We start from the raw sequence: 126930 nt of genomic DNA, 5'->3' as shown, positions 1-126930 counted from the left end.
GGGGCTCAGGGGGAGGGAGAGGAGGGCCGAGTACGGGTCGGAGGTGTGAGGGGCCTCCCCCCAGCCTAGACGCTGTGGGGAGGCAGCAGGGCCCGGAGGGGGGGCCGGGGAGAGTGGGGGGAGCAGTGGGGGGCGGCTCAGAGCCCCCCCCGACTGCTGCTGGGATCACGCGTTTCTCAGGAACCTTTTCTATATATGCAGTAGAGTAGCAACACAAGAAACAGTAAATCGAGGCCCAGCAAGTAGCATTTTTCAGATGAGCAAATCTGTGCTCGGTTTTTCTTTTTAGCATTTCGCCCCTTTTCTTTCTTTTGCTTTTTTTTTTCTTTTTTGACGAAACGGAGGTCCAGTGCTGGTTGGACCAGGTGGCGGGCGTGGTATGGGAATGGGCGGGGGGCAGGGGCGTGTCCTTGGGGAGGCGACAGGGTGGGCGGGTGTCTGTCCACTCTGGAGGCCAGAGCAGTGGGCCCTGGGAGACTGGAGCGGAGGGCAGGTGCGGGGACAGGGAGGCCAAGGGGCGGCCAGCTGAGCAGGGTGTGTGTTAGGGTACACGAGCGAGCGTCTCGACAGAGCGGAGGGTGGCAGCCCATGGGGGGTGGTGGTGGTGGTGGTGTGTGTGCTGGGGAGGTCCTAGGGGCCACCGAGTATGGGGAGAGGGCCGCGTGGCAGGGGGCGGGACATCTCAGGGACTGGGCGGCTCTGGAAGGAGTCAGTGTATGCGGAGGACGCGTGGAAACGGAAGGTGCCGGCAGAGAACGTGTGGTGCACAGGGCCCAGCGCGGAACGGAGCCAGCGGGGCAGGGGAGACGGTGTGAGGGAAGGCATAGGCAGGGCAGGGAGGCTGAGAGAGAGGCCAGGAGACAGGGAGCTTGCCTGCCGTGAGGGGACTTGACAGGGAGGCACGGAGGCGACAAGGCTGGCTGGGAAGCCCCGTCAGCAGATTTGCGACTGAGGGGGGAGGGGGCGCAGGTGGGTGTGATCAAGGCGCGGAGCCCAAAGGTGAGGCCGAGGCCGGAGTCCCGGAAGGGCCTGGCCAGTGACCGCCTGTGCTTTGGGGTGAACGGCAGGCCCCAGGCGAGGGCAAGCAAAGGCCGCCAGCGGAGAGCAGGTGACCGCAGGGACACAGCACTGTAGAGAGAGAACAAGCGGGCAGGAGCCAGGAGCCGGGTGACCCCCGGAGAGAGAGGGATGGGGCGTCAGCCTGCTCTGGCAGGGCAGGCGCTGGCACGAGGGCGCAGTGGGCAGAGTGGGAGTGGCGGGCATACAGTGAGTTCAGATCCTGGCACGCCTCAGGGGCTGGAAAGAAGCTGCACAGTGGGTAGCGAGGCAGGACCCAGGGAAAGCAAGTGTGGAGAGCAAAAACCATCAGCCTGGACGGATCCTGCGAGGGCTGGGGGGTCAGGGAGTGGGGTGTCAGCTCAGCCAAGGGATGGCACAGAAGGTGACATTCTCCTCCAGGCCTTTAATTATACTCTGTGTGTGTGTGCACACATGCAGAAGCATGTGTGTGTGTGTATATGTACACGTGTGTGTGTGATGGCGGGGGGGGGGGGGACACATGAGCATAGCATGGCTTTGGGGTGATCTGAATGGATCCGATCCGGGATGCAAGGCTAGGGTCAGTGGGTGGGTGGGGGGAGGCCACGCTGCAGGCATGGAGGAGAGGCTGTGGGCCAGGTGGTCAATGCTGGGATACTGCCTGCGGAGGGGCACTGACCCCCAGGTGGACAGCATGGGAGCTGGGGGACTTGGGGGGCCCCGGTGGAGGCTCTGCAGGGGCTGTGTCCCTTACTGCAGTGGACGGGTCACTAGGGTCAGGATCAGGTCAGGAAAGGGCAGTGTGGCACTAAGGGTGGGGCAGAAGGCTGGGGGGTGTGAGAACCATGAGGTCACATAACGGGGGCGAGAGTGTGAGAGGGGTCGGGGGGACAGGGTGCGACGTGGTGGGTCCAGGAGGAGCGAGCCGGGGACAGGTGAGGGGCTGGGGTCCCCGAGGAGAAGGCAGGGGAGGCAGAGGGATCCCGGGGTCAGGGGGCGTCCACAGCCATGACTCTCCCCGAGGGTGGGGGTGACATCACCTGAGGGCGGGTGGGCATGCCCCCAGGGGGTCTGTCCACACACCCGGGGGCTGAGCAGTTCTCTCTGCGCAGCACAAAAACACACCCCAAAACTTGCAAAAACAAACACAAAAACACCCAAAGGTGCTGTGGACAGGCCGCCCTGGGAGCTATGCGTCCTCAGGGAGAGTCACTGGGCGGGGGGTGGGGGGCAGCAGGGGAGAAGCCCGAGGGGTACAGGGACCCTGAGTGCAGAGGGGGAGCAGGGGGCAGGGCCCGGGCCCAGCAGACAGCGGCAAATGGATGTAGCCAGGACAGGGGGCGCCAGGGCCGGTGGGGGCTGTGGGGGCTCAAGCAGGGACCCCGAGAGGGGCTGGAGGGGGCAGGAGAGAAGACAGGGGGGTGGGGGGGAGGAGGGAGCAGGACAGAGGCTCCTGAAGGGGTGTGGGGAGCAGGGGGCTCAGGGATAGGGAGGGGTCTGAGAGCTGGGTCAGAGGTGTGAGGGGTGCCTGGACGCCCCCCGAGGGAAGCTGGGAGCTGGAGGCAGCAGGGCCTGGACCCAGGGGAGGCTGGGGGGGGGGGGGGGGGCGGGGGCGGGGGAGCTGGTGCGGAATCCCAGACGGGAGAAGAGATGGAGAAGCCAGGAGCTTTTTTCTGTGAGTTCATGTTTTTAATTGGCTCAAGTTACAGAGGTCCCCAGAGGCCCTGGGGAGGGGAGAAGCGGGGTGCAGAGTCCCCCGCCCCCCCCCCCCCCCCGCCCGCCAGTACCCAGCCCCCTTCCCTCCTCCCCAGCAAGGGTGTCTGGGACCAGCCTTGACCCCCAGGTCTATCTGTAAAATGGGATGCAAGCAGATGAATGAAGTATCTCCAGTGCCTCAGCAGAGACCGCGGCCCTGCCCTCCCCCAAATCCCAGGCTCCTGTTCCAGAGGGCCTTGGGGACTCCAGGAGGCGGACACTGTGGGCGCTGCAGCAGGATGGGCAGAGGCGGCCGGGTGGGCCCCAAGGCACACTGGCGGAAAGCAGCCAGGTGAAGCCAGGCTGGCAGGTGGAGAGGCTGCTCCCTCCCCAGACAGCGGCGGGCAGGATGCAGGGTGACAGCAGACCGGACCGGTGTGTGGGGGTGAGGGGTCAGGTCAGGGTGCAGCCTAGAGAGTGACAGCGGGTGGACAGTGGGTTCCTTGGGCCAGCAGAGAGAGTGAGAGGAGAGAGAGGAGAGAAAGGAGAGTGAGAGAAAAGAGAGAGAGAGAGAGAGAGAGAGAGAGAGAGAGAGAGAGAGAGAGAGAGAGAGAGAGAGAGAGAGAAGGGCCGCGCTCCAGAGAAGCCCATGGGTCTGGGTCGGGGAGAGCCGTTCTGATATGGAGGGACCCATGTTTGGAAGCAGGTGGACAGTCAGCAAGTTTCTGTTGTCAGGGACAGCTGGTGAGGGGGGACACAACAGAGGAGGACGGTGGCTGGGGGGTGCCTTATCGGGGAAGCAAGCAGGGGGGCTGGTGGGCACGGGCTAGAGGCTAGGGTCAGAGCAGAGGACAGTGGACAGTGTCGGCGCGTCCCTGCTGTGGGACAAGTGTGGGGTGCCAGTGGAGAGAACCCTGTGCAGTGCGGATGCAGAGGGCCACAGGGCGGCCCGCCCACCCTCCACTAGGAGGCGCAGTTCTGGCTCAGTATCGGGGAAGGCAGGTACACTGGTAGCACTTGCAAACTACAGACAGTAGCACAGTACACAGCCAGCCGTTTCCCAACTTTCAGACGGAAATGAGCAGAGGACAGAGAGAAAGAAGTGTTGAAGATGAAAAACAGAATTAAGAGTATCTGTATACTTCTTAAATCAAGGCAATATTATGCATATATATTCATTCTCAGAATTACTGCGGAATATTATGGTGATCGTGAGCCACCAATTACACTGCCCCTGTAAAGTGGGGGAAATACAGGAAAGGAATGGTCAGGGAGCTTTGAGTGACTGCCTCTACTCTTGGGGAGGTCAGGAGGACACACGGTAACCCGGGTCAGTTCCTGAGGGGGTCTGAGTGGAGAACTGGTAGATACCATCCCAGAACATGGGTACCTGCCATGCCAACAGACAGAGATGCATGCCCACGGCTGGAACGCTTTGGATAGCAAGAGTAGGGAGCCACGAGGGCAGGTCAGACATGTCTACAAACGGACCCATAGGAAGGTGTGTGGGTAGGACCGAGAAGCAGTGTATGTGTTTCCCAGAGACTGGAAGGGGGTGGTAAGAGGCTGGGAAGGGCGTGGCGCGGGGCTGGGACCCTGCTTCCCACGTCTGAGGCCCTGGGATCAAGCCCTGGCATCCAAAACATAAACTGAAAAGGAAACGTGGACATGAGCGGAGAGGCCATGTTTCCACTGTGCTCTGGAGCACTGTTGTGGAAGAAAGACAGCAGTGACGATGACCGTAAGGGGGACGCTATGGGAATAGAAGGTCAGCCAGGATAGGAGGCGCGGCGGAAAGCAGTCCACTAGCCAGGGACACACAAGTCAGTGTTCGAAGGGGGCTTAGGTGTAAAATGAGGGTCGCCTCAGGAAGCAAGTTTCACACCGAGAATCGTTGTCAGTCTCCTTATGGGTAAACTGGGAAGCCCAGTGATTTCCAAGTTAGCTGGGTATCAATTCTCGTGTAACAGCAGGAGAAATCCTGATCAAATGGTGATACTCTAGCAGTCCTGCGTTTTTTTTTAGAACTAGGGTTGGAAGGAAGTTTTATCAAGTGTCATGAATATGGATCCCAATGAGCAGTTGGTCTCAAGTCACAATAAAAGATGGAGATAAATTTGACTTCCTCAAAGTTGTATATTTAATACAGAAGATAAACAGTCAATGTGATTGACATAGTGATGTGGAGACCCACAGACTCAAAGATGAGTTCTAGTGCCCAGTTCATCAGAATCCTGTGGTTGCTCAAGTTTAAACTGATGTTTAAGGAAGTGTAGGGAGAAAGCTGAGAATTAAAGATATATGATAAGAGTTGCTTTGCAGTTGACAACATCCATAATAGAAACAGAAGAATATATATATATATATATATATATATATATACATACACACACATACACACATATATATATATGTATACAGTTAAAATTTATCTTGGTATGACTGCTGTCTGTTGAAGAATTTTAAAGTGAGTTCTTCAAAGTTGTGGAATAGTTTGAGATGATGAGAAATATGAGGGAAGGTCTGTGTTCCATAATAAAATAATACAGGAATTAAAATGTTTCTGAATAGGTAACCGAGTAAGAATCCAACAGAGGCAGTAGGGAGATTCAAAGTGGGGAAGTTGGTCAATGGTGCATAGACAGTATACATCATTAGTGATGCAGTGAATAACTCAGAGGAAAGAGAGTCTAGGCACAAATAACTATGGCAAGGAGGAAGGGGAGGCATCCCTGCATGTGTCTGAGTTAGGGGGGAGGTTCTTGGGGCAAGATCCTACGGAGGATGGAATTAATGAAGCCTTTTGATATCAATTAGATTTTTCCAGAAATTAACTGTCATTTAAGGAAGTTAGGCTCACGCCTGGCTGCTGGGTTAAAGTAGGATGTTCAGTTGGTATGGATTTTTGTATACCTACAGAGAGGGAGTTAGAAAGCTTAAAGATAAAAGATAAGAATCATTGGCGAACAGCTTTCTAAAGAAGAGTGGAGGATGTTTTTTTTTTTTTCCTTGAACTGTGCAAGCCGACTTTAAAGAGGACAAAGGGGAAAACTGACAGAGCTATTGTTGACACTTTACAACTATCTACTGAGCATTTACTATGTGTCTGGAACCGTGCTCATGACCATACTTATTTCATTTCATCCTCCTAACAACCTACGAAAGGCTTACAGAAATCGTAACTTATCCAGAATTTTACAGCACAGCATTATAGAGCAGAGTCAGAATTCAAATCTCCCAATGTTTAACTCTATAACCTACATTCCCATTATGCTATACAATTTTCAAATGGAAGGAAATCACAATCTGTAATTTCTGTTTTTCCTTCTGTGATTGTAAGGAAAATAAATTTTCCAAGCTGAGACAAGGTGATATATAGATCTTCAGCTAATTGGCAAAATTCAGAATATAGCAGTGGAAAAATGCAAAACAAGGAACTGGGCAAAAGCCCGTTTTGTTCCCAATTTATGCCCTGTGTTCACTTCTATTCATTGCACAGCTAAGACTGGGGATTGCCCACAAAAAAAAAATCTCAGAATTTCTGGCAAAGACTAAACAAAGAATAGAAAGGAGTTTGTTTTTAAGCAGGTATATGATGTGTCAAATATAAATCGACAATTAACAAAGTTTTAAAAGTCTAATTGTTAAGGGAAAAAAATGCTATTTCTTTTCTCCAAAATGCATTATACAAGTTTATAATGGAGTTTTGGCAACAAGCAGAAACCCTCAATGGGAGAGAAAAATTCTTCAAATGCCAAATTTTTTAGAAACAACATGCCAACAACCATCAAGCAAAAGGGTCCGTAGCCAGCAGACCCAAGGTTGGAACCTCTGGTCTCATTTTTAAGACCTATGTTTAAAGAGAAACGAACTCCTTAGCGTAAGCGTGAGAAAAACTCTCTTAATACTTGTTGGTAGAAATGTTTTCTGTCGTTGTTGTACTGTATGTAACTTCTGTGATCTCAATATTGTTCCGTGTATCTTGATGTTGTAAAGCTGTATTTCCTGTGTTCTGTTACGACCACTCTGTGGGGTGGGGGTGCTGAGTTATCAGTTATCCCAGTGGACCTGGGGGCCTGGGAGGAGCTAGGACCCTCAGCCGGGAAGCATCTGATTCTGCACGGACTCAGCAATGTGTTTCCCTCGAAGATTGATGTGGTGATGTTATGGTACCCCTTGCGAAAGAAAAGCAGTCTGGGGGGGGGGGGAGGGGCATTGGGGGAACGGCAATTTGAAACAAGGAGATACGGTGACAAGAAAAATCTGTCAGGTGAAGAGCATGCCAGGATGGCAGCAGAGGCCGCAGGGCGCGGGCGAGAGCAGGCCCAGACGCGGGTTTGGAACAAGGGGGACAGGGAGCGAGCGTTACCCAAGGGGACAGGACTGACGGGGTGGGAGAGTCAATTCAGAGCGCCTAAAGCAGAAGGAGGGAGACTCGGAGAGCATATCGAGCTAAAGGGAAGTAGAGCTCGAGGAATGCCATCCAAGGGTTAAAGAGAAGGCCAGGTTAATAAGGCAGATGGCCTGTTCCCCGGTGGGGGAAATAACGGCAGGCCACAGGGGCAAGTGCCTTCCTGCTCAGGGGGTCTGCGTGGGCCCAGGGTGGCTGCAGAGATGAGGTGAAGGCCCACGCAGGGCCCGAGGGAACAATCTGGGGAACAACCAGTCCCAGCCATGGTGCCAACTTGAATCTACCTCGTGTTCGAGTGCGTGGCCTGGTCTATCGTCCACCACTGACAAGGCTGGGCAGGGGCTCCCAGAGATGCTTGGAGAGGGGCCGAGGAGAGGGGTGAGACCCAGGCAGCTAAGCCCCAAGGGGAACTGAGTGAGGACCAGGGATAACTCGTTACTAAGTACTTTTACGATTTCTTGCAACTCTGTAACTTCCTCAGTATTTGTTCATTTTGTTAACTTTCACCTGTTTTTATTTTTCTGTAAGGCTAGTAGTAAACAATGTTTTTTCCTGTACTAGTAATAATAATAATTAAAAAAAACCTGTTCAAAAACGTACATGTGATGTGTGTGCTTATTTCTGGAAAAACTAGGTCACTACTGCAGATCACCTTGAAAATGGGCAGATATTAAAAACTGGGGAGGGGTGGGGGCATGAAACGGGGGAAGAACAAAAACCTGACACCCACAAGAGAGAGCAGGAAGGCCCCAAACCCTCAAATGCGTGCTTACAGCTGTTTTTACTGCCACTCTGTCAGAGACCCCCCTGCCCCCCCCACCACTGCAAAAGAGAGACTCATACAGACATTTGTAACTCTGGACACACAGATTATTGGCTGAACATTAGGCAACATCTGCTCGGAGGCAGCCTTGTGCTACAGGGCCCCCAGAAAGGACGGATTCTAAGCTGCTACTGATTTCCTAACCGGAAAGTCCTTCACAGATGCCTCTGGGAGCAGCCGGTCCCAGTTCTTCAGGCCTGCCAGACCGCTCTATGGTCGCCCCCCCCTTTTTTCTTTCTTTTTGAAAGGTGGCGGGGGGGGGGGGATCACACCTGGAGATGCACAGGGGTTGCTCCTGGCTCATCCACTCAGGAATTACTCCTGGTAGTGCTCGGGGGACCATATGGGATGCTGGGAGTCGAACCTGAGTTGGTCACGTGTGCAAAGCAAACGCCCTCCCCGCTGTGCTATTGCTCCAGCCCCAAGCCGGCTTCACTTGAAGACTCAACAGCCAGCCTAGTTTTCTGAGTTGTAGCTCTAAGATCACTGTTTCCACGGCGGCCATGCCCCGTTTTGTGGAGACACACGTCAGTGTACAAAGACCAATATGAGCTGGACCTTTAGCTTTGGGAAAGAACAACAGTCGTGCAGCCCCAGACACTGTGTCACATGGTTTTCGAGCCCCAGTGGGAGGGTGTGCTTGCTCAAGTGACCGCCCCTGCCCTGCCCTGCCCTGCCCTGCCCGGGGTGAGTACCTGCGGCAGAGTCATCCTCAGGCAGACGAAGCAGCGTGTAGCAGATTCCTGGCTGGTTGTAAGCGAGGCTGGGGGCGGGCACATAGCACAGCACCTCGTAGGGCTCTGACGGCTCCACCTGCACCGTCACTCTCTCCAGAAGCTGGTCGTAAAGTGTGTTGGTGCAGTCGAACTGAAATGCCGGGCACATAGGGGAGCTTGTGAGGCACAAGCACTGTTCTCTGAGCACCCTGTGTCCTGCCGGCAGCCAACCCCACAGCCTGGCCCCAGCTCAGCTCTGGAACATCACACAGTCTGCGGGACCCCTTCCCTGTTGCATGTAGCTGGCCCTGGCATGATCCCGGACGCCCCATGTCCCCCTGTGCACTGCCAGGTGCAGCCCTAGTGGTCCTTGGCCCCTGCACTGAACCGCTGGCCTGGTGAGCCATGAACTGCGGGGAGGGGTCCCCACTTTCCTAAGCACAACTTCAGAGGCCTTTCCCCCAAAATAGACTGTACTGTTGGTCTCCTAAGATTCATCTTTAGACAGAGAGACAGCTCTGGTTTCTCTCTTTTTTTTTTTGCTTTTTGGGTCACACCCAGCAATGCACAGGGGTTACTCCTGGCTCTGCACTCAGGAATCACTCCTGGCTGTGCTCAGGGGACCATATGGGATGCTGGGAATCGAAACCGGGTCGGCTGCGTGCAAGGCAAATGCCCTACCCGCTGTGCTATCGCTCTGGCCCCGATAGCTCTGTTTTTTTTTTCCACCCCATTTACATTATTCATCAATTCATTCTTTTTCCCAAGCCTGAATTTACCTGGGATGGGAGAAGTCTAACAGCTATCAGAGAATCCCTCTGGAATCCAAGTTCCTAGAACAATCAACTAACTTATCCTGTTAGATTAAATGAGGACGATCTATATTTCAGATACTACAACATGAAGTCATATACTTCATATTGCCCAACTTCAGACACTTCAGTTTTGTGTCCTTTAGATTTTAACCATCAAAAGATACCCATCATCTGAAAGCATTTCTGTAGCTAAGGAATTGGGGGGTTGTGGGTGGGCGAATAGGACAGAAACAGAAATGCTATCGAGTTACTTCTCTCTAAAGGAACAAGAAGCACAGATGAAAGGGAGCATGCACGTAGCCACTGATGGTGCATCTCTCACCTGGAACACAATGTGATTCGTGAACATGTGCTTGACACAACGCACAGAATACTCGGTCTCTGCCTCTGTGAGCTGTACGGGCTCGGAGGACTTGAACAAGGGCCCAAGAGTCGTAAACTCAGGGATGGCAGCCAGTTGCTCTACCGAGAATAAAAGGGAGAGGAGAGAAGTTAAAAAGCTAAGATGCGAAGACAAGGAAAAACATTAACCCCGGGCGCTTTGGATGGCTAAGCCTCCGTCGCCCCGATACTAGCTGAACACTGAAGTGGTATCAGTTCCCAAGCTTGGGTGACAAAAAAAACAGAAAAAGTTTTTAAAATCAGAGTTTATCTTGTGGATTACTGCAAGTCAACAAAAGAAACTAAATTCCTCCTATCTTAGAATGTGACTTCCCTGTTAAGGAAGACAGTACACGGCATTTCTCGGTTTGGAAATGAGTGATTAGAAAGTGGAACTTTTTCTCAGGGATTCTAGGAAGCCCCTGTAATTGTCACGTAAATCTCTCTCTCTCTCTCTCTCTCTCTCCCCCCCCCATATATATATACACACAATCACAGAATGACCTACTCTGCTGAGAATTCATCAAGTCAACTACATAAGAGACTTCATTCTATATAAAATGCCCAGCTCACACAGTGATTCAGTAGTAAAATCTAAAAAAAAAAAAAATGCCCAGTTCGTAAGACTTTCCCTCCAACCCATCATTCCGTACCTCGGAAAATGTCTTGCCTGGAAGGTGCCAACTTCTCGGGCTTAGTAGTTACCAATGTGATTTCTACAAGGACAAATACAAGCACTCCAGTGAGCAACCCTCCCACTAGCAAGCTGAAAATGCAAACAGGAAAGAGGTGAGAGCAGAAACTTCTAACAGAAACCTATGGACCTACTGTTAAATCATTCCAGTAGGGTCTCTGTCACAATTTTTGGTGGGACACTCACATGTATTAAAAGGAAATAGGTTGGAAAAATTAGTTTGTGGAATAAGCTTTCTATATTCAAGTCCAAAGATACAAAATGGAGTTAAAATGGGTTAGGACATTTTAAAAAAATTATTCTTAATATGATGAATAAGTATTCTCAGTATTCCAATGGGGAAAACTATTTGCATGGAATCAACAGAAAACTGAAAGTGTTGAGAGTTGTCCATAAGAGCTTTCATTCTCACTGTTAGCCTCCCCAAATTTCCCTTTTTCTTGTCTTTTTGAATTACAAGGTTAGATTTAGGATGAGGGCAGAGAGATAATGTTGGGGTTAAGGTGCTTCCTTGCGTTGCATGCAGCTAACCCCACTCTGACCCCTGCCACTGGACAGGGTCCTCCGAGAACTTCCAGGACCAAGAATAAGCCCTGAGCTCTGGTGGATGTGGTCCCAAAACAAACAAACAAACAAGCAAACAAAAAGTTAGATTCTGGAGGGAATTACAATTTTGTCCTATATTTCTTTCAAGACAAACATCTTATAGCCAAATGGAGCAAGCAATGATCAACTTCAGAAAATGTTTTAAAAGGAGGGTATAATGAAATTATTGATCTGAGATCCAGGGACAATTCTCTGAAAGTGCTGCAACAGTTGGCATTAAAAAAGAAAAAACAAAAACAATCAAACAAAAATCATCAACCTTCCAATCTGACGAGGGTCACAGTCTTGTATATATGTGACAACCAGTAGGATTTAAAAAAAAATTGAAAAAAAAAAAACAAAACTAACAAAATAGCCACTTTAATTCTATGATTAGGAGTGCCAGACAAAAGCATTGCTAGAGGAAATATGCTAATGGCTACAAAACCAGTTAAATACAGAAAAACAGAGTCCACTTACCAGTTTTCTGTTCAAAGACAGGAGTCATAGCAAGAGGAATCGACTTCATGTCAAAGGGCTTTTCTGAAGGCTCCAGTGTGTACTGGTGTAATGCTTTTTCCATCCCTGGCACAGAGACGGTCAGGCCTGTGAGACAGAGAAATCTCAGTATTACAGCCTTGCCAAGCCTAGGATCCAGACAGGACTAGATTTGTAATATTTATCTAAGCTTTCTGAAGGAAGAGACCAACATAACCGCACAATTTATAACTCAATTATAAAGGCTAGCATATAAAACTGCCTTATAATTCAAGGAAGCAGAGGAATGGATCATAAAAATTTTCAACGAAACCTAAGTATCTTCCAAAAAAGAAAGCAGCTTGGTCACCTGGCAACAGCAGCCTCAGAAGGGAAGGGGGGGGGGCGGGGGCGGGCGTGACACGGAGCCAAAGGGGGAACGAGCCATATTCCCAGGGCCCTCAGAGACTTGAGGTTTCCAGAGAAACGGAAATACATTCAAGAAACAGAACCCAGGCATTCGGCTTCCTGAGCTCAGCGCGCCTCCTCGGAGACCTGCCCCCGAGACCCTGGTCTGGGGAGAGGAAGGCGTCTGTGACCCTGGCTCTCACGCACCATTGAAGATGTAGGCAGCGTTCAGCGCCGTCTGCCTCTGCTGCAGCACGTTCAGGTAGAAGGTCGCTCTGTCCCGGACCTCGTCGTCCGTGTCCATCATGCACCTGCCCGGGGAGACACGTCAGGCACGTCACGGCACCCTACAGATGACCAGCAGCTAGGACAGGGTAGGGATTCGGGCACGTGCCTGGCATGTGGCTGACCCCGGTTTAGTCCCCAGAACCACATGGCCCTCGTGACCCCACTCCCTACCCAGCTCAGCAGGGCTGACCCTGGTCACACCTGACACCACAGATGCCAAGCAGTATGGCATCCTTGGGTCCTCACACTGAAGCACCAGCCCAGTTGGACCAGAACCACTGGCAGACCCCATCCCCCAAGCATCACTTGGAGGAACCCCCCCCCAACCCCATCAATATGGAGAATAGTACTTACCATTAGACCTACAGAACTCAATTCAAGCTATCTGACAATCAACCACCTTTATGAAAGAGTCAAGAGTGGATCCCAAATCTTCCACAGATCTTGGGTACTAATTTTGATTAGTAAAATCGTGTCAATATAAATCAGACACAATATAGTAAAATAACTAGGGTCCAATGACATGAGGCAACCTTTACCTCCTTTGGGAGCCTTTACTGGATCTATAACCTCTTTACCGCAACAACAACAACAAAAAAGGTGTGGGGTGGGAGGTTAAGGGGGTAATAATACATTTTACAAGGACACCAAAAAGCTTTCAGAATCCAAGCATTGTTAACTACGCGAATGGCAATTTGTTTTATTTAAAACAATTGGCCTTTGGCTTATAATTCTTCAGCTTCAATTACAGGGGGTACTTCAGAGTGTTTGCTAACGGAGCTCTTCACCTCCTCAAGACGGGAGTGATGGAGACCATGAAAAGCTGGTCTTTTTCAACCCCTTATGGAGAGTCACTTTGAACCTGGTCCCTACTCAAAAGCAGCAAATATATGTAAGTCTCTTTCCTAAGTCCACACGTAAGAAATTAAAAGTCAAATTCTGCCTTCAGTTGGGACATCTGAAATTCCGAGGAAAAGATGGAAAATACAGAAAATACAGTCTGCCCTGACGTGCCCCACCAGTGTTGCTATCAAACCTTGGCGGGGCGGGGGGGAGGGGTTAAAAAGGATCCGATGGGACAGGACCAGCCTGTCGCAACTGAGCCGCGTGGACTTCTTTAAGAAAGAAGAAATAAATGGGGTGGAGAGAAGACATTCTTTTACTGACCTCTGTAAGAGTACAAGGATGCTTGGGAGAAGACTCTCATTCTGAGCCCCAAACTTAGCCAACGCACTCACAGCCGCTACAAACAAAATGCAAAATGAAGCAGTATTGAAATATTGGTTTCTCAGGGTTAAGTCATAATAACTAGAAAAAAAAAACATCAGGAAGGGCCAGAGTGACAGTACAACAGGTAGGGCGCTTGCCTTCCCTGAGGCCAACCTGGGTTCTATTCCTGGCACCCCATTTTGCACTCTGAGCACTCCCCCCCCCCCCCCGCCCCGTGCCCTCAAGGACTGATCCCTGAGTGCAGAGCCAGGAGTAAGCCTCAGGACTGCTGGGTGTGGCCCAAACCACCCCCATCCTCACCCCCACCCCGCCCCCACCCTGCCAAACAAGTTGGGAGAATCCTCCCCATGTTTGTTGGGAAAGGGTCCTATTATTCCGCTATTTATTGTGTTTCCTAGTTTTATTTCTTTGATCTGTTTCAGCATAAGCAGAATTCTGCAGGCCACTAGAGGTCTGAATTTGAAGTACATTCTTGCATTAAGAACACTCCCCCCGCTCCAATATCTCTAAGTTATCCTCCATCTATCACAACACCCTCTAGGCCACCTGGAAAAATTCAGCCTTCATCTCCAATGACTGCCTACAAGCTAAAAAAGAAATGCTTATTACCAAAACTGACATTCCCTCAACAAATCTTTAGCTAATGTTTATTAGAAATTGGGTTGGGTGCTGATGGGAGAAAGTTAAGACGCTGACCTCAAGGAGTTGTATTAGTGGGAGAAAGAGAGGTGAGTAAGGAGATAAATTCCAATAACAGAGTAAGCATGACAGATAAAGGACTGCATGTGAGCACAGACAAAGGAGCTTAAATCAGAATGAGCTGAAGCAGTAAGGTAAGGTGCTGACACTTAGTACTTGTGAAAAAATTTAAAGAACAAGTAGAGTTAGCCAGAGGGAAAAAGACAAGAGGAAGAGGATGAGAGGCAGAGAGGATGAACAAGAACCAAGCAAGAAAGCACTGGGACTCTGGACACAGGATGTGGGTTAGAGAATCAGAGGAGGTACGAGCCTGGAGAGCAAATGAAAGTCGGTCATGGTTTAATTTCAAAGTTAGGAGGAAAGGATGTCGCAGGCAGAGGGTGTGTCTGGAGGACCATTTTCATAGCAGAGTGAAGAATAGATGAACTGAGGATTAGCAGCAGGCAGCGGAGCGTCTAAGGCAGCACTCGGGAAATTAGGGGGGCAAATAGAGAAAGAGCGAGAGAGAGAGAGAGAGAGAAAGAATGGGGAAATTTCAAGGAGACACGAGACACACTGATGGGGTTGGGAGAGTGTCGTAAAACCCAAGCACAAAAATGTGTAAGTCTGCAACTGTACCTCACTATTAAAAAAAATTTTTAATAATAATAAAAAAAACTGCATTTTCTGAGTTGCTGAAAAAAGATGATGATTTTGGTTTGGATTAGTTTGAACTTCAAGTTGAATTTTAAGTGTCACAGAAAGCTGGACATACACTTCAGGCAAGAGATCAGACTGCAGTGTCCCGAGCCTGACAGTGGTCACTGGGAGGATGAATATGCAGAGAAAAAAAAAAGCCACCAGAGATGTGCTTAAGAACAGCAAGCCAGTCCTTCGAGGGGGTCGATTTTTTTCTTTTCCACCCCCCCCACCAAAAAAAAAATTACAGAATACTCTTCTGAGAACTTTCATTATTCAACTTATTCAACTGATCTTATAAAAAAAAGAACCATTGTGTGCTCCAAGGAAAAAGGGTCACGGTATTTGAGTCAATAGCACATTAGCCTAAGATGTGAAAATTATAAAAGCGCCTGACTTGATTTTCCAGCTATCTTATAATAATTTTTTAAAATGTTTCAGGGGCCAAGTAGCTTACACCTGCTATGTGTGAGGAGGCCCCAGTTTCAAGCCCTGACAAGATACACACACAGTAAAAAGTTTCCAGTGTTACTCAAGAGACAGCAAACTAGATTCTGATAAGTTGAAGAGAAAACAGAAACTGCTCCTGAGGGGAAGCTAGTAGTAATGGCCGCTTCAAGCTTCTCTGACAAAGGAGGGGAAAGTATACTGGCAATGGTCGAGATGTAGACCCGTTCACAAGCGAAGGAAAAGGAACATTAGATAGAAGTTCTGAAGACCTATTAAGAGAAAGTCACTTCATATTTCTCACACACACACACATGCGCACACACTTATTTCACACATATTGTGGATGCTGCCACCACCATCATATTCCTGACATACTAGCAGTTCAGGGTTTCTGTGTCCCTGATCTAAGGTAGAAACAAGGACGGTGGCTGGGGTCCAGCTAGGAACTGTGTCTCAGGTGTCTAAACTCCCTACAGCATCCACGGGAACTTGGAACTCCCCTTTCTGATTTCACACTGCCCCCCTGTGGGCCCCCTTCTGGAGGACGGTGGTTCAGAAGGTGAGCAGCTGCCCGGAGGTCAGAGACCCTGGCCACTCACCCGCGCGCACAGCCTCGTTCTCCAGGACGACCCTGTTGAAGATGAAGCGGATGTACTTGGAGGGCACAGGCGTGCGCGGGCCCTCCTTGCCCAGCAGGTGCAGGATCTTCGTGGCCAGGACCGTGTGCTCACAGTCCTCGATGAACTCGCACAGGTGGGCCAGCCCCGCCTCTTTACTGTCGGTGTTCTCCTCCACAATGCTGATGATGCAGTCCACGATGGCGCGCTTGTACTCGAAGCCTCCCTGCCAGGGAGACAAAGAGTCAGTGCCCTGGGTGCTCAGCATCCTCTGGGGAGAAAGGCTGATGCCACCCCCCCCCCCCCGCCCCAACAGGCGCCTGTAGGATTCATTCATGTTTGTTTCCCTTCCCCTCCCTTAGGGAAGCAGCGAAAGGGAACCAAAGGCACCGGCAGTGCCGTTTTTCTATGGCAGGGAAAGCCACCGCGCAAGGGCGCCTGCAGGAAGGGCAGGATAACCACCAGAATTCTGCAGCCCCAGATTCAAAAGACAGGCCAGGATGATACAGAAATGGGCTTCAGATACTACCCACGGGGAGCTCATGGGGCGCCCGGGGCTGGGAGAGAAGGGCTTCCGAGGGTTAAAAAGTCAGCCACCTACGTCATCCCGGAGCATGTTGGAGAGGAAAGTCATCAGGACACTGTGTTTCCGGGGGTACTTCTGACAGAGCGCTCTAATGGCCTGTACAACCACCACCTGGGGGGAAACAAACACGCCCATCAGTCTCCAAAACAAAACTTTCTCTCTTCTTTGCCGCAAACGCAGAAAACATGCTTTGCAGTTAGTTATCTAAACTGACTATGGTTTTTCAAGAACATAAACAAGGAGACCTCACGGCAGATTTAAACACACACACACACACACACACACACACACACACACACACACACACTATTCTCTTGAATGAGATGCATATAAAGAAGTTTCATTCAAGAGACCAGGTGCAATAGCTGGCAGAAGGCAGGAGTGACAGCTCAGTGGGAAGGGGATTAGCCTTGCAGGAGGTTGATCTGAATTTGATCCCCAGCACCTCAAGGGTCCCCCTGTCCCCACCGGTAGTGATTCCTGAGTGCAGAGCCAGGAGTAAGCTCCAAGAACCGCTGCGTGTGGCACAAAAATCAAACTGAAACAGAACAAGAAACAAAGACCAGGTCCGTTTACTCGAGTAAATAAACACATAAAAATTTTCAAGTGCAGGATCTTGAAAGAGTAAACAGACCCACTTCCACCAGGAAAATAAGGTCCCCAGGACAGCACTTCCCTGAACGTTCCTGGTAGGGAAGTTTTCTGCAGCTTTAAAGACACGGACCATGACGGAAAATGGGTCTGAGGTTTCATCCTCCTCCCTGAAGCTCTGCAGGAGCCTGCCCAGAGTCCAGGGCTCCGAGCAGAAAACACAGAATTCCAGGAATCAGACACGGATGGCCACTGGCTTACTCCCGGCAGTGGCAGGAGCTCGGGGATTTTAGCATGTTAGGGCAGTTTCCTCAGCCCCAGTGACCAGAGGGCGATGCAAAACAGGACCAGATGTGACTAAGTCTGCCATAGGCTGAATTGCAGGGAAAGATCCATGAGGAATGGAACTGGAAAACTCTGCAAGGAACAGTGCAGTCTGTCCTTGGTTCTGAAGGGAAATGTTATCTCTATTGCACCCGGCAGTTGTATGTTTGCTTTTTACTCTAGAGGGAGCACTGACTGGCTAAATCTTCCAGGCATGTACAGAAACCTGCCCTTTTCCTTTGGAGAGGGTCTCTCCTCTCTCTTCTCCTCTGCCTCCCTCCCTCCCACTCTCCCTCCCTTCCTCCCACTCTCCCTCCATGTCTGTCTCTCTCTCTCTCAGATAGCTATACTACACAAAGGGAACAAACTGGAATAGAAGGAAACAGATGACAGGCCATGTTAAACTTTGAAGATGTGCATAAATGCAAGAAATCCAAGGGAACTAAGAGCTGTCTTCTATCCACTGACCAATCCCAAATCTATACAAAGCATTTCACAGCATAAAAAATGAAACTATTAATAAATAATGGTGCAAAAATTCCAATACACAACTTAATCACTTAATCACTTAATCCCCGTTATTCATCGATTTATTCGAGCGGGTGCCAGTAACGTCTCCATTCATCCCGGTTGCGTGCTAGCGTAGCCCAATGGTATCTGTTCGTTCTAGGAACATGCAGAGCCTCAAACCGATCATTTAGGGTCTTGACGAAGAAGTCTGACCATCTTATAGGTGGGCGTCCACGTGATCTTTTGATGTCCCGTGGAATCCAATCAGTAATGGCTCTAGTCCAGCGGTTGTCTGTAAACCTCATTACGTGTCCAGCCCATCTGATTTTTGATGTCTTGGCAAATGAGATAGTGTCCCTGATTCTTGAGCGTTGACGAAGATCAGAACTCCGGATTCTATCTCTCATTTGAGTGAATCGTGATATTCCAAGCATAGTTCTTTCGATTCCTCTTTGAGAGACCCGAATAGTGTTCTCATCCTGTTTTCGTAGGGTCCAGGTCTCTGAGGCATATGTTAATGCAGGAAGAATAGTGGAATCAAAGAGATGTGCTCGTAGCTGGAGGTTCTTTGTCCTTTTAGTTATTATTATTATTATTATTATTATTACACAACTTATGATTATTAATACGAAAATCTAATATACTGGACTAATAGACTCTACTGCTATAGCAAGTGACTAATATACCACAACGAGATGGAGATTTATAGGCAATTCAGAATGGTTTAACACTAGACAACTGATGCACTGATACTATTCATCACACCGATGCGTGCAAAGAGAAAAATCATATCGCTATTGAAGGCCAAAACACTTTTTATAAATTAAAAAGTCCATTCCTAACAAAGCCTTCAAAAATCAAACAAGAATGGAGGTACACCTCTGTTGAGCGCGCGCGCGCACACACACACACACACACACACACACACACACACACACAAAATCCTTTAGAAAATCCATGAGGTATTCCATCTCCATTATTATGAAACATTAATCTGGAAATATCAGTCAATGCAATTAGAGAAAACAGGAGGAATAAAGATCAGGGAATTAAACATTAAAGTATATTTATAGAAGACAAGAGAGACTACCTGGGAACCCTAAAGAATCAATGATAAAACTAATTCAACAAGTTAGCATGGTAGCAGGACACTAAATTAACAAAACTGCAAAAGGCAACACTAGTCATTGTCTTTTATAAAGTATTATATAATAATTAGCTAAAGGACAGAACAGACCCCCCAAAAAAATAAAGATAAATGTACATAAAGATCATTCTTAGAAAATGCTTAGGAAAAGAATTTTTAAAATCCCCAAATATAAACTGTAAGATCATTCTAAAAGGCACAAATGCAGACTAGAACAAATTAAGTTACCCATGTTCTTGGTTAGGATATGTGAACAAGAAACTATCTGTAATCTACAAGTTAAACAGTAAATTTAATGTGTTTCTAATTTTTTTAAAAGCCAATGATGTCTTTAAAAATAAAAATACACAAATTAGTTTAAAACATTAAAAGGAAAAATAAATACCCAGGAACAGCTACAGAAGCAATAAAGATTAAGAATTATTGGGGCTGGAGTTATAGCACAGTGGGTAGGGTGTTTGCCTTGTACATGGTCGACCCGGATTCAATCCCCAGCATCCCATATGGTCCCCTGAGCACTGCTAGGAGTAATTCCTGAGTGCAAACCCAGGAGTAACCCCTGTGCATCGCTGGTGTGACCCAAAAAGCAAAATAAAATAAAATAAAATAAAAAATAAAAAAAGAATGATGAGATAACTAGGATAAACAGATATCATTAATATATCCTAAAAACTTCCATTTTGAAATAGTGTATAGTTCTAATATATAAATAAAAAGAACAACAGAACAGAATAAAAAGCCCATAAATAAACTCAAATACAGATGCATTTTCAGTACATGATAAAGATGATAACGCAAACCTCTGGGGCAAAGACACTCTTCCTGGGCCACACAGGGTGGTCCTCAGGGCCTATTCCTGGCCCTACACTCTGAGCTCACTCCTCGTGGGGCGTGGGGGACTATTTGAGGTGCTAGGAACAGAACTCAGGTTGGCTGCATGTAAGACACATGTCCTGCCGGCCATTCCAGCCCCCCTCCTTTTTGTTGCTGTTGTTGTTGTTTTGCTTTCAAGTCTTTATTATTGCTGTTGCCATCATTATCAGAGATGGAATCTAAAGCGGAAAGGAAGGGCGGCCTCAACAGTTCCCAGTGGTTCTATCCTAGGCCCACACTGCTGAGCAACCTGGCCGATTCGGTGGGGGCTCAGTATCATTCCTCACAAACGGAGCAGTTGCCTGGAATTTGGTAAAAGCGGAGTGAGGGAGGGAGACTCAAGGAAAGGGTGATTCCACTTCTCTGCTCCAGCCCTTGGCCACCTGAACGCAGGCAAATGCCCGGCGCGGGTCAGGACTGTGTAAAGTCTGCCACGACCACTTATACGAAACAGGCAGGAGGGAGTCTACTAGTTTTGCATGGCGTGGCGGGGGGGGGGGGGGGTGACTGACCCCTGCCACCCAACTTCTTGGGGAGCTGCGAACTTAGGTTGGAGCGAGGAACTGCTCTTTGCAGGCCTGAAAGTCAGTCCTAACCGTGGCATGGGCACTATTGCCTTTCCCTCACAGAAAAGAATTTCAGGAGGCGAAATGGTGAAGCAAGGTATTTTTTTATTGACACTTAGGAAAAATATGAAAAGAGAGAAAGAAAGGGAGTACGTGCTCAAGAAAGAAAGCACACAGGCTTCTCCAGAATAGAGAAAGCCCAAAATTTAAGAAAATATTTTTTTGGGGCAAGTGACTAATTATTGGGAAAAAAATAATTTCTGGTATTATACATAACAATAAAGTTCAGAGATACAAATGTACATGAAACTGAACATGTACTAAAAGAGATAGAAATGAATCATTATAACTCATTCAGATTCTATAATCTGAGGAGTTTCTACCTATTTTTTTCTTTCTTTCCTTTTTTTTATGTTTTTTTGTTTTGGGGCCACACCCTTCAGTGTATAGGGCTGATTCATGGCTCTGTTCTCAAGGATCAATCCTAGCAGGGCTAGGGAGACCATCTGGGGTGCCAGGGATCTAACTGAGTTGGCCAGGTGCCAGGCAAGCGCCCTATCTGCTGAACTCTCTCTCCAGCATCTTTATTATTTTAAAGTCAAACACAATTTTTTAAAATGTGACAAATCTGACAATAAAAAATTTGAAAGCAATTTTTTGAACATAGGAAAATCAAATGACAAACTGGGAGAAAAACATCACAGATATATTCCAACTACAGTAACATCCCAAATATACAATTATATAACTGGGTAAAAACTAAAATCCTACAAAACCTAAAAAAGACATGAGAAGATATTCAAAAGGAAACAATAAACTAACCTTAAAATATGAAAGTGTTATTTGCTTCATAGTGAGACATTCAAATACAAACTACACTGAAATGTCCTTTTTCATCCATAAGATTGAGAAAACTTCAAAATATGACACAATCTATTGATGAGGCTATGGAAAATTAGCATTCACACTGCTGATATAATTAAGAATTTTCTACAAAATTACTTCTATATTTACCCTTCATTCTGGCGTATGGTGCCCCAGGAATTTACTTAGGAAGTAAATTTTATGGCTATGCTAGAAATACTGAAAAAACATACATACAAAGTTATCTACCTGCTGTATTATTGATAATTTACTTTAAGATACTTTAAACTGCCTAAATGCTATGCACGGTTGACTCATTCAATAAACTATATTAAAAATGACCTTTATAACATCAAAAGATGCTCCAACGATCCCAAATATATGCCTGGATATAGAGGCTGACTGTTGGGTTCTTAAGTCTAGATATGTACTAAGCAGAGCGTAACAGTCAGTTTTATTACTTGACTAGAAATAAAACTGGGAGAATAAAATCTTTCTACTAGAATTCTTTTATTTTATTCTTTGATTATTTCTGACCAGTTCTATTCAAAACTGCACTGCAAGGCCTAATCATTTTAGTAAGGTAAGAAAAAGAAAAGCACTTGGACTGGAAATAAACAAGTAAAATTGTGTCTACTTACAGAGGATATGACTACTTTGATTCTCCCAAGGAATGCATATAAAAAGTACTTGAATCAATTTTGGGGTATTTAGCAAGGATACCAAATTATTTAAAAAAAAGGCATAAATATGTCCCTGTATATACTAGTAGCAAACAATGAAATGAAAATTGTAATAAAACAGAATTTAAAGGACCATGAAATCTTGAAATACAAATTTAACAAAAGGCACGTAAAGTAATTGCTACAAAAAAAACCAATGCAAAGAAATTATGAATCACCTAATTAATAGGAGAGATATACGTGGGGCAACTGGAGGCATAACTGGAACAATATTACACAGATAGGGCATTTGCCCTGAATGTAGCTGATCAGGGTTCGATCCTTGACAACCCATACGGTTCCCCTCCCTGCCCCCAGCACCATCAGGAATAATTATTCAGTTAGAGCCAGGAGTAACCCCTAAACATCGCCAGAAGTAACCCCTAAACATCGCCAGGTGGGGCCCCAAAACAAAACAAAAACTAAAAAATAAAAATAAATAAAAGAAGCAGCATACCATACTCATGAATTGTAAGATACAAATTTGTCTCCAATTTGGTTATGAACGCCAATCATAACCTTAGCAGGTGAATATATTTTAAGCTGATCTATATTTTATATGGAAAGGCAAGGAAAATGAGAATACTGAAGAACGAAGGACAGTACTGGAAGATCTTACTCCTTGTCACTTAAAAGATGATACCGTAAACCTACCTGACTCAATGAATTGTGGTACTAACACAGAATTGACATTGAAATGTGATAAGGAGCCCAGAAATACCTATAATGAGTATCTTCTTTTGAACAAAGCACTCTAACGGGGAGAGGTATGTCTTTCAAACAAATTGTGCTGGAATGACTGAGTATCACGGGAAGAAAACTGAGCTTATCACACAAATGCAAACAGTAATACACGTTGGATCCCAGACCCAAATGTAAAAGCCAGACTCATGAAACATTTAAAACAAAACATTAAAGGGTGGGAGGGGGAGGGGAAGCTAGTTAATTAGCTTTCTACCTCTGCTCATCAAGACACTTTTAGGCAAGCCACAATCTGGGCAGGGGGCAGGGGAGGGTCCATGATCCTATTCCAGCGCGTACCTTGAACTCATCCGAGATTTCAGACACGAAAGAGGAGATCTGCTTCATGAGCCTGTCCACGCTGCTCTCGCTTCCCGTTTTGAGGAGTGTGGTGATGGCCAAGGTCGCAATGCTCCTGTTGGAGTCTGTGATCAAGTTTTCTAAGTCCAGATTGCACGCAGTCACTGCAGAGGGGTGCTTCATTGCCACCTGTGGCAGGGAAAGAAAAATTTAAAAGAAAAGAAAAGAAAAGAAAATTTCTGCAATTGACAAGAGCCAGAACTTTATAAAAACAAAGGGAGGGCAAAGTGGAAATCTGCACTAAGCGGGGGCTTTCACAGTGAAAATGGGGGAGGGGAGACTGTTCAGGTGCGAGACCACAGGCAGGGCCCCTATGCAGCCCCCGGGACAGCCCCTGTGACCTCGAATCCCTGCCCCAGTGGGTGGCCCCTGACACTATCTGCCTGAGTACTGCTGGACACGTCCCATATAAAAACAAACTTAGGAGCTCTAAATAAGATAACTTGATAAAGCTAAAACAGGACAGTGATCATTCCAGTTGATAAGGTTTGTTAGATAATGCCATCTGACAAATTATACCTGCCACAGTATAGCACTGCCTTCTCTGGCTACACTTCTATAACAAGGAACAGAAATCGACCATGCCCTTTTATTAGAGCTGGCCTGTCTTTCCTTATTGTACATGTGTAGTGTACATGGTTTATTTACTCTGCTGAATATTAAGACCTTGGAGGCTAGGAGTTAACATGGTAAATATTACTGAACTCACATGGCTGACAATGTAGCACTTAGAAAACTTCTGTATTTAATTGAACTCTAGCTGAACTGGATTACCAGGGGTCATTAAAACATGTCTGTCAATCTATTTCTTTTTAGTTCGCTTTTTTTTTTTTTTTTTGCCACACTTGAATGTTCTGGGTCTACTCCTGACTCTTCACTCAGAAATCACTTCTGGCAGGGCTCAGGGGACCATATGGAATACCAGAGATTGAATCGGGGATGGCTGTGTGTAAGCCTTATCTGCTGTACTACCACTCTGGCCCCTGTCCTTCTATTTCTTTGACAATGCTGGTCACCCCTCTGCCTGTCCCAACCAAGAGGTACAAAATCTCTTACACTTTCAAAATATATTTACATCAGCGAAGTGCAAGAGTGTAGTAAAGGAATATAAAATATAATTTGGATTACTGTTCCATGACTGCTCTAAACTTCTTTTTCCTCCAATTGTTGATATACTCATACTGCCAAATGACAAGTCTCCTGCTATATTAAGCTTTTATTTTAAATGCTTATGGCTAATTTATTCTGCTACGGTGGACCTATGTCATCCAATATGGTAGCCACTAGCCAATGTGACAACGATGAAATGTGACAAACTGAGACATGCTCTAAATGTAAAATACAAACCGAAACTCAAATACACAGTAAAATATTGAAGTATATTGGAAAAAAAACCGAAGGAAAAGGTGAAAAAGGAACGCAAATTGAAATTTTATCTTAAATACTACAATGTAAGTTTCCTTAACATTATTCATTATCTACGTGACTTACATTGTGTCACTGTTGAATAATGTTGCTGTAAACTACTGTTACCTGCAGAGATGGAACTATTCTCTATCTCCAGTGTTTACCATGACAGTCACTACATATATGTGGTTACTGAGCACCTTAAGTGTGACTAGTGACTAAGGAACTGAATTTTAAATTATATAACATTTTTTATAATATTGTAATATAGTATATAATATTAATTCCAGGAATGGTGATTCCATATTTTCACACAGAAAATGATCATAGTAAATCGAGTTAACAATTGTCACCAAAGGCCAGAGATACGGTACAGCAGGTAAGAAGCTTGTCTTGCACACAACCAACTTGGGTTCGACCCCTGGCACCACATATGGACATATGGTTCCCTAAGCACTTCCAGGAGGTGCCCCTGAACGCAGGGCCAGGAGTAAGCCCTGCCAAGTGTAGCGCCCCCCCCCCGAAAGTCCCCCCCCACAGGGACTTAACTGGCTTAACAGCTTAACTGGCTACACTGTGCTTTTAACAGGAAAGTTCAGACCACTGACATTTATAGTAATTGAAGAAATTTGTTGCCACTTCTCCATGGGAATGGGATTTCAATTGCTTTTGCCATCTGATCTTTTTTTGGTTTTGTTTTAAATGGGAGGCCATTCAGTCTTCCTAACAGATCTGGTTCTGATGTGACAAATACTCTCAGCTGTTTGAGAATATATTTTATCCTTTCAAATCTGAGTGATAACCTTGCACAGGAAAGAATTCTTGGTTGAGAGTTCTTTACAAAGTTCAGCACTTTGAACATATATTCTCTTCTTACTTATAGAGTTTCGGTTTAGAAGTCTGATGTGAATCTAATGGTTTCTTCTCCCTTAGTCCAAGTCCTTGCTGTTCTCCTCTTTAAAAGAGCCTATCTAGGGGCCGGAACGATAGCACAGTGGGTAGGGGGTTTGCCTTGCATGCGGCTGACTTGGGTTCGATCCCTGGCATCACATATGGTCCCCCAAGCACCGCCAGGAGTAATTCCTGAGTGCAGAGCCATGAATAACCCCTGAGCATCGCTGGGTGTGACCCAAAAAGCAAAATAAATAAATACAAGAGTCTGTCTCAGGAGCTGGAGCAATAGTACAGTGGGTAGGGCATTTGCCTTGCATGCGGCCGACCCAGGTTTGATCCCCAGCATCCCATATAGTTCCCCAAGCACCACCAGGAGTGATTCCTGAGTGCAGAGCCAGAAGAAATCCCTCAGCATTGCTGGGTGTGACCCAAAAGAAAAAAAAATGCCTATCTCAGCCTTTTGTTCTGTCACTAATTACAATGAGCTCTGGTGGTGTTTGTGTGTGTCTACCTTAACTAGGACTCTTCCGGTCTCTTGCATGAGTGCAACCACCTCCTGGGTGGGGAAGCTCTGAGCTATCGCTGCTTCAAACAGAAATCATTCCCCTTTCACGCTTCCTCTCCATCTGGAATTCTTAAAATTCTGAGGTTCTTCCTCTTGATAGTTTCCACTCTATCACTAACATGCTCTTCCTTTTCCCCTCCATTTCATTTCCACGCTCTCTTCTTGATCAGTGGGCACTGATTTCACTCCCAGCTACACCCATTCTGCTGCAGACACGGCTGTACTCCTTAGCTCTTCCAATTCAACTAGCTTGTTTTTCATTCCCCAACAACCCCATCTCCCACCCCCCCTCAGAGTCTCTTCAAGCCTCAAGTGATCCTTTCAGATCACTTAGCCCTGGGAGGCTTTTCCTTGGGCAGCTGATGGGTCCGATGAGGGGATCTTCCTAAGGTTTCGGCATCAACTGCAGACTGACTTCCTCTGTTTCTACACCGCTCCCGGTCCTCTGCAGGGTCCTGAGGCCTCTCTCTGGGTTTGGCCCAGCTCCCTCCCAGGGGGTGGGGGCTGGGTGAAGGCAGGTGGCATGCAGGCTGCTGCTGTCTACAGGTCCAGGGGTGGGGAGCATCTCTCCAGGTCCAGCACGGCTCCTCCTGGGCCCAGGGGTACTGAGCCGTTCACCTCTTCCACACAGCCCCAGCTCCCACCTCCAGCAATGTCCAACCTGTTCTTGCCCTACAAGCCGTTCCCAAGGTTCCGCATACAAGCGAGGGTATATGGCATTTTTCTTGTCTTCTTCTGACTTAACGCATGCAACATAAAGTTCTACCCATGATGCTGCAAATGGCAAGATTTCCCTCTTCTACGACTGAGAAAACTCTATTTATATGTACCATGCGTTTCTTATTTATTATTTAAATGTAGACAAAAGCCACAATTCTAGAGTTGAAACTGATAACAGAGCTCCAACATTAAAATCAGTAAGTTATATCTGATTATCGGGCTGTTAAGTCCTTGTGTAAGAATTTATTAAGCTGTTTGTTGCAACTGGAGTTTTCTGTGTTGCCGGTTTTGTTTGCTGAGTTTAGTTGGCTTCTATTACTTTCCCATCTAATTTGGTAAGCTCCTACTGGAATTCCGGCATTGAACAATTAGGAGACGACAGGATCTATGGTCTGGGCCAATAAGCTGTCATGGAGGGGCTGTGGGAGGTGGGTGTTGTTGCCGGGGTTTCCAAAAGTACTGGGGGGGGGAAGGGGAGGCTGCCCACCCCAACTCTGAGAAACACCAGAGTTCTCAGCCTAGGCACTGGAGTATCTGAAATTATTCATTTTGGTGTATCTGCAGAAAATATCCATGAAGCAGTGGAGCTGAGCCCTTGGTGTGTTTGCAGCAGTGGGGTGTGGGTGTGGCGATATACCACACTTTTTTTTTAAATCAATTCATCAATAAACAAGCTGCTTCTGGATTTCGACTATTATAAATAATGCTGCAAAAATTAGAGGAGTCGTGTGCATGTTCTGAATCACTGTTTCCTCACGTGAACTTCTACAGGTGGAATTACTTTGGCAACTGGTCATTCTATTTTAATTTCTTGAGGAACCGCCACACTATTTTCCACAGTAGCTGCACCAACTCACTGTGTCATGGGTGCCTCAAGGGTGCCCTTTTCTCTACATCCTCCCCAGAATTAACAAATCAGGAACCTGTTCACTCTGTCTCTTTCAGGGACAGTCACTCTAACAGGTGTGAGGGAGTATCTAATTGTGGTTTGGCTTTGCATTTCCCTGATGATAACCCAAGTGGAACATCTTTTCAGGTAACTGTTAAGCCCCTGCAGGTCTTTTTTGGGAAAATGTCTACTCAGATCCTCTGCCCATTTCTCAATCAGACTGAGATTTTATTCCTATGAAGCTGGATATTAACCGTTTAATGGATAACATGATTTGCAGTTACTTTCTCCTATTCCGTAAGTTGCCGTTTCATTTTGGAGGTCACTTTTATGGTTTTTTGTTTGTTTTTTTTTTCCAGCCCATACCTGGAAGGGCTCAGGGCTTACTCCTGAAACTGTGCTCAGGGATAACTCCTGGCTGGGCAAGGGGGACCATCTGTAGTGCTGGACATCAAACTTGGGTCAGTCACGAGCAAGACTTCCCACTGTACTATCGGTCCAGCCACTTTTTCATTTTGTTGATTTTTTTTGGGCTGTGTACAGCTATATATATATATTTTGCTTTTTGGGTCACACCTGGCGATGCACAGGGGCTACTCCTGGCTCTGCACTCAGGAGTTACTTCCTGGCGGTGCTCGGGGGTTACTCCTGGTTCTGCACTCAGGAATTACTCCTGGCGGTGCTCGGGGGACCATGTGGGATGCTGGGAATCGAACCCAGGTTGGCCACATGCAAGGCAAATGCCCTAACCGCTGTGCTATCACTCCAGCCCCGTGTACAGCTTTTGAGTTTGATGTAGGACCACTTGTATGTTTCTGCTTTTGCTTTTCATGTCAGATCCAAAATATCATCTCTGAGAGACTCAACAATAAATCTCTCAAAAGAGAGCACAGAACGTATGCTACAGAGATGCCTCCAGAACTGACACCAGGCTGTTTCATTTGGGGCAAGCTGGAGGGGGACAGGTGATCTCCCCTCCCCACTCCAATGGAGCCAGTCCTAGCAGCCAAAAACCTCCAGAACTCAACAGTCGCCATGCTCATGGCCACTCTCCACACACTCGGCGGCCTCACCCAAGAGTGAATCTATTCCTGGACCATGTCTCATACTTTACACCACTGATATACCAAGAGTAGTGCACCACATTTGATAGGATTTAAAGTAGGAGGCAAAATATATGTGTGTGTGTGTGTATATATATATATATACACACACACACACACACACACACACAGATATAGATATAAGCACACAAGGCTCAACCTTTAACAACATGTTACTAATCTCTTATACAAGGGCCTAATGGCTCCTCGGTGAAATACAACAAACTCACCTCTAAGAAAACTTTTGTGGAATATTCATAACATGCAATAAAAAATAAATTACTTCTGTTCTGCTTTGGGGCAAGGTTTGGAGTTTGGGATGGAAATATTTGAAATGTGGTGGGAATGTAAATATAGTAGTGGGATTGGTATTCAAATATTAAATGTAATAAATTATTGTGAACAACTTTATAAATATTAAATTAAATTAAAAAATATCATCTCCAAGACCAATACCAAAGAATCTACCACCCAAATATGTTATCTTTTTGGAGTTTTCAGGTCTTATGTTAAATTCGCTAAGCTATTTTGAGTTAATTTCTGTGTGTGGTATAAGATAGTGTCCAGTTGCTTTTATTCTTTTTTTTATAGGTCTATGGGATAAATTAATTAGAGCAGTAAATAGTCTTAAGGATTGGTAACACTTTGGCACTGTCCTCCCACTGTTCATTGATTTGCTCAAGCGGGCACCAGTAACGTCTCACAACAAACTGTGAGACTTGTTATTACTGTTTTTTGGCATACAGAATACATCATGGGTAGCTTGCCAGGCTTTGCTGTGCAGCAGGTGAGATACTCTTGATAGCTTGCCAGGCTCTCTGAGAGGGGCGGAGGAATCGAACCTGGGTCAGCTACATGCAAGGCAAATGCCCTACCGACTGTGCTATCGCTCCAGCCCTAAGGATTGGTATTCCTAGATATTATAATTTTAAAAAAAAATTAATGAAATCATATCTAAAGTTCCTTTATTTCCTAGTTTTATTCTTTTACATGTGGTCATCTAGTTTTTCCAACACTATATCCTACAGAATTTGTCCATTTTATTGTATATTCTTGATTCCTCTGTCATAAATCAACTGACTTTGGATGTGTAAGTTTATTTCGGGGTTTATTGTTTTATTGATCTACATTTGTTTTTACACTAATACCATATTGTTTTAGTATAACCCTAGAAATATATCAAGGAGTGTGAATCCACCAGCTTTATTCTTCCTTGGGATTAGTTTGACTATTCACTTACTGTCTTCTGTGGTTCCATACAAAATTTAGGACTGTTTGCTTTTTAATTTTAATATATTTAAAGGGAAACAAGCACAAATGACTGAAAGATGCCACATCAGACCATAAGCTCCTGACTATGAGGCGCTCAGAAGTCAGAAACAAATTATAATCTTCCGCCGAATAACAGTTAAGACAATCACATCACACCCAAGAGCAAACAAGCCACAGAGGTGCTCTTGGTCTATCACCTACTGCCCTAGGAGAAGGCACCAGAGAAAGGCCAAGAGGGAGTGGACACTTCATATCTCACGCTTCTCGATCAGACACTGACTCACAGCATTCAGAGGGACACGCACCTTGTTCAAGGTCCTCACAGCAGCGTATCTCAGAGCTGGCTTTGGAGAGCTGCAGAAAAGCTGAAGAACTGAAAAAGATGAAAAAATGCCCTGAACACCTCTCAGCTCATGACATGGACATCGACAAAGTAAAGAATTGCATTCAAAATAAGCGTGAGGAAGTTGGATCATAGCACCAAAAATCCACATAAAAATGATATTAAAAACATAAAGTGAAAAGTTTGGTTCAGCTATAGCAACTCTCAATAGGGAAAAACATTATTTCTAAATGAAATACCCATTAATCTTTGAGTATAAATTATAGAAATGTTCAGAGTTTCATCACACACACACAACACACACACACCTAAAATGGGCTTTGTAAACATTAAGGAGAACTGAAGAAATTAAAGTTACTTCTTCTAAGTAAAACCCTTTACAAGAAAAAAGGGTAACTTCAGAAAAAAGACACAGTTAAATAAAGAAAAACTCAAATTAAACCAGAAAAGAGACCTCCATGGGCTGAGTGCATGCCTTGCATGCGGGAAGCCTGGGTTCAACTCCTGGAACCCGCATTGCCCCCAGAGCACCACAGGAAACCGCCCATCATGAAGCCAAGAGTAGCCCCAGCACTGCTGGGCGTGACCCCAAACCCAAAAACAAAAGAATGAAAAACAAATAAGGAAGCTTCAAAAATCACCTTGACATACTTGGCATCCATCCTGCAGGCTTAAGAACCTTAAGCAAATACAGAGCGAGACAGACAAGAGCCCCTTGGGTATGGACTCACCGGAAACAGCAGGTGCCAACTCGCGAGCACTACAGTTAGGAAGATGGATGATGGCTGAAGCCGCTTCATAAATAACCATCTCGTGCTTATTTCGCAAGCAGCTCTCAATAAAGTCAAAGAGTGGACTTTCATGGCTGAAAAAAAAACCCAAAAAACAACAAAGAAAGCATGCACGGATGTAGGATAACACTCTTTTGTCCTTCCTTAGGTAGCTTAGGTTTGTCAGGTCGCACCCATCTAAGGACACTGAACTTGTAAGCAATGTCCTTTCTGTGTGGACACAGGAAGACAGTTAATATTATGCTTTGTAACTTGGGAGTTAATTGACTCTGAATAATATTTACTCCTGGGCATCTGATTTCTTGACTCAGTTGCCCTTAGTTCCTAGCACCCCAAAAGCAGGGTCCCGATGAGGGACTGAATGGACCCAGGGCAAGCGGTGAGCTACCCTGGCATCGAAATGGGCCAGGCCAAAGCGCCACAATACTGAACTATAAGTTGAGGGCATGATCATGGACAAATGCTGTCATGATCCAAAAGTAAGTAACGACGAGACTAGGACCCTGCTGGAGCTAGGAAGATTAACCTGGCCTGAGGACTGCGGAATGTATAGTGAGATGTTCTCAGGAAGAACCAAACTAAATTTATATCTCTTACTGTGCTCATACAGAATGACATTGCTAGAAATATTAGAAGTAGATTTATTACAACTATTTAAGTAGATTACTAACTGAGGGAAGAATACACCCTTGTTGGGATCCCACCCTTGAGTGGATCTCCTAGTAATCTGAAGTAATCTCTGTAGATGAGATTTTATCCTTGAGTTAATCTCCTGGAGGAGTGGTCTTACCTCTCTTTGTTGATTCGTCAGTATTCAACCCACCTTTATGCCACCGCCTTATGTGACTGCTATATAAATTAAGACGTAAGCTCGGAGAGGAGAGTCAGAAGCGAGAGAGCTCGGGCTCCAGAGATCCAGAGTCAGAGCCAGAAGGAGAGAGGTTCCAAGATTGGGGCCCAGGAGAGAAGGAGGCAGAGAAAGATAGGAGTGAAGAGGACTGGAATAAACTACTATTGATATAGACCGGCCTGGCCCTCGTTTCTTCTTCCGTCTGCCCTTGGCCAACAACCGTTCAGATCCAGGCCACATACAGCGGCTCAAGAGCACTGAACGCGGGCGGTGAGACAGTGCCATCCAGTGAGCCCATGAACACACAACCTTCGGCGTGATAAGATTTTACACACGGGCATCACTTGGATGTTAAAAAAAAAAAAAGAGGCAAGAAATAGACTGAAGAAGCACTTCTAGAAGATGCAGATAAGCACTTCTAGAAGCATGTATGAAAGTCCCTTGAAAATTCACACCCCCCTATAAAAGCAGCTCTACTAGTGGCCAGGCACTGTCAAAATCGACTTTTTTGATACTTTAGACAACAGCCCAAGTCTTTGCACTAATTCTAGCAACATTACTTCAAGAGAAACAGACAACTCTTTGTAAGCACTTTGTTGACTTTCTCCCTTTGCCACTTCCTCCACCACCATCCCCTTGTCCTGGCTTAGCAGCAGCCCAGGCAGCCTGAGGCTTCACAGCCACAGCCACACTGAGCGCTGGAAGCCGAGAGCCCTGGACGTGGCAGATGAAAAGGCTGGAGAGACAGCAGAGCGGGCTGGGTGCTTGCCTCACACTCAGCTGACCTAGGGCTCAATCCTCAGCACCCAGTATGGTCCTCGGAGCACTGCCACAAGTGATCCCAGGAATAAGCCCTGAGCACAGCCAGGTGGACCCTTCTGCCCTCTCCCCCTCCCCCCAAAAAAGGTAATGTTCAAGAAGGCCGCCAGTTACAGAGATGGCTACAAGCCTGGCCCCAGAGAACTGCCACTACTAGGCTCAGCTGGGACTCCACCGCAGGGATCCAGCCGCAGGGCTAATCTTTATTCTGACTAGAAGCTCAGTTCAGGAGGCAAGGCCCTCTCTTACAGGATGGTCCTGCCCCACATCAGCAATGATTATTTAACAGTGCAGTTGCCAGAGCAACTAGCAAATAGCAACAACAACAATAATGACCATAATAAATAATAAATTTAAAATGCAAAAGACAAATTCAAGGAATCAGACGTCCGTGGAGGACTCTGAGAATTTCTGACCTCGTCTGGAAACTTGGAGGATCGTAAGCATGTTCAGGACTGTGCAAATGCCCTGCAAAGACTGCAGAAAGCCCAGTCTCTCTGCTCGGCCTGGTTCACGGAGAAAGTGAAATGAAGGCCGAGCAGGGAAGGCCCACACCGAGTGCCCACAGCAAAGGTGGGAGGGGTCTGTTGGCTTCAAACATTTATGAACATCTGTCAGAGCGCTATGAGACCACTCAGCTAGTCACGCAGAGATTTCAGAAACCACACAGAGCAGAGAGGAAAGACCAGAACTTAGTTTGGTAATGTTCCTTAAAATAAATAAAAATAAATGAATAAATAAATAAAAGGATAACCTGCAGCAAGGATAACAAACTGGAAGGATGGGGGAAAAGAAATCTAATGACCAGAGTGACAATATTATTTTTAGTCACTAGTTCTCGGTGAATAATATGACATAAAAAAATAAATGAAGGACACCCAAATTGTGGGGGACAAAAGGCTAGAATAAGTCAGCAGCTAGCATGAGAAATAGAATTCATGATGGCTTTTATTAGGGAAAAAGTAAATCAGCTAATAAATGTTCAAAGGAGAAGGAAACTAAGCCTGCCAAGTTAAAGGAGGTGAGAGAGAGAGAGAGAGAGAGAGAGAGAGAGAGAGATGGGGTGGGGGAGAGAGAGAGAGGGAGAAGGAAAGAGGGGAGAAGAGAGAGATGAATAGGGGGAGAGAGAAGAGACGGGGAGAGAGAGAAGGAGAGAGTGGGTAGAGGGGAGGAGAGAGAGAGAGAGGGAGGGAGACAAAGTTCTCAGTGGACAGAGCACATGCTCCTGTATAACGTCTCCAGAACCAGCACCACCTGGGCCCCAGAGCTCAGAGTCACGAGTAGCCCCCAAGCATCACCTGTGGTCTAAAACCCAAATACACCAACAGAAAGACGTGACATCGTTATATTCCAATACAGGTACGTGCTCAATTCCTCTGTCCATTCAGATGAACCTTGAAATTAACACGTTGTGATTTTCTTATTTTTCCCCCTCTGGTTTATTTTACTCCATCCTCTTTTCCCCACCCCCCGCCCCACTCCCTTCCCTTTGGGACAAAGGCTCCCGCAGGGGAGGGGGAGCAGAGCCTTGGGGGCAGGGCTGCCCAGTGCTTGCCCAGCGGTCTCCGTCCCTTGGTGCTGCTCCTGCACATTTCCGTCCTGGGGCTCACTGAGCGGCTGCATGCTCGGCTGCGGGGCTCCCACATGGGCAGTGCTCTGGAGACCACCCAGTGCCCCAAACAGCAGGGGCTCTCGGGACTGTGCGAGCACGGTGGGCAGTGCCAGGGACTGAGCCCAGGGTCTCACCGCTGCAAGGTTGGCACTCTGTTCTCCCCTGCCTTCTGTAATTTTCCATATATAGATGTACACTTTTTTTTTTCACATGTACTAAAGATGTACGACTTTTCCCTAAGGATTGGGTTTTGATACATTTCTAGTAACATGTTTTCAAGATTTTATCAAATCAATTGCCTGCTGAAATAAAATCCATTTGAAGCAAAATCCATTTGGAGACTGACCTATCCAGCAAGCCTGGAAAATTCGATGTCCTAGGGCTAACAGTACACAGACTATTTTTACATTTTCTATAGACATGATCGCACTGTCCACAGGGTGTCGTGTCCTCAAATCTTTAATGTCTTCCATCTTGACTTACTGTGACAAGTGAGACTTCTAGTAAAATGTTACTTAAAGAAACAAGTTTTGTACACATGCTGCTCTCATTTACAGTTTCAAGGGGGAAAAATAATTCACTGGTTAGTATTAACTCTGAAGATTTTTCTTGCACCTTATCAGAACAATGACACTCCTTTGATTTGCTACTTTATGTTTTAATCACAAATGTCAATGAATTTTATTAACTGTTCTTTTGGTATCCATGATTTTGGTTTTCTGCTTTAATAAATAAAGTCTGTTAGGCTGACTTTTTACTGTTAGATCAATTTTGCACTGATTGAAGTTATGAGAATCAACACAGAGTGGAAAATAGTTTTTTAATTATTATTATTGTTTTAGCTTCATCCTTTCATGTCTTCCTATGGATTTCCAACCATATTCCAAGTGGTAGATGACCGAGCATCAATCCTGCTGTTCTGAGACTATTTTTCTTCATTCTGTTTCCAGAAGAGCTATTGTCTGTCACTCTATTTTCAAATATACCCTTGTACACTTGTTACATCCAACCAGCAAATATCCACTTCAGTTAGGGCACTGGGATCAGGCAGAGTGACCCCACTGATGTGGGTGCATCCAAAGGGTCTGGGACTATGTAACATTACACGGAAGAGAACATGACACCTGGGCTGGCTGTGAACAAGACAACAGAGATCTGAAAGTCTATGACAGGGTTCTGAAACCTTTTCCTCTCACAATTCAGCCTCAACCAAGACACAACACCTGGGTGAGTGCTGGCAAAAGCATCTTGGATTCATTACACATTTGATTTTTAATCAATCTGGGGGTTACAATTAATCAACTTTAATTTTATGCATTCAGAAACCTACTGTGGCAAGAATGGTTGGTGATACCCACGGGGTTGCAGCTACACAACCCCATGTTCTGAACGTGACCACAACGCAAGAAGATCCACCACTGCAAAGAAATGAGAGGCCGGAGAGGTAGGAAAGGGCTCAGCTCCCGGTGCTTGCCCCACACACAGCCAAGCTGGGTCCATCCCCAGCATCTCAGATGATTCATTCCTCAGAGCGCTGCCAGGGACATTCCTGGAGCACAGAGGCAGGAATAAGCCCTGAGCACAGCCCCCAAACCAAAACCAACAACAAAAAATAAAGTAGTATGGCCAATGGCCTCCAGAAGAGCACCCCAAAGCGTCCACGTCCTGCCAACAGACTGCACTGAACTCTTGGAGACCCAAATCTAACCCCAGGGATCTGTGAAATCACAGTGGATGCTGTGACAGACTTCCCATTACGGCTAGGATATTTTGTTATGGAAACAATTTAAAAAGGAGAAAAAAAAAGAGAATGCAGTTCTTGGTATTTAGAAGTGAGGTGCTGCTGTTAATAAATACCTAATAATGAGGAGCCAAGCTCTAAACTTGATCATAGTGAGTTGCGATTAATTTTCCCTTCTGTTCTTTCAGATCTATCGCTCTTTTGCTCATTTTCCTAGAGGCACCTCATACAAGTTGAAGAGCTTCCCAGAGATGTGTGTCAAGTTTAAAATTGATTTTGAGGGGCCAGAAAGATGGTATGGGGAGATAAGGGGCCTGCCTTGCACATGGCCAACCGGGTTTGGTCCTCTGCATCTCATATGGTTCCCTGAGCACCGCCAGGTGTGAGTCCTGAGTGCAGAGCCAGGGGTAACCTCTGAGCATCACCAGTTGTGGGCCCCCTGCTCCTACCAAAAAAAAATCCGATTTTGTGGCTGACCACATTTATGCTCCTTTCCAGGATTTCCACGGTAAATTTTCATCACCCTTCCAATCTCAAGCTGGGTTCTGACTCCTCTATTCAGTAAATTTGAATTTCTATGCTCTACATCCAGAATATAAACAAACAAGTCAGAGAAATCCATACTTTCTCCTTTTAGACATAAACTTCCTTCCAACTTCTGCCTGCTTTTCTGCACCCACTAGGACTTTCAAATAGTCCTGGGTTCTTTTGTTTGGGGAGACTTTTTAGGAACTAATGATATAAACATTATTTGCAGGAGTTCGAATGTGACCAAGTTATTCTACCATCACTGCAAGCAGAAAGCTCTGCTGAATATTTTTTAATATTTCACTTTATTTTCTCCATTGGCATTTATATATCCTAGTAGTTTTAGTGTTACTTAAGATATAACAATATTAATTCTCATATTATCATAGTCTACTATAAAAAACACTATTTCATAAACAATGTAAGAACCTTACAAATGTAATTCCATTTTAATTACAATATTTTAACATGTTTATGTACATTTAAACATTTTTATAAGTGATAAACAGGATGACCCTTTATGTCACTTCCAATGTTCACAACTATTATATATTTTATGATGCATAAATATTTTTGTTCAATTAGTTTATTACTGTTACTAATAAGCATAATCTATTAAGCACATTTACAAGAGTATACATTAAGGCTAAAAATAAGTAGTGTTATCTGCAATCTCTTTTCTTTCTTTTTCAATTTGGAAAACATCAAATCCATCCAGTCAACACTGCTCAAAAAATATTCCTAGAAGGGGTGCAGGATCGAGTACAGATATTAGGTTCTGTCCCTAGCACCATCTGGTTCCCATGGCACTGCTGGAAGATACCCTGGGGCCCCCAGCACTTTGTGGGGTCCAGGGATCCCTGGTACTGAGGTCCTGAGCCACCTTGCATTCTCAGGCCCTTGTGCAAACCACCATCCGTCTGGCTGAGAATCACTGGGGCCACCTGGGCCTCCAGAGCACCACTTTGAAAGCCCCTTTCGAAAATAAAAACCAGCGAGAAAGAGCAGAGAAATAGCATAGAGGGTAGGCACCTGCCTCGCACAAGGTTGATGTGGGTCAATTCCCCAGCACCCCACACACCCCAAGTACCTCCAGGATGACCCCTGAGCACAGAGCCAGGAGTAAGTCCTGAGCACCGCCAGGTATGGCGTCCGCCCAGAAAAATATCATAAAGGAAATTAATTCTAAAATTAATTAACCAGAAAATGGGGAAAAATGGTTTAGATAAAAACACTTACCCCTCTTCATTTTCTTTTAGCAAGCGACTGGCAATTCGGATCAGCATGCAATAAGCAAACTGTGATCTGAGACCGGATTTAGTAAATTTATTCAACATCTTAGTAACAGCAAGGCGATCGTTCCGTTTAAGGTGATACAGGACTCCCAGGGCATGATACTAAAGAACAAGGAAAAGACTGTAACATACCAGAAAGTTGGGCAGAAAGGAGAACAAAACAGAACCACCTGGAACTAAATTTCCCATAAAAAAAAAAAAGAGAGAGAGAGAGAGAGACTCGAGTCAAGAGTATACCAACAGACTTTGTTTTCATTTTGTTCTGGGTTTGGGGCCACACCCAGTGATGCTTAGGGGTTACTCCTGGCTCTGTTCTCAGGAATTACTCTGGGCAGACTATATGGGATTCTGGGGATCGAACCTGGGTCAGTAGCTACCCGCTGTACTAGCTCTCCGGCCCCTAAAGCATTCTCTCACATTGCTCAAATACAAGAATGACTGAAAGTGTAACGCTTTCCACTTATCCCCCAGAAGCTTTAAATGCAGTGGGCCAGTACAGAAAAGGTGACACACAGTCTGGAGATGGCTCTGTCAGGCTCAGTATCGCCTCAGACCGCCTTAGCCAGTACAAAGGCTTTCGGCTCCCAGCCTTCGCTGTGTGAGATCTCTCCCGGGGTCTTTAAATCAACCATGACCATGTTCATGGTTCAAGTATTCATCTCCTAAAATGGGCTTTCAGGGTGAAATTATCATGGCTCTCTGCGTAAAATTCAATGATCAGAGGCACGAGAGTGAGATTATTTCCCAAGGGAGAAATTGCTACTCTATTTCTTCCTAATGGAGTACGTTCATATGAACAGCTGTAAACACTGAGCGGGGGAATCTAAGTGCCCTCTCAAATACCAATGGGGCACCTCGCATAAAGCTGCCAGTTAGGAAATTTAATCTTGTTCCTTTTAATAAGAAACAGACTGATGAGAATTAAAAGGAGATCCCTCCAATGAAATGGTTTTGAAGTGTCACTAAGTGAAAATCGCTCTCGCTCGTTTTACAATGCCTACTCTAAGCAAGACCTAAGTCTGGAGTTGGACATTCTTCTCCAGAAACTGGTTTTCAAATAAAGGCTTTGAGTGCACTGTGACGAACCTTCAGAATGAGTTTCTCCTACTACCACTGAATGTTAAGAATTTTTCTTGAACGGGGGTCAGCTTCTACCAGTCAACCCTGGGAGCCTAAGGCAAATACTAACTCTGGGGGTGCATGCTTCAGGTTAGGCACTATCTGGTACTTAACATTGCAGAGACCTTGCCTTAGCAGATGCCTGTCTGGGAAAACAATAAAAACTGCACCTACAAGGTTGGTTTAAAAGAAGCAGATCTTGAGACATAGCCAGCGTGATCAAACAGCAGTACCTGAACCATAATATTATCACTGGAAGCAGCTTCTTGGGCTTCATTGACCCAGCGTTTAACCACATCATGGCTTATCTTCATCATGTGCTACAGACAGAAGACATTGAGAACAACAACAATCAAAAAAGATCCATAGTCATTAGAAGTTTAGACATAAGAATCTGTTTTGGGGGTATTACTAAGAGACATTCCCAGAACAAAGGAAGTTTTCTCTAAGACCCTTTGACAAAGGTGAGTACAGACAGGAAGGAGTGGAAAGGACGTAATAAGAGGGAAAGAACAAAATAGAACATAGAGTGTGCAGAATAATATTTAAATAATGTTAACGGTATAGGCTCTACTTCCAGAAAACTCATTTGTAAGAAAAAGGATTCCAATGTATTTCCCGCTGGAAATGTTGATCTGTTTTTTGCCCTGTTTTGGAGGCCACCCCAGCAGTTTTGACTTGGTGCTGGGAGGGGCAAAGGCATATCTGGAAATGCTCAGAGAAACCGCAGGGTGCCAGGGATTGAGTCGGGCCTCCTTCATGCAGTGTCCAGCCCAGTGAGCCATCACCCAGGCTCTAGAGATCTTGTTTGTTTCTACCGAAAGACTTAACCGATTATATTCTAGAACCCAAGAATTCCAATAACTCGGATCACTTAGCCTACTCATACACTGGTAATCAATTAAAAGCAATGTGATAAGTTATAATGGATCATTTTTATTTTTATGGACAAGGAAGAAACGGTACATTGCTGGCACAATACAGCAATATAACACAATATCACGCTTTCTGGAAAAAACTCGGATGTGGAACTGCTTTCAGAATTCAGGAGGTGTGGGGTACTGATGAGAGGGCAACCAGGCAAAGGCAGAAGTGTAGGTCAGCCACTCAAAATATTCTAAGACAAAGCTCCACCCCTGCTCCCCCCTACCCCCGCAGCTCCATTGTAGGCCCTCCCCTCAATATTATATGTACAATGGACCATTCTGGTTACCCACACCTTTCAAACTTGGGAGAAGTCCGTGTTTTTTAACGGCCCATTTTTACTGTCTAATACTCTTGCAGATTAAATACCTTTAGACACTAAGTATAAGGGGCATATACATATCCCTCCCACCCCCCCCCAGCCAGAAATATCTTCAGTGTGAAAAGAATCACTGTGACCCTTAATTTTCTCCATCTGTGAACCCCGGTAAGAGGCAGCTGCTCGCTCCCTTACCAAGGAGGAGACCAGCGCTGAGCTGGAGACGCTGGCGACCTTGTCCACGATGGCCTGTTTCATGTACCTTTCAATCGCTTGCAGCATTGTTCCCTAATTGGAAGGAAAAGGACTGTTGAAAACAAAGGTTCTCATACAAAACTACCACTTCAAAATTATGGAACAATAACAACAAAAACCCCACTCATGCAAATAAATACTTATCTGCTTACTGTGAAAATATTTAGAATGCATTAAAACAAGGACTAGAGTAATCCCATCCCAGAGAACAGAAGAGAACTCAGAAAACCCAGTTAGAAGGCTCGAGGAGGAAAAGAGTGGCCGTCCCATAACAAATCATCTCCAGGCCTGGAGGAAAGATAAAAGAAGTTGAACCTTCAAAAGGATAGTATAAAAGATGACACTACTTGCCAATGTGTTTGGGGGCCCCACATATGACCCTCAGCCAAACACAGCCAGTGATTCAATGCAAGCGCCTGAAGGCGTGATGCGGTTTGGATCTCAGTTGCAGGGGGTAGGGGACATCCGGGCACCCAGGACCACTTCCAGCAGTGCTGGGGGCCGCCAGGACTGCTTTGGGCCACAGATGGTGAACTGGAGGCAGATAATGCTAGGCACGCACCCTCACCTCTGTCCTAGCTCAGGGGCCCAGCAACAGGTCTGCAAGTTCGAAGGTATCTCTTGGTAAAGGGCAAATATTTCATGTTTCCCAGAAAGTCTCATGAACCAGATGGAATCTCTGATGGTCAGAAGCATGAGAAATTCTATGTGGAATATCCTAGAGAACATAGAAATTTTATGTGGAATATACTGGGTTCAGTTCTCTACAGGAGAAAGCTCTTTTTGATTGTTTGCCCGGAAGAAGCTCTGCGTGGGAGGTGGTGTCATGGAAGGACACGCACACAGGATCAATGAATGAAGAGTTTTACTATTAGCACCACACCATCAAATCTTAGGCTACCTATTCAGTGTCAAACACAATAAAAAGAGCTGAAGGGCAGACAGTATCACACCACTTCTATTACACCGTCTAAGATCCAGATTTACCACTGGATCCTATTCAACCTTTAAAAGTCGAGAAGACTGCAGTGTGTGTGTGCGTGTGTGTGTGTGTGTGTGCGTGTGTGCGTGTATGTGAGTGCGTGCGCATGCATGCATATATACACACAGATATATGTGTATACATATACATGTATGTGTGTATTTATATACATAAATATAAACACACACACATATATATATATATATAGATTCAATAAATATATTCAAACATGGAGAGAGTTGAAAAATTATTCAACTCACTTGGTAATGCCCAGCCTGTGAGCTGAATGTAAGATTCATTTTAAAAGATTCAACAATTCATTTTAGTCCTTCCTAGAAAGAGATGGCCCAGGGTACTAAGTGGGCATTCTTGTGGCTGCAGTGATATATTACAGTGGGCAGGGATCTTGCCTTGCATGTGGCAGACCCAGGTTTGATCCCCAGCATCCCATATGGTTCCCCCAAGCCCGCCAGAAGTACTCCCTGAGCGCAGAGCCAGGAGTAAGTCCCTGAGCACTGCTGGGGGTGGCCCAAATCTCAAAATAATACTAATAGTAGTAGTAATATTATAAATGGTCATTCTTCAACCACCACAGGTAGAGGCAGGTTGAAAACCACTAGCCTGTCACCTCAGTTAGGGCTGCTAAGTCTAAGGACCCTATGCAGGACAGGTGTTGGTCCATGGGTATTAAGAGGCTGAAGAACACTCTAGCACTCATCTCTGGAGTCTGAGTCAAGGTTGAGGGCCTGTCTCGGGACCAGGGAGGCAGTGCAGGGAGACATGACAGGGGCCAGATAGGAGTTCACTCCTTGGCACCTCCTGGGAGGCCCTGGCTGGCCAGGAACATCTGAGCAGCACTGCATCCTCAGGCCTTCAGGGCATGGCCAGACCCAGCTGGGTGAGACCTGCCGAGAGGGTTAGTAAACAATCAACCAGATTGTAACATTAAGTATCTGAGGACTCCTGCTGCTGAGTTCTACAGAGATGCCCTCTTTCGTGCTTGGCTATCTGGCTGCAACCTTCACCTCAAAATCTGAGAAATCTGCGCCCTGTAATACAGCTCTTAAATGACTTTTTATTTCCTGCAAGGAGTATGACAAAAGTTCATGTGAAAAAAAATACAGAGAAAATGTTAAATTTGTATAAACAAACAAACAAATCAGAAAGGATGAAAGCCTGAAGCCATAAAGCTTTCCTGCTGCTCCCATTTCTCTTGCACTGAAGGTATCCCAAGATCATGTTAGGGACTTGGAGAAACTGACACGAAACTTGCAGATCCACAGGGTTCCCGAAGAGACCCAGTGACTCAGAGCACTTACGTCAGTGATTCTGCAGAGAGCCCTGATGGCGGGGCCTCGGTACACGTCTTCTTTCCCAGTCATGTCCTTGGTTAGGCTAAGAAAGTTCCAGTGAGTGAGCATGAGAACAAGTGCAATAAATCCTTCCCTCCTGATTCCAGCTCTTTCCAGAATGGTTTTCAAGCAGGCATAACAGATTCAACAAATAGATATTGAGCAAATTTTTCCCCCATAAAAAAATTACTGGGTGGAAGATTTACTTATTATTACTCTAAAGAATATATTACTTTGCACAGGTTTTGTGACCAAAATCTCCAGGCTCTCACGGAGTTCAGGATAGGCTACCTCCCCCCAACTCCCTGTTCTTCCGGGAGCCTGGTGCTCCTGGCCATAAACTGTCTCTGGCGCCATATAAGCACATTAACTGGTCTTGGTCCAGAGACTCATAAGTAAATCTTGGAAGAGATCAACAAGCTGCAGAGATGCTTTCAGACCCCAAAGTCACCATCCAGTTAAAAATTTAATTCTAGCTGTATCACCCCATTCAAAATTTTAGAATTCCTGGAGCACAGGACCACAACATCTCAAATTCTACTCTGCTAATATACGAGGAGTAGCACACAACAATGGCTGGGGTGTAAAGCAGAAGGCAACCAATCTCGATTAAGAACACATTAACACACAAGACTTAACCTGTAATGACATGTTAGTAAATCTCTTATATAAGGGCTTAATGGCTCTATGGTGAGATACAACAATCTTCACACACTTAGTAAACCTTTTTTGATCATTTTTAGCAAGTTATTCATAACAGGCAATATAATATAAATTATTTACGACCTGCTATTGGGACAGACTTCAGTGGTGGTTGAGAAAATTGGAAAAAAATGGTAGTGGGAAGGTGCAATGGTGGTGGGATTGGTGTTGGAATAAGGAAATGTAACAGATTATCACAAACAACTTTATGAAAATAATTTTTTAAAAAGAATATATTGCTTTGCTTTCAGAAAGCTTGCATTCTTGTGGGGAGAAATCAAATCAATAGATCTAATCTAATCAAATCATCAAATCAACAAATATACAGGTAACTTTAGATACTGGTTAGCACTGTAGCACTGTAGCATTGTCCTCCGGTTGTTCAACAATTTGGGCAAGCGGACACCAGTAACATCTCCATTGTGAGACTTGTTACTGTCTCTGGCATATTGAATATGCCACAAGGAGCTTGCCAGGCTCTGCCATGTGGGCGGGATACTCTCAGTAGCTTGCTGGCCTCTCCAAGAGGGAAGATACTGGTTACTAACATTAAAAAAAATAGATAATGGCACTACGAGCTTCCAAAGTAGGCAAATGCAGAGCACATGGTCTGGCTGTGTCTCTCTAGTTCATTCATCCTCCTCCCCTCTGTTCTTGGTTCACGGGCATTTATATACCCACAGACTACACTGACTCACCTCCTCTCTCACTCCGTCCCTGAACCCAGCCACATCGCCTCCAGCACCAACCCACTCCTTTAGGACACCGAGAGAAGAAAGGTGGGAGCAGCTGAGCACCTGAAACATCTTTTCTCACTCACAAAAATATTCCACTTATGCAACAACACTTTCAAAGTCTTCCAAACTATGATATGTGTAGGTATGGTCTCAACAAAAGTCAATGGCAATGCTCCTCAAACAGAATCATTGTGGACGTGGTTTATGCTTTGTTCGTTTGTTGGGGGGATGGTGAGAGGAGGGCTGCACCTAGGGGTGCTTAGGGCTTACTCCTGGCTCTTGGCTTAGGGGTCACTCCTGGGAGTGCTCAGGGGACTATATGCAGTGCGAAGATTTGAATTGCCACTGCAGCGGCATGCAAGGCAAATACCTGAACTCCTCTCTGGCTCCCACCCCGTTTCCCGTTTGTTAAAATGTAGGGTCATTTTCAGCAATCTGTACCTCCCTAGGCATTATCAATTACAACCAGACTTGCAATTATTTACACAGAGGTCTGTAAGTTCATCTCATGACTTCTTACATTTCTTGTTGTAATGATTATCTTTTTCCATGTCATTTTTTATTTTATATTGTTTCTACTTTCTCCTTTCTTGAACAGTGTGTCTGCTAGTTTGTCCATTTCGTTAATTTTTAAAAAAAATAACACTGATTTATTAGCAACGTTTTTCTTTTCTTTCATTCATTGAATTGTCCTTTTAATTATCTCCTATTTTGTTCTTTCTTTTGAATTTGTCTATCAACTAATTTCCTGAACTGGGAATTGTCATTCTTTTTATTATTTTCCCACTGATCGCTGCATTGAGTACATGTACATTTAATATACACAAAAGCATCAACTATGGAGCCAGTGAGATAGTACAGTGGGTAGGGCACTTCCTGCATGTGGCAAACCTGCATTCAATCCCTGATATCCCATATGGTCTGCCAAGTCCTTCCCAGGAGTGATACCTGAGCTCAGAGCCAGGATTAAGTAAACATCACCATTGTGGTCCCAAAACCAAAAAAAATCAAAGCAAAAAAAAAAATCATTTACTATATTTACTGTGTAGTGTTTTGTTGCTGATTTTTTTTAATTCTGCAAATTAAGTTTTTATTTCCTCTCTTGCTGAAGAAATGTTTAAACAGATTAAAAGATCTCCCAAGAGAAAAGTCTTTATTATTGCTAACGAATTCTCCTTTTATTGCACTGCAATCAAGGGGTAGTAGTATTTCTAATTTGAGTTACTTCCCTATCCTATGCCTTATGTTTTCTGTCTCCAACTTATTTGTCTTCATCTCATACACTGAAAGTGAGTTAATAAAATCTATTACAAAATGTTTCTAACTTACCACCTACAATTTTTGCCTCAAGTTTATTGCAGTGTTATTCTCTGCATAAATTATTAATGTCGAGCTCTTCATTCACAATTTCATCTTTAAATCACTACAAAAACATCCTTTCTTATGCTTAATGTTTTCAGCCTTACTTTATATTTTGTTTGGCATCTATTTTATCATTTTGTTCTATTTTTTTCTATCGCCTTCTGCTTTTGTGAATTACTGTATTTTAAAAATGTCTATTGCATACAGTATATTGTTAGGTTTTCTTTGTGAGCCAAACTGAAATGTGTATCTTTACTATATGTATATATAAAAATATATATATTATATACATAATATATATTTTATGTGTGTGTTAAGCACATTCACATTTATTATTTGGTCTCTGCTAATGTACTACAATATCCTAAACTATGCATATTCTGCAAAACTTGCCACATTTCTGCCAAGATTTGTTATTATTCTCATTTGTAAAATTCTGATATTTGGGGCCACACCTGGTGGTGTTTACTTAATCCTGGCTCTGATTGGCCCCCTGAGCATGACTAGGAGAGATACTTGAGCACAGAGCCAGGAGTAGCCCCAAAGTACCTACTGGGGTATGCCCTCCCAAAATGGGGTATTGAGGGTGGTAGAGGAATGGGTTTTTCTAATAAACGCTTTTGCAATTATATTCTGATTGCTTTAGTTCCTTATTTTCTCATTTAACTATAACTCATATCTGGAATAGTAGGTCATTATTTTTACGGCATCCTAACACCGAGGAAACAATGAGCTTTGTCTAATTGATGTACATCCTTCCTTCCCCATTTTTAACTGTACTGCTTTCTTGTTGAAATGTACAGCATGTCTAAATTAGTTTTCCATTCATGTTCACTGTTTCATTCACAAAGAACACTTAAAATTTCAAATTCTCAACATCAGTCTCTATAATGAAGCGTTCCCCGTCATTTGGTTGGATACAATTTATACGGGCGGGGAAACATTTGGTCTGGCTCTGGTCCAGGAGAGGACACACTTGTGGACATCTCTTCAGCTGCCCGTGGCCCATTTGCCTATATTGAATGGCCCACGAATGATGCTATAAATAGCCAAATTGCCTTTGTGGAAATAAAAGTCTCCATACCCCTGCTCTAGAAAGTTCCTCGGAAAGAGCATAATGGGAACAGAAATTCAAGTATTTCACAAAAGTCTTGATAAAACAGCTTGACTGGCTGTAGAAACCTTACTTCGTGCTTTCAATTAAATACTGCTGTAGTACTGCCATACTTTATCTGTTGATTTTGAAAAATCTGATGCGAAATTCTTTGCTCTTGTGTGACCTACTTGATCTTTTTTCACCAGGAAGTCTTAGTGATGTTATCTTTAAATTCTATTAGTTTCATACTGTATCTCAGAGTTGATAAATCTGAATTAATTTTCCACTTAACTGATAAAATTTTTCAATGTTTAGACTCAAGGCTTTTATTATTTTTGGAAAGTCTTTCTTGTATGATAGTTTAAAATGCTAGCTCTGCTCTATCATTTGATTTCCCTCCTGTCTTTGCGAATATAACACTGCATCTGGGGGTGCTCAGGGGTGCTCCCTGCAGTGCTTAGGGACCAGACAGCAGCGAAATTGAACCTCGACTCCCAGCAAGCACATAGCCCTCTCGTTCTCTTTCTCTGCCTTCCATCCCCAACAGGATCCCTATTTTCATTTCATTTACTCTTTCCTTATTTTATTTTTGTTTGTTTGGGGACCACATCGGCATTGCTCAGGGGTTACCCCTGGCTCTGCACTCAGGGATCACTCCTGGCAGGGGACCAAATGGGATGCCAGGGATTGAACCCAGGTCAGCCGCAAGTAGGGCAAGTGCCCTGCCCACTGTACTATCGCACCCAGTCTCTACTCTTCTTTCTCATTCTCTTCTTTGGTGTTTTCCTAAAGGTAAAAAAAAAGGTAAAGGCCCTCCCGTTGATCGTCGATTTGCTCGAGCGGGCCCAGTAACGTCTCCATTGGAGACTTTGTTGTTACTGTGTCTGGCATATCGAATACTCTCGGTAGCTTGCCGGGCTCTCCGAGAGGGGCGGAGGAATCGAACTCGGGTCGGCCATGTTGGCCGCTTGTAAGGCGAACGCCCTACCCGCTGTGCTATCGCTCCAGGTGTTTTCCTAGGTGCTCTTTATCAAAATTTTATGAGAATTTCAGTACGCCTTGTGATTTATGTATATATAAAGGTATAAGACCTGGTTCTTACTCTCAAGGTACAAACAGTACATGGGAGAGAAAAACAGGTAGAGGGGCCAGAGACATAGTAGAGCAGGTAAGTACTTGCTGAGCATGCAGCTGAGTGCTTCAAATCCTGGCATCCCGCCGTATGGTCCCCCAAGCCTATCAGGTCCCCCATGTCTACCATGAGTGAGCAGAGAGCCAAGAATAAGCCCTGAGCAGTGTCAGGTGTGGCTCAAAATTCCCTCCCCCCCCATACATACACACACACAATTATAATACAGTGTATTAAATATTACAGTCACTGTCACTGTCCTCCCGTTGTTCATCTCGAGCAGGCCCAATAACACTGTGAGACTTGTTACTGTGTTTGGCATATCAAATACATCACCGGCAGTTTGCCAGGCTTTGCCGTGCGGGCGAGATACTCTTGGTAGCTTGCCGGGCTCTCCGAGAGGGGCGGAAGAATAGAACTCGGCCGGCCACGTCAGCCACGTGCAAGGCAAATGCCCTACCCACTGTGCTATCACTCCAGCCCAAATATTACAATAGAGGTAAAAAAGTAAAATGCTGTAAGAACAATAGAGAAGACAATGACAGATGTGTCGAGAATAGGAAAATCAATATAAATGGTGTGTGACCTGTGTTAAAAAGGAAATACATAAGTGGTGGCAAAGGGAAAAACATGTATGGTGAGTTTGGGAAATGGTAACAGTATTGATATTAACTCTGGGCAAAGCCTATATTTTAATAGGCAGAAGGAAAGTAGCCACTTTGGAGCAGAATAAAAGGAACACTAAAAATAGGAGGAAGTTTAAGAGTATAATGCTGAAGATAAAAGAGAGTACCATTTGATATTCTGAGATTAAGCCATAACTAAGCACTTACTAATACCATGCCCCTGCCAATGAGGGATGAATCATTCCTCAGAACTAAATTCCACAACACAAAGCAATCTTTTTTTTTTAATAATTTATTTATTGGATCACTGTGGGAAAAGTTACAAAGCTTTCAGGTTTAGGTCTCAGTCATGCAAATATCAAACACATTTCCCTTTACCAATACTTATTTTTTACCCCGAAGAACCCCAATAAAACCCCACCCCCCACCCCTCCCAGTGCCTGCGAGGCAGATGAATTCTAGTTGACACTCTATCTGCTTTGATTAGATTCATTGTTTCAATAAAAGATGCACCACTATTATTTAGAGTTTACCCCCCCCCCCCCAAATCAGACATGCTAAAAAAGCATTGTGAAGTGATTTGCTTTCTACAGCTGGGTTCAAGAATTTAATGTTGGTTTTGGATTTCCGCTATTTTACTTATTGACCCTGGAAGTATTTCCACTGAAAGTCAGATAATTAAGAGATAACACAAAGCAATCTTTAAGTGCAGACCTTCACTAGGTTAAATTTCAATAGACAGAGGTAAAGTATGTTAGACCAGATTATTAATTTAGTGACTTAGAAGTCAAATAACCAAACATCTTCATTTTTGGTTTTTAACTGAGTAGTGATTTACATACAATACAGTTTAAGTGATCACCTTTAGCATAATCTCCACCCAAAATAATTACCAAATATTTCCATCACCCCAAAATGTCTCTGATGCTTACTGCTAATCCAATTTTTCTAGTCCATTTATACTTCTTATTTTCTAATAACTAAAGATACGATTGAGCTGATTTTATAACTTACATAAATAGAATCGTCCAGATTAAATTCTTTTGTGTCCACTTTCTTTTGTTCCAACATAAGGTTTTAGAAGTCTATCAGGGTTGTCTGAATCAACACTTGGTTTCTTTTCCGCTGTATGAACAGACCACAATTTGTTTTTCTAGTCTCCTGTTGAACATCTGAGTTGTTTCCAGTGTGGGGCTATCTTAAATAAAGCTGCTATGAAATTCGTGTACAGTCTTAATTGTGGCCATATAGTTTTGTTTTTTGTAAATAACTAGCAGAATTATTGCTCAAATGGCAGGTTTTTCAGTTCAGAAGAAACTGTCAGGGGGCTACAGTGACAGTACAGTGGGTAGGGAGCTTGCCCTACATGCAGCTGACCCAAGTTCGATCCCTGACACCCGATATGGTCCCCTGAGTCTGCCAGGAGTGATTCCTAAGTGGAGAGCCGTGAGCACTGCTGGGTGTGCATCTCCACCCCCACAAAAAAACAAAACAAAACAAAACAAAAAAGAAAAAGGAAAGGAAATGAACTACCAGACTACCAGACTTTTCCAAAGGCAGTGAGATCTTTTGACATTCCCAGCCATAGAATATGACAGTTTCAACTGTTTGATATATTCAATACAGAAGAAGCAATTAAAATCTAGGTACTGTTGGGCTTTATGGTTTTAACTATTCTAGTGGGAAAGGAATGATATTTCATTGAGTGTTCATTTCCCTGAAGACTAGTAATTACTGAGACCATTCCCATGGACTTACTGGTCATTTCCATGGTTCCTTCACAGACTACTGTAGAGTAACACTGCCACAGGGAGCGTAGGTTTATTGGGTTACACCCATCACAGTACTCCCTAGTCACTCCCATTCCTCTGTTTATCTGTAAACCCTTCTCTGTGCTCTCCTCCCCAGCCAGTTAATCACCAGTTCTCCCTAATCAGATTCTGTTAGCTTGTAAGCTCAGATCCATCTAAGAACACTGAACGTATATTGTAAGCTATGTCCTTTGCATAGTTTAAAGCAATGTCCTTTCTGTATGAACACAGAAAGACAGTTAATATTATACTTTGTAACTTGGGAGTTGATTGACTCCAAATAATATTTACTCCTGGGCATCTGCTTTCTTGACTCAGTTGCCCTTAGTTCCTAGCACCCAAAAGCAGGGTCCTGATGAGGGACTGAATGGACCCAGGGCAAGCTGTGAGCTACCCTGGCATCAAAATGGGCCAGGCCAAAGCGCCACGATACTCAACTATAAGTTGAGGGCACGATCATGGACAAATGCTGTCATGATTCAAAAGTAAGTAACAACAAGACTAGGACCCTGCTGGGGCTAGGAAGACTAACCTGGCCTGAGGACTGTGGAATATACAGAATGACATTGCTAGAAACATTGGAAGTAGATTTACAACAACTATTTAAGTGAAAGAACACACCTTTGTTGGGATCCCACCCTTGAGCAGATCTCATAGTAATCTGGAATAATCTCTTTAGATGAGATTTTATCCTTGAGTTCATCTCCTCAAGGAGTGTTCTTACCTCTCTTTGCTGATTTGTTAATGTTCAACCCACCTTTGTGTCACCACCCTATGTGACTGCTATATAAACTAAGACTGTAAGCTAGGAGAGGGCTTGGGCTCGAGAGGGCGGAGGGAGAAGGCTCAGAATGAGGAGGAAGCTGAGGCTCAGACTCAGGCTCAAGCTCAGGCTCGGGCTTCGGGCTCAAGAGAGCAGAGACTGAGGCTCAGGTTGAGGCTCGGGCTCGGGAGCTCGGGCTCCAGAGGGCAGAGTCAGAGGTGAGAGTGAAGATTGGAATAAACTACAATTGATACCAACCAGCCTGGCCCTCGTTCGTTCCTTCGCCTGCCCATCACCATCGACCTCCCCAGGGTGGGGGAAATGGCTCGAGACTACTGAACACGGGTGGCAGGAGAGACAGAGCGCCGCTGGACCTCTTGAAAACACACAGACCACCATCAACCTTCTACAAATATAAAGTGGTCATCTCCTATAGTAGTGCTCTATTCCTGCTGTAACAAGTGACTTCAACAAGTAGCTTAAAACAACAAAAGTTTGGCAGGGAGTGAACTCAGAAGACTGGAGGAACGCAGGCAAATACAAGGCCTCTGAGTTCAATCACTGGCACGACGTGCCCCCATGTGCCACCACACACAGCACCACCGGCCAAGGCCCTGACAACTCAAGAACATGAGCGGGTACCAAGTGCTCTGCATCTCCGGATCCCAGCATGCAGCTGTCAGGCTTGGCACTGCCAGACTGAGTACCACCAGGAGTGGTCCCATGGGCCCCCACACTACTGGGGAGGCGTCCCACCAAAGGGGAAAAAAAAGTTATTTTCTAGTTCTGTGGGTTAGAAATCTCAAGAGGTCTCACTAGACTGATTCTGAATTAAATCTTGGTTGTGGCACATTCAAAGACCTTGAACTGTGGCCAAATTTTTCACAGCCCCCCTCCCTCACCCCCAGAGTTTAAGAGGCCAGGCTCGAGAGCACACTCCCCCACCATGCACCCTCAATTTGGGCATCTTCCACCATTTGGGTCAGCGGAGATGTTCCAAGTTCAGGGACTCCCGAGTCTTGTGAAACAGGTCTCGCCTGATCTCCTCCCCCACTCTCACATGCCGTGACAATTTTTACTACATGGGGCCGCACACTGCTCGGAAATTTCAGTAAGATAAACTCTAGCTTCACTGCGTACATGCCCTGCTTCCCAGGGAAGCTGTCTGCTGCCACAATTCCACGCTGTCTGCGACCAGATAACGAGGATCCCTTTCCTTCATATTCTAACATTTTCTCCATTTCCTTCTGTACTCCTGCCAGCAGAGCCCATCCTTCACAATGCCGGGGCTATTCTCTCGGTGAAACTTGTTCTCTCCGATCCACTCCTCGCTTCTGAGTCTAATGCCCATTTGCACCCATGTTCCAACACATTTGTGGTCCTACTCCCCAAAATTTTTCCAGCTCACTGCTCAACTTACACAGCAGTACTGTTATTTTTAGGTAATTGGGTTTTTTTGTTTGTTTTTTGGGGGGTTTTGTTTTGTTTTTGTTTTTATGGGTCACACTTGGCAATGCTCAGGGGTTATTCCTGGTTCCTGGTGATTTTCGGGGATTCATAATGGGATAATAGGGATTGAATCCAGCTTGGCCGCAGGCAAGGCAAGCACCCTACCCACTATACTATCTCTCCAGCTCCTATTTTTCAGTAATTGTTACGGCAGCAATTATTTCCAGGTATCAAAATCGGTCTAATTCTTTCTCGTGTCACTCCCCAAGCGAGCTTTATCAAGTTATAACTCACATATACTATGTCGATCTGATACACATATACCACAGACATTCCCTTTCCTATCATAAATGACCATAGCATAATGTACCCTTTCTTTAGCTCACATCTCACTGGGTCAGTGGCACTGCATGCCATTCTGGAAGCTGTGTGTGTGGGGGGGGAGGGGGTGGAGGGAAATCCATGTTCTTACCTTTTCCAGCTTTTAGGGAACACTCACATTGGGCACTGGAACCCTTCCCCCATCTCCAAAACCAGCAAATGTGCACTGCTCAAAGATGGTATGCATCACCAAGTTTCCTGACTAACCCTTCTCTCCTGCCTCTCTCTCCCAATTCTAAAGTGTCCTCATATGGGTCCGGGGATAATCCACACAACTAACCCTCTCTGCCAAATACAAACCGAAATACTTTTGCCCTGGGCCATAGTTTATTCAGTAGGTCCTGAGTTAAGTGAGGGACATGTCTGCTGGAGTGCATTATGGTGTCTGCTGAAATGAACTAGAAAATTTACTTATAGTGGGCTTGGAGGCACACCATGACTCAAAGCAATGTAACGAGACTCAAAGGGACTTAGCAGCTAAACAAGTCAACAAGCAAACTACTCTCAATAGAGTAATAACTGATGGATCACTTTAAATGTTGCTAATATTTAAAGAATCAAGTCACCTAAATGAGAATTTTCAACTACTTATGTGTAGCAGAAACTGTTACCTAATTAGTTAAGCACCAATTTTCAGGCTCTCCTCCCTTGTCTACTCCTAATACTTGGGCTTACGACTTACTTTTCTGGTCTCCTAAGGAGAGTTATATAACACAGCTGTACCCAATGAAACCTAAAAACCTGCCTTGGGAAAAGCTCCTACATACCTGATAAAAAGGCAGATGGAGCTTTCCCTCCCTGGCCCCTTTCTCAACACCCCTCCCACCTTGAATGCTGCATTCAGACACTTCTTCCCCAATACTGTAAAAATGTCCACAAAACATTCAAGAGACACAATCTTAACTGCTGAACTACTGAATCTATGCTAGCTACTCGGTATATTTTGGTTATGGTAACTATTTACATCTGGCTTTCTGTTATTTTCAGTCAAAAGCTTTACTAATTAAAAAGTATATTCAACTGCTTAAACAGAAGCACTCTCCAAAATTTACTTGTAGACAAAAGCCAGATATACTTAGATGAGTGATAATAAATAAGAATACAACTACTTTAAAAATAAAATAAAACATTTGTTACAGATTTTAGAACTCTCTACACTCTTTCTAAGACATTTGGAAATTATTAAGTCTAAAGAAATCCAACAGACAAAACCCCAAATACTCAGAATAAGTAACCTGTAATATATTATATTAAAAGAGTGCTTCTACAGACACATTCTTTAAAATTCCTATGAATGTCCTTCCAGTCTGTAAGCAGACTGAATAGAAAGAGAACAACAAACATTTCCCCACATATACACTAACCCCTCCCAGGCCCTGCTTGTGCACATACCTGCTTGTGACGATGATCACATCCTCGGAGATGTTAGCCATTTCTTTGATGGTAAGGTAACACATTCTTCTCAAGATTTGCTGGAGAAGTGTTTAGAAAAGGCAGCAGGTTATTCATAAAGTATTTTTTTTCTTTATGGTTCACACCTGGCCATGTGCAGGGGTTACTCCTGGCTCTGCACTCAGGAATTACTCCTGGCAGTGCTCAGGGGACCATATGGGATGCTGGGAATCAAACCCAGGTCAGCTGCGTGCAAGGCAAATGCTGTGCTATCGCTCCAGCCTCCCCCCCTTTTTTTCCATAAAGTTTTTAAAGGCTTGACTAAACCAAAAGATCTGTCTAGAAAGTTCCTCTTAATGTGTTCCTCCTTTAGGGGCTAGGAAAAGTGGCTTAGTAGTAGAGTACATCATTCATACATATAAAAAGCCTGGGTTGGTGAGTGTTGGAACATTATATGCAGGTTGCGTGCATGAAACCCTATCATTAACAATACTGTAAACATGGTACTTCAAATAAACTCTTAAAAAAATATTTTTGTTTTGGGGGTATGGTGCCGCCAACAGGTCAATCTGTACCTGTGAGGCGAGTGCATCAGCAGCCTGATGGTGCTTTCAGACCTCCAGATACCCCAAAATTGCTGCTGTGCCTTTGGTCAGACCCCAAAATCTTGGGGCAAAGTTTACCAAGAAAGTAAATGGCCAAAAGTTAGGTATGTGGGAAACACGCCCACAAACCACCTCCGGCTCAGCTACATAATTGGAGGCAAGGCCTCTCTGGTTCCTGATTGAACTGCTTAATGGCCATGATCCCAGAGACTCAGAAATAAATCTCGAAACCCAGCGGCTTTTGGCAGAAAGACATCTGGTCCCTGCAGTAGGTTACCGGTGCTGGGCCAACCCAGGTGGGAATAGGTTTCGTGCCTTGGCCTGTTCCCCCTGGCGGCCCGGTGGCCACTGTCCTCCAGAGGCCATTGGACAATCAGGTTTGGGCCCACAGTGACGAGACACGCAGGGCCTCACGGGATGGGGGTGGAGCCGGTCCTGTCCTCCCCACCCCAATGAGACCCCAAGTCATTGCCCACGAATGGCCTCTCTGGCTCCTGATCAAGCTGCTTAATGGCCATGATCCCAGAGACTCAGAAGCAAATCTCGAAACCCAGCGGCTTTCGGCAGAAATGCATCCGGACCACGCAGTAGGTTACTGTTGCCGGGCCACCCCGGGCGGGAAAGGGTGCTGTCCCTCCGCCTGCTCCCCCTTGGTGGCTCGGTGGCCACCATCCTCCAGAGGCCACTGGACAGTCAGTTTTGGGCCCGCAGTGATGAGACATTTTGGGCCTTATGGGATGGGGGTGGAGCCGGTCCTTTTCTCCCCACCCCAACGACACCCCAAGTCATCGCCTATGAACGGCCTTTCTGGCTCCTGATCAAGCTGCTTAACGGCCATGATCCCAGAGACTCAGGAGCAAATCTTGGAACCCAACAGGTTTTGGCAGAAATCCCTCCAGATTTAAGCGTTAAAATTTCAGAATTTCAAAACTGCACGGCCACTACTGCAGCAACGCGACATCATATGTTATTCATAACCAGCAATAGAAAACAAAATGTCTACTGTTGCCCTTTCAGCAGATCTGAGTATTGGGGTAAAATCTCAAATAATAATGGTGGGTCTGGTGTCAAAATATTGAATGTGATCAAAGCAGAGAGAGAGTAATGTGGAAATCATCTGCCCCACAGGTAGGGGGAGGGTGTAGGATGGGGTATACTGGGGTTGTTGGGGGTGAAGAATGGGCACTGGTGAAGGTATGGGTGTTTCTTTGTATGACCGAGACGTAGACCTGAAAGCTTTGTAACTGCTCTCACGGTGATTCAATAAATAAAATTATTAAAAAATGAAAAAAAAAAGTAAGGTGGTGTTCATGCCCAATTCAATCAGCTAATCAGTGGCTGAATAAACAGAAGTACTCCTACATAAAAAAAAAATTTGTTTTGGGGTGCACACCTGGAAGTCCTCAGGACTTACTCCTGGCTCTGCACTCAGGGATCACTCCTAGTGGGATTTGGGGGACCATATGGAGTGCCAGGGATCAAACCTAGGTCAGTCATATGCAAGGTAAGCACCCTACCTGCTGTACTATCTCTCCTCCCCTGCTACCAAGAAAAAAAAATTTAATGGTGTCCAAAAACATAAAATACCTAGGTTAATTTTTAAAAGGATGTGAAAGACATATATTAAAATATAAATTAGGCCAGAGAGATAGTCAGAAGGTAAGGCACCTGCCTTGCCATGGATGACCAAACTTCAATCCAAGGTACCACCAGGAGTTATCCATGTGTGCAGAGCCAAGAGTGAGCCCCAAACCACTACTAAGTATGGCTGCCAAACCACCACCACCACCACCACTCACACACACACACACAAAAACCATCCTAAAGCATTATACAGATTCAATGCAATCCCCATCAAAATTCCAATACATCTTTCAAGACCTTAGCAAATACTAAATTTTGTATAGATTCATGAAACTCCCCACAGAGCCAAAGCAATTTTGAGAAAAAAAAAGATTTTTTTTCTCAAAATCTTTTGTATTTCATTTCATTTTTGTATTTCATTTCAAGTCAGGGTACTGCATTTCCTGACTTCAAATTATACTATAAAGCTAGAGTAATCAAAACTACGTGGTATTAGAATTAAGGTAGATTCTTAAGACCAATGAAACATAATTTAGTGTCTAGAGATACACCCTAAGATTTATGAACAGTCAATCTATGACAAAAATTGTGTGCATAAAAGGTAGCCTCTTCAACAAATGGTGCTGAGAAAACTGGAAAGCCAGAGGCAAAAAAATGAAACTGGAACCACAATTCACATCATTCACAAGTTAATACAAAGTGGACTAAAGACCTTAACATTAAATCCAGAATTCATGAACTACATTGAGAAAAATAAAGGCAAAACTCTCCAGGATATGAACCCAGATGTGTCTTCAGTGATTTCATTCCACGGGCATAGAACACTGTCACCGTCACTGTCCTCCCATTATTCATCAATTTGCTCGAGCAGGCCCAGTAACATTGTGAGACTTGTTACTGTGTTTGGCATATCGAATACGTCACAGGTAGCTTGCCAGGCTTTGCCATGCGGGTGAGATACTCTCAGTAGGCTTGCCAGGCTCTCCGAGAGGGGCAGAAGTATTGCACTCAGGTCGGTCATGTTAGCTGCGTGCAAGGCAAACGCCCTACCCGCTGTGCTATCACTCCAGCCCATTAGCAGAGATAACAAAACAAAAATGGAATTATATTTCACTGTCACTGTCACTGTCCTCCCGTTGTTCATCGATTTGCTCGAGCGGGCCCAGTAACGTCTCCAACGTGAGACTTGTTACTGTGTTTGGCATATTGAATACATCACGGGTAGCTTGCCAGGCTTTGCCATGCGGGTGAGATACTCTCGGTAGCTTGCCAGGCTCTCCGAGAGGGGCGGAGGAATCGAACTCGGGTCGGCCATGTTGGCTGCATGCAAGGCAAATGCCCTACCCACTATGCTATGGCTCCAGCCCGGAATTATATTTAATTTTAAAAAATCAGTTTACATCAAATTTTAAAGTCTTTGCATGGCAAAAGAAACTTAGAACAAAATAAAAGACACCTTTCCAAGTGAAAGAAAATATCTGCACAGATTACATTAGATTCTGTTGAGTTGGAAGCGGTTATCAAAGCCCTAGCCAAACAGGGCATTCAAACTCAAAACATCAGGATCCTCCATGAGCTGTATTACAGATTCACTACCAGGATCTCATCATTCTACAAAGAACTGATCATCCATGTCAAGAGAGGGGATCGGCAGGGTGATACCATTTCACCCAAAGTCTTCAGTGCCACCCTCTCGAATGTCATACAACAACTAGAATGGGAAGGAATGGTCGGCAACTACACCACCTCTGCTTTGCTGATGACATCGTTCTAATAACACCAAACATTAGCCAAGCAGCACAAATGCTGGCCAACTTCGACTGTGAGTGTGGAAAGCTCAGACTACAGCTGAATTTCATGAAGACAATGTTTATGAGAAACAGTCTCATTCCTGACGTTCCATTCACTCTCAATGAAGTGAACATCTCCAAATGCAACAGTTATATGTACCCAGGTCAAGAAGTCAACATGACAAATGACCTGGCACCTGAGTTGCACAGGAGGAAGAGAGCAGCTTGGAAGCCTTCAAGAGTGTCTAAGAAATAGCTAAGAGGACGAAGAACCTCCGGTTCCGGGCACATCTCTTCGATTCCACTGTTTTTCCTGCATTAACATATGCCTCAGAGACCTGGGCCCTACGAAAACAGCATGAGAACGCTATTCAGGTATCCCAAAGAGGAATCGAAAGAGCTTTGCTTGGAGTATCACGTTTTACTCAAATGAGAGAAAGAATCCAGAGTTCCAACCTCAGTCGACAGTCAAGAATCAGGGATGCTGTCTCGTTTGCCAAGGCATCGAAAATCAGATGGGATGGACACATAATAATATTTGGAGATGAGTGCTGGACTAGAGCTGGACTACCAACTGGATTCCACGGGACGTCAAAAGATCGCGTGGCCGCCCACCTACGAGACGGTCAGACTTCTTCGTCAAGACCCTGAACGATCGGTTTGAGGCTGTTCGTGTTCCTAGAACAAGCAGACACCACTGGGCTATACTAGCACATGACAGGGACAAATGGGGATGTTACTGGTGCCCGCTCAAGCAAATCAATAAGTAATGGGATGTTAAGTGATCAAGTGACATCAGATAAAGGACTATCATCCAAGATATTCACTAAGTACTCACAAAGCTCAATAACAAAAAACAATTCCATCAAAAAAACAAAAAAGGATAGTGGAGATGAACAGACACTTATTCAAAGAAGACATACAAATGGCCATTATTATTATTATTTATTGCTTTTTGGGTCATGACGGCAATGCACAGAGGTTACTCCTGGCTCTGCACTCAGCAGTTACTCTTGGCGGTGCTTGGGGGACCATATGGGATGCTGGGAATCAAACCCAGGTCAGCCACGTGCAAGGCCCTACCCACTGTGCTACTGGTCCAGCCCCCAAAAGTATATTTTTAAAAAAATGTTCATTGTCATTTATTATCATAGAAATGTAAATCAAAACAACAAAATATCATCTCAAACCAGTGATATGGCATATATCATATGATGGGGATGCAGTGGAAAAGAAACCCTCTTCCATTGTTATGAGCACATTGTCTGGTTCACCCTCAATGGTCAACAGTATGGAGATATCTCAACAACAGCAACAACAAAAAGGTAAGAACAGAGTCAGAGCAATAGTATAGCGGGTAAGGCACTTGCCTTGCATGTGGCCAACCTGGGTTCAATACCCGCAATCCCATATGGTCCCCCAAGCACTGCCAGGAGTGATTCCTGAGTGCAGAGTCAGGAGTGAGTCCTGAGCATTGCCAGGTGTAGCCTCCCAAAATAAAAAAAAAATAAAAAAATAAAAAAGATTAAGAACAGAATCCCCATAAAACTCAAGAGATTCCACTTCTTGGTATCTAATCTCCAAACACAAAAATCACTAATTTGAAAATACATATGTACATCTAAAATCATTGTAGTGCTTAACAAAACTGTCAGGACGAAAACAACCCAAATGTCCAACAACAGATGAGTGGATAAAGTTATGATATATGTGCACAACTGAATTATTACGCAGTGGTTAAGGAAAAATGAAGTAATTCCACTTGCTGCAACGTGGATGGAATTGAAAGATATTATGTTAAGCAAAATAAGTAAAAGGGATTAGAGGGTCGTTGGCACTTTGGTGGTGATGGGGTGAGTAATTTTCTACGTCAATACTATATGCTTTGGGCCGGAGAGAGTACAGCATGTAGGACGTTTGCCTTGCACGTGGCCGACCTGGGTTTGATCCCAAGCATCCCATATGGTCCCTTGAGCACCGCCAGCAGTAATTCCTGATAGCAGAATCAGGAGTAAACCCTGAGCATTGCTGGGTGTGACCCAAAAAGTCAAAAAAAATAATAATAATATACGCTTTGGGCTGGAGCGATAGCACAACAGTAGGGCATTTGCCTTGCAAGCTGCCAACATGGCCGACCTGAGTTTGATTCCTCCGCCGCTCTTGGAGAGCCCGGCAAGCTACCGAGAGTATCTCACCCGCATGGCAGAGCCTGGCAAGCTACCCGTGACGTATTCGATATGCCAAATACAGTAACAATTGTCACAATGGAGACTTTACTGGGCCCACTCGAGCAAATCGATGAACAACGGGAGGATAGTGACAGTGACAATATATGCTTTATGGCAACCACAATTTTTTTTAAAGCCACGTTACAATTTCTAAGTTAACCACAAAAAAGAACTTCTAAACGATGATCCCACACATCACTGATAAAACTGTTCAAAAATAAGTTATCTAAGTCAGATAACTTAGATAACAAAGAAGAGAATAGAAAGGAAGCGACCTAAGGACCGTGGTGGAGGGCTACTGGCTGGGCAATTTTGTAGTGGCCATAACCCTGTACTCCAAAAACATCAAGCATTCATACTTTGTGTTGTTTCTGAGAGTTGAGTGACTTCACTTTTTCAGATGTCAAGTTTCTATTTTATTTCTTTTCTTTATACTTGCATTTCAAATGTTTATTGACTGACTGATTTTTAATTTCTTATTATAGTTTAGGTAATAGGATTGGGAAGCATTTAGCACTGTAGCACTGTCCTCCCATTGTTCATCGATTTGCTCGAGCAGGCACCAGTAACGTCTTCATCGTGAAACTTGTTGTTACTGTTTTTGGCATATTGAATACGTCGCGGGGAGCTTGCCAGGCTCTGCTGTGTGGGCGGGATACTCTTGGTAGCTGGCTGGGCTCTCCGAGAGGGACAGAGGAATTGAATCCTGGTCAGCTGTGTGCAAGGCAAATGCTCTACCCACTGTGCTATAGCTCCAGCCCAGAAAGCATTTATACTTTTATAAAGCAATGTTGCCTATAACTTAAAAATATTTTAAAAGGCAAAGCATAAAAGAAACTTCATTGTTTTGGTCTTTTTTCTCTCCTGCTTTGTTTTAAATAATTTATACTGCTGTCTTCAGGTTCACTTATTTTTTATAGTTGATAATTTGGTATTTTATTATATTTTATTAATTTGATATTAGCCACATGCAGTGTATAGTTTTAGATAGACTTATACCTACATACATACTTTTAGACCTTTTCAGTATCTTCAATGAACTGCTCATTCTTATGTTTTTCTATATATTCTAAGAACACAGTTATCCATGACAGCTACTTGAATGTCATTATCTGCCATCATATTTGTCATTTCTGGGTTTACATTATTCTTCTGGTTAAAAAGATAATCTATTTCTTGGCTAAATCTGATCATTTATTGGATGATGAAAACTACAAAATTTATGCTGTTAGATGCTGGATTTTGTTATATTCTTTTCATAGAGTTATATAGTCTCTTGTGATCATGAGGTCATAATACCTGTATCTTTCTTTTTTTTTTAAACTTTTGAGGCTTGTTTTTAAGGTTTCAAAAGCTTTAGTATAATGATACTATATTCCAATATCCCCATTACTGAGTTTCCTGATACCCCTTTTGAGAATTACACTAGATGATATTATCTTGCACACTCTGGGAATATGGATATTCTCAGACCCGTGTTATGATGAATGTGGCCTTTTTATATTCACAGACCAGTTCTTTTATAAATGTGAAGAGGAAACTCTCAACAGATCAATGGAACACTCTCAAACTCTCTCTCCCACCAGTCCCTCTCTCCTTCCTGCCTAGTACTGTGCCTTACAAACAGAAGCCTGAGTTTCCCAGACCCCAGCTGTTTTTCTGAATTTTGAAATGTTCTGTTAAGAGTCTGCCGCACTGAGCCCAAGGCATGTAATCTGTCTCTGGTCAATGTACTGTCCAAGAAATCACCTTCTTTTTACTTTTTCTTCAGTTCACAGTCCTGGAATGTCTGTTAGCTAACATCTGAAAATAATTGTACAATACACTTTATTTTCTAGGTTTCTGTGGTAGCAAGGTAAAACTATCCCATTAAAACCATTAGGGCTAGAAACAGACAATGTTATCTTAAATATAAAAGTAAACTTTGAATTATCTAGTCATTCTTTTATATAGTGACATATTCGATATGCCAAACACAGTAACAAGTCTCACAATGGAGACATTACTGGGCCCACTCGAGCAAATCGATGAACAACGTGAGGACAGTGCTACAATGCTTTTATTATAAATTCCAACACTAACCTACTGTAGTTAGATAACACAGTCATTATCATTTAATTATTGAGAAATACACTGTGTTTTCTGCTTAAGATAAAGTCAATTAAATTTTTTGGCTCATTTATGTTTATTATGATAAATATTATAATATGGTGGAGCGATAGCACAGCAGGTAGGGCATTTACCTTGCACACAGCTGACCCGGGTTCGATTCCTCTGTCCTTCTCAGAGAGCCCGGGCAAGCTACCAAGAGTATCTCGCCCACATGGCAAAGCCTCGCAAGCTCCCTGTGGTGTATTCGATATGCCAAAAACAGTAACAAGTCTCACGATGGAGACATTACTGGTGCCCACTCAAGCAAATCGATGAACAATGGGAGGACAGTGCTACAGTGCTATTATGATAAATTTGGGTCTCTGTGTCATTTTATTAAATAATTTTATATTTGACCTGCTTGATCTATATTATCTTACCCCTTTTCTGACTTGACTCTTTAGCATTCTAGTTTTTTTCTGCCCAATCATTTTGAAAGAGACAAAGAATAAGGGAAAAAAAAATCAGTGAAACAAAGTCTGGGTCTGTGAAGAGCTTGACGGACAAGATACAATTTATCAATATCAAAATGAAGTAAAAGACACATCACAAGAGAGTCAACAAACATTAATAGAAGATGGAAATATTATGAATAGTACTTGTGAGCCAAGCTTAAAATTCAGATGAACAAAAAATGGGGCAATGAAATGAACAGAAACTTTCTCAAAGAAGAAATCCAAATGGCAAAAAGGCACATGAGAAAATGCTCTACATCATTAATCTTCAGGGAGATGCAGATCAAAACAACAATGAGATATCATCTCACACCACAGAGACCGGCCCACATCCGAAAAACAAAAGTAACCGGTACTGGCGCGGATGTGGCGAGAAAGGGACCCTCCTTCACTGCTGGTGAGAACGCCGACTGGTTCAGTCCTTTTGGAAAACAGTATGGACCATTCTCAAAAAATTAGAAATTGAGCTCCCATTTGACCCAGCAATACCACTCCTGAGAATATATCCCAGAGAGGCAAAAAAGTATAGTCAAAGTGACATCTGCACTTGTTTGTTCATTGCAGCACTGTTTACAATAGTCAGATTCTGGGAAAAAAAAACAAAAAAACAAAACCTGAGTGCCTGAGAGCAGATAACTGGTTAAAAACTTTGGTACATCTAACAATGGAGTACTATGTAGCTCTTAGAAAAGATGAAGTCATAAAATTTACATACAAGTGGTACTACACGGAAAGTATCATGCTAAGCGAAATGAGTCAGAAAGAGAGGGTCAGACATAGAAAGACTGCATTCATCTGGGGAACATAAAGTAACAAAATAGGAGACTTAACACCCAAGAATAGCTGAGATAAGTACCAGGAGGTTCAATCCATGGCTTGGAGGCCAGCCGCACATGCTAGGGGAAAAGGCAGCTCAGATAGAGAAGGGAGCACCAAATAAAGGGTATTGGGAGGATCCTCCCAGGATGGGAGATGCATGCTGAAAGTAGACTATAGACCAAACATGACTGCCACTCAATGCCTCTTTTGCAAACCACAGCACCCAAAAGGAGAGAGAGAACAAAAGGGAATGCCCTGCCAGATAGGCAGGGTGGGCTGGGGGACATGAGGGGTCGGAGGGATACTGGGATCAGTGGTGGTGGAAAATGGGCACTGGTGGAGGGATGGGTACTCGATCATTGTATAATTGAAACCCAAGCACAAAATAGTGTAAGTTTACAACGGTACCTCATGGTGTTTCACTAATAAAAATTTAAAAAAAAAAGAAGAAAGAAAGAAAGTTTCTAAGTCTGTAACTGTATCTCACGCTGATTCATTAAAAAGCACTGCACTGTAAAAAAAAAAAATTCAGATCAAGTGGTCAAATTCCTAGGAAGATATAAACTACTAGAACTCACTTCACTCAAAGACAATCCTAAAAGCACCATATCCATTTGTTGATTATCAATATATCCCCACGGAGAGGATAGTTTCACCAGGAAGCATTTGTGAGTTTCCAAAAGAAGAGCATGGTGACACATGGAACTTGAGCGTTAGATGGCCGAGAACCATTCCCCTGGCCGGCCCAGGGTGATGGGCAGACAAGGGACTGGGAGAACAGAGAAACAGGGACTGGACCCCAGGCTGACTGGTAGTCGGTTTATTTCTCTCTCCTCCCCAGCATAGTTAGATCTCTCCTTTACAGCACAATCACAGTCATAGTTTTGATTGCAGTCCCAGTCATCATAGTTCCCTCATCCTTGTACTCTTCGTAGTCCTCTTAGTTCTCACTAGTCATCATCTAGTCTTCGTCCAGTCCCCTCTTACTCCTTAAAGCATAGTTGTATAGAAATCATGAAGGGTGGGGGTACACATAGGTGAGGCTGAACACTGTCATAACAACAAATAGATGTAAGGCCACTCCTTCAGGGGAAGTTCTAGATTACTTCAAGGACAAGATCTCATCTGAGGGTTCACACTCGAGATTACCAGGAGATCTGCTCAAGGGTGGCATGCCAACTAGGGTGTATTGCTTTCTCCTTTACTCAGCTAGTAATCCATTTAAACAATCATAATAAGTTTACTTCTTATAATATTTCTAGTCATTCTGTATGAAGTATTAAGCTTAAAGGTTGGGTCTTCCTGGGAACATCTTGCTATATATCCCAGATTACAGCTCTCAGGCCTAGTTAGTCTTTCCTAACCCCAGCATGGTCCTTATTCAGTTACTTCTTTTTGGGTCATGACAGAGTTTGTTCCATGACCATGCTCTTAACTTCTTATGGCACTTAGCTTGTTCCCTTTTGATGCCAGAGTAGCTTACAGCTTGCCCTGGGTCCATCCAGTCCCTTCGCCAGGACCTTCCTTTTGGGAGTATTAGGAAGTAAGGTTTTAGGAAGTAAGGTATTAGGCAACTGAGGTTTGTCAGGTAAATATGATGGATGCCCAGGAGTAAATATTTGGAGTCAATTGACTCCCATGTTACCAAAGCATAGCATCATCTGTCCCCTGTGTCTATACAGAAAGGACAGTGCTAAATAAACCATGCAAATGACATAAAGAAAAGAGAAAAGCAATATTGGATTATCAGTGCTTGATGGAATTGGGTGTGCCTCAGAGGCACTGTTGTGGGAGTAGCTCAATTAACCTCAAGCTCCCGTGGGAGGAGCAAGGACAACCCAATGTTATCCAATAAGCACGAGTAAACATTACTGAAAATGATTATTAATGAATCTATAAAAATTCTCCCAGAAAACATCAGGTGGTGAAGTACTTCCCAAATCATTTTATGAGGCCAGCCAGCATTATCCAAAAAACTTAGACCAGGTTGAGAGATTGTGAAGTAAGTAAGGCATTTGCCTCATACACAGCCAACCTGGGTTTGATCCCTGACACTACATATGGTCCTCGAGTACCACTAGGAATGAGAATCAGGAGTAAGCCTGAGTTCCACTAGGTGTAGCCCAAAAACAACAAATTTAAGACACACATGCATAAGAAAAAACTAAAAAATTCTAAAGATCGATATATTTCCTGTCCAAAGAGTCAAAAATCCTTAATAAATATTATTGGAAACCAAAGACTTTTAAAAAATATTTTTTACAGTGCATCTTATGATGATTCAAAAAAAAAAGAAAAAAAAAGACTTTATTTTCTAGGAAAATACAGAAAGGCATCTGACCATATGACCATATACCATAACATACTAAAACACAAAGCCATGACAACTGAATGGATATAGAGAGCGCATTTAACAAATTCAATTTCATTTGTGAAAAAAATAAACATTAGTATCTATTCACTATCCTTAGCTCTAACATTATCCCCAAGTAAAATTATAATTAGTCCAAGTAATAATTATTGACGATTTTAATGTCCATAGCATTTATATTTATTACATACTTTATCATCTTAATATCCCATGTTTCTAAAACTCTATTCCAGTCTTTGATCTTGTTTTTGTTTTTGCTTTTGGGCCACACCTGGCTGTGCTCAAGGCATACTCTCTGGCTCTGTGCTCAGGGAACATTCCTGGTGGGCTAGAGGGACCATATGGGGTGCAGGGGATCAAACCTGAGTTGGCTGCATACAAGGTAAGTGCCCTACACCTACAGTCCCTCTGACCTCTTCCCATCCAATGAGCCTCACCCATTTCCACCTCTAATGGTACCCCTTTCATTTCCAAGCCTTTCACCCTCCAACCACGACTGATTTTCATGACCTACAATCCACTCACATATCAACATTCTACTGTCCTGAGCAGTTCCTGTTCTTACTTGCCTCCTAACCACACACAGATTCCATAGTCAATTACTCAACCTCCTTGTACCTTCTACCTTAGTTCACTAACCTGGCAAAATCCCAACTCTAATGAAAGCCAATCCTCTCTAAATGTTCCCTGCCTTAATCTAAAGCACACAGCTGGAAAAACAAGGCAACATATTCGCTCTGCTACCTTGTAATATTTCAAATTCATTCCCATTCATTTCCTGACCAGTAGTTCCATACAGCCCAAATTTAATTCCTACAAATCATGTAACTTTTCCCTTTCTTACAACAACTGCTGTGCCAGAAACTCCAACTCTGTCCTCATTCTGCTTCTTCCCTGTCTGCAACTTCCCTGCAACTTCCCTGCTCCTGGTGGAACTCTTCTTCCTAGGGGCTAGCCCCAGGCAAGAGTTACCTCAGGTCACCCCCAGACCCTTGGGGCTACAGATTCAGACCTCAAAGAAACAAAGGTCTCCGGTGACTTTTACAACTATCCCTTGGTGGCCCCACTCCAGCAGTTCCAAATGCCTAAACTAGCTTCCTCATCTCTTTCTTCTAACAAATAATTCTGCAGCAATCACAGAGCGCTGAGCTGGAGAGATAGTATAGCATGTAAGGGCGCTTGCCTTGCATGCAGCTGACCTGGGTTCAGTCCCTTAGAAGTCAATAAGGACATCTGCCAGGAGTGATCCTTGAGTGCAGACCCAGGAGTAACTGCCTGGTGTGGCCCCAAAACAAAACCCAAAAACCATAGAAATTCTCTTTTCCTGAATGAACTCAAAATCTTGGGATGATTAAAAGAAAATCAGAATCTAAGGGATAAAAATCTAAGATAATTTCTGCTTTGACAGAATCCATCTGTTGCTGCCACTAAGCAAGACTTGGTAGTCCATGGCAGAGTGACAGATAGTAGAGTGGATAGGGCATTTGCCATAGAATGCAGTGGTGAAATATTTTGTTTATCACCAGCAGACAAGTATAAGCAACAAGCTAAGGCTTGGGTACTTGCTGTCACAGAATATTTTAATAAAAATCAATTGTTTAAGGTTGTTTAAGGAGTCATTAGTTGCTTCTAAGTGCACTAAATTGGTAAGAATATCAAAGCTAGGAGCTGAAGTTGACAGGTAAAGTCCATGAGTAACGCACCAGGAATCTAAATAAATGGCTTAACAGAAAGCTGGATGTCACCTAGAGACCAGGCTGAGATTCTTGAAAAGCATATCCTGCAGGTGGCTGAGGCAGGAGGCAAACGCAATTCACACCCTCACAGGGTGTCTTCGATAAAAAGTTAAAATCTTGACTGAGAAGAACTGTGGACAGAGCCACTAAGAAGAGTCTGATAAAGCTGAGGACCGAGAGCCCCTGAAATCCTCCTTGTCCTCACCGCAAATAGAAGTGGTCCTTCTTTGCCTGTCTAAGGAAACTGGTTTCCCTTTGCTGGAAGAACGTGGTTGGGGCTCTTCTGAGACAGGAGCCTTCCCAGGGACTGCTGCTGTTCCCAAGAAATCTCTCCAGAAACCTCTCAGGATCTGGACATGTGACCGGACTCAGAATGCCAGAAGGTGCTGGGGGTCAGACACAAGTTAAGACCTGCAATGACATGCACGCATATCCAGAAAACTACACGAGTCAGTCAATTCATGTTAACAGACATCTGGAACATCTCAGTCCAAGGCCTGGCTTCCCTGTGGGTTCCAAGTTACAGCTGGCCAAACGAGAACCCTGGGCCGGCAACCGGGAAGACAGAAGGAAGGCAGCAGGGTGGTCTAAGGTAATGAGACACACATGCAGAGGTGCGGCCGACCCGAGCTTGCTCCCCTCTTTCTCCCTGTCTGTGTCCTCTACCCACGCTGTAACCAACTCTTCTCAAATTTGCTAGCCCTGCCCGCCTAGAGCACCCCAAGCTCACCAGAAATGTGTCCACTACCTTCCATCTACACCCAGTTCTACAGGTTCATGACAGAACACTACATGTGAGCTGTTCTTGTGATATACAAGCGCGTGAACAGTTCTGTGTGATATACCTTCATTCTTTCATTCTCAAGTGCCCTTCAATGAGCACGTAGGAGTTTTATGTAGACAAATAATTTCAATGGAATTTTACACATTTCAAGAGACCTTCCCAGTTTGGAACACTTAAAGGTCCTCAGCAAAAATGAAATGAAAAGAGATTTGAAAGAATAAGACAAAAGACTTACATCATTGGACTGAAACAAGCGTGTCATGGCAAAGAAGGCTTCTGTGGCTTCCATGGTTCCAAAGTATTCACCCTAAGGAAAATTTAAAACACTTTCTGAAACCTAAAAAATAACACTAAGAATTTTCTCTTTAAGTCTAAAAACAACAACCTTTACCAAGAAGCAGAATTGATAAACATTCTATGTCTGCTAATTTTCTGGCCTTCATTTATGGCCATTTATTTGCTACTGCGCTAAAATAATTTAATATCACACTGTGATATTGCAATTATATTCTATATAGTTATATACATATGTATAAAAGTTCTAGAATTACCTTAACCTTTACCAAAACTTTTAATTTTATAAAAATGTTATTTACAAGGTGGTAGAAAATGACATAAAGTTGAATTTCTAATCAGAATAGAATTTTACTACCATACTTTACTTTACTTACTTACTGTCTGCACGCAGAAAGCAGACAGTATACATTTTTATAACCCACTGTCCAGCAGAAAGCCTAATATAGGAGCATGAGAAATATTAAACTGTAAAAAACTCTTAGAAACCTCAGAATATAGGGCCAAAAGGGAACAAGCAAAAGGGTAAGAACCAGCTTAGTCATATAAAAGGCTCAAGGGCTGCTTAACAAAACTCAAAAATCCTGGCTGAAGCCTCTGAAAGCCTTAAGGTGATTAACAAATCATCTGAGGATAGTGCCAAAGACTTAGATTCAGTGGCTTCCAGGGTGAAACCTGAGACTATGTGTTTCTAACAAGCCTAGTGATGCGAATGATGCTGATCTGGAAACCACATTTTTTAGGTAGCAAAAGTGCTGGATTCCCTATTTCACTAGTATTCAAAACATTACAGATAAAAACTCTCACACTCATGAAATGGGGGTTAGCAAAGTGAAAGGTAGGGTGGGGAGGAACGAAACGAGGGTATTCTGGGTATTGGAATAGCCTTGCAATGTTCGTGGTAAGTTATTACACTCATAGCAAGCTGTGAAACTAAACTCCTGAAATTATATAAATACTGTAACCTAATAATAAATTCATTAATTTTTTAAAATTTTAAATTGCAGGGCCAGCGAGCTAGCTCAAAGGGGTGGGCACATGTCGGGCATCTATGAGACCCTGAGTTCGATCTCAACTGCTTGCCCCTCTAAGCACTGCTAGATGCATGCTGGTGGGTCCCTGCAAGAGGTTCCAAACCATCAGACCCATCAGCAGCAGGTCCAGTATCACTGGGAGTGATCCCCAGAACCCCAAATGCCACTGGGGAGGCCTGAGAAATGATAGGTCCATCACAGACTACTTGAAACATGACCATTTCTATATTTAACCACTATATTATAGGCATACCTACAGAGTAGGCTCAACCGGTCTTCAGAGTGTCAGACTCCACACAGTCGTGTGGAATTAACTAGTCTTTAATCTCTGCCGTGGGTATAAGAAAATTAATTATGATACAAATTTTTGAAAGTTTATGATTAAAGTAAATTTTCAGGGTTTGTAACTATTTGAGGCAGAGTATTCAACTTGACCATTAGAAGAAAATTTCACTCTTTTATAAATATTTACTGAATACATAAAATACCTAAAGTTCCATATACTTCTGAGCCCGGTTAGCAAGTCCTTAGGGCTTAAATTGTCTACTTGAAACCCAGACAGCGAAGAGCTCTGTCAGTGCTGGTAGATATGTTTACATAAAGCTCTAGCAAGAAGTAAGCAAAAGACAAGTTAGGTAAAGGTAAAAGGTAAAGGCCCTCCCGTTGATCGTCGATTTGCTCGAGCGGGCCCAGTAACGTCTCCATTGGAGACTTTGTTGTTACTGTGTCTGGCATATCAAATACTCTCGGTAGCTTGCCGGGCTCTCCGAGAGGGGCGGAGGAATCGAACTCGGGTCGGCCATGTTGGCCGCTTGTAAGGCAAACGCCCTACCCGCTGTGCTATCGCTCCAGCCTAAGGTTCTCAAATCTGTATATGCTGTTGACTTTTGTTTGCTATTTTTTTTTTTGAACCAGGGCTTACTTCTGATTCTGTGCTCAAGGATCACTCCTGGCAGTGCTTGGGGAAACCATATGTGGTGCCAGGGATCCCCCTGACTGGTAAAGTCACATGGAAGACTTTACCTGCTCCCTCTCTGACCCAGCAGTTGACTATTTATTAGACTGTCACTGTCCACTGTCCTCCCGTTGTTCATCGATTTGCTCAAGCGAGCCCAGTAACGTCTCCATTTTTTTTTGAGACTTGTTGTTACTGTGTTTGGCATATTGACTACGTCACGGGTAGCTTGCCAGGCTCTGCCGTGCGGGCGAGATACTCTTGGTAGCTTGCTGGGCTCTCCAAGAGAGGCGGAGGAATCGAACCTGGCTCGGCCAGGCTGGCTGCGTGCAAGGCAAACGCCCTACCGCTGTGCTATCTCTCCAGTCTACGGCCATACCACCCTGAACACGCCCGATCTCGTCTGATCTCGGAAGCTAAGCAGGGTCGGGCCTGGTTATTAGACTAAACTAATAATTTCCTTCTCAAGATAATGAAAATGACTCAACAGGAATTGCCCATCATCAAAGAGGTACTGGCCAAAATAAAAATATATGCCCATAAGAACCCAACATCGATTACTATAAACTCTGCCTACATACTCAATTAGCCAACTCGAACACACTGTGTGCTACGAAACTTCAACTGAACTAACTTTGCCTTAAACTTTTCCAGTACACTATTCTTGAAGGTATAAAGTATGCCCGTATGGCTTTATGGCTGAGCCCTTATGGCTCAGTCTTCTTTTGCAACCACAACACTTTACTACATCTGTGAAAGTCTTCAGTCCTGACAGATGCATAGTAAAGACACATTTTCCCATCATTCAAACCACAATCTTTTAGTACCATATGTGAACTACCTGACATGTGTATACAAATCTAAAAAAATTAACTAAGGCCTTAGATATTTTATGCTTTTTTCTTTTTAGTTTGAAGCAAGAAAAAATTTAAGTTAATGACTATACTAGCAAACAGAATGTATATTCCACTAAGGAAAATAGTTTGTTGATTTTTTCTGCTAGATGATACAGATATAAAATAAATACTTGCTAAATTACTGACAGAAAATTCCTTCTGAGTATTTACGATGTCTCCAGGACTACTCTCAAAGTTTTATATCTATTATTTCACTAACTCATTTACTCATGAGAATATTACAATCTCCACTTACATAAAAGGGAAGAATATGGTACAAAATAATAAACTCAGAATCAGAAAAACAGTGGAATAGGTATTATGAACATGAAATCTAAACACTACAGTTGAAGCTCTTCGTCACTATTGTAAACCACTTCCCCACCACACAGACAAAAGAGCAAGATATATTTCTGGGACCAGTCATACTTGTTCAATTCAAATCAATACTGAGAATCTAATTCCATGCCTATGCTGAAAGTAGACTATAGACCAAATATGATTGCCACTCAATGCCTCTTTTGCAAACCACAACACCCAAAAGGAGAGAGAGAACAAAAGGGAATGCCCTGCCACAGAGGAAGGGTGGGATGGGGGGGGATCGGGGGTGGGAGGGATACTGGGACCCATGGTGGTGGGAAATGGGCACTGCTGGAGAGATGAATATTTGATCATTGAATAATTGAAACCCAAGCACAAAAATTTGTAAGTCTACAACTGTACCTCATGGTGTCTCACTAATAAAAATTAAAAAAAAAAATCCATGCCTAACTGATTAAGTCCTTCATAAATGAAAAAAGAACTATTTATATCAGAGTCCTTGCCAAACATCTTCCTTACAGCCTGTTAATCAAACATAATTTTAAGTAAAGTGTATTTAAAAAACAATCATCATCCATATTTTCCACCAAGTACTTTACTGAAGGCTATACCTTTCTATTGCTCCAGAACACCAATGTAAGGAAAATCAAAATAATTTACCTGGTTCAGTAGGTAAAGAATCTTCGTAAGAATATGCAAACATCTTCTTGGATTGATGGGTGTTTCATTGAATATACGAGCCTGTTGATACAAAAAAAAATATTGTTATCTATGATAGTTACTTTTCTTCCAACCTATTAGAAATTATAGGAAACCAACTTTAATAAAGAATATTATGCATTTTAATCAAAATACCTAAATAAGGTTAGCTAATTACTGCTTTCAATTTATGAGGGTTTATGACAATCACTCAACATGATCTTGATTTTCTACCCTTCTCAATCATTTCTATTTTCTAACTCATTTGCTTAGGGCTATTAATTCAACTTTATGGTCTCTATCTGGTAAGTTAAAAAAATCAAAGTGTGGGGGCCAGAGCAATGATACTGCAGACACCAAAGGGTACTTGCCTGGCACAAGGCTGACCAAGGTTTGATCCCTGGTTCCCCAGCCCTATAGGAGTGTTCCTTAGTGCAGAGCCTGGAGTAAGGCTGGGGGTGGTCCCCTCAAAAAAAAATAAACCAGTATTTACCTATATAATTCAAGTAGAATGAGCTTAATCTATATAACTTCTCTCACTAACCACATACTCCCACCTCTCTGGTATTGTCAAGCATCTAGCCGTCAGCATTTTTTTTGCATCTTTTTTGGCTCTAGTATCTCAGGTAAGAAATCTCTCTTTCTTTTACTCACATTTTCAGTTACATTTTTCAATCTTATTTTTAGCCCTTTTTGTATTACATTGTCTATCAAAGAAAGTTGGAAGAAAAAAATGAAAACAAAGATTACCACCAATAAGCAAAAGTTAAAAGTTTTCTTGGAAGGTGTATACAACATCAATGATTAAACAACAACTAGTCACTCACAGTCCCACTCGGTCCATTTAATAATTTATTTATTTATAAATAATGTGATGCTTATTTAGAAATAAGTTAATAAATAATTTAATATGTACTTTTATTAAGAAGAATTGGGGAGGGATATTGGGACCTTTGGTGGTGGAGAATGGGCACTGGTGGAGGGATGGGTATTTGATCACTGTATGATTGAAATCCAAGTGCAAAAATTTGTAAGTCTACAACTGTACCTCATGGTGTTTCACTAATAAAAGTTTAAAAAAATAAATAAAATTGATCCAGCATACAAAAAATTTTAAAAAATAGTTTTAAAATGAAAAAAAGAAAAAAATGGTTTTCCATCTTCATGTATTTTAGTGTCTGATTCCCATAGCGCAAGTGGCTAATTTATTATTAAAGTACATTCAAATTTTCACTTAATACTGTAGCTGTTTCTATTGATGAGAATTTCAGTCTTAATTGGTTAAATACAAAAAACAGCTTCATTGCTATTACCCTTTTCTTTCTAAAACCAAGACATTTTCCAAATGCTCGAGTAAGAAAGGAAGCTTAAAAGTTATCTTGTTTAACCTCCTATAGAACAGATGAAAAAAACTGTATTCTTCTAAGCTTTTGTTTTCAGTGAGTAATTGAGATTTTTTGTTAAGCTCATTTGACTACAGCCCCCCTTCCTTCTAGTCAGACTATCTTTCAGCCAATGGTAGAAAGTAAAAAGAAACTGAAGGGATAGCACATGCCAGAGAAGTATGTAAGGAGCAGGTGTTTCTGGTTATTTAAATATATATATGATAATATAGCCCAGCAAGCTACCTAGAGTATCTCGCCCGCACGGCAAAGCCTGGCAAGCTACCCGTGACATATTGGATATGCCAAACACAGTAACAACAAAGTCTCCAATGGAGACATTATTGGACCCGCTCGAGCAAATCGATGAACAACAGGAGGACAGTGACAGTGACATTATATATAATTTTTTTCTTTGCAGTGCTGAGGATTGAGGGCCTCACACACCACTGAGTCACATCCCTGGCCCTTAATGACATAACTGAAATGCTAGAGTTTAGTCCCAAAAGGACAGACAGCCATCCCTTCAAGGAAACGGCTAAGTCCTCAAAACTGTATATTTTTGAATTCCCAGATACTAGTATAAGAAGTATCAATGCCAGGTATCCACAGGAGAAAATCGCAAAAAAGGGGCGAGAGCCGTAGCACAAAAGGGAGGGCATTAGCCTTGCATACAGCTGACCCTGGTTCAGTGCCCGGCATCCTATTTGGTCCTCCAAGCCTTCAATGATTGATCTGAGTGCAGAGCCAGGAGTAACCCCTAAGCATTGCTGGGTGTGGCCCCCAAACCAAAACCAGAAAAATTAAAAAGAAACAAAATGGCAAAGAGGGCCTAGAAGTCTGAGGCCATGACAGTGTAGTGGCCAAAGGAGCCAGCAGATGAGGGATGCAGAGGAAGAAAAGACTTGTGGTACAGACACTTAGTGATTGGGATTCCACTGGCTGCTACCCAGCCAGAGAAAAGCCGCCTATATGATGCATGTGGTCATCTTGATTCATCCATCAGGATTTTTTTTTTTTTTTGGTATAGGGAAGGCAGTCCCCAAACGGGGCAACAGCTGTTTGGTGACAATTAAACTATTATAAGTGGTTGGTGGTTCTGACAGCAGCTACTTCACCCAAACAGGGAAAGCACCATCATCGACACTACAATGTAAAGGGAATGCTGCCCGGGCATCTGCCAGAGACAAGGAAAGCCCTAAGAGTGGAGGGACCTTGCATCCAAGAATGTCCCTGAACTCTTATTCTGGACCGCAGTGCCCTCAGGGGGCTCCCCACCCACCAGGCTAACGTGGAACCCAAGGGACACAGTAGGATGTACTTCCATGCCATACCTCCTGCAAGACAGCGCTCTTCTCCAGATGCCGAAAGGGATTGGAGCCACTACCTACATTGCAAAACAGAAATGTCTTTAATCGTTGTCCTACACACACACACACACACACCGCCTTTCGAGGGACCAGGGTACTGAACGTGGCGTCAGTCTCACGCGAGGAAGGGAGCACCATGCACACCAGCGATCACCATTGCACAGGAATTGCATCAGGTCATTGAAAGCGAGTCTGGTCTTTGCCATCTATCCCCGGCGATCTTGAAATTCGGTTGCTGTAGGAACCCTGCCCTCTTTATTTATTTATTTTTACCTGCATACCAACACGTGATTAAGTGATTAAGTGATTACCTGCATACCAACACGTGGAGGTACAACTGAATGGGAATGTGGCAGCCCCCTTTGGGTTTCCAACGTAAGGCGGGCCCTGTTTCATTGTGTTTCCTGTAATTTCCTAAGATTCACAGAAGGACCCTGAAAAGCTGAAAATTCAGGGCCGGGGAGGTGTGCTAAGCCAACCTTCTACCATCACCCCTTTGGGAGAGCAGTTCTCAAGTCCTGAGTTTGTGTTGCGTTGTTCTTTTGGAAAGGTGGGGTGGCATTTTTCACCCCCTCCCCCATCCCTCTTTACTCAAGGCCAAAGATGGTCCCCAAGCCCCAGCCTCGTTGGGTACCTGGAGCATCAGACGCGCTGGCTTCCTTTCAGTTTATGCCCCTCCCCCTCCCCTGCCCACAGCTGGGGGAGGGGGAGGCGAACAAAAGCTCCCACCCCCCAGTTAGACGGTCAAGTCCCCTTAAAGTGGGCACACGCACACACGCACACACCCACACACCCCCCTCTCGACGCCCCGTGCACCGTCGGGACCCACGCCAACAGGACCCCCAGCCTGGCACGCGCGCGCCCCTCCTTCTGGGCGGCCAGCCCACCCGGGCGAGCCGGCTCCGCCGGGCTGCGGCGGGGAGCGCGGAGGGGGCGGGGGGCGCGCGAGACCCGAGGGGAGGCTCCAGCGCCCGGGGGAGGGGCTAGGGGCAGGCTCCGGGGCGGGAGGAAAAAACGGGGGTGGGGTGGGGGGCGAGGCGGAGAGAGGGGCTGGGCTCCAGCCTCCAAGCACGCGGGCGCCCACGCCCCCAAGTCCGCAGTCCCCTGGAGCAGGCGGCGGCGGGCGAGGGCCAGGGTTTCCCCCAACGGCGGCTGAGGGGTGGGGGGCGTCGGGAGCCCAGCGCGTACCAGACTCCTCGTCCTTCTTGTCGAATTTTTTAATCATCTTGGAAGACTTCCCAGCGCCCAGACCCACCGCAACCGTCCCAGGCGCCGCAGCCGGCGAGCGGAAGAGGCTGCAGGAAGGCCGGCCCCGGGCTCCGGCGCGGGTTGGGCCTCCCGCCCGTCACTCGGGCAGAAGGCCCGCCCTCCCCGGCCGCCGCGGCCTCTCCGGCCCCTGGGGGGCGAGGCCACGCCCCCTTCCCGCCCCGCCCCCTCCCGGCGGGGACGGAGGCGGGGCCCGAGCCGCGCCCCCGGGAGCCGCGGTCCCGCCCCTGCGGCGACTGAAGCGCGCTCCGGGGCTCGCTCTCCTGCCCACCCGGCCCGCCAGCCCCGTCCCCGCCGAGAGCAAGGTCCGGAGCAGGCGAAGTGTCCTTTTTATTTCATCAGCACGCCCTCCGTGGCGGTTTCCACCGGCCTAGCCGACTCTGGGTGCCTCACGGGGGCTGGTCATTTAACGATCCACTGCTGGACCCTTCCGTTGCGAAAGGCCCTCTCCCCGAGCGCGGCCTTGATGGGCAACGCCCTCTGGAGCTCTGAAAGCGTTAGTGGTTCCCAGCGCATCCGGCTGGTCGACTTCTCCTTCCTTGGCATCGTGGGACCTGCCGGGAAGCACAGGGCACCTTGGTGAATGTGCAATTTCCAGACGATGACTTTAATGTGAGGCGCGGGAAAGAGACCCAAGGGGATGGATGTATCGCCCAGGAAGTTGGTCTTTTTATTTAGTTCAAGAATAGCTTTGGGATCACGGGAACGTGAAACTACCATTCATTCCCCGTTTCTCTTTTTTTTTTTTTTTTGGTTCTTTTTTTTTTTTTTTTTGGTTCTTTTTTTTTTTTTTTTAGTTATTTTGGTAAAAGGATAGATTTTGATCATGATCTTTTTCTTTCTTGAAAAGCCAATGTTAAGAAACAGAACTAGTTCAGGGTCCTCATTTTAATGCCACGTCTTTTAATGATTCCCTGTGTAACCAAATTGATAACTAACTGATGAAATTAAAACGCATTTATCTGTGTAGGCGCCACTCTTAGCTTTTTCTTAAAGAGCATATTTATTGGCTTTCAGACCCCCGGTTTTCACATGTAACTTAGAAGCTGTGTGTGTTTGGGGGCTCGGAGGGTTTCACCTGGAGATGCCCAGGGGATACTCCTGGTTTGCACTCAGGAGGGACCATATGGGATGCTAGTGATCAAATCCAGGTCGATGGAGTACAAGACAAACACCCTACTCACTATAAGTTGCTCAGCCCCCTTAAGCAGCTATTTGTACCTTTGGCTTTAAGTCATCACTGTCAAAAATATGTGGATCCAAGCTTTCTTGCTGCCTTGCTTTTTTGTTTGTTTTGGAACAAGCCAGCAGTGCTCAGGGCTTTCTCCTGACTTGGGGCTAAGGAACCACTCTTGAAGGGCTTGAGGGACCCTATGTAGTGTGGGAATGGACCCTGGATTGCCCATGTGTGAGGCAAGCACTCCATCCACTGTACTATAGCTCCAGCCCTTTCTCACTTTCTTGTGGCATTAAGCCATATACACATCCTCTGAATCTCGTTCTTTGTTCCTACCACCATCACCTGAGTTGCGGTCCTGTCATCTGTCTCTTGTAATATTCATAAGAAACCAAATTAGCCGCCAACTAAACTAACCTATAATCTTTATTTGTCCACCTTGTAAACATGGAACATTAATGGCAGAAGGAGTTCCTAAAAGTCTTTTGCTTTAAAGTGGCATTGTGTCTCTTTTATAACAGATTGTTTTTACTTAGGAAAAGCATCATGATGGCCCCTTAATTTATTTATTTAGGGAGGGCACCCAGGAGTGCTTAGGGCTTACTCCTGGCAGTGTTTGGGTGGGTGGGTGGGGACTATGTGGTGTGAGAAAGGAAATCTGAGATGATCACCTCCCTGGCAAGTGCCTTATCCTCTGTACTATCTTTCCCACCCCTGGGCCCTTTACATAATTAGTGGAGCAAGTATGCTGTCATTTTTCTTGAAGGAAGTTCTAAAACCACCATACATCTAATGACTGCTGCAAACCTAGGTATTAAATGTTAAGTTTAGAAAGGTGAATTGCATGTATCTTTGATAGAATTGTGTTCTTGAAAATTTAGAGAAATTGTATTCTAGATTAGATTCTAGATTCTTCAGAAATTCTTTCTCCCTTTAAGCATTTACATGTGGGATCATTTTGGACAAAACTCCAACTTTATTAAATGCATTATTAACTATTGTGTTTGCCTTATCTAGCTTACAGAGTTCACACCTTACTTTCCAGGTAAAGTTTCCCTAGGAAGAAACAGAAATTCTCATTTATTCTGGAGCTGAAAATGAACAGGCTCTGGGAAAAGAACATCCCTAACTCTTCCCCTTCTTTGGGGCAGGGGTATTGGAAGCCCCCACCCAGGTAGTTCCCAGGAATGGTTAGTTTGCGGGATACTGCACATTGGCAGGCTTGGAGGAACTGAAGGTGAGTTTGAAGTTTGGTCTTTAGGGTCTTATTTTTAAATGGCTTTCTACCATTTTAAAAAAAATGGTTCTTAATGGCTATGAAGATGTGCTTTACATTTTGGTTTTAATTGTCTGTGGAGAGTGATGCAGGGAAGTAGGTAGGTTAGGGTTAGGGTATCCAAAAGGTATAGGAGGAACCAGAAGCCTGAAGAAGCCAGTTAAGGAATAATAGGGCCTCCTTGCTGTGCCTTGTAACTGAGCTGCCACTGGCTGGCAGAACTATTAAGTAATCATTAGAATGGCCCTGTAGAGCAGGTAAGCAAACCTCAGGAAGATTCCAAAATTGCTTGAGCATGGATACACCAGAGAAGAAATGAACCTTATCTTGGGTCTATGAACCAGGGAGGTCTAGGGACTCTGGCATTACACTCTGAATACGAATACACAAAGGTATAGCCAGTGCTCTAAAATCCTTCAGTGTGTCCCAAACATCAGTGGGATAAAACTCAAATCCTTATTTGCATAATTTAGAAAATCCTTTGAGATTTCCTCCAACCATCATCCACAATGAAAGTACTATTGTCTGTTAGAAAAGATGAAGTCATGAAATTTACATACAAGTGGTACTACATGGAAAGTATCATGCTAAGCGAAATGAGTCAGAAAGAGAGGGATAGACATAAAAAGATTGCATTCATCTGGGGGATATAAAGTAACAAAATAGGAGATTAATACCCAAGAATAGCCGAGATCAGTACCAGGAGGATTACTCCATAGCTTAGAGACCAGCCGGGCATTATAGGGGAAAGGGCAGCTCAGATAGAGAAGGGAGCACCAAATAAAGGGTGTTTGGAGGATGCTCCCAGGAGGGGAGATGCATATTGAAAGTAGACTATGGACTGAACATGATTGTCACTCAATGTGCCTCTTTTGCAGACCACAACACCCAAAAGGAGAGAGAGAACAAAAGGGAATGCCCTGCCACAGAGGCAGGGTGGGATGGTGGGGGGGATGAGTGTGGGAGGGATACTGGGATCCATGGTGGTGGAAAGTGGGCACTGGTGGAGGGATGGGTATTTGATCATTGTATGGTCGAAACCCAAGCACAAAAATTTGTAAATCTACAACTGGTGTTTCACTAATAAAATTTTTTTTAAAAAGTGCTATTGTGCTGAAGAGTCCAACACTTCATAGGCTCCTCAAAAACGTGGTTAACACTAAGTAAATGATGGTTAGAGGGGTTCGCTCGGGATGGTAGATGCATAATGAAAGTAGACTATTGACCAAATATGATGACTGCTTAGTGCATATATTGCATTCTATAACACCCAAAAGGAGAGAGAGAAAGAGGGAAGGTGTCTGCCACAGAGGCAAAGGGTGGGAAGGGGTGAGGGTGGTGGGAGGGACACTGGGAACATTGGTGGTGGAGAATGGGCACTGGTGGAGGGATGGATACTTGAACATTGTTTGAAATATAATAAAAAATGTGTAGGTCTGTAAAAAAATAAATATTAAAAAAAAAGCAAACGTGGTTAACAGACTATTTTGTGAGGGGCAAACTTGTTGTACTGTCTTCCATAAAGCCTTATCCCAAACCCCTTTTACTCTCTAAAAAGACTCAAGATCTTACAGGATGAGAACACACAGGACTTACGAAGGACTTATCATCCTTCGGTCATTCCACTTCTTTAAAGTGGAAGAAGCTTCCTAATGGTCAGTTTTAGGTAACAAACATTTTTAATGGAAGTACTATGAATCTGATAACATGGCAGGGAGAAAAAAAACATAATTTTATACTTAACCCCTGGTATCAACAAAATCACTAAGAATTTAATATGACAAATAGGACATCAACATGAAAAAAATATTAAAGTAGTCACTGTCACTGGCACTGTCCTCACGTTGTTCATTGATTTGCTTGAGCAGGCCCAGGAATGTCTCCATCGTGAGACTTATTGTTATTGTGTTTGGCATATCGAATATGTCACAGGTAGCTTGCCAGGCTTTGCCATGCAGGCAAGATACTCTCGATAGCTTGCTGGGCTCTCCAAGAGGGGCAGAGGAATCGAAGCCGGGTCGGCCTTATCAGCCACATTCAAGGCAAATGCCCTACCTGCTGTGCTATCATAGTAGGTCATATAATTTGGAAACAATATGCCAGAACTTTCTTGAAGCCTGAGGATGTAAACAGGGGCCAAAGCCTAGCATTACTTGGGCCTCTCAGTTTTTGGTGTCTCGGGGGAGGTGGTTTGGGGCCACATTTGGAGAAGCTCAGGGTCTACTGGCTCTGTGCTGAGAGGGTCATTTCTGGTAGTGCTCAGAAAACCATTATGTGGTGCTGGGGATTGAACAAGACTCAGCTTCATGTAAGACAAACACAACACCTTAATCCCTCTACTCTCTCTCCAGTCTGCTATCAGTTTTAAGTTTAATGCTACAAGGGGAAATGTTCTTTAGAACCATGAGAGAAATATTGATTGCTCTCATCTCTCATCCCCTCCTTCCCGCCTCTTAGTTCTGTTAGCCATCCCCTTAAAGGAACTTACCATCCTTCTTCATATCTCTGGTGTAGACTGGAGAAAAGTTAAGCTGTGGGTACATACGTTTCTGTTTCCTCAAAGCATACAGCTTTGAATATTTCCCTTCACTCTTGAAATCTTTGCTTGTGGAAAACCTTAAAAAAAAAGTTCTTTTAGTGGGTTCTAGACCATGGGGGTTTAGCGGAAATAGCCACTGAACAGTCATCAGTACCCAGATCCTCGGGGGAGAAGAAAGGACAATTACTAGAGGATGTCCACCAGCAGAGTGAGAATACTACTTAGTGGCAAAAGAGACTTTTAGAACTAAATACCGTAAACTTCCAAAGGAATTCTAGAATCTCCTCTCCAAACTAGACACAGGCTACTGTGATAACGAGTGTCTGAGTAAATCTCAGCATCTTGTGCCCATGCCACAATCCTTAAAAGCACTGGAGAATTTGTTTCTTCAAAGCGTAGACCTTCAGAATCTCCTCTTTGCTCTTGAGAATCACTGGCTGTGAAAAACGTTAGTTTCCTATCACTGTTTCATTAGGGCGTAAGTGAGGCTGGGAATCAGATAAGGAATCTGTAGTAATAATCTTACAGGTGACTTTCCCTGCTACCAAATCATACTGAAAAGAGAAAATAAGGTGAATCAGGAAAAGAGAGGAAGGAAAAGAAGTACAAGAGTCACCACTTCACCTAAACCATTGCTCCAGGTTGGGGTCCTCCAGCAGTGTCAATGGGAAAGGAGATTTCAGTCTAGATCTTAATTGTTTTTTTGAGGGCATCGGGGGTAAGCAGATACGTTCAGGGCCTTCGGGGTGTTCAATTTTCTGCAACAGAGGAAAGAAGAGTTCATCAAAGTACACTGAAGTCACTTGGGATTTAAAAGCTGGACAACGTTGCTCAACTAAGTTCCAATTACCCTAATTTGATGCCCCAAACCTGTCAGAGGCTTAAAGAAAAGAACACAGTTCCCTGAGAGGGCTAACATCTAGTTAGTTCTTTGCCCCCTTGGGTGATTAGTTCCCTAATTGACTAAACTTGTTCAGTGGACCTTTTGAGTGAATTGCAAAGGAATTTATCCAGTTTCAAGATGGTGCATTTCATCTTTGAATTGCCTAGGAAACCAAATATGTGATGATAAATAAATTTAGAAATAGGTCCCTAGGACTCTACCTTCCATCCTTATTAAACTGTCTGGAGTCAAAAATCCACAAAATGGAATGCTTTGTGAGGTAATAATCACATAAGTGAATGAGACCAGTTGTAGTTACATCAAGATCCTCCGTGAGCTGTATTGCGGATTCACTACCAGGATCTCACCATTCTACAAAGAAGTGATCATTGATGTCAAGAGAGGGGTTCAGCAGGGTGATACCATTTCACCGAAACTCTTCAGTGCCACCCTCGAGAACATCATGCGACGACTGGAATGGGAAGAGTGAAGATAGATGGTCGGCAATTACACCACCTCCACTTTGCTGATGACATTATTTTAATAACACCAAACATCAGCCAAGCAGCACAAATGCTGGCCGACTTTGACCGTGAGTGTGGAAAGGTAGGACTACAGCTGAATCTTACGAAGACAATACTCATGAGAAACAGCCTCGTTCCTGATGCCCCATTCGCCCTCAACGGAACGACCATCTCCGAATGCAACAGCTATGTGTACCTAGGTCGAGAGGTCAACATGACAAATGACCTGGCACCCGAGCTGCGCAGGAGGAAGAGAGCGGCTTGGAACGCCTTCAAGAACATCGAAGAAATAGCTAAGAGGACGAAGAACCTCCGGCTCCAGGCACATCTCTTTGATTCCACTGTTCTTCCTGCATTAACATATGCCTCAGAGACCTGGGCCCTACGCGAACAGGATGAGAACGCTATTCAGGTCTCCCAAAGAAGAATAGAAAGAGCTATGCTTGGAATATCACGTTTCACTCAAATGAGAGAAAAAATCCGGAGTTCCAACATCCGTCGACGATCAAGAATCAGGGACGACTGGCCGAGCAAGTGAAAACAGAGATAGATAAATGGGACTATCTTAAACTAAGAAGCTTCTGTACCTCCAAAGAAACAGTGACCAAAATACAAAGACAGTCTACAGAATGGGAAAGGATATTCACCGAATAAACATCTGACAAGGGGTTGATATCCAAGATATACAAAATACTGGTTAAACTCCACAAGAAGAAAACATCCAACCCCATCCAAAAATGGGGCAATGAAATGAACAGAAACTTTCTCAAAGAAGAAATCCGAATGGCAAAAATGCACATGAGAAAATGCTCTACATCATTAATCATCAGGGAGATGCAGATCAAAACTACAATGAGATACCATCTCACACCTCAGAGACTGGCCCACATTCAAAAGAACAAAAGCAACCGATGCTGGCGTGGATGTGGCGAGAAAGGGACACTCCTTCACTGTTGGTGGGAATGTCCACTGGTTCAGCCCTTCTGGAAAACAGTATGGACGATTCTCAAAAAATTAGAAATTGAGCTCCCATTTGACCCAGCAATACCACTCCTGGGAATATATCCCAGAGAGGCAAAAATGTATAGTCGAAGTGACATCTGCACTTGTTTGTTCATTGCAGCACTCTTTACAATAGCCAGAAACTGGAAGAAACCTGAATGCCCAAGAACAGATGACTGGTTAAAGAAACTTTGGTACATCTACACAATGGAGTACTATGTAGCTGTTAGAAAAGATGAAGTCATGAAATTTACATACAAGTGGTACAATATGGAAAGTATCATGCTAAGTGAAATGAGTCAGAAAGAGAGGGATAGACATAGAAAGATTGCATTCATCTGGGGGATATAAAGTAACAAAGTATGAGATTAATACCCAAGAATAGCTGAGATCAGCACCAGGAGGATTACTCCATAACTTAGAGGCCAGCCGGGTATCCTAGAGGAAAGGGCAGTTCAGATAGAGAAGGGAGCACCAAATAAAGGATGTTTGGAGGATCCTCCCAGGAGGGGAGATGCATGTCGATAGTAGACTATGGACTGAACATGTTTGCCACTCAATGCCTCTTTTGCAGACCACAACACCCCAAAGGAGAGAGAGAACACAGGGGATTGCCCTGCCACAGAGACAGGGGGGATGGGGGGATGGGGGTGGGAGGGATATTATCCATGGTGGTGGAAAATGGGCACTGGTGGAGGGATGGGTATCTGATCATTGTATAATTGAAACCAAAGCACAAAAAATTGTAAATCTACAACTGTAAAAAAAAATAAAATAAAATAAAATAAAGGGGAAAAAAAAAAGAATCAGGGACGCTGTCTCATTTGCCAAGGTGTCAAAAATCAGATGGGCTGGTCACGTAATGAGATTTAAAGACGACTGCTGGACTAGAGCTGCTACTGACTGGATTCCATGGGATGTCAAAAGACCGCGTGGCCGCCCACCTACCAGATGGTCAGACTTCTTCGTGAAGATCATGAACGATCGGTTTGAGGCTCTTCATGTTCCCAGAGCGAACAGATGCCATTGGGCTATACTAGCACGCGACAGGGAACAAATGGAGACGTTACTGGCGCCCGCTCGAGCAAATCGACGACTAACGGGAAGTTAAGTGATTAAGTGAATCACATAAGTACAAAAGATTATAGAACCAGAGATTTTCAGAAAGGTTCTTAAAGATCATTCACAATGTTACCCTCATAACTGTCCACTGGTAGCACCACTGGTAGCACTGTCCTCCCATTCTTCATCGATTTGCTTGAGCAGGCCCAGTAACGTCTCTATTGTGAGACTTCTTGTTACTGTGTTTGGCATATTGAATATGTCACGGGTAGCTTGCCAGGCTTTGCCATGCAGACGAGATACTCTCGGTAGCTTGCCAGGCTCTCCGAGAGGGGTGGAGTAATCGAACCCGAGTCGGCTGGGCCGGCCGCATGCAAGGCCAACACCCTACCGCTATGCTTCAGCCCTTTTCCTGCCATCCACTTACTCTCAGCCCACCCTCATAATATCCTATCAAATACTCAATTGTCCTATACCTAAAAACCCTAAGCTTTTTCATCTTGGATCAGCTGAAAACTACTTCACTACAATTTCTAAGTCCAAACTGTGATCCAATCCAGTGGATCTCCACAGAATCTATTTGGAATGTGATAACTGTCTCATTCTTCTTAAACTTACGCTCTTCCAGGATCAAACACTTTGAGCATTTAATCATATAGTATGATCTTGGTTTCCCAGTTCCCCCTGATTTATCTCATGGAACTCTTTCTCACATGAGAAAGTTACAATTTATATTTTTCCCAATGCATTGAAAGCAAAATATGTTAGATGCAGCAACTGCATAATACTTCCCATTCCATTGTCTATTTAAATAGCAGCACCTTTTGATGCTATTTAACAAACTACACTATTAAAAATCACTACATATACACATTATCTGCCAGCCCCAGTTTTCTTTGTCAGGGACCTTGTCACATTATGTATTATCTATATGATCTCACATGGCAGAGCCTGGTAAACTACCCGTGGCATACTCGATATGCCAAAAACAGTATCAATGATGATCCTCATTCCCCTGACTCTGTGTGACAGGGATGAATGGAGACATTATTGGCGCCTACTCGAGCAAATCGATGAACAACAGGGTGATAGTGATAGTGATGTGATCATTTACTAGGTATCTGTTTGCCTCTCTAGAGTTAAACCAAAGATTCTGATTTTTTAAAAAAAGGTCAGAGCAATAGTACAGTGGACAGGATGCTTGTCTTGTACACAGCTGACCCAGATTCAGTCACCAGGCACCACATATGATGAGTCTCCTGGGCCCGCCAGGAGAGATCTCTGACTATAGAGACAGGAGGAAGTCCTGAGTACAGCCAAGTCTGGCCTAAAAACCAAACAAACAATGACAAACAAACAAAAAAGGGACTTTGATTTAGTCACTGATATATTACTGGCGCCATGTAATCCCATCAACGGCCAAGACTCAGAGACTATAAAAACCAGCTCCCGGAAGAGAAGAGTGCAGTCTTCTGCCCCCGTGCCTGACTGTCCTCGCTCGCCAGAACCCCTTGGAGGGGAACGGGTTGAGCTTTCCTCCCCGCCCCCACCAGGGCTCCAGCAGCCAATGACCTCCAGCACCAGCCACCACCATGCTGAGACCACTCTCCGCACACATGAAGGTACTGGCAGAGGGACAAAGCCACGCGGGTTCCGGGGCCAAGATCTCCAAGCCTACTCGGATTGGGGCCGAGCATCCTCCACCCAGATTCTCCAAACTCCAGTAGGCGGGGGTCACACCCACCAACTGGCCCCCTGGCGCCGTGTAATCCCATCAGCGGCCAAGACTCAGGGACTATAAAAACCAGCTCACAGAACTGCGCGGCCGCGACATCTTATCTTATTATGACATTTTATTATCTCGTTACTACTTTGGACAAACTGGCAGGTTACCGAATATAGCCTGCCCACAGGGCAGAGTCTGGCAAACTCCCCTTGGCGTACCCAATATGCCAAATACCAGTAACAATGATGGGTCTCATTCTCCTAAAGAGCCTTGAATATAATCTCAGGGCTAGGATGAAGGAGACGTTACTGGGGCCTGCTCGAGGCAATTGACGAATAACAGGATGATTTGTGATTTTGTGATATTACAGTGCCAATCTTTGACAACCTTTACTCTACTAATTGGGCTGTTACCACAATTTGCTTATGGATATAAGACCTGGAGTCAAAAATCCACAAAATGGAATGTTTTGTGGGATAATAATCACATAAGTACCAAAGATCATAAAATCAGAGATTTCCAGAAAGCTTCTTAAAGGTCAATCACAATGTTACTCTCATAACATTCCTAGCAGATATTCCCTATGATCTGGAAAGTTCATGAAGAGGCAGCTGTTGGAAGAAAGCTCTTCTGAAAGAAGATTACACGATATTCTTCTATTTCCTTCTCTCTCTTGAGCAGGACAATACTAGTCTGGCACGTGCCCCTTCAGCATACATCACCCGCACCTCAACAAAACACCCCTGATGTTCACACTCAAGACAAATTCCAACAGACCACAGACAACAAATCAATTAATCTTTTCTTCAGCATATACTACTGGCTAGTAGCATTTTTTAAATTTTCCATTTGGGAGGATCCTGTCAACCATCAAGCACTAAAGAAATACTAATTCCAAATTCACGTCTTTTTAGTCTATGGATCTGTGTTGGGACTATTTCATAACCAGGATTAAATTTCTATCATAAGTAGGCACTGTAGCACTGTCCTCCCACTGTTCATCGATTTGCTCAAGCGGGCACCAGTATCGTCTCCATTGTAAGACTTGTTGTTACTGTTTTTGGCATATCGAATACATCACAGGTAGCTTGCCAGGCTTTGTCGTGTGGGCAGGATACTCTCGGTAGCTTGCTGGGTGCTCCAAGAGGGGTGGAGGAATCGAACCTGGGTTGGCCACATGCAAGGCAAATGCCCTATCCACTGTGCTATCATTCCAGCCCATCATAAGTAGATACATTAGTTTATACCTTCACTTAGAGATAAATCTTACTATGTCAATCCATCTCTCAAGGTTGTCAAGATCTTTTTAAGATCCTGATTCTCAATATCTCTGAAATGGTAGTCTTTACTTCCTCTGCCAATTATTTAGTTCAATTCCTCAGAATCTCATCTTAACTCTTTTAGTAATATTATAACTATTTTTTCTGATTTTTTTTTGTCTCACAATTAATGCATATTTTTCTCCTAACCTCCAAAAATGCTTTCTCTCCTGCTCCCCCGCCCCCCCCCCCACTTGTATGTGCTAGAGATTGACCCCATGACTTCACATATGCAAGGCAAGTGGTCTACTACTGATCCCCAACTCCCTGCCTACTTGTTTGTTTTGTTTTGTTTTGGGGGGGGGGCTCACCTGGTGGTACTCAGGAGCTACTCCTGGCTCTGTACTCAGTAATCACTCCTGGTGGTGTTCAGGGAACCATGTGGGATGCCAGGGATCAAACCCAGACCGACTGTGTGCAAGGCAAGGCCCTCCCTGCTTTACTATGGCTCTGGCTCCCCGCTACTTACTCTTTTACCTTTCTCTCATGGACCTTATATCTCACCTGTTCAGGTCTTTGGCGTCATCCTCAGTTGTAATACACTCACACTTCTTGCTTCAGAGTCACCTCTTCTACAGGGATTTCCTATTTACTTTCATTTCACCAAGAGAAAATTTTACCTACTGAATACCAGTTCTACATTCTGTGAATTCTCTTTATTCACATATCCTGATATAATTACTTTTACACATCTCATTTACTGATGTGTCTCTCTCATTAGATTCCAAGTTCCTTGAAGGTAGAAACTATCTTGCAATCAGTCATCTTTATATTTCAGTCCCTAGCTAAGTTCTTGTTGAGCAATTCTTTGCGGAATTGAACTTCCTGAGGGTACAAAAGACTGTCATGGCAGTGAATTATCTCCTCCGTCCCACTTCCCTTCTCCCGGCAAAAGCAATGTGTGCAAAATGTTAACTCTTCACTCCTTTCCCATTTATTCATTTCTTTTTCTTAGGTCCTCATTTTCTGACTTACCCTTTACTGACTTAATTTTCTATGGTGCCAGGAATGGATCCCAGGGACACACACATGCAAGGTAAATACTCTACTGCTAACCCACACCCCAGATTCCTTTATTAATTTATACTCCACTATAAAGCCCATGGTACTTTAGCTTTCATTAATAACAAATTATCTTTGCCCCCAAAGGAACCATTTATAATCAAGGCCCCCTTTTCTTTGTGCAATGAAATTCTGGGACATTTAATTCAATGTTGCCTTTGGACAACTCTGGTTCTGAGTATTTCCAAGGAACTCCAGATTCTGTTTTATGAAATATATAGCAAAGAATGACATGTTGGCTCCTGAAAGTCATCCTCCATGTTCTGTTAGCACCATTCTTCGAGCTGACTCCTAGTTCTTCTAGTTCCTTACCTGGGATGCCGGGACACTTCCCCAGGTGCCTTACCTGGAGCAGAAACTCCTTGGAAAAGTATTTGGGTGCCCTGTCCTCTTCTTGTTGATTAAAGGGACAGGGAAGTGGATTGTTGGTCAGAATCAGTAAGGTCTTATCCAGATCATACTCTGCTACTTTTAACAAGAAGCTTTGGATTTTCTTGTGTTGATATAGGTATTTCTGCAGTGCCGTGGGCTTCAAAGGCTCATAGTAGCGGGCCTGAGCAGACAAAAAAGTTTCCAGAGAGACAAAGGGATAAGATCAAGAGAAGACAAAGACATCAGTTGGTTCATCTTTCACCTCCAGAGGGCAGGGAGAGGGACTGGGCAGGAGCCAGACACATCTGCTCTGAAATTTGTTTCACAGAAAATGGTGGAAGCTGTCTGTGCCTTCTCTCCTTAGCAAGTAGACCGGCACTTACACCAGAGGTACCAGGCATTTATTTGGCTTACCACCCCCTTCTCAGAAAAAAAAAATCAGGGCCCAGCTGGAAATCTAGCTTCTTTACAGAAACAAACAGAACCTCTCCCCCATTCCACCCCAAGTTACAATGGACTGACCAGCACAACCCCCCACCCCCACTACCACATCCCCTTGCCCCAGGATCACTCCGCTTTGGTAAATAGTGAAATACAAGGAGCTAGACTTGGAAAGACCAAAAAAAAAATTTTTTTTCAAAAAAAAAAAAAAGAAAACGAAACGAAATGAGCTGGAGAGCTTTCCACAATCAAAGGAAGATGACTTTGGTCTTTAGAGAAAAGCTGACATAAAGCTCAACATAGTGGGCACCAAGAGAAGTCTCTGCTTGAAGGCTTCCTCTGTGCCTCAAGGAGGGGCAGCCGGGAGGAACAGCCAGACACCCCATCTCCTGGCTTCTTGGGTGTCTGAGGGGACTTTATCCCAGGACTTCTCAACCACAGATCTAGGCACATGACTCTGCAGAATCAAGCCCAGTGCTCAGAAGGCAGCGTGCCAACTGAGGTGTGGATGGGAGAAGGCACGGCCCCCTCACGAAACTGGTCTTTCTGTTAAAGGAAGAAGGCAGAAGATTGGGGAGGGCAGGCATCAGATGCTTGTGGATGTGAGTAGCAGGGATCTAGCTCCCCACTCCTCCTTCAGTTCCTCCATTCCCAGCCTGGTGTCCCGGGACAGTACTGCCTCTGTCCTAGGAGCATATGCAGTTACATAAGCTGGGTGGTGGCGCTTGGAGGCTGCTGGAATCCTCTAAGGTGAGTTGCTGCCTGGTCCGCTGAAACTGGCCGGTGCGGATCTTGTGGGGATTGTTTTTTCCACTTACCAAGTTTGGATGGACTGTGTAATAGCGAAGGTTCTTAAGAACAAATTTCGATTGTCTATACATGTCAGAGACCTAGAGACAATTAATTCAAATTAGTGTTCAAATTGCGTTTGTAAAATGAAAGTATTCCATCTTTCCCCATAACCTGACAAATGGGTATCTGATTCAAGTTAAGGACTAAGTTGGGAGAAAACACTGGGCTCCACATCTCCTTTGGGAGTCTCTTGCCACAAGGAGAGCTCATTTCCGAAGCATCCTGACACAGAAGTTGGTTCCCAGAAATGGGAACCACCTTTGTGAAATACCAAGCCAAGCAGTTTCGTTAGGAGGGGACTCAGGGGCAATGGCCAAGTTTATTGGGCGATTAGTTACTCCGAGGACTCCTGCCTTTTCCTCTGCCTTTTTAGTTTCTGGCAGAGTGGAGGCAAGGGAAAATCAACAAGGAGGGGGACAACCTGAAGGAGAAAGGAAATACCAAGGGGTGATGCTCTAAAGGGTGCAAATAGAAGCCCTGCGGATCACGGCCACCTAAGCAGAATGCAGCAGACATGTTTGCAGAGGAATGGCATGGCATTGTGCATTTTGTCAATAATCTGAAATCTTAGATTCTTCCAGAGATGTAATACATACATGAAGGATAACATTGGTTTGTCCTTTCTGCCTCGGTACAAGGAGTTTAGGTTTGTTGGGTTACTCCCATCACAGTGCTCCCACTCCTTTGTGTTTATTTGTAACTTCTTTCTTTATGTTCTGTTGACTTGTAAATATTGTTTTTCTCTTCTCCTTAAGTCTTTTGCATAGTTAATTCTGAGCAATGTCCTTTTTGTATGGACACAAGAAAACAGTTACTGCTATGCTTTTGTAATTTGGGAGTCAACTGACTCTGAATGATATCTACCTCCTAGACATCTGTTCTCTCAACCCAAGCCTCAGTTGCCATTACTTCCTATCACCCCCAGAGAGGGTTCCTACGAGGGACTGGATGGACCCAGGACAAGTGGTGAGGTATGTGTTACCCTGGTCAAAGTACCATAGTGCTTAACTATAAGTTAGGAGCTGGGTGATGGACAAATGCTGTCATGATCCAAAAAGCAATAACTAGATTCGGACCCTGCTGGGGTTTGGAATGATTAATTCGTCCAGAGCACTGTAGTCTCCTACAAGCTCAATGTATCTCTTACTGTGCTCATACAAAATAATATTAAGAAGCAGAATCAAGATGTTAATTAAGTTATTGAACTAAGAAGAGAAACCGGCCTGCCCCTAGGTGGTGTTTCCTAGGTGGTGTTTTGGCCCTTGAACCCGATGGGCGGTCAGGAAGGCCTTTCTTATGTTAACTTTGCTACCTGACTGGGTGTAGCATTTTTTAGTCCCAGACAAAGGGGGTTGGAGAGATAAGAGAGAGAGCAGGGCAGCAAGTTGGAGCACAGAGAGTCTAGCAAGGGGCACAGAGAGAGAAGAATGTAGAAGAATAATACAGGAGCAGGCATATGGAGAGAGAGAAAGAGAGAGAGAGAAAGAGAGAAGAGAGAGAGAGAGAGAGAGAGAGAGAGAGAGAGAGAGAGAGAGAGAGAGAGCCTAGGCTGCAAGATGGAGTGTGGAGAGATGAGACAGGAGGAGTCAGGAATGAGGGGCAGTGTGAAACTACATTGGGGGGCTTAGAGAGACTGGAACAGGTGCGTGGGGAGAATGGAATAAATGGCAACTGATCAATCAACCAGCTTGGCCATTGTTTCCTCTGCCGTCTGCCCCATGGCACAGGACACCCTGGCTGGGTATGGGCCCAAGACTACTGAACCTGGGGGGCAAGGGGGAGAGCCGCCTGGAGATTATACACGCACACACTTGAATTTGGACCACACTAACATTTCTTAATCTATTTTTTAAATGTATCACCATGAGATACACAGCTACAAAGTTGTTCATGATTGGAGTTTCAGTCATACAATGCTTCCTTCACCATTCCTTTACCAGTGTACATTTCCTACCACCAGTGTCCCCAGTTTCACTCCTGCCCTCTCCCCTCCCTGACCCACCTCTATGGCAGACACTTTCTCTCTCTCTCTCTCTCTCTCTCTCTCTCTCTCTCTCTCTCTCTCCCCTCCTTCCCTCCCTCCCTCTCAGCATCATGGTTTGCAATACAGATACTGAAAGGTTATCATGCATATCCCTTTACCTACTTCCAGCACTCAGTTCTTGTCCAGAATCAATCATGTTCAGAGTGATCAGTTCCAACTATTAGTGTCATACTGGTCCCTTCTCTATCCTAACTGCCCTCTGTCCCCCATACACTTGTGGCAAGCTTCCAACTGTGCTGGTTTTGAACACTAACATTTTGCATTTTTTTCTGTTGGTACTAATTCTGGTCATTGGTGTGTTGCATGGAATGAGTTATCATATGGTAGAGCTGCTGGGTCTCTCTTATCTCCTTTGTTGGCCTCTAACTTGGCCTTAGGCTGTCTAAAGAGAAATCAAAGAGGTAAGGACACAAGGAATTAAAGCTCTGATGCACCTCCCTTGTGCTTCCCATTGTCAGAAACCAGGAAAATAGAAGGAGAGGGATTCAATCCTGTACATTTGTAAAGTCCTCCATGCCTCAAAAAACAACAACAAAAAAAAGGTTCTGAGAGAAAGAGCATGCACTAAAGGGGTGCAAAAAGCAAGAAAGTCAATGAAGAAGGGAAACCTTTTTTTTTAATGTGGGGAGAACTGGTGGACAAGGTATGGGGGACACGCCAGCCAGAACTCAACTACTGGCTCTGCTCTGAAATCACTTCCGACTGTGCTCGAACCATTCATAGGGCTGCAGATCAAACCAGGGTCAGCCACAAGCAAGGTAAGCACCTAAATTCCTGTACTATCTCTTCTGCCCAAGAAGAACATTTTAAGAAACAGAATAATGGATAGAGGAGAGGTATTGTTGAACTCCAGGAGGCAAAGTCAGAACTTGACATTTCCCAGGGGTCTGGGGTGGTGGGTGGGTGGGAAGCAGGAAGGGAATTAAAGTCATGCCATATATTCCTCTAGAGAGGGTAGGATGGAATTTGAGATCAATTTAAAGATGCAGTTATTGAAATGTAAGCACAAAAGATTTTAAGTCTGTAACTGTATCCCATGGTGATTTATCAAAAATAAAAATAAAAAATTTTTTAAAAAGATTCAGTTCTTTTATTACTTTTTGGAAAGCAAAAATTCCTTTGTTCAAAATCAAAATATATTATGACAAACCTAGTTCATAGACATGACACATTTATAATCATAGAAATCTAGAAAAAATTACTTGGGGTGATACATGAAGATTTTTTCCATTATGGACATTTAAGAAATTAATTTCAGGAGGCAAAGTCTCTGGGCAAGTGTTTTTGCTTTTGAATTTTTCTGAAGTATTGCTCCAGTTCCAGGTTAGCTTCCAATAGTTTCCAAATTGGAATGTTTTTAGTTTTCTTATGCTGAATTGTACTATCTCTGGCTTTATAAATAAGAGGTAGGATGGGAAATTCACTTGTGTATGATAAATGTGGGGAAACAACCATAACTTAAAAAGCATCCTGAGAGCAGAAGTTAGGAAAGTCAGGGTTAGCATTCACTTGCACCCTCAGACAGCTTCTGGTTCCCCAATATTTTTTTGCTGATTTGTCTCTGTCTTTTATATAAAGTTAGATAAATCAACCATGTACTACACATAAATCTTGATACCTTTTTGTTTTTCATCAGGAATTTTTGTGAGATCCAGCTTAAAGTGTTCTAAGAAATGTCCAAGAACGTGTAGAAAGGAATATTTACCAATGCCTTTTCTTACCTCATCAGGCTCCACAATCATTGGTAAACTACTGGGAACTCCTGTGACCCTTATCTTGCTATGTTGTTGCCTAAAAAAAGAGACAGAACACCCAATTGTATCTTGTGTGTATTCTCAATCTCCCTCAACAAAGTTTGTTAGACTGACTTGAAAGAGCTGTTTATCTCAGTACCTCAATTAAATGGGCTGAACCAATAGCACAGTGGGTAGGGCATTTGCCTCACATGCGGCCAAACTGGGTTTGATTCCTCCATCCCTCTCGGAGAGCCCAGAAAGCTACCGAGAGTATCCTGCCCGTATGGCAGAGCCTGGCAAGCTCCCCATGGCGTATTTGACATGCCAAAAACAGTAACAACAAGTCTCACAATGGAATCATCACTGGTGGTCGGTTGAGCAACTTGATGGACAACGGGAAGTCAGTGCTACAGTGCTACCTCAATTAAAATGGTTTAAAACAATTTTTTAAGAACTCAGTTTAGGACTGGAAGAATAGCAGAGAGTAGGGTGCTTGCCTTGCACATGGCTAACCCAGGTTCAATCCCCAGCACTACATATGGTCCCCAAGCACCACCAGGAGTGATCTCTGAGAGCAGGGCCAGGAGTAAGCCCTGAACACCACTGGGTGTGACCACAAAACTAAAAAGAACTCAGTTAAGATGGTAACCAAATAAATGCACAAAAGTAGGGGGAAAACTTAATCATCCAGCTTAAATGTTGGTGGGAGGCTAGAGCAGTATGAAGAGTTAAATAGGTAGAACATCTTGGGAGACATGAAGATATCCAATGATATCTTGGTCTGCTAAAATATGGGTCTTGGAAGTGCTCTGTTAGACTACTTTAGGAAACTATTTTGGGAAACTGCACCCTCAAGATATCTTTAAAGATCACTTAGTCTTTTGAATATCAACCTGCCTATTCTTTTCAAAATGGAAATAGTTGTGCCTCACCAATGATTCTGTAAAAGAATCCCTAGCACTTCCTGGTGTGCCTGAAAAAACAAAGAGAAAAGATAGGGTGGCAACTGGAGCATGCAGGAGCCCTTAAGTTCAATTATTGGCACCATGTGATCCCCCAAGCACCAACCACTAGAAGTGACCCCTGAGTACCAATTGGTGGTAGCTCCCCAGAACATCCAGGTGTGGACCCCCCAAAATAAAGGTAATCTAAAATTTTTAAAATGAGGTAGTAAAGACCAAAAGAGGAAAAGTCACACTATGCAGTTGACAGGGGTCATCTAGCTTTATAGAGTGGTACATATAATGCCAGGTGTAGGATCAAATCCCATCTAAGGATGGCTAGTTCCCATCCATTGCTGACTACCAGCTGCACCATTAAGGCAAGTCAAAGGTCTTCAAAATAGTTTCAAAAAAATTCATCCCAACTTAATATCTCAAATTGGCACCATTTTGATGCCTTGGAGCCTTAAGGTACCTACTAATATATTATAATCTTCACTTAGCACTTTTCATGAAAGCAGCACAGAGTCTCTGTGAGGCTTCTCTGAGGCTAATTTTAAGCATCAATCTCAATGAAGATGCTTCTTCCGCCCAACAGTATCCATCTTGGACAGCCTGGTGCTTTTCTTGTTGGAAAAAAAACTAGTTTCTGCATGTAACACGACCCTGAATTTGACTTTAACTTGAGGGGAGTCCATTAAAACACTTTTACCCTGACTCTATTCTGTAACTATCATTGTTCAAATTGTAGAGGCTATAAAAGAAGTTCATATATGATGCTAAATGTAATTTAGTTGGGCAAACAAGACTACACACTTGGCATTTGTCCTTTGGCCCATTGCTGTTCACTGTTAGTAGGTCAACCTGATGCAAGAATTCACTCAGAGGCCAAACTCAGTGCCTTGAAATAATCCACGTTCCACAGGGGTTCAACTGAATCCACAATTCTTTCCCTAGTACACTCTATGCGCCCAAACTCTGTTCTTGATTCTGTATGGAAGGCAAGAAGACAGGTGTTATTATAGTTGCAGATGACATCATAATCAACAACTTAAGTTTAGTTGGGAGGTGGAAGGAAGAAGAGGAAGTGACTCCAACAATGAAACAATAATGACACAACCGTGTCAATAGATGAAACAAGTCACTTTACCTCTTGGGGTCTCTATTTCTTCTTATGTAGTAAGAGCTAAATAAAGCAAGAGTTAACTAAATTATTTAAAGGTGACTCTATGAGTGCCTGAAAGCAGACTATTGGTTAAAGAAACTATGGTACATCTATATAGTGGAATACTACACAGGTACCATGAAAAATGAAGTCATGAAAATTGTATATAAATGAACATGAAGAGCATCATGTTGAGTGGAGTCAGAAGGAGAAGGGCTGACATAAAATGATTACACACATTTGTAGATTATAAACATAGGCTAAGACTAATACCCAAGGACAGTAGAAACAAGGGTCAGGAGGATTTGTCCATGGTTGGAAGTCTGCCTCAAGTGCTGGGGGAGAAGGCAGTTGAGATAGAAAGGGACCACTATGACAATGATAGATGAAAATGATCACTCTGGATAAGAACTGAGTGCTGGAAGTAGGTAAAGAAACAAACATGATAACCTCTCAGTACCTGTATTGCAAACTACAATGCCCAAAAGGAGATAAAGAGAAAGAAGAAAATTACCTGCTACCGAGGCAGGAGGGTGGGGGTGATGGGAGGGAAACTGGGGACATTGATGGTGGGAAATGTAGACTGGTAGAGGGATGGGTGTTAAAACAATGTATGACCGAACCCAACCATGAATAGCTTTGACAGTTTTGTAACTGTGTATCTCAAGCGATTCAACTAAAATATATATAATAAATAAAGGTAACTCTAATTTCATGATAGCAGTGAGATTTACCTTTATAAAGATCTCTTAAAAGTTAATTCACTCTCAGTTGTGGGGAAAAGTTGGTTAAGCACTGCCGCTTCATTTACTTTTCCTGTCAGTACACATCCACAGATGAGACCTAGGAAGCCAGGAAATGGCGTGTGTGTGTGTGTGTGTGTGTGTGTGTGTGTGTGTGTGGTGTGGTGTGTGTGTGTGTGTGTGTTGGTGTATGGGGGGGAAGAGAGAAAGAGGCACTCTTTTTGATAGAGACAACTAAAACTGGAAGATATAAGATGAAGTTAAAATCCTTCGTTTAGGAGAGAGAAAGGTGAGTGAGACAGGATTTTTCCTAATACAGAACTTGAGCTATTTCTTCAGTATGGGGTTTGAAGTTGCCTAAGTGGAGAATTTGTTGTTGGACTGTTGATGTTGTTTTAAGTGGTGAGAAATAAAAGAAGCTAAGAAGAACAGGATCAAGCTCCTGGAACCTTGACAATGGAGTGGAACATTGATAAGGTCTATCAGGTCAAGCAATTTATCCCCCTGGTTTGGAAGAAAGTTTGTGTTGGTGTTGATAGGGGATTGTGGAGGGCTTCTATCTAGAGAAAACATTAAATTAATTCATCTGGAATGAATGAGTAGATAAAGTTAACTTCTGTAAATTCCCTTCATGTTTAATAGACTGATGAATTTTTCACCCCTTTTTAATCTTTATTTTTCCTTTTAGCACAGTGGTAGGGCGTTTGCCTTGCACACAACCAACATGGCCGACCCGAGTTCGATTCCTCCGCCCCTCTCGGAGAGCCCGGCAAGCTACCGAGAGTATCTCGCCCGCACGGCAGAGCCTGGCAAGCTCCCCGTGACGTATTCGATATGCCAGACACAGTAACAACAAAGTCTCCAATGGAGACGTTACTGGGCCCGCTCGAGCAAATCGATGATCAACGGGAGGGCCTTTACTTTTACTTTACTTTAACCATTACTTATTTTAATGGTTATATAGTACACTATATAACCATTAAAATAAGTAGGGCCATCACAGTGGGAATTATAAGCTTTGCATTTCTTGCTTACCACCTATGATAAAAAAAAAAGTCATACAAACACAAAGCTACATTTAAAATAAGACCAGAAAGATATGGCATATAATACCTTTAACAGCAGGAACTTGCAGTGGGGTGAAGAAGAAATTTCTTGGCCTAGAAAGTAAGCATACTGAAATTATATTAACTATCCTTTTCTTGATTTTGGAGGTAATGGAATTTGTGATGAAAATGCAATCTAGAATGCTAAAGTATTCTATTCAGTATGAAGAATAAAATGTACAATGACATTTTAAAAGTCCACTTTGATTGGCCAAAATTTATCTCATTTATAACTTTACCTATAAACACTGACTTTTTAAATCATCTTTTCATTAACAATTGGCCAATGCACAACCCTCACCATTTTAAAAACACAGTATCTCTTTCTTATTCATAACACTTCAAACCTCTTGAAACCATTTGGATCTTTAAATTACTACTCAGGTCTTTTCAGAAAACTTTTCATATCAATACTGTCTCAAAACTACCTTTTTTCCCCATGGTATGTGTGTGTGTGTGTGTGTAGTTATCTTATAGTTCTACCTAAGTTATTTTCTTTTCTCTGTGCTGGGGATTGAACCTAGAGTCTCACACATGAAAAGCAAGTTCTCTGCCAATAAGCAACAGTCTTGACTCTTGGGACATTTTTTCAGTGGGGTCAAGGGGACTCTTGGCTTTTGGGCCACAGTTAGCAGTGCCTGGGAGCAACAGTGCTGTATTAAACCTGCAGCAGCAATAAACTTGGTTTCCTGCATGCAAAGCAAGTGCTCATACCATTGATTTATCTCATCAGCCCTATTAGTTTTTTTATGAGCAGGTAGTGTCTGTAATCTCCTTGAAAGTGAAGATATACATGTACACATATATGTAAATATACCTACATATGTATTCATTTTGTGCCCCTAACACACAATACAGAGCTTTGTATGTTAGGCATTCAAAGGTCAGTATTCACTATGTATTTAATGGATATTTATGCGCAGCACCAATGGAAACAAACATGAATCAGATGCAGTCTTTGACCTCGTGGAGATTACAGTTCAGCTAGGCAGAGAGACAAGGAATGAGTTGAATGTAACAGATTCAATGCTTGTATCAGAGGTGAATTCAGCATCTCTTGGAGCAAATAGAAAGAGCCCTTACTCCAAATGTGGAGTCTGGGAGAAACTTAGAACTGGCACTTATGCTGAACTTGGAAAAAAGCAAGAACACTGGGTGAACAGAAGAGAAAATGAGCATTTCAGAAAGAGGGAGCAGCACAACAAAGATGAGACTAAAAGCATAGCTTAAATAGGGGAATTTCAAATAACCCGTTTGCCTGGCACATAAAATTTAACAGAAAGGTTAGTGGAGATGAGATTAGTGGGGCAGAGTTCAAATTCTAGAGTTAAATCTCTAAACAAAGCTTATTAATGTTCTTAGGTGCCATACAGATTTACTGAGGGATTTGAAATAGGGAATATATTGAAAACTATGTATTTCAGGATGTTGGTGCGTAGACAGTGAAGGTAGAAACTGCCAGCAGTGAGCCAAATCTATTCAAGTGTAATCGTCCGATTTGGGTTGTTAGGCATTTGAATGAATCAATGCTCATGGCCAAGTTCGTGTTGACAAGGACACGATGCCTCCGATGCATCTTTTAATGATGAAGGAGAAATTGAGAAGTTCTACATGGAGCTGGAGAAGTTCTATAAAGAAGACCATACCTTCTACAAGATCACTGCCGGTGATTTTAATGCCAAGATAAGACTGAGATCAGCTGAAGAACTCCACATCGGGACCCATGGCTTAGAATGGAACAAACAGGGTGAGAGACTGTCTGAGTTCACCATGTTGACCAAGACCATCCATGGTAACTCACAGTTCCAGAAGGCCGAATCTAAACGTTGGACATGGGAGTCTCCCGGTGGACGGTTCCACAACAAAATAGACCACATAATATTCAGTCGACAGTTTTGCCTGACCGATGTCGCTGTTGTCCCAAAATTCAAAATGGGATCAGACCACCGTCTCCTTCGTGCAAAATTCTACTTCACAGAGTGGGGAGAAAGGGCTGCAAAGTTTAAGAAGAAAACTCCCAGAACGATCACCAACTGGAAGCTCCTTGTCACTATTGCTGCAACATGGGAAGATGCCATTGTTGACAACACCGACAAGGAATACGATTGACTGGTTCAGCACCTCCATGGTTGTGCGAGGAACACCAAGAGAGAAATAGCCACAATAAAAGCCTGTCTTCAAAAACTCTTGAGCTTATTTTCCAATGTGGTTTGGCGCATGCCTCAGGCTACTGCAAGCCAACGTCCGAGCTCGGAAAGCAGTGTATAGATGAGATAAAGGAAGACCTCAAAGAGAGAAGAGCAGAAGTGCTGGTAGGTGCAGCAGTAGCCGGAAAAAGCATTCATAACGCCCACCAGTCCTTCACCAACTACAAAACCAAGCTGACTACCCTCTGACGTCCTGGTGGATCCATCACATCTTCCAGAAGGACAATGGAGAAGATTATCCATGACTTCCACTCGGATCTCTTCAATAGCCACGTCCACCTGCCGACAAACCAAATTCCATAGGATGGATATGTCGTTCCCAATGTTCTCCCTTCCAAAATCCGACACGCCATTTCGTCGGTAAAGAAACGAACAGCACCTGGCCCAGACAAGGTCAGATCTGAACACCTGAAGAACCTGCCATCAGCACTCATCAATACGCTGGCACGGCTCTTCGCATGCTACCTGTCTGAATGCAAGGTTCCATCCCAATGGAAAACCAGCAGGATTGTATTACTGTACAAGAAGGGAGACATCCATGACATTGGCAACTATTGCCCGATCTGCCTATTGTCTGTCATCTACAAGCTGTTCACTCGAGTCATCCTGAATAGGATTGGCAGAACACTAGATGAAGGACAACCATGCAAGCAAGCCGGGTTCTGCAAAGGATTCAGCACAATCGACCATATCCACACGATAACCAAGCTCATTGGGGTTTCTCAGGAGTTCAAGATCCCACTCTGTCTAATGTTCATTGATTTAAAGAAGGCTTTTGATTCTGTTGAGACGGAAGGGGTCATTGAAGCCCTAGCCAATCAGGGCATTCAAACTCAATACATCAGGATCCTCCATGAGCTGTATTATGGATTCACTACCAGGATCTCATCATTCTACAAAGAAGTGATCATCAATGTCAAGAGAGGAGTTCGGCAGGGTGATACCATTTTACAGAAACTCTTCAGTGCCACCCTTGATAATGTCATGTGACGATTGGAAAGGGAAGGAATGGGAGTGAAGATAGATGGTCAGCAACTACACCATCTCCGCTTTGCTGATGACATCGTTCTAATAATACCAAACATTAGCCAAGTGGCACAAATGCTGGCCAACTTCGACCGTGAGTGTGGAAAGGTTGAACTACAGCTGAATCTCATGAAGACAATGTTTATGAGAAACAGCCTCGTTCCTGACACTCCATTCGCTCTCAACGGAACCACCATCTCCGAATGCAACAGTTATGTTTACCTAGCTCGACAAGTCACCATGATGAATGACCTGGCACCTGAGTTGTGCAGGAGAAAGAGAGTGGCTTGGAACGCCTTCAAGAGCGTCGAAGAAATAGCTAAGAGGATGAAGAACCTCCGGCTCTGGGCACATCTCTTTGATTCCACTGTTCTTCCTGCATTAACATACACTTCAGAGGCCTAGGCCCTACACAAACAGGGCAAACAGGATGAGAACGCTATTCAGGTCTCCAAAGAGGAATTGAAAGAGCTATGCTTGAAGTATCACGTTTCACTCAAATGAGAGAAAGAATCCGGAGTTCCGATCTCCATCGACAATCAAGAATCAGGGAAGCTGTCTCGTTTGCCAAGGTGTCAAAAATCAGATGGGCTGGACTCGTAATGAGATTTAGAGATGACCACTGGACTATAGCCATTACTGACTGGATTCCATGGAATGTCAAAAGATTGCGTGGCTGCCCACCTACCAGATGATCAGACTTCTTTGTCAAGACCCTGAACCATCGGTTTGAGGCTCTTTGTGTTCCTAGAACGAGTAGACACCATTGGGCTACACTAGCACGCAACAGGGACAAATGTAGATATTACTGGAACATGCTCGAGCAAATCGATGATTAATGGGAAGTCCAGTGATCAAGTCAAGTATTTCAGAAATAGGAAAATGGTGGCATTGTGAAATAGAAAATTGATAGATGCTAAGGTCTTTGACAGGGCTCTTACAGTACTATGAATTGAGAAATCCCAAGACTCTGTAGTGATCACAAATTTGTCTAATCACAGTAGTCTTCCAGCCCTGAGGAAGAGATGTAAGAGGCCTCAGGCCTTCTTAAATTTTTCTTTTTTTTTTTTTTAATTTTTATTAGTGACAAATAAAAATAGTCTCCTACCCTGTGCCTAACTGTCCTCACCAGGGCCCAACTGCTGAAGACCTCCAGGAGGTCTTCAGCCAAAGTCATGCTGAGTCCACTCTCCACACGCTTGGATGAGCCTCATGCATAAAAGAACTGGCAGAGGAACCCAGGTGTGCGGGACCCGGGGCTGAGATCTCCAAGCCTGCACAGTTTGGGACTGGACCTTCCAGTAGCTAGACAGTTACACCCACCAACTGCTGTGTAACCCCAACAATGGCCAGGATTCAGAGATTATCACACCAAGCTCCCGGGCCGCAAATGCGACTTTTTATTTATATTATTTAATTTTTAAGGCTACCTTGAATATCCACACAGTAAAGCCTGGCAAGCTATCCGTGGTATATTCGATATGTCAAATCCAGTAAAAAAAAAAAAAATGGATCTCATTCCCTTGACCCTGTGTACGAAAGAGTCAAGAAGGATGTGGAAGGAGAGGCTGATAAAATCCCAAGGTCGACCTAGGCTGCCAAAACAAAGAAAGTCAAAAATGATTGTCTGTACTTTCAATGCACGTATGCTGCATCAGGTCCTCGATGGTACAAGTGCAAAAGATCAAGTACGACATCATTGGTCTGACCGAAACGAGAAGACATCAATCACATCACACCGTTTTCGACATTGGAGAAGAACTGTTCCTTGGAACATGTGACAAAAGAGGCGTCAGTGTTGTCAGTATCCTTGTCAATACAAACTTAGCCATGAGCATTGATTCATTCAAATGCCTAACAACCCGAATTGAACGATTACACTTGAATAGATGTGGCTCACTGCTGGCAGTTTCTATCTTGGTTGTCTATGCACCAACATCCAATTATGGCGAAAGAGAAATTGAGAAGTTCTATATGGAGTTGGAGAAATTCTATAAAGAAGACCACACCTTCTACAAGATCATTGTCCGTGATTTTAATGCCAAGATAGGACCAGGAATATCAGCTGAAGAACTCCACATCGGGACCCATGGCCTAGAATGGAATGAACAGGGTGACAGACTGCCTGAGTTCCTCATGTCAACCAAGACCATCCATGGTAACTCAGAGTTCCAAAAGGCTAAATCTAAACGTTGGACATGGGAGTCTTCCGGTGGACGGTTCCACTATGAAATAGACCACATCATATTCAATCAGCGGTTTTGCCTAACTGATGTTGCTGTTGTCCCAAAATTCCAAACAGGATCAGACTACCATCTCCTTCGTGCAAAATTCTACCTCACAGAATGGGGAGAAAAGAATACAAAGTTTAAGAAGAGAATGCCCAGAATGACCAACAACTGGAAGCTCTTTGGCTCTGTTGCGGCAACATGGGAAGATGCCATCATTGACAACATTGATGAGGAATACAATCGAATGATTCAGCACCTCCATGATTGTGCGAGGAATGCCAAGAGAGAGATAACCACAAAAAAACGCCTTTCTTCAAACACTCTTGAACTTATTTGCCAACATGGCTTGGCACATGCCTCAGGCAACCACAAGCAAACGTCTGAGCTGGCAAAACAGTGCAGAGAAGCGATAAAGGGTGACCTCAAAGACAGGAGAGCAGCGGTGCTGGTAGATGCGGCAGAAGCCTGGAAAAGCATTCATAATGCCCGCCTGTCCTTCACCAACTACAAGACCAAGATGACTGCCTTCCGACATCCTGATGGATCTATCACATCTTCCAGAAGGGTAATGGAAAAGATTATTCATGACTTCTACTCAGATCTCTTTAATAGTCACGTCCATTTGCCCACATACCAAATTCCACAGGATGAATTTGTCATTCCCAATGTTCTCCCTTCCAAAATCCAACACACCATCTCATCAGTAAAGAAACAAAGAGCACCTGGCCTAGACAAGGTGAGACATGAACACCTGAAGAACTTACCGTCAGTACTCATCAATACACTGGCTCGGCTCTTCACATGCTACCTGTCTGAATGCAAGGTTCCATCCCAATGGAAAACCAGCAAGACTGTACTACTATACAAGAAGGGAGACATCCACGACATTGGCAACTATCGCCCGATCTGCCTACTGTCTGTCATCTACAAACTGTTCACTCAAGTCATCCTGAATAGGATTGGCAGAACACTAGATGAAGGACAACCATGTGAACAAGCCGGGTTCCAAAAAGGATTTAGCACCATCAACCATATCCACATGATAACCAAGATCATTGAGGTTTCTCGGGAGTTCAAGATGCCGCTCTGTCTAACGTTCATTGATTTAAAGAAGGCTTTTGATTCTGTTGAGATGGAAGCAGTCATTGAAGCCCTAGCCAATCACGGTGTACAAACTCAATACGTCAGGATCCTCCATGAGCTGTATTATGGATTCACTACCAGGATCTCAGTATTCTACAAAGAAGTAATCATCCATGTCAAGAGAGGGGTTAGGCAGGGTGATACCATTTTACCAAAACTCTTCAGTGCCACCCTCGAGAACATCATACAATGACTGGAATGGGAAGGAATGGGAGTGAAGATAGATGGTCAGCAACTACACCATCTCCGCTTTGCTGATGACATCGTTCTAATAACACCAAACATCAGCCAAGTGGCACAAATGCTGACTGACTTTGACGGTGAGTGTGGAAAGGTTGGATTACAACTGAATCTCACAAAGACAATGTTCATGAGAAACAGTCTTGTTCCTGATGTTTCATTCACTCTCAACTGAACCACCATCTCCGAATGCAATAGTCATATATACCTAGGTCAAGAAATCAACATGACAAATGACCTGGCACCTGAGTTATGCAGGAGGAAGAGAGCAGCTTGGAATGCCTTCAAGAGCATTGACGAAATAACTAAGAGGACAAAGAACCTCCAGCTCTGAGCACATCTCTTCGATTCCACTGTTCTTCCTGCACTAACATATGCCTCAGAGACCTGGGCCCTACGAAAACAGGATGAGAACGCTATTCGGGTCTCTCAAAGAGGAATCGAAAGAGCTATGCTTGGAGTATCACACTTCACTCAAATGAGAGATAGAATCTGGAGTTCTGATCTCCGTCAATGCTCAAGAATCGGGGACACTGTTTCATTTGCCAAGGCATCAAAAATCAGATAGGCTGGACATGTAATGAGGTTTATAGATGACCGCTGGACGAGAGCCATTACTGACTGGATCCCATGGGACATCAAAAGATCGCGTGGACGCCCACCTACAAGATGGTCAGACTTCTTCTTCAAGACCCTGAATGATCGGTTTGAGGCTCTGCATATTCCTAGAACGAACAGATGCCATTGGGCTACGCTAGCACACAACAGGGATGAATGGAGATGTTACTGGCACCCTCTTGAGTAAATTGATGAGTAACGGGGTATCAAGTGATCAAGTGATTAGTGACAAACCAAGAGGTACAGTTGTAGACTTACAAATTTTTGTGCTTGGGTTTCAATTATACAATGATTAAGTACCCATTCCTCCACCAGTGTCCATTTTTCACCACCACGGATCCCAGTATCCCTCCCACCCTCCATCCCCCCCATCCCACCCTGCCTCTGTGGCTGGGCATTCCCTTTTGTTTTCTCTCTCCTTTTGGGTGCTGTGGTTTGCAAAAGAGGCACTGAGTGGCAATCATGTTCGGTCTATAGTCTACTTTCAGCATGCTTCTCCCATCCTGGGAGGAACCTCCCAATACCCTTTATTTGGTGCTCCCTTCTCTATCTGAGCTCCCTTTCCTCCTGGCATGTGTGACTGGCCTCCAAACCATGGAGTAAACCTCCTGGTACTTATCTTGGCTATTCTTGGGTGTTAGTCTCCTATTTTGTTACTTTATGTTCCCCAGTCGATCGACTGGTTCAGCACCTCCATGAATGTGCGAGGAACGCCAAGAGAGAGATAGCCACAAAAAATCGCCTATCTTCGAAAACTCTTGAGCTAATTCGCCAGCGTGGTTTGGCGCATGCCTCAGGCAACCGCAAGCTAACGTCCGAGCTTGCAAAGCAGTGCAGAGATGCGATCAAGGAAGACCTCAAAGAGAGAAGAGCAGAAGTACTGGTAGATGCGGCAGAAGCCGGGAAAAGTATTCATAACGCCTGCCTGTCCTTCGCCAACTATAAGACCAAGATGACTGCCCTCCGACGTCCTGATGGATCCATCACATCCTCCAGAACGGCAATGGAGAAGATTATCCATGACTTCTACTCAAATCTCTTCGATAGCCATGTCCACTTGCCGACATACCAAATTCCACAGGATGGATATGTCGTTCCCAACGTTCTCCCTTCCGAAATCGGACACGCCATTTCGTCGGTAAAGAAACAAACAGCACTCGGCCCAGACAAGGTCAGACCTGAACACCTGAAGAACCTGCCGTTAGTACTCATCAATACACTGGCTCGGCTCTTTACTCGCTACCTGTCTGAATGCAAGGTTCCATCCCAATGGAAAACCAGCAGGACCGTACTACTGTTCAAGAAGGGAGACATCCATGACATTGGCAACTATCGCCCGATCTGCCTATTGTCTGTCATCTACAAGTTGTTCACTCGAGTCATCCTGAATAGGATTGGCAGAACACTAGATGAAGGACAACCATGCGAGCAAGCCGGTTTCCACAAAGGATTCAGCACCTTCGACCATATCCACACAATAACCAAGCTCATTGAGGTTTCTCGGGAGTTCAAGATGCCGCTCTGTTTAACGTTCATTGATGTAAAGAAGGCCTTTGATTCTGTTGAGACGGAAGCAGTCATTGAGGCCCTAGCCAATCAGGGCATTCAAGCCCAATACATCAGGATCGTCCGTGAGCTGTATTGCGGATTCACTACCAGGATCTCACCATTCTACAAAGAAGTGATCGTTGATGTCAAGAGAGGGGTGCGGCAGGGTGATACCATTTCATCGAAACTCTTCAGTGCCACCCTCGAGAACATCATGCGACGACTGGAATGGGAAGGAATGGGAGTGAAGATAGATGGTCGGCAACTACACCACCTCCGCTTTGCTGATGACATTGTTTTAATAACACCAAACATCAGCCAAGCGGCACAAATGCTGGCCAACTTTGACCGTGAGTGTGGAAAGGTAGGACTACAGCTGAATCTTACGAAGACAATGTTTATGAGAAACAGCCTTGTTCCTGATGCCCCATTCGCTCTCAATGGAATGACCATCTCCGAATGCAACAGTTATGTGTACCTAGGTCGAGAGGTCAACATGACAAATGACCTGGCACCCAAGCTGCGCAGGAGGAAGAGAGCGGCTTGGAACGCCTTCAAGAACGTCAAAGAAATAGCTAAGAGGACGAAGAACCTCCGGCTCCGGGCACATCTCTTTGATTCCACTGTTCTTCCTGCATTAACATATGCCTCAGAGACCTGGGCCCTATGCAAACAAGATGAGAACGCTATTCAGGTCTCCCAAAGAAGAATAGAAAGAGCTATGCTTGGAATATCACGTTTCACTCAAATGAGAGAAAGAATCCGGAGTTCTGACAACCGTCGACGATCAAGAATCAGGGACGCTGTCTCATTTGCTAAGGTGTCGAAAATCAGATGGGCTGGTCACGTAATGAGATTTAAAGACGACCGCTGGACTAGAGCTGTTACCGACTGGATTCCACGGAATGTCAAAAGACCGCGTGGCCGCCCACCTTCCAGATGGTCAGATTTCTTCGTCAAGATCATGAACGATCGGTTTGAGGCCCTTCATGTTCCCAGAGCGAACAGATGCCATTGGGCTACACTAGCACGCGACAGGGACAAATGGAGACGTTACTGGCGCCTGCTCGAGCAAATCGATGACTAACGGGAAGTTAAGTGATTAAGTGATGTTCTCCAGATGAATGTAATCTTTCTATATCTATCCCTCTCTTTCTGACTCATTTTGCTTAGCATGATACTTTCCATGTAGTACCACTTGTATGTAAATTTCATGGCTTCATCTTTTCTAACCGCTACATAGTACTCCATTGTTAGATGTACCAAAGTTTTTAACCAGTCATCTGTTCTCAGGCACTCAGTCTTTTTTTCCAGAATCTGGCTATGGTAAAAAGTGCTGCAATGAACAAACAAGTGCAGATGTCACTTCAAATATACTTTTTTGCCTCTCTGGGACATATTCCCAGGAGTGGTATTGCTGGGTCAAATGGGAGCTCAATTTCTAATTTTTTAAGAATGGTCCATACTGTTTTTCAAAAGGGCTGAACCAGTCGGCATTCCCACCAGCAGTGAAGGAGGGTCCCTTTCTTGCCACATCCGCGCCAACACCAGTCGCTTTTGTTCTCTTGGATGTAGGCCAATCTTTGTGGTGTGAGATGATATCTCATTGTGGTTTTGATCTGCATCTCCCTTATGAGTAATGATGTAGAGCATTTTCTCGTGTGCCTATTAGCCATTCGGATTTCTTCTTTGAGAAAGTTTCTGTTCATTACATCACCCCATTTTTTGATGGGGTTGGATGTTTTCTTCTGGTGGAGTTCAACCAGTATTTTGTATATTCTTGATATCAACCCCTTGTCGGATGTGTATTCGGCGAATATCCTTTCCCATTCTGTACACTGTCTTTGTATTTTGGTCACTGTTTCTTTTGAGGTGCAGAAGTTTCTTAGTTTAAGATAGTCCCATTTGTCTATCTCTGTTTTCACTTGCTTGGCCAGTGGCATGACATCTTTGAAGATACCATTAGCTTCAATGTCACGGCGGGTTTTGTCAACTTCGTCTTCAATGTACCTTATGGATTCCGGTCTGATATTGAGGTCTTTAATCCATTTTGATTTTACTTTTGTACATGGTGTTAGGCAGAGATCTGAGCCCAGTTTTTTTGCATGTTGCTGTCCAGTTTTGCCAGCACAATTTGTTAAAGAGGCTTTCCTTACTCCATTTCACATTTCTTGCTCCTTTATCAAAGATTAGATGATCATATGTTTGAGGGGAGATGTCAGTATACTCAAGCCTGTTCCATTGGTCTGCAGCACTGCCTTTGTTCCAGTACCATGCTGTTTTAATTATTACTGCTTTGTAGTATAGTTTGAAGTTAGGGAGGTTGATTCCTCCCATTTTCCTTTTCCCAAGAATTGCTTTAGCTATTCGTAGGCGCTTATTGTTCCATATGAATTTCAGGAGTGTTTGCTCCATTTCAGGAGTGTTTGCTCCATTTCATGGGTATTGTAATAGGGATCACATTGAATTTGTACAATGCTTTGGGAAGAATTGCCATTTTGACTATGTTAATTCTCCTGATCCATGAGCAGGGGGATATCTTTCCATTTCCTCATGTCCTCTTTTATTTCCTGAAGTAGCGTTTTGTAGTTTTCTTTGTACAGGTCCTTTACTTCCTTAGTTAAGCTGATTCCTAGGTACTTGATTTTCTGGGATACAACTGTGAACGGGATTTTTTTTTCATGTCACTTTCTTCTCACTCACTGTTTGTGTATAGGAAAGCCAAGGACTTTTGGGTATTGATTTTATAGCCTGCCACTTTACTATACAAGTCTATTTTTCTAGGAGTTTCTTGGTAGAGGTTATAGGGTTCTCTAAGAATAGTATCATATCATCTGCGAATAGTGAGATCTTGGTTTTTTCCTTTCCTACCTGAACGCCCTTAATATCTTTTTCTTGCCTAACCACTATTGCAAGTACTTCCAGTACTATATTGAACAGCAGTGGAGAGATTGGGCATCCCTGTCTCATCCCTGATCTTAGAGGGAAGGTTCTCAGTTTTTCCCATTGAGGATGATACTTGCTGTAGGCTTGTGGTAGACGGCTTTAACTATATTGAGGAAAGTCCCCTCTATCCCCATTTTGGCTAGGGTTTTCATCATAAACGGGTGCTGGATCTTGTCAAATGCTTTCTCTGCATCTATTGATATGATCATATGGTTTTTATCTTTTCTTTTGTTGATATGATAGATTATATTGATTGATTTCCAAATGTTAAAGCATCCTTTCATCCCTGGGATGAATCCTACTTGGTCCTGGTGTATGATCTTTTTGATGAGTCGTTGGATTCTATTTGCTAATAGTTTGTTGAGGTTCTTTGCATCTGTGTTCATCAGGGATATCAGCCTATAATTCTCTTTCTTTGTGGTATCTCTGTCTGCTTTTGGTATCAGGGTGATATTTGCTTCATAGAAACTGTTCAGAAGTGTTTTTGATATTTCAATTTCGTGGAAAAGCTTAAAGAGTATTGGGAATAATTCCTCTTTAAAGATTTGAAAGAATTCACTAGTGAATCCATCTGGACCAGGACTTTTGTTCTTGGGGAGACTTTTTATTACCGTTTCAATTTCCTTGATGGTGATAGATCTGTTTAGGTATTCCAGGTCTTCTTGGTTCAGCCTTGGGAGTCTATAGGAATCTAGGAATTTATCCATTTCCTCGAGGTTTTCATGTTTTGTGGCATAAAGCTTATCAAAGTACTCCCTGAGGATCCTTTGAATTTCTGTAGTATCTGTTGTAATGACCCCTTTTCATTTCTGATTTGGTTTATGAGGGTTTTCTCTCTCCTTTTCTTTGTGAGTTTTGCTAGAGGCTTATCGATCTTGTTTATTTTCTCGAAGAACCAGCTCTTGATTTCATTGATCTTTCGGATTATTTTTTGAGTTTCCATCTCGTTAATCTCTGCTCTGAATTTATTATTTCCTTCCTCCTGTTTGGGTTGGGCTCCTTTTGTTGGTCCTTCTCCAAGCTCTTAAGCTGTGAGGTTAGGTTATTTATGTGGGCTTGTTCCTCCTTCCTGAGGAATGCTTGTAGAGCTATAAACTTTCCTCTTAACACAGCTTTTGCTGTTTCCCATAAGTTTTGGTAACTCGTGTCCTCATTTTCATTCGTTTCCAGGAATCTTTTGATTTCCTCTTTGATTTTCTTTCTAAGCCACTCATTGTCCAATAGTGAACTGTTTTATTTCCAGGTGTTTGATTTAGTTTTCTGTTCTTGTGTGTGATTTACTTCTAATTTCAGTGCATTATGGTCTGAGAAGATTGTTGATACAATCTCTATCTTTTTAAATTTTATGGAGGTATGTTTTGTGGCTCAGCATGTGGTCTATCTTGGAGAATGTTCCGTGCACGCTTGAGAAGAATGTATATTCAGCTTTTTGAGGATGAAGTGTCCTGTATATATCGACTAAGTCTCTTTCTTCCATTTTTCCCTCAGATGAAATATGTCCTTGCTAAGCTTGAGTCTGGTTGATCATTAAGAGGTGATAAAGCGGTGTTGAAGTCTCCCACTAGTATTGTGTTGCTATCAATGTCTTTCTACAAGTCTATGAGTAGTTGTTTTAAGTACTTTGCTGGTCCCTCATTAGGTGCATATACATTTAGTATTGTAAGTTCTTTCTGTTGTTTAGATCCCTTGATCAATAAGAAATGGCCTTCACTGTGTCTTGTGACCTTCTTTACGCTGAAGTCAATGTGGTCTGATATTAGGATGGCTACTCCAGCTTTTTTATGGGAGCTGTTTGCCTGTAGGATTGTTTTCCAGCCTTTGACTCTGAGCCTGTGTTTGCTTTGACTATTGAGATGTGTTTCTTGGAAGCAGCAGAATGTTGGGCACAATTTTCTAATCCATCCTGCCACTCTGTGTCTTTTAATTGGTGCGTTTAGCCCATTGACATTGAGAGAGATTATTGTTATGGGGTTTTGTCCCATTTTTCTGTTGACATTTGGTGTATTTGAGGGGCCTGTCTTGTCTTAAAGTAGCCCATTTTGTTGTTCTTGTAACCATGGTTTTGAGTCTATGAAGTTTCTGAGCTGTTGTTTGTCTGTGAAACTGTGTATTGTTCCTTCTGTTATGAATGAGAGTCTTGCTGGGTAAAGTATTTTTGGTGAGGCGTTTATTTCATTGAGTTTTTTCACTATATCCCACCACTATTTTCAAGCCATGAGGGTTTCATGAGACAAATCAGCTGTGAATCTTAACGATCCTCCTTTGTAGGAATTTTTTTTTTCTTTGATCTTGCTGCTTTCAGAATTTTGTCTCTATCTAAGGTTTTGGTCATTTTGATCAGGATGTGTCTTGGGGTATTTTTATTTGGATTTTTTCTAGCTGGTACCCGTCGGGCCTCCTGAATGTGGTCACATGTTTTCTTCAGCTCTGGAAACGTTGTAGCAATGATGTCTTTGACAGTTTTTTCTTCATCAGGGTTTTCTTCCTGTCCCTCTGGGACTCCAATAATTGTTATGTTACCCCTATTGGCTTCATCACGATCTTCTCTTGCCATCTGCTCCCGAATTGTGAGTCTCTTTTCCATTTTCTGCTCTTTTCTGGAGAGTCTCTGGACTTTATCTTCAAGCTCACTGATTCTGTCCTCAGCAGCTGTTACTCTGCTGCTGAGGCCTTCCACTGAAGTGCCTCAGGAACTCTCTCCTCACTCAAACAGGTACCCGCCCAGCGTAGGGCCCTTCCTGGACCTGTGCAGCTTACTAGATCCCCCTGAGAACAGCCGTTTTCACCCTTGGTCTGCACGGGACGGGAACTGAGGCACACTGCGTGGAAACAAAGCTGAAGCGCCCCGGAAACTCTCTCCTCACTCAAACAGGTACCTGTCTGGCGGAAGGGTCACTTCCTAGAGCCGTGGCCACATTAGCGGCCGTGAAGTATTCTCCCACTACATATCTCATAGGAACCATAAGTTACCCTCTTAGATGAAACTTTCACTAGGTTAGCTTAACCAACAGAAACACATTAGCCAATAATTCATTAAGCCCATCTCAATTTATTCTGCATCTCAAGCATAATAGTAACAGTGAGTGTGAAGGTCTACACCACACTGGTCACAATGGTAAAGCAATGCAAAAGCCCACCAAGCTTTCTTATTGAAGATGTTAGCCCAGAAGACACCAACCATAATGAAGTGCTAGACAACCTCTCTGACAAGGAATTCAGAAGGGAGCTACTGATGATGCTCAAGGAGCTAAAAGAAACAATGGAAAGGAATGCCAATAAAAGACAAGAGGATTTAAAGGTAGAAATGAGGAAAATGCAAACAGAAATATCAGATCTGAAAAACCTGGTAGGCAACTTCTTAAATTTTTCCTACTCATGACCCCTTCCGGCCCAAAACCTTTTTACACAACCCCAGGTATAAAAGATATACATAAAACTGGTATACAAATTAAGCAATTACTGATAATAACTCACAAAGTAATTTATTTTTTAAATTGGAGAGTGGTGGAGATGGTGTTTGGGTCATACCTGGATGGTGCTCGGGGCTTACTCCTATCTCAGTGTGCAGGGATCAGTCCTGGCAACTCTCTGGAGACCAGTGTGGTGCCAGGGATTGGGGTAGGCTGATTGCAAGACAAGTGCCTCAACCTTGATACAATCTCTCTGGCCCCTTAAGAAATGCATTTTTAGAAGTTAATTTAAATAAAAACTTTACAGAAAATTATAGATATACCTATAATTTTACCACTTATTACAGACGAAAGCAAAAATTGTGTTACGATGAGACAAGTGTGCCTATTTATTTTTATATCGATAATTAAATCTTGGCTAAGTAGTTAATGCTGTCGGACAGAGCACATACTCAAATTTTCTCAGCACTATGTGCTCCCGTTGTTCATCGATTTGCTGGAGCGGGCCCAGTAACGTCTCCATTGTGAGACTTCTTGTTACTGTGTTTGGCATATTGAATATGTCACGGGTAGCTTGCCAGGCTTTGCCATGTGGGCGAGATACTCTCGGTAGCTTGCCAGGCTCTCTGAGAGGGGCGGAGGAATCGAACCTGGCTCCTCCAGGCTGGCTGCGTGCAAGGCAAACACCCTACCGCTGTGCTATCGCTCTAGCCCATTTAATATATAAAATATATAAATTTTATATATTTAAAATATGTAAAATGGAGGCTAGATAGGTAGTATAGTAGGCAGGGTACTTGTCCTGCATTCAGTCATCCTAGCAGACTGATGGAATTTTTCAATGATGAATTCTATATTGTCAGACAAGTGTAAAGATTCAATACCTTTTATGCATTAAAATTTTAAATAGACAATTCCCCAATACCTTTTCTCAAGAAGCTAACCAAAAATATACTACCCCAAAAAGAATAAATTAAGGAAAAAAAAAGGAAGCAAGCAAATCACAATAGAAGAAACAAAAAGATCTGAGACCCACTAGGAGTAGATCCCTGAGCACAGAGTAAGAAATAAGCCCTACACTGTTGGTGTGGCCCAAAACTCAAAACCAAAGCAAACAAAAGATTGGTGGGTAGGGGAAGAGGAGGAAAAGAAGAAGAGTGGGGGTAAATGTGTTACGTTATTTAGAGGAGGGGCTAAAATTAAAGAGGAATCGGTTTTTAAAATACAATGTAGCTAAAGTAATAAAATAGGAGACCAACACCCAAGAATGGCCGAAATTAGTACCAGGAATTTTACTCCATGGCTTGGAGGTCAACCACACATGCTAGGGGAAAAGGCAGCTCAGATAGAGAAGGGAGCACCAAATAAAGGTGTTGGCAGGATCGTCCCAGGATGGGAGAAGCATGCTGAAAGAAGACTATAGACCAAACATGATTGCCACCCATTGCCTCTCTTTTGCAAACCACAACACCCAAATGGAGAGAGAGAGAACAAAAGGGAATGCCTTGCCACAGAGGCAGGGTGGGGTTGGGGGATGGGGGGTCGGAGGGATACTGGGATCCGTGGTGGTGGGAAATGGGCACTGGTGGAAGGATGGGTATTTGATCATTGTATAATTGAAACCCAAACACAAAAATTTGTAAGTCTAAAAATAAAAGAAAAAATACAATGTAGAAAATAATGGAAAGGTAAGACTCAAGAACAAAAGCGATCAGAATTTTCTCAGAGTTGATCAATATCCTAACGTTATCATTGCTAATGCTGAGAATCCTCTTTATATAAATACATAAGACAAAGTGACAGAAGTACATTTAATGCCATTTTTAGGAACTGTTGGACATTCTGTTTTAGTCAATTTTTTTTTCTTTTTGGGTCACACCCGGCAATGTACAGGGGCTGCGCTCAGGAATTATTCCTGGTGGTGCTTGGAGGGCCATATGGGATGCTGGAAATCGAACCCGGGTCAGCTGCGTGCAAAGCAAACGCTCTGCCCACTGTACTATTGCTCTAGTCCCTTAAAGTTATTTCATAATATTTCAGGAAACTCAAGTTGAAATCTGTGTGTCTCTTGATAACTTGGACAAATCTTCTTATAATTTAATGGCAGATAACTGACTTTTAAAGAAATTTCAGTTACAGTTTCTGACCCAATTTAGAATAAAAATTAGAAGGGAAATATTTCTGAAACATGTGTCCGGGTATTTCAGAGGATCAATTAAAACTGCAACAGCTGAATCTTTAGAAAGGTTATTTTCAATGATCAAGTCATCTGTAGCAGTGGACATTCTAAAGAACCCATCTTCCATTTATTCTTGCTATTTATTCACTTTTTTAAAATGAGTTTGCTATAGCTTTTTTTATATTCACTTTTTAAACAATATTTTCAGTTTTCCCTTTTAACTTGGTATGTCATCATTTTTCCCTCCAGTGGCATATTTAAATCATTGAGCTTTTCAAAACTATCCAACCAAAAATTCAGTTTTGAAAGCTTTAAGTCATTCTGAAAAAAAAATTAACAAAATAGGATTTCAGCTCATTCTAAACTAACAATTTCACTTTCAATTTCAATCATCAGTTTAAACTCTGCTCCCTTGGGAGCCACCTGGCTTCTGTACATAGAATGTTCATCGTAATCAATGTCCACTCTCTGCAAAGATTTGAGGACAAAGGCTTATGAAGGGGGTGGCGTTTAACGAAGTTACTGATTTTGATAATATCATGAAGCACACATCTCACTCTGCCCTTTGCTGGGCCACACAAGCCTGCTGATAGATGACGAAGTAAGTAAACCTCGATGTTTTCATTGGCACCAGCTCTAGCTTCTGCTCCAAATCCAACATTCTCACCCATCACTGCTCCAGCAACATCTGACTCCAGTTTTCCACCATGAACCTTTCTTGTGCAAAAGCCATTGATTTTAAAGATGTTCATTATCCCCTGTTGTCTGCCCTCCCAAAGAGTGACAAAACAATAATTCTTTACATATTCTTCCTATGTAAAAGTGTAACAACTGTTGGGGCTGAAGAAATAGCACAGCGGGTAGGGCATTTGCCTTGCATGCAGCCGACCCAGGTTCGATTCCCAGCATCCCATATGGTCCCCTGAGCACCGGCAGGTGTGATTTCTGAGTGCAGAGCCAGGAGTAACCCCTGTGCATCACCGGGTGTGACCCAAAAAGGAAAAAAAGTTAACAACTGCCATGTTAGAAATGCCTGTGGTCTTCGGGGACAGAGCGACAGTAGCAATAGTACAGGGTGTTTGCCATGCATGTGGCTGACCCAGGTTTCACTCCCAGCATCCCATGGGGTCCCCTGAGCCTTGCCAGGAATGATCCCTGATCGCAGAGCCAGTAGAAAGCCCTGAGTACAGCCAGGTGTGGCCCAAAACCCCAAAACCAGGAAAAAAATATTTCTCGTCTTACCTAGGGCTGGGACCATAGCACAGCAGGTAGGGCATTTGCCTTGCACGCAGCAGACCCAGGTTCGATTCCTCCGTTCTTCTCAGAGAACCCGGCAAGCTACCTAGAGTATCCCGCCCACACAGCAAAGCCTGGCAAGCTACCTGTGACATATTTGATATGCCAAACACAGTAACAAGTCTCACAACGGAGACATTACTGGTGCCTGCTCGAGCAAATCAATGAACAATGGGAGGACAGTGCTATAGTGCTCCTCTTATCTAAATTGCAAACTTGGGGCTGCGCTTAAGCCTGGTAAGAAGCTGTGGGAAATGGTTATTATTTACTTTCTGAAATTCTTTTGGGAACAGTGTCATTGGATAAAGGGATCTGAAAAATTTTAACCCCCCTTGAACTTTTTCATTCGAACGATCTCTGACACTTAATTAATTAATTGGTGACACTCTGGGGAACTCAGGGCTTATGTGTAGCTCTGCATTCAGGAATTACTCCTGGCAGGCTTGGGGAACCAGGCAGGGATGCTGGGGATTGAACCTGGGTCAGCCTCATGGATGACAAGAGCTCTGCTCACTGTACTAGCTCTCTGTCCCTGTTTCTGATGTTTTACTAGCAGCAAATAACAAGGAGTCTGCTGAATAGGGGCTTTTAATGTTTTACAGCTAAATACAAAGTCTCCTAAGATGCAAATACTTTCCACTGACAGTAACAAATTTCTCAAAACATTGTTTATATTTATCTGAAAAAATGTTAAAAAGCATTCAAAATATTCCTTTGGTTATTGCAGTACACTACATGCTTGGTATTGAGATGTCAGTTTAGTCTGGCTGATTTCATGCTCTCCGTGGCCAAACCTTCATTATAATTTAGCAAAGGGTTTTTTTTTTCATGCTAGCATAATTATAAGAAGTAAGTCCATACTGCAAAGATGATCTGACATGTTTTCTTTTTCTTGTCACTTTAGGTGCACTATAAAATGGTATCAAAGACTGGCATATTATTATTGGCTTTTAGAAAATTTTTTGAGCCACACCTGGTAGAGCTTAGGGCTTACTCCTGGCTTTGTGCCAAGAGATCGGGGGTAGGCAGGGCTCAAGGGACCAAATAGGGTGCCAAGATAGAACTGGTGTCAGCCTCATGCAGTGCAAATGCCTGTTCTCCTGTACTCTCTCTCCAGCCCTGCCACTGGTATTTTTACCTCTTCTGTTTAAAATTTCCACAACCATAAAATATTTGTCTTAAAAATAAACATTCCTAATAATTGCACAAATAAACACTACCTTTAGCTTATAAAATTACATTTTTGTGCTTCATTTTTAAAACTTGGTCTTCACGCTCACATACACATACACTGGTGGAGGAATATTATCTAGGTGCTTTTGTTTGCACTTGATGCAATTAAACACATATTTTTTTAGCAAGAGTGAACAACAATTTTTAAAATCAATATTCTAGGGACTGGAGAGACAGCACAGTGGGTAGGGATTTGCCTTGCACGCGGCTGACCCGGATTCAATTCCCAGCATCCCATATGGTCCCCTGAGCACCGCCAGGAGTAACTCCTGAGTGCAGAGCCAGGAGTAACCCCTGTGCATCGCCAGGTGTGACTCAAAAAGAAAAAAAAATAATAAATAAAATCATATTCTAAGATATACTATTTGATATTTACACACTCCTTTTGAAGGGATAGGCATACCTGGAGATGTGATGAGTTTTAATTCTGGACCACCAGAAACAAGCAAGATTAGAGGAAAGAATGGCCTGCTTATTTCTTGTTTTTTTAGTACATATAAAAAGTTTACACTCTGCGGTAGTCTTTTAAGAGTGCAATAGCATTATATATATATATCTTAATTAATGTGACAGAGGTGGGAAGGAAATATATGCAATGGGAAAAATGGTACCAAGAGACTTGCTTCACGCAGGTTGCCACAAACCCTCAGTGTGTGTGTGTGTATATATATATATATATACGTGTATATATATATATATGTATGTATATGTGTGTGTGTGTGTGTGTGTATTCCTGGCACCACATAAGGACCCCTGAGATCCACCAGGGTTCACTCTTAAGCACAGAGCCAGGAAGAGCCCCTGAGGACTACCAGGTATGACCCAATTATCCCTGTCTCATTTCCCCAGAAAGAAATAATTCACTGTGAAAAGTAAAGTACAGTTAAAATGAGGGTGTGCCTATAAAAAATACCTGGGGGTGGGGTGGGTTTGGGTAACACTTGGTGGTACTACATGCTGTGCCAGAGATCTACCCTAGTTAGACTATATGCGGGCCAAGTGCCCTACTATGCTATCTCGCCAGCTCCATAAAAAAAGACTTTAAAACCCCCCAATTACCAAAGTTTAGTAACCCACCAGCTGTTATCAAAAGAGAGTTGATCAGTATAGATTTCCCTCAAACCCACTAAGTTTGAGCTCATGGCAGGATTAAGATTTATTAGAACATATGTAATTTGTAGGGCTATATGCATACCTACACTCACTGCAGTGCTATTTACAATAGCCAAGATCTGGAAGTGACCCCAAAACAAAACAGCTGAGCATATAAAGAAATTGTGATATATATATATATCACTTAATCACTTAATCCCCGTTATTCATCGATTTACTCGAGCGGGTGCCAGTAACGTCTCCATTCATCCCGGTTGCGTGCTAGCATAGCCCAATGGTATCTGTTCGTTCTAGGAGCATGCAGAGCCTCAAACCGATCATTCAGGGTCTTGATGAAGAAGTCTGACCATTTTGTAGGTGGGTGTCCACGTGATCTTTTGATGTCCCGTGGAATCCAATCAGTAATGGCTCTAGTCCAGTGGTTGTCTGTAAACCTCATTACGTGTCCAGCCCATCTGATTTTTGATGTCTTGGCAAATGAGACAGCGTCCCTGATTCTTGAGCGTTGACGAAGATCAGAACTCCGGATTCTATCTCTCATTTGAGTGAAACGTGATATTTCAAGCATAGCTCTTTGAGAGACCCGAATAGCGGGTCCTGTTTTCGTAGTGTCCAGGTCTCTGAGGCATATGTTAATGCAGGAAGAACAGTGTAATCAAAGAGATGTGCTCGTAGCTGGAGGTTCTTTGTCCTTTTAGTTATTTCTTTAACGTTCTTGAAGGCATTCCAAGCCGCTCTCTTCCTCCTGTGCAACTCAGGTGCCAGGTCATTCATCATGTTGATTTCTCGACCTAGGTATATATAATTGTTGCATTCGGAGATGGTGGTTCCGTTGAGAGCGAATGGAGCGTCAGGAACAAGGCTGTTTCTCATAAACAATGTCTTCGTAAGATTCAGCTGTAGTCCGACCTTTCCACATTCACGGTCAAAGTCATTCAGCATTTGTGCCACTTGGCTGATGTTTGGTGTTATTAGAACAATGTCATCAGCAAAGCGGAGGTGGTGTAGTTGCCGACCATCTATCTTCACTCCCATGCTTTCCCATTCCCGTCGTCGCATGATATTCTCGAGGGTGGCACTGAAGAGTTTTGGTGAAATGGTATCACCCTGCCGAACCCCTCTCTTGATATGGATGATTACTTCTTTGTAGAATGGTGAGATCTTGGTAGTGAATCCGCAATAGAGCTCACGAAGGATCCTGATGTATTGAGTTTGTACGCCCTGATTGGCTAGGGCTTCCATGACCGCTTCCGTCTCAACAAAATCAAAGGCCTTCTTTAAATCAATGAACGTTAGACAGAGTGGCATCTTGAACTCCCGAGAAACCTCAATGAGCTTAGTAATCATGTGGATATGGTCGATGGTACTGAATCCTTTTCGGAATCCGGCTTGTTCACATGGTTGTCCTTCATCTAGTGTTCTGCTAATCCTATTCAGGATGACTCAAGTGAACAGTTTGTACACGACAGACAATAGGCAGATTGGGCGATAGTTGCCAATGTCATGGATGTCTCCCTTTTTGTATAGTAGTACAGTCCTGCTGGTTTTCCATTGGGATGGAACCTTGCATTCAGACAGGTAGCGTGTGAAGAGTCGAGCTAATGTATTGATGAGTACTGATGGTAAGTTCTTCAGGTGTTCAGGTCTATCTTGTCTGGGCCAGGTGCTCTTTGTTTCTGTACCGACGAGATGGCATGTTGGATTTCGGAAGGGAGAACATTGGGAACGACATATCCATCATGTGGTATGTGGTATGTGGGCAAGTGGACGTGGCTATTAAAGAGATCTGAGTAGAAGTCATGAATAATCTTCTCCATTGCCCTTCTGGAAGATGTGATAGATCCATCATGATGTCAGAGGGCAGTCATCTTGGTTTTGTAGTTGGTGAAGGACAGGCGGGCATTACAAATGCTTTTCCCAGCTTCTGCCGCATCTACCAGTACTGCTGCTCTCCTGTTTTTGAGGTCATCCTTGATGGCTTCTCTGCACTGTTTTGCCAGTTCGGATGTTCACTGTGGTTGCCTGAGGCATGTGTCAAGCCACGTTGGCGAATAAGTTCAAGAGTGTTCGAAGAAAGGCGTTTTTTTGTGGTTATCTCTCTCTTGGCATTTCTCGCACAATCATGGAGGTGCTGAATCATTCGATCGTATTCCTCATCAATGTTGTCAATGACGGCATCTTCCCATGTTGCCGCAACAGAGCCAAAGAGCTCCCAGTTGGTGGTCGTTCTGGGAGTCCTCTTCTTAAACCTTGCATTCTTTTCTCCTCGTTCTGTGAGGTAGAATTTTGCACGAAGAAGACGGTGGTCTGGTCCCGTTTGGAATTTTGGGACAACAGCAACATCGGTTAGGCAAAACCGCTGATTGAATATGTTGTGGTCTATTTCATTGTGGAACTGTCCATCGGGAGACTCCCATGTCCAACGTTTAGATTCAGCCTTTTGGAACTGTGAGTTACCATGGAAGGTTTTGGTTGACATGATGAACTCAGACAGTCTGTCACCCTGTTCGTTCCATTCTAGGCCATGGGTCCCAATGTGGAGTTCACTGACTGATCTTCTTGGTCCTATCTTGGCATTAAAATCACCAACAATGATCTTGTAGAAGGTGTGATCTTCTTTATAGAACTTCTCCAGCTCCATGTACAACTTCTCATGGAATATATAATGGAATATTACACAGCCACGAGAAACGAGGAAATATCGTATTTTGTTTCAACTTGGATGAAACTCACAGGTATCATGCTTGGTGGAATGTGACAGAAAGAAAAGGACAGATGCCAGATGATCCCACTCGTATAAAGAAACAAAGGAGAAAGAAAGATGGCGGCCGCACGGGAGCCTTGTGGAAAGCAGGTTTGAGCCGGGCTCGGGGGAGCGGCGGGGACCTCATGGGAAGGGGGGCTTTGTGGGCCGTCCCCCACGCCCCACCGAGGTCGCCAGCTGCCCCCCACGAGCGGCTCTCCGGCACGGCCACGGCCCCGGAGGCACAAGGACTTAGCACAGAGAACCAGCCGCTTGGAGCAGAAAAGCAAATGGACTTGTGTTGATCCGCGCCACCAAGCCTGCCCGGAGGGGGAAGGGCGTTGACCGGCCCGCCCGCTCCTCTCTGGAAAGAAAGATGGCGGCCGCACGGGAGCTTTGTGGAAAGCAGGTTTGAGCCGGGCTCGGGGGCGCGGCGGGGACCTCATGGGAAGGGGGGCTTTGTGGGCCGTCCCCCACGCCCCACCGAGGTCGCCAGCTGCCCCCCACGAGCGGCTCTCCGGCACGGCCACGACTCCAGGGCACAGAAACCAATCTCTTAACTAGCTAACTTTTAATAGAAATTCTTCCAGGGTCAATAAGTAAAATAGCAGAAATTCAAAACCGCGCGGCCGCTATCGCGGCCACGCGACATCATTTTATTCTTAAACCAAGTTGTAGAAAGCAAATCATTTCACAACGCTGTTTCAGCAGGTCTGATTGGGGGGGGGGGGGTCGTAAACTCTAAACAATAATTGTGCATCTTCTATCGAAATAATCTATCTAGTCAAAGTAGATAGAGTATTAACTAGAACTCATCTGCCTCACAAGAATTGGGAGGGGTGGGAGGTGGGGGTCTATTGGGGTTCGGGGTTAAAAATAAGTATTGGTAAAGGGAAATGTGTTCGGCATCTACATGACTGAGACCTAAACCCGAAAGCTCTGTAACTTTTCCCACAGTGATTCAATAAATAAATAAATTATATAAAAAAATAAAATAAAAAAAAAAAGAAACAAAGGAAAAAGACAAGAACCTGTGAAAACAAGTCCTGAGATACCACCAATAGAACTGAGAACTGAGGCTGCCAAGTGGGAAGGGGGAAGAAGGGACCCAGGGGCAGTGGTGGAAGGATAGTGGTGGGTGTGGTGCAGAAGCATTGTAGGCAGAAAACAGTTAAACTAGTGAGACTCAATAAAAAAGAATGACCACAGTTTACTTGAACAAGCAAAGACAGTCTGAGGGAAACCAATGTAAATGGGCCACACCTTCTTTACCAATTGTCATCTTGTTTAGAATGAGGGTTCACAGCACATAGACCCAGACTGGTCATCACTTTCGGCTCCCCCTTCCTGGGCTGTGGATCTCTGATAGGACTAAGGAACTGTCCTGTCAGCCCATCCTTTCATCTCCACAACTTTCCACATCAAGATGGAGACATCATACCCTGGTTGCAGCTAGGCAGGAAGGACAGGGTGTTAGGACTGGCCCCGTGCTTTCTGGGAAATGTGGCTTTAAGGAACAAGGTGCAGTTAGTGAGGCCACGGGGCAGGAAGAACCGTTTCTCTCCTCTCCTAGTTGTAACTGCTAAGAAAGTAGTTTTGTCCTGGGAAGAAAGGTAGTGGCGTAGTGATGAGGGCTGTTTACTCCATTTTTGGCTCTTTCTTCATTAAATATCTTTTTTTTTTGCTTTTTGGGTCATACCTGGCGATGCACAGGGGTTACTCCTGGCTCATGCACTCAGGAATTACTCCTGGTGGTGCTCGGGGGACCATATGGGATGCTGCAAATCAACCTGGGTTGGCCGCGTGCAAGGCAAACACTCTACCCACTGTGCTATTGCTCCAGTCCCTCTTCCTTAAATATCTTGCCAGGGGAGAGAGAGCACAGCCCATTCAGTGCTTGCCTTGCATATGACCTGCCCCCAGTTTGGTCCCTGGCACTGCATATGGTCCTCAAGCACCACAAGGAGAGATCCCTGAGTGCAGAGCCAAGAGGAAGCACTGGGCACTTTCCGGGTGTGGCCCTAAAACCAAAGCAGTCTGCCATTCACATTGCCCAATTAATGGTTTGATATATTAGTATTAGGCACTAGTGGTGGCACTAGCTACACCAAAATTACTTCATTAATTTTTAATGTATTTTTTATTGAATCACTGTGGGATCATGATCACGACGATCACGACCATCCTGTTATTCATCGATTGCCTCGAGCAGGCACCAGTAACGTCTCCTTCGTCCTAGCCCTGAGATTTTTTAAAAAGTGCCATATTCAAGGCTCTTTCAGGGTCAGGAGAATGAGACCCATCATTGTTACTGGTATTTGGCATATTGGGTACGCCACAGGGAGTTTGCCAGACTCTGCCGTGTGGGCAGGTTACATTCGGTAGCCTGCCAGGTTGTGCAAAGTAGGAATGAGATAATAAGATGTCTTTCAGGAGCTGGGTTTTATAGTCTCTGGATCTTGGCCATTGATGGGATTACACGGCGCCAGGGGGCCAGTTGGTGGGTGTGACCCCTGCCTACTGGAATATGGAAGATCTGGGTGCAGGATACTCAGCCCCAATCTGAGCAGGCTTGGAGATCTCAGTCCCAGGACCCGCATGCCTTTGTTCCTCTCCCGGTACCTTGATGCGTGTGGAGAGAGGTCTCAGCATGGTGGTGGCTGGTTCTGGAGGTCTTTGGCTGCCGGAGCCCTGGTCAGGACGGGGAGGGAAACTCAACCCGCTCCCCTCCAAGGGGCCCCGGCAAGGACAGCCAGGTGCGAGGGCAGGAGACTCGGTTCTGGTCCCATGCACTGTGGGATATACAGTTACAAAATTGTTCATGATTGGGTTTCAGTAATACAATTTTCCAACACCCATCCTTCACCACTGTTCATTTCCCACCACTAATGTCCCCAGCAGACACCTCTCTCTCTCTCTCCCTCCCCCCATCCCCCCCACCATCCTCTTTGGGCATTATGGTTTGAAGGATTACCATGTTTCTCCCTTTACCTCCTTTCAGCACACAGTTCTTGTCCAGAGTGATGATTTCAACTATCTTTGTCATAGTGGTCCCTTCTCTATCCTAGCTTCCCTCCCCGCCTCCCCCCACACACACCACCACCACTTGTGGCAAGCTTCCAACCGTGGGCCATTCCTCCTGGCCTTTGTTTCTACTATCCCTGGGTATCAGTCTCATAAACTTACTTCATTCTTATCTTGTTCTTAAAGAATAAATTCTGAGTATAAGAAAAAATTGAAGGGGCTGGAGCGATAGTACAGCGGGTAGGGCATTTGCCTTGCATGTGGCTGTCCTGTGTTTGATTCCCAACATCCCTATGGTACTCCGAGCACTGCCAGGACTAATTCCTGAGTGCAAAGCCAGGAGTAACCCCTGTATATCGCCAAGTGTGATTCCCCCCGCTATACAAAAAAGAAAATGAAAAAGAAAAAATTAGAGTGGAATCGAATTGAGGGACTTATGGGGTTTATCTTTCGTTCCTCAAAGGTATTACCTTCTGCTTTGTGCTGTCAGTTTGGCCATGATATGCCCATTGTTATAACCCCAAACTTGTGTGAATACTACAGCAGTACAGCAATGACGAGCTAAAGAGAAAGAAGGTCCTTCTTAAGAAAATGAAGGTCTACGAGCTCAAAGGCTGAACACGCACCATAGGAAGCCTATATCTGGTAAACCTTTCCCTGAAGTTAAGCTTGTTTAGAAACAGGGAAGGGCCCTGATCAGCAGGCAACGCTGACCTACTGGGTATTTCAACTGAAGAGGGAACTAT

General features: G+C 43.9%; 2 protein-coding genes across 2 annotated transcripts; both read right to left on the bottom strand.

Moving 5' to 3' along the window:
• Positions 1–8639: 8639 nt before the first annotated feature.
• On the bottom strand, positions 8640–77296 carry LOC130032428 (coatomer subunit gamma-2; the record flags this gene model as incomplete). Its single annotated transcript, XM_056123981.1, has 20 exons — positions 77180–77296; positions 75956–76008; positions 73201–73281; positions 69276–69347; positions 54518–54597; positions 43037–43112; positions 40676–40768; positions 39471–39557; positions 38063–38220; positions 31214–31347; positions 30445–30512; positions 23230–23418; positions 16607–16702; positions 15988–16231; positions 13499–13574; positions 12251–12354; positions 11639–11764; positions 10533–10595; positions 9821–9960; positions 8640–8834 (listed from the first exon to the last, which is right to left on the bottom strand). Coding segments are annotated over exons 1-20 (2172 nt in total), but the record flags the coding sequence as incomplete, so codon positions are not given.
• A 363-nt stretch (positions 77297–77659) lies between these two features.
• On the bottom strand, positions 77660–95278 carry TSGA13 (testis specific 13). The gene is made up of 8 exons (XM_056123980.1): positions 95258–95278; positions 91459–91530; positions 90174–90380; positions 87688–87706; positions 82874–82988; positions 82199–82326; positions 79473–79490; positions 77660–77811 (listed from the first exon to the last, which is right to left on the bottom strand). Exons 1-8 carry the CDS (start codon positions 95276–95278, stop codon positions 77660–77662), a joined length of 732 nt encoding a protein of 243 aa, XP_055979955.1.
• Between the last annotated feature and the right edge of the window lie 31652 nt (positions 95279–126930).

This window comes from Sorex fumeus, unplaced genomic scaffold (genome assembly GCF_029834395.1).
Source record: "Sorex fumeus unplaced genomic scaffold, SorFum_2.1 ptg000048l, whole genome shotgun sequence".
NCBI classification, from domain to species: Eukaryota; Metazoa; Chordata; class Mammalia; order Eulipotyphla; family Soricidae; genus Sorex; species Sorex fumeus.
The sequence above is the reverse complement of the archived record's forward strand: the minus strand, read 5'-3'. Positions and strand labels throughout refer to the sequence as shown.

Bases quoted from the DNA above. Each gene is read 5' to 3' on its own strand.
- TSGA13 (XM_056123980.1), bottom strand. From the start codon at position 95,278: ATGATTGTGGAGCCTGATGAG. The intron at 91,531-95,257 runs GTAAGAAAAGGC...AATTGTCTCTAG, and splicing joins TGATTGTGGAGCCTGATGAG to GTCTCTGACATGTATAGACA. The intron at 82,327-82,873 runs GTGAAGTGGTGA...TTTTTTTTTAAG, and splicing joins AACCTGGAGCAATGGTTTAG to GTTTTCCACAAGCAAAGATT.